General features: G+C 30.3%; 2 protein-coding genes across 3 annotated transcripts; one reads left to right on the plus strand and one right to left on the minus strand.

Annotated features, from left to right (window-relative positions):
• Positions 1-3743: 3743 nt before the first annotated feature.
• Positions 3744-70309, plus strand: LOC107446702 (uncharacterized). 2 transcript variants are annotated; one of them, XM_016061416.4, is made up of 35 exons: positions 3744-4028; positions 5882-5952; positions 6733-6975; positions 8772-8807; positions 14210-14332; positions 16157-16669; positions 18129-18176; positions 19925-20074; positions 25848-26132; positions 28416-28442; positions 28578-28625; positions 30242-30289; positions 33441-33581; positions 34796-36193; positions 39492-39542; positions 40220-40273; positions 42160-42192; positions 42367-42405; positions 43766-43909; positions 45725-46015; positions 48417-48446; positions 49585-49620; positions 51189-51245; positions 51800-51841; positions 53231-53356; positions 53454-53993; positions 56382-56423; positions 57753-57875; positions 59559-59876; positions 60788-60823; positions 62010-62051; positions 63613-63654; positions 63736-63912; positions 66710-66841; positions 69694-70309. In XM_016061416.4, the coding sequence occupies exons 1-35, from the start codon at positions 3967-3969 to the stop codon at positions 70245-70247; spliced, it is 6102 nt and encodes a 2033-aa protein (XP_015916902.2). In that variant the 5' UTR covers positions 3744-3966; the 3' UTR covers positions 70248-70309. The 2 variants fall into 2 exon arrangements, with proteins under 2 accessions (XP_015916902.2, XP_015916903.2); XM_016061417.4 differs by lacking the exon at positions 62010-62051.
• Positions 70310-83793: 13484 nt separating this feature from the next.
• Positions 83794-106235, minus strand: lin (protein lines homolog). Its single transcript, XM_016061421.5, has 8 exons — positions 105830-106235; positions 103941-104092; positions 102237-102510; positions 99422-99675; positions 96944-97101; positions 95146-95231; positions 93027-93210; positions 83794-84511 (listed from the first exon to the last, which is right to left on the minus strand). The coding sequence occupies exons 1-8, from the start codon at positions 105963-105965 to the stop codon at positions 83902-83904; spliced, it is 1854 nt and encodes a 617-aa protein (XP_015916907.2). The 5' UTR covers positions 105966-106235; the 3' UTR covers positions 83794-83901.
• Between the last annotated feature and the right edge of the window lie 37944 nt (positions 106236-144179).

Genomic DNA, 144179 nt, shown 5'->3' on the forward strand with positions numbered 1-144179 from the left:
ATGTGTTTCATCCCATCCCTCTTAGTAATTTGACATATTTCGTTGGCCATTTTGTTTCGTTCTTCTTAAATATCAATTAGCGACTCTAAAGTGCATATTTATTTATTTTTCATTTCGTTTATTGGGCAGGATTACAAGACTAACTGTGTTTGTTTTTTATTAACAGATGTAACTTACAAAAACAAGTATGCGTTCGTTTTTTGCAAAATCTTATTTATTTCAAACAAAAATAATATGAACTCCAATTAAAACGAAATTTTATAACGTTTAAATAGATTATGCTTTGGATTTTCGTTTCGAAGTTTCTGGAATTATATGAGAAGTCATTCCACTATCCTACAAAAGAATTTTATTTGTCTTATTCAATAATTATTAGCACATTCTTTCTAAAAATTCCATTGCCTTTGTTATTAAACCCAATTTATTTGTTCCTCTCTTTATTTGTTTTAACGTCATTATACACACACATTAATAACTTTAAAATGGCTACTTGTTGTATGTGTTTTATTTCTTTTTGATTTTCTAATTATTTGAAATTGTTTTACATAAATTTGTAAATAATTTTAAATCTACATTATGAATATACTTATTTTAAAAATGTTTTTTTTTTTTTTTAAGATTTGGGAATTTTCTATTTTTTATTCTATTTTCTAATTATATTTTTACGAAAATAAGAAAAAAATAGAAAAAATTATTTGAAACAATAGAAACTGATCTTTTGACTAATTAATCCTCTAGAGTAGGGTTCTTCAATCTTTTGCTGTGCTAAAATAGGTAAAGAAATTTAGTAGTAGAGCAGAATAACAATTAATTTTACTATAAATTGCAGAATGTTTTACTTTAATTCAAAAATTTAATTTAATGTCATTTTTTGACCAGATGAATTCAAAAACTTTTACCAACTACATCCTAACAGGTTTAATGGTTTAAAAAAAACATAGTGTGTTAATTTTGTTGATCGATAATGCAAAGTAAATCTTTCATGTTAATATTTCCACGGGTATTTGCATCAGATTTAAATGGCATGCATCAAAGTATATCTTAGAGGAAGCTGTTTAAAAATAAAATTGTATAAATCGAGGTGAGATTTCATTATTTATTTTTCCTATCGGTCTTGTTTTTTTTACACTTTTATTGTCTGAAATAATAATCTTCCTACTGTCTTTTTTATTTTATTTTAAGACTATTGTTTTTTTACTGTATGGTATGTTTCGGTGGGTCCCTAAAGTGTAATCGGCGGGTCGCAAAATGTCTTTCTTTAGAAGAAAAGCATTACCGATACAGCCCGTTGTGGGCCAGGGGATCATGGAGGATGAGGCTCCACAATTTCGTGACCAACGTCACGATTACGGCAGTGTGGTCAGCACTGCTCATCGGCCGCCTTTACTTCCCAGACTAGCTGCCTTTACTTCCCAGACATCAATTTGGAGCTGGATGGGCTTGAAGCCGCCACATGGGATTGAACTCCAGTTCTTCATAATGACAGTCCAGTGGAAGGAATATTAAATTAAATTGCTGTTGTGTGCGCGAAAATACTTTGATTTCAACTATAACTTTTTTGGTAACAGTGTACAATCAAGGGCCTCTCTTATATTTGACAATAAACCAATGTAAATAAACCAAGAACCAATCGCATAACAATAAACAAAAGTTACGGTAACCCGCATTTGACTTTAGTGAAAGCAGAGAATATCAAAGTAACCAGAAATTGAGTAATTGCAAAACTGAACGAAAATTATTGCCAAACCAAGTGCACTTACCTTTCTACACCTTAACCCTATTTTCAAGAGATGCACGCGATATTGTCAGAGTTCTCTAAGTATTGAATTTTAGTGACAATTTAAAATTTATCCGAAAACCATTATATCACACAAAAGACCGTAAGTATGAGTTCGAAATATTTCAACATAGTTGGCAGCGGAAGTATTACAATTGTTTTCATCTCTGTCGTTAGATAAGAAAAATAACTCATCATATTGCTCCGTTATGAGGTGTACTACTTAAAATCAGGGCTTTAGTATTATAGTTCATTCACCAGGAGTTGGCACTTGGCTTCGCCTTCATCACGTGGTATCCAACGATATTATTTCGCTATTTTTGGTAGAAGGTTGTGGACAATCTTGAACAAGGTCGCTATTTGGCGATCGTATGACAAAAATATTTATTTCGCAATCTTTTATGAAATATTTAATGTTAAAAAAATTCACATAATGTATTGTTATTTCTCTCTTTTGAGTGAATAGTTTTTTCTTTTTGAGACATTTTGCTGCAATATACTGAATTAGCTAGAGTAACGAAAGGTATAATAGCAGATGATAAAGCGAAGCAAGTGACTGAAAAAATAATTCAATGTTTGCGTTTGGCGCGCATTAAGGGTTGTCTCAATTTCAAGCCTCTTCTTACTCTCTCGATGAAGTGAACTCTTCGTTCGAGGAGGTGGAGCCAAGTGCCAACTCCTGATGTACGAACTATACTTCCTCATCACCCTCTCTCGAGCTATAACTTGAGTAAAATTATATGCATGCTATTGCTCGAAAAAGGTTAGCTCTGTCGCCAATAATTGGCATGACAATATATGACACCGTTTATGTTTAAAATTTCTACAGCCATTTTAAAAATGATGAAAAATAAATCTAAATAATTACTTCGTAACTAAATTTTTATTGCTAAAATACAAAATTATTCTAAATAAATGCATAGCCTATAACTAAATGTTCATCACTACTTAAACTATAACTTAAGACTAGCTAACAAAATTAATCTAAGCAAGTACTTAACATATACTAATAATTTTGTCATTTTAGAGAGAGAAATGTTTTTGGTGCCACATAAGAGAAACATATAGATTAAAATTTATAACTAGCAGTTAAGTCTAGTTTATTTCTGAAATCAGTCACGCATAAATAGAGTCTTACTAGAGAGCAAACTTTAACTGTTCAATTTTTTAAGTTACATTTTATTTTATTCTAAAAGAAGACATAAGGGAATGATGAATATTACCTGATTTGATGTATTCAAATATATTCCAAAGGCAAAATTTTAGTGAGTTGAAGATAAAAACATGCTGTGTAGTGTTCTATGCGCTAGTTGTACGTCAATAAAATATTTATGAAAGCTTTTTAGTTTTAAGAGGGTTAATAAAGTTATGTGAGTGAATGAAACGCACTATAGGGACCAACTGCAAAATTGTGATGCGGTAAGATTTCTTCTTATAAGAAATCAAATTAAAAATTTATTTTCTGAACTCTGTTTTTTAATATTCTGAAATAAAAGAAAACAAATTTGAAAATTTGTTTTAGAAATATTTTTCTTGATCAATAACTGGGACAAGCAAGGAAAGGCGTATTGGTACATTTTAGTTTAATAAAATGAATCATTATTAATAATTTCATTCTAAACTTTTTTTAAACAGTATTCTGAAAGATATTTTCTCCTAAAAAATTACGTGAATAATAAACATAAATATACTGGGATATGAAAATGACGGTGTTGAAATTACTCATATCTGATTTATGAAAAAAGAAGGAAAATATGTTTTTTCTTACAATCCGTCAACTAAACATTTCATATTTACAAAATACTATTTCTAGAAAATGTGAAACTAGACTAGAATTTTGAATGGTTAAATTCATTCTTAAACTACCTTTTAAGAAAACATGAGCAATAAAACAAATTTTTTTTTACGTCTTTAAAACGTGTTTATTTTTTTTATCTTTAAGTACCCGGTGCATTTTGTCTCTTTCACATTTGAGTTCTAAAATTACGCTGATTAGTAGGCTGGTCGATAAAACATGGCAGTCAGCTAAATTGAAGATGTTATTTACGATAAACTTATTTTTTCGCAGTCTTAATTAATACGTGGAAGTTATTACCAGCTTTGCACGGAGTTTCAATATGGATCACATATTATTCAATCAAGTTTAAACAAAAGATCTCATTTAACTTTAATTATATTCCAAAAGCGGAATGGAACGAAATGTATTTATATGTATTATTGTTAGCATGTGTATAATTGCAGCCTCCTCTACGTAAGTAATCTTGAATTTTTATCTATTTATTGTTATAGTCTTAAGAGTGTATAAAAAAGCACAAAAAAGGACCAATTTGAAAAACTTTTGATCTAATGAGCGGATTTTCATGCTCTAAAACTCAATGCTTCGAATGCATGACCTGAAATATGGCTAAATAAATCAGTGCATGGGATATTTTAAGTTACGAAATCAGACTCAAAAACTTACTTTTTCTGAATAAACATAATTTTTTTTTGACGGATTCAGATTTCTGACTCTTTAAATAGCCACAATCTGAAAAATATAGTTGTAATAGTTTTGTCAGGAGAGAGGTCCAAAGTTTAAATTCCTTAATGTCAATTTTACTTTCAGTGTATTACGCCATATCTTAAAAACTTTCGAAGCGAATTGAAAGTTTTTAACACGCAATTATAAAATGTGTTTCTTCAAAGATAATTCCATGCAAAAAGTAATCTTTGTAAATATTTAATCATTTTAATTATTTTATTTAATAATAGTTGAAAAAATTTTGAATTCTCAGGTATACAATTTTCATACCATTTTTAAAAAAATGCAATTTTACATGGAAAAATACAAAATTTGGCGAAATCTCTCGAATAGTTTCTGAGAAACCGAATTTTAAAAAAGTCATATTTTGAATAGTGAAGATCTGATCATTAGATCAAAAGTTATTAAGGTTTTTCCGTTTTATTTTCGCACTGAACCAACTATATTAATTAAGTATGATTTATTTCAAAAAATCAAATAAAATCGGTTTTACCTATGTAATTAAATGAGGAATTCGAGCGTAGATAGACAATTTCGATACATCTTTGCCAGAATGGGATGTAATGTTGAAAAAAAATGAAACGGGCCTAGAAAATAATAATTTATCTTGTGTTTTCACGCTCTAACCCCCGTAATTGCTTATATGCATTACTCTTTTTTTTTTCTTAAACGTTAATGTTTTCCGCAAACAAATAGAAAATTTTCATTTCCGCTCATCGAATTCATAGATTTAGTCATACAATTATTGTAGCTTTATGTAAGAACATTTTGTTAACATGTTAATCATAACAGAATAGACAATGACCTGGATTTGATAAACAATCAACTGTAGTTGAATAAAATTAACCCAAGGAATACAGATAGTGCAACTCAATACGAAAAAATGAAGTGATATTACTCGTTGACTTGACTTATAACAATTCGATTTTGGAATAATTTTTATCGCTCTTTGAAATTTTTTTGTCGTCCCGCTGTGGACTGATTGTTAAGACACGGTTCCCAGCAGATCACCGAAGTCAAGCATCACTGGCTACGGTCAGTGTGCGGGTGGGTGACCACTTGGATCAGCCTGCGTAGGGACCGAGGGTGTGCGGTATTGGTCCTCGTTAAACTGTTCTACCGTAAAGTGCTCGACTTCGCGTTCAGGTAGTCGGGCTACCGAAGCGGGGGTGCCATCATTCTGCAAAAGATCAAAATTGTGATGGCATGTCTTCGGATCATCCTCAGGGGTGTTTCCCAGACCGTCGCCCCAATAGCCAATCGTGCAGTTCTACTGCGACGTAAAACAAACAAATTTTGTTTATAAATGTATACCGGTATAAATGTAAAGATTTATATCTGGCAATATGTAATCTCTCTCTTTATTTTTCACTACTTTTGATTGACATATATACGAGTGTAAGTTTATGAAATAAAGAAATAAATATCTTGTGAGAGGAAAAATACATGTTCTTCAACAATGGATAAACAGTCAATGAGTCAGAATGAGAAAAGTCGACTGAAAAATAAGTCACTATGAAAATTCATTTATCTTACATTTTTAAATCCTAAATAAAAACAAAAATCTCATCATTCTTTTGTAGTTCATCTTCAAAGAAATCACACGGAAAACTGAATGAAACACCTTCACAATCAATAACACTCATTTCATCAGGTAAGAAGTTCTGATTTAAGTACGATTTCGTATATTAGCTTTCTCCATATTTGTAACAATAATTGTGATTTATTTCCTTAAAATGTAAGAGTTGAAATTTACAACAAAAAATAATTATATGAATATTAACATTTTGCATTTATAGAATTTAAACAATAACTGTTGACAGCAAATTTTTTAAAATTCATTTTGAAATGTATTTTGATACCGAAGCAAAATGAAAATTCTTATTAGACAATTTCTTATATTCTTGGATTAGATAGAATTCTTGGATTAGATAGAATTCTTGGATTAGATAGAATTCTCAGTTTAGATAAAATTCTTAGATTAGATAGAATTCTGATTAGATAGAATTCTTAGATTCTAAGATAGCACTCACTATTCATATCTGAGGGCAGGTTATATTAGAATTTAATCATATCATATTAATTTAACATGCGACTGAGAATATTTTAGAAAAAAAAATCTACATTCTATTTATGGTATTTTATTTATTTATTTATTTTTATCACGATCTGTAGCTTCAAAAAATTTATTGAAACATTACTAGAGAAATAGCATTGAGAAAAATGTGACCTTTAATTAAAACTAATTAATATTTCAAATTGCTGTCTTTCCGCAGCTTATTATAGTGCACTTTGGATTTAGAGATAAAAAATTACAAAGTTTAGCATATATTAACAGTTTATATTATCTTAAAGCTTATATTAAATCTATCTTTTTGAAATCAATAATTTTTCTTAAAACAATACATTAATTCCAATCTCTATAATGTAATAGATTCTCCTGCATCTTTTAATGCAACAGTGAAAGTTGATAAACCGACCCAGTTACTCAATGAAACCATAAGCAAGAGATCAAGCAGAGCCCGTTTGAAAGAGCATCGATACGTTCCATATTATCCATCTCCACAAAATGCTCCAGCGGCAGCGAACGACTACTGTCCTCCTCTGGCATCTTCGTGTCCGTTATGCCTGTCTTTCTCTAGTCCATTGCCCGTAGATATTTGTTCCTATTCTGTAGGTAAGTTCAAATTCTAGATTGGTATTTGTATCATAATGTATTCATTAGCAACGGTCTGGAATAATATTCTGTTAAGTGAGAACTGATAGCGAAAGAATGCAAAGCCACCGGACACTTGGCATTAATTTTTACTAATTGAAGTTTAGGTTATGTCAAGCAGTGCTATTCTGACAAATAATCAGCAGGGAAGCCAACTCAGCTAGTAACAGACAGGTGCCGGTAAGTAACTCAGCGAGAATAAAGTTGACGATGAACAGCAAATCTCCATGATTACTTCCAATATCAGTCTTCTCGTAATAGAGTATAGTGTTGATATGAAGACATTACTAGCGTATGCTAACATCACAATTTTGATTGGAGGTAAGATAGTGGTAGCAATTCTACCACACTCTCCAACCACCCAGCCTTGCGTGGAGTTCACCTAAACTGCTAGGTCATTAGAGTTGATTTCAAGCATTAGAGTTGATTTCAAGCATTAGAGTTGCTTCACATTAGAGTTGATTTCAAGGCATAAAGACATGAGAGAAACTACAATCCGAAAAAAGCACTCATCAGTCTTTAACCCATACCGTTTTTCTCAGCATCGTCTTTATAAGTAAAAGGTGCTGCTTTAGCTCTGGGAATCGAATCCTGGCTTTCAGCCGTGTTATGCTTAGTCTCTACATACCATATCAATTGTTTCGTAAAGTTCGATTTGTTTAAATGTCGTTGAAATTAAACATTTCATTTGAAATGGGAAAAGCTATTTTATTGCGCTCTTAATTGGTTTAAACGTTAAGGAAATTTTCATGTTAAAAAGATATTTTCAGATAAATAAAAAAAACTTGATCATTTAAAATTTACATCAATTTGAAACACTTTTGCATTGATACTTTTCTTAACTCCGTATTGGAGAATATAGCCTCTATCATTGTGAGTCATCTTATAACTGTTTGTGGCCAGATGTTTTGTCTCCTTCCATGTCTTTCACTGTAAAACATTTTGGTGTACAGGTCGTACCCTTTTTGGTGTTGAGATAAACTTCATACATTTTTAAGTATAGAACTGTAGTTATCGTTCAAAAAATATATAAAATTGACAAAATAACAATTGTTTGAAAGAATAATTTCGAATAACTAGAAATGTTTATTTTTTAAACGAAATGTTTTCGCAGTGATTCAATTCTGCAACGATAATGAAGATTCTAATCCACATGAAAATATGCGTCACAATGGTAAACAAACAAACAAGCAAGCAGAAAATGAATGAATGAATAAATAAATAAATAAAGTTATAAATGTGAAAAAGTAAATAAGAAATGCTACTACATTCACTGTTAACAATTTTAATTTATCTTCGCCCCAAAAATGGTGGCAACTATACATCAAAATTTTTAACAGTTTGCAAATGGTTTCCAGTTCATTTATAACAGCTCTGAACAAAGCTATTTTCGGATTTAATTTTCTTTCTGTTGTCTTGAGAGTTCCAATCTAAAACTTGTTTAATTTTAAACTTCTCAGTCTTACGAAAAACATATTGAATTTTTAGAACACTGCCTAATATCAAGATATATTTTTATGCAACAAAAACCCAGGCAAATATCTTTCAAAACTCTTGTTAACTTTCCTTTTTAAATTCATTCCCCCGCTGGAAATACAGATAATAAACTTTAATTAAAAAATTCAATAGATAAGTCATTTTGTATTTAAATTATTTAAAAATTCCTCTCCAAAAAATTTTGTCACGGATTAGATATAAAAAAAGTTTGTAATGTTTTTCATATTATTTCTCTTGTTTATTAATATTTCTTTTTTTAGTTATGAAAGTACTTATGCTGTCTCCTCCATCTACAGGTAGTATTACATTTTTATATTTCGTATTAAATTGACAAAAACTAATTAATTTTATTCATTTGCACCAAAAGACATACAGATATCCATCCATACAGATATCAATACAAACTTTTAATCAGACAAGAGAAGTGAAATGAAAATCTTCTCTTTAACTGTAATATAAAATTTTATACCTCATTGGTTAAAATAAAAGATTTTTTTGGAGTCGCCAGACTATAGGTTCTAGAAAAAGGGAGAAAGAATTTAAAGATGGTTTTTTAATTGTATTCAAACGTACAAATCTTTACCAATAAAATCTATAAAAAGCTTGAAAATTCAAGCTTAGATGCCTAAAAAAGTTTTACAGATATTTGATTAGAGACTTATGCTGAAAACTGGGAAGGATATTTATAAAATTCACAAGAATTGAGAGACTAGTTAAAAAGATTTAATTTCTACTTCCTATTGCTCCTGAATGCTTAAACATTATTTAAACAATAAAGTAAAGTACCATTTGACATTTTAGTTTTTTTCGAAATTTGCAGTCATAAATTTCTTGTCAATTTAAATGACCTTATCGTTTTGCGACTGAATTAACAATTTTATAGTACGTCGTAAAAATTTAATATTTTATTTATAGTTGCTCAAAAATGAATCTCAAAAAGTCGTTTTTCATTGCATTTTATTTTTTTTTTTGAATTTCAATAAGTGTTTCAGGCGAATTGGTTAGGCAATATTCGTTAACAAGAAACCAGTCATCAAAAGGATGGTGTTTAGTATAATATATATATATATATATATATATATATATATATATATATATATATACTCCTCAAAAGTGAAATTGCAACACCAAGAAATAATGCACGTAGCGTCATGCAAATTTCAGGAGCCATAGTAGAGAGATGGATATGCAAATGATTAAAAAAACAGACTAATAAAATCATTATAAAGCAATTTATTCAATATCTAATGTGGCCACCTCGGGCAGCCTATACAGGCCTCAATCAGGTGAGGCATGCTATCAATGACTCCATTGATGGTTGCCTGAGGTAACCTTTGCCAAGCCACATCCACTGCTGTGCGCAGATCATCGATGGTTTGCGCCATTGGTCCTCTGTTCATGCCACGTCCAATGAGATCCCATAGGTGTTCTATGGGATTCAGATCTGGAGAGGCTGCCGGCCAGGGAAGGATGTCAAATCTAGTCTGACTGTTAAGAGTTGGCCGTGCGACATGCGGCCTGGCATTGTCTTGCTGGAATACCGTGTTGGGTGCGCCCTGCAACAAGGGCAGAACAACGGGATACACAACTTGTGTGACGTAGCGGTCCGCTGCCAAACTGCCATGAATGTGCACCAGGGGCGTTCTGCGATCAAACATTATGCCACCCCAAACCATGATGCCCGGTGTAGGACCGTTGTGACGCTCGGCGTAATGGGCTGGTTCGTAGCGATCTCCGGGTCGCCGCCATACCCGTCGACGGCAGTCATTTCTCCACAGACAGAAACGAAACGAGATTCATCCGTGAACAATACCCGATGCCATTGGATGGTCCAGGTACGATGACACCACGCCAGGCGTCTAGCCCTGTGTAAAGCGGTCAACGGTACCCCTGTTGCTGGTACCCGTGCATGTAACTGTACTTCATGCAATCTGTTGCGTATGGTTTGGGTGGACACAGATCCACCTGCTCCTGAAGGCAACCGGCTTCGGATGGCACGTGCCGTGGAGAAAGGGTCTCGAATAGTCAACTGGCGAATACGCCGGTCTGTGCGCTCTGACGTGCACCTGTGCGCACCACTTCCTCTTCGGCGTGCACGTAGACCTTCCTGAATCCATCGTGTGACGCAACGTTGGATGGTACTCACGTTGTGCCCAACACGAGTTGCTATTGCACGCAGCGACAAACTAAGTTCATGGAGTTCGATAATACGGTCACGTTCCCCGGTCGTTAACTGATGGTATGGTTACTGATGGTATGGTCGTTAACTGATGGCTCGCCGACGTCTCAGAGGCATTTTCTATGCTTTTTCGAAAGTCGCAAATGCTACGCAAAACCTCAGATGCCGTTTATGAGAAGGGAAAGTTGCTGGCCTTTATAGCTCGAATATGCGTACCACGTGATCAGATGCGTGCGCAAATTTAATCATTTGCATATCCATCTCACTACTATCGCTCCTGAAATTTGCATGACGCTACGTGCACTAATTCTTGGTGTTGCAATTTCACTTTTGAGGAGTGTATATATATATATATATATATATATATATATATATATATATATATATATATATATGTGTTGTTGTTGTTGCTTTACGTCGCACTAGAGCTGCACAATGGGCTATTGGCGACGGTCTGGGAAACATCCCGGAGGATGATCCGAAGACATGCCATCACAATTTTGATCCTCTGTGGAAGGGATGGCACCCCCACTTCGGTAGCCCGACGATCTGCGCACGAAGTCGAGCACTTTACGGTAGCACAGTTTAACGAGGACCAATACCGCACACCCTCGGTCCCTACGCAGACTGATCCAAGTGGTCACCCACCCGCACACTGACCGTAGCCAGTGATGCTTGACTTCGGTGATCTGCTGGGAACCGTGTCTTAACGATCAGTCCACTGCGGGACATATATATATATATATATATATATATATATATATATATATATATATATATATATATATATATATATATATATATATATATATATATATATATATATATATATATATATAGAGAGAGAGAGAGAGAGAGAGAGAGAGAGAGAGAGATTAAGCCTTTTTATGGTCTAGAAGTCACACAAAAAACATGAACTAAAATTAAACCTTTGTGGTTTTTGTGGTTATACATGATTGTAAGCGAAAAATTCAACTTACTAATTCTTAAGAAACAAAAGTGTCTCAATAAGTTTCTTTTCAGTTCAATATAAACTCTAAGACTTGTCAACTTATTATAATATAAGTTTAATATGGACATTAATAATAACTTATTGATTAATATGGATACCATTTTCCTATACACTTTAATGAGAGGGTAATCTAATTTTAACATTTCAATTATAGTTTGTGTTGTAGAGTAAAAAAAATATGTGCAAATATGAAACAAAGATATTTTCCATTGCACTGCATTTCATAATATATTTGGTATTATATATCCTAGGAATATAATATATATAATTCTTCCTCCATTAACAAATAGCATGAGAAACGTTTGATAAACTACTAGAAATTGAAAAGACCTTTTAAATGTTATAATAGAGTAACTAAAATGGTATTTGACAAAATTATGGCAATGTTTTAAAACGCACAAACCACTTGGAATACATCAGTGGTAATTAGGCATCAAGTGACACCACGTGCAGGTATCGAATCAGATTAGCTGCTGAATCGTGGCATTTACTTATGCCAAGATTCATTAGCCAATTAGTCTTAACATCTGCGCTTAATATCGATTTCAGGTATTCAATTAAATATGAACCGAAAATTAATTCAGGTATCCAATCGGATATCTATGAGAGATATCACAAGTGGGTTAATCGTGATATATGTTTATGCCACGATTCAGCCGGCAGACAATAAGGTTCGACACACACGCGCGTGATGTCGTTTACAAGTATCCAACTAAATCTGATCAGAAAATTGATTCAGTGTGATAATAAAAAAAACCTATTGCTGTAACACTAACATCCCAAGCACAACTACATGATTAGACATAATCATGTGATTTCAGCGGTATCATGTTATTCAGAGGTTTAAAAAAAATTAAAATGATTTAAATGCTTTCCTTTCATTAAGTTTATTATACATTGATGTAAAAAAATTCCAACAACCAAGAAAAAAATATTGTAGAGTAATGAATGCAATCGGCAATGCTTTTGTCTGAGTAACATTTTCAATTGATTAAAGTTTGAAGATCATAGGTTTATGCAATTAAGAGAAAAACCGTTTCAAATGTGAAATAATGGTACATTAATAACCGGCGTAACCACCAGAATTTTGAATGCAAGCATACAATATGTCATACAGATACCGTATGTCATTTTGTGGGATGGAGTTCCATGCCTGTTGCATTTGGTTAGTCAATACGAGGATAGTTAATACTGGTTGTGGATGAAGCTGAAGTTGTCGTCAAATGATATCCCATACGTGCTCGATTGGTGAAAAATCTGGTGATCTGCAGGCGAAGGCAACCTGTCGATATTCTGTAGAGCATGCTGGGTTACAACAGCAGTATGAGGGTGAGCGTTATCCTGATGGAAAATATCTCCTTGAATGCTGCTCATGAATGGCAGCAAAAAATGTTGAATCATCAGGTTGACATACACATTTGCAGTCAAGATGCGTGGAATAACCACGAGAGTGCTCCTGCTGTTATAGGAAATTGCTCCTCAGACCATAACTCTAGAAGGTTCAGTGTGTCTAGGCCGGAGACAGGTCGGTAGCACTCACTCATCTGGCCTTCTTCTAACCAATATACGGTTATCACTGGCCGCGATAAACCGACTTTTATTAGAAAACACTACAGATATCCACTCTGCCCTCCAGGGAGCTCTAACTCGCCACCACCCACGTCGTAAACAACAATGATAGTGAGTGGAATGCAAAGCTACTCTCGCTTGGAGCTGTACTTGAAGTAGCAAATTTGTAAGAGTTCGTTGTGTCACTGCAGTGTCAACTGCATCTCGATTTTCTGATACAGACGCAGTATGGTGCACCACAGCCATAAGCCGTACACGGTGGTCTTCTCTTGGAGATGTGGCGACTCAGCGCCCAGTCTTCCTGAAGCAGTACCTTCCCTTGACCATTGCTGCAAACAATCCTGCACAGTGAGCCGTGATGGCTAAAAAAAACAACTCAAAATTGGGTCAGCTGTTCAACGACGATTGTGAAATAAAAAATAAAATTCGTGTGGACCATAGTGGCTCAGGGGATGGAGCGTTCGCCTTCCAATAAGGTGAACCGGGTTCGAATTCTAGTGATGGCTTCTTTGTCTCCCTAAAATTATTCTTGACTAACAACAACTACGTCAAAATTTAACGAAAAATATCGCTTCGAACTGTAGAACACGTATTTAAAGCAAACCTGATTTGCATGTTCACAGTCGCGCTACTAGCACCAAACTCATGTGCCAAGCGCCAAATTTAAATAGACTTCATCATTTAGTTGTATAAACAAGCCTGAAAAATTTAGTTTATCTAACACAACTTGTTCTTGGTGTTGGGATTTTTTTCCATCAGTGTATTTAGAATCAACTTCCATGCAAGCAGAGTGATCCTGTAAAATATTCTTTGAGATGTAAGTAAATAGAATTCTCCACGAAGCCGATTTTTTTAAATCTATTTTTCTTTTAAATTAGCAATTATTGACAGCAGAAATTTAATATAGTAACGAAACGTTTATTTCGCCTTCTTTGTAGACGTCTACGGCAAAGTTTGTGGTAAGCTTGGACTTCTTGCTGGACTTGCAAATACTGACATCAAGCAATATAGAAGATTGTTGCGGCTTTCAGTACCGGAATCTTGTCAATGCATTTTAAGCGGTAAGAAACAAAAAAATGTTTTAGAATTACTTAATGTTAAACAAATTAATTGCAGTAGAGATATTTGTTGATCGAAAAAATGAAATGTAGAAAAAAAAACAGATTTATATCTATGGTATTGATTTTATTAACTAAAATTGATTTATAGTTCCAATAAAACATAAATATGTAGTAGCATACCAACAATCAAATCAGAAAGTAACTATTGGTTGCTAGTAATAGTTTTAAAAACGTAATCTATGTTGCTTTCTTAAATGCTGTTTAAATAGAGATTAAAATGTTTCCTTTTTCGTGCTTCTCCGGATTCAATTATTTGTCAAGTTGAGAGTTTTTTTTTCTTTCTTTTTTTTAAATCTTAAAATCTTGTAGCTCGAATATCAAAATTCGATGAAAGTAAAGGCTTCCAAATAAACTAAAAAATTGACCAACAAAATAATCTATAAAGTATCATTTAAAATTTTTGCGAGATATTTCATTAGTTCGTTGAAACACGAAATTTCTTTTACTTAAAAATAAAGGATGTTCCAAACTTCACGCAAGATTTGAATTTAGGGATTTATCACGTAATAAATTATTACCAACGGGAATAACAAGACAGTGGCATAGTTCGAAGCTTGATGCTATTAAAAATGGAGTGCTACGCGAAAGAGAGAAGAACGCTTTTTTATAGTTGAGCAATATTTCGAGACGTGTTAGGTCATTCTCTCCTTGTGCATCTTTCCATTTTAGTTATCAGAATTGGCCGTCTAGGCCATGTGATTTAACATGTTGGACTTTTTTTTACAAAGTTTAAGGTTTATGACAACAAATCCATAATCGCTCATACTTTAAAAGATAAAATTGAATGCTGCATCAACAAAATTTTGTTGCATTTATGCAAAACAGTCGATGCAAATTTTGACAAAAGAGTATTTGCAAAATGAAGGCCGTTTACCAGATATATTTTTCTACCTCATGCTGTTTCTTAGGCTGAGCGATATATCAATATTTTTAATTATCACGATAACGATATTAATATTCTCGCAATATATCGCAATTACGATACATATCAACCAACGATAAATATATTTTACAACATGAAGGCCACAAAAAGCCGTAACTCCGCTTCACGGGTCGGCTGGCCTGTTGCGGTGACCAAACGATGAATATAGAGCATTTGCCTCCCAATAAAGTGACTGGATAATAAGAAATGAGCTCCTGGCTCGCACCGATCACTGGGTTGATGTAAAATATCCTCAGTGGACGGCTGATCATGTTTAATCCAAGATTTCCTTTGTCTTCTGGTCTGGCTTTAAAATTGCATTCATTAAAAGTCATCAACTCAGGATTGTGTCGGATGTTCTACGCCGGTTGTAAAATAAAATAAAAAACGATAAATATCAAAAAACATCGTAAAAAATGATAAATATATGTAAATATCAGCACACAAGATATATTAAAAAATATCGGCAACGATAAATATCAACACGCTATAAAAATATTCAATATAAAAATACGTAAATTATATTTAAATTATATATATAAATTACATATTGTGTGTAAATATGAAATATTGAAAACATTACTATAAATCATAAAATATCGATATTATTTGACGATATGTAAAGCTATTAAGCATTCCAATATCACCCAATTCTACTTTACACTTTATGAGTCAACTTTTAATTAAAAATCAGTATCTTTTTTAGCAAAATTACTTTCAATGAAAATTTTGGGGCAACCTTTTTTTCTGAAAAAAATATCTCTTAATTTTGCATGCCACTGTGATAAACGATCATGAACTTTAGGAAAAAAGTTTTCATTTTTCATTTTTTTATATTCCAGCATCTACACAATATATATTGATATCCAAGCCATCAGCATTTTTAAAAGACGGATCTTTAAACAGCAAAATTTCCCTTTCCGACGAAGTAATCATGCTTCCCGTCGATAGGTATACAGAAGCTGTGACTTTAAAACCCTTGGAGCAGTGCCATTTAAAACCTCTACCAGATGCTCACGGGCAACAATCATCTGAATATATTGAACAACCTATACAACCAAGAAATTACAGGGAGAAGGTTCCACCACCACCAAACCCGCCTCCTCCAGATTTGTATTTACCATCATATCCACCATCGAATCTTTACCCATATTTTCAACCACCAGATCCGCCTTCGCCAACATTTTATGTGCCACCATATCCACCAATGTCTTTTCCTTTAGCTGGGCCTGTCACTTACAAATTGCCTTCGTTTCTTCCTCTTTTCGCCAACTGCTTACAAGAAGAATCTTGTCCAAAATGTGTTCAACCTAGCGAAGTGAATTTGGAGCAGGAATATTGTACATCTGATTTCGGTACGTTTATTATTATTATTATTATTTTTTAACGACAGGCACTGAACTTTCGTTCTTCTCCTAGGATAGGAAGATGCCGGAATTATTACTTATTTAACGTTACCCAGTGGGAACCTGTGAACCTAAGCCACGGAGGCAAGCAATACTACCCATGCCACACTGCCACAAATACCCGTTTATAGGGTGGGCCACATTCACGCATCACACAATAGAGAACAACACACAGAGAGAAACATCCATGCCCTGAGCGGGATTCGAACTCGCAACCATTTGCTTCACAGACAGGCACGCTAACCACTCAGCCACCTGGCGGGCATTATTATTCTCATTATGAACATTAAGAGATTTAGTTTTTTCAATTAGCATTCCTCACATTCAAAAAGTGCAATCGCTGTACGAGACTGTTCTATAGTACGATCAATCAATTATTGCACTGAACATGAACGCGCAAGTTGCTGTATGAACGGGCTATACTGCTCTGGAGTAAGGACGCAGTGCAGAACATACAAACATGCTTGTGCGGGTATGCTACGTGGGGGAACAATATATTCAATATGTTTTGAGTGAATAGCGAGGTGAAAAGTTTTAAAATGCAAATGTTTGAAGATTTGGGAGGAATATGTCTCGTTAAATTTAAAGAAAAGTCGTCTTATCGACGTTATCATTATGTCGACGATCGATTATCGTCTTTTTTTAGTTCTTTTTCGCCATTATTTTACTTATTAACTATTTATTCCAGCTTCCAGCTCCCTTTATCCTCCCCAGAAATACCAACAAAAAAAAAATAAAAGTATGAATGCACTATTCTATCTAAAAGTAGAAAAGGTTCCTAAACTTTCATAAGAAGGTTTATAAAAGATTAATGGAACAAAACCTTCCTGACCATTCGGCTCTTACTTACTTTTTGACAAAAGTGTGTCTAAATATTTCTTAGTATTTGCCAGTGTTATTTTGGATGAAAGTTGACTTGAAGTTGGAATAAGTCATGCGGGAGAGCATTTGCAAGTTTTGATTCCTTAATGTTAATTGTAATTTTGGCGTATTTCGCCATATCTCGAAAATATTTCAAGCAAATCGGAAAACTCTTGCACACAATTACAACATTTGCTTATCCAAAAATAATTCCACGCAAAAAATAATTTTTAGTAACTATTTATTATTTTTTTTAATAATAGTCTGAAAAATTTTGAACTGTAATGTATACAATGTTTTATTCCATTTTAAAAAAATGTAACTTAATTTGTTCGCAATCAGCCGAATCACTTCTTCGTTATCAAATGTTAGAAGAGTTGTATATTTAAAATTTGATTTCTGTTAATCATTCTTTCTGCTGTATAACGCAATTACTAGCTGATTTGAGATTGCGCAGTAGTGATCTGTATAAACAACTTATTACCTCATAAATATTTTTAAGAAGTTTAAACAAAAATTTACTTACAATTTGTATTTACTTTTGCAGCTTATATTGCTCTTGTTACATTTCCAGACCTTTCCAAAGCAAAAGGAGGTAAGAATATTGTTAACAATTAATATGTTAAAAAAATTATATTCAGAATGATCATTTTTTAAACTTCCAGAAATTTTTAATTACGAAATATTTTTTATTTTTTTTATTTTTTATTTTTTTGAAAATTTTGAAATTACAAGTCGAAAAATTAATTTTAGATTTAGAAAATTCCAAAGTAATTTAGCTTGCTTCAACAATTTTATTGATTTCATGAACAATTTATTTAATGTGAACATCATGCACATTAAAAATTATTTATAAAAGTTACTTTATTATTTTATTATGAAAGTTATTTAGTTAATTTATTTTTTCTTATAAAGTTATTTAATATTTTCCTTTATAAGTTAAACCATTTAAGATATATGTACTAAAGATGTTTCGTCTTTTAAACATTGTTTAAAAGTTAAACAATTGAAAAAAAATATTCTGTGAAAAAATTTATTTTAATTTTGACAAATCCTGATTTTAAATGTTGTTACATGAGCAATTAAAAAATAAAATCTAAATATAATCATTGTCCATACTTAATGGGGATAAAATTTCAGCTTAATTTACTGTTGATAATAGGCAAATTAGTAAGAAAATCATGTTATACAAAATGTTTAGAATGTTTAACGTGTTTTTACTTTAGAATGCATGCTTTTTACGATACAATACTAATGTATGAAGGGTTCTCTGTTATGGACACCGTTAATATTTATTTCAAAACTCTTGTCGCAAATGTATCCACATTAGGGACCGCAAAGTGATATGTTAAAGATAGAGAAAATACGCTCAGGAAATCTATCTAATCACTAATGAGGAAAGCGGTATGAAACATCTTTAATTGTCTGATGCAATTTGGAGATTTTTCGAAAAATACTATTTAAGTTCCACTTCTTTCGGTAATCAAACAAGTATTGATATTTTCAGTCACTAATAGTGATTCGTAAGATTATTATAGCGTTTTCTTTTCTTTTCCTAAATATTGTTTTGCGATCTCTAAAGTTTTCCTTTAAAGAAAATTTTTTTTTGACAACGATTTGCAAGGCTCTCTTAACAACTTAAAAAGATGACCTGCCTTGAAAAATAATAATTCCTTGTCATTTAACTAGTTTACAAGACAGTAGGATGGCAGCGAATTTGAATAAATTGTAATTTTTATGGGAATTATAGGGGAGCAATCAAACTTCATCAAAATCGATAAGCTGTATTAAAAATTGTTGTAAAACAATATGTTTGTTTTTAATCTGTGAGTAAAAGACTTTTCCGCCGAATTTGAACTAATACTTCATTCAGCTGTATAATATCTTTCTATCTAGTTATGTATTTTCATAGTTATTTTCGCTTAATATTTTCGAGTATTTAAACTTTTTTTCCCTTCATTATTAAATATTTAATTTTGGTATAAATTTTTGAATACAGTCTCAAATTAATTCATATACTTTTGCAGATCATCATTTATTTAAACAAAAGGAATTCCATGGAGTTTTATTCCGCGGAAAATAAAAAAAATTCTACGCTAAGAATTATATGGCTTATAAGGGTTGAATACATATTTTTGGATTTCTTAGTATTTAAAATTGATTTTTCATATTAATAAATCGTTTAACCTGATTCAAAATTTTTCTTTTATAATAAAATAAATTTTACTCTTCTTGGGATAGAACTCAATGAAAATCCACCGCTAAGAATTTTGCCTTTATTTTGAAATCAAATACATTGTTCACTAATTATCAGAAATATTCTAATAAGATATTTCGTTTCAGATTACAGTAATCCATATTACGCTGGTTCATGCTTAAATATACGAACAACAGTGCTACACGATGTATCCAAGAGCTCTGATGCAAAGTTACTGAGCATTCAGCTTAATTTACTTCTTCCAACACAATGTGGCTGTTTTCCTCAGTTAAAAGGTTTTTAATGTTTTGTAGTTTTTAAATTTGTAGGGTTTCCAAGTCATTACAATTTGTTAGACAGTCTAAGATTTCATATAAATATGAATGCGTTTCTACCGGGTACTAGACTAAGTTCGTACCAACATATTCGCTCACCTAATTTTTTAACGGCTGTAGAATCGATATAACTATAGTAGGTGTAGTGTATCTACCACTACAAAAATATAATTCTAATTCACTAGTATATAAGACATGTTAACTCGATTCTAAGGTGGGGTACCTTTTCATAGATGAAGGTTGACATTGTCGATAACTACTATCCTACAGAAGATGCAACAGAGAGAGAGAGAGAGATTGGTGAACAATTTGCTGTGTTAGAATTTCTAACTCTAACGTATAGGCATTACTTTTAAAACTATTGCTGCAGACATTCGAAAATTAAGAGAATGGATACTGGCTTAAGAGGAAACTTTCTAAACCATTTGGTTTAAAAATATTTCAAGCGTAGCTTAATTTATATAAAATGATTTTTAGAGGGGTAACAATTGAGGGCTAGAACTGAAAAATGATCTAAGTACCAAAAAAAAAAGGAATAATGAAAAAAAAAATTTGAAATCTTTTTTTTTTCGAAGAAAAATGTCCTAAAGACAGAGCTAAACAAAATGGATAACGCTCAAAATGCGAATAGTAATAGTTCAAAAAATATGTTGATAGATCTAACTGGTTGAAGTGGAAGCATTTTGTTCTCTTATGATAAAAGTATCACGACAAAATTAACGATAATAACGATCAAAATAACGCAATAAAATTAACGATAATAACGATCAAAATAACACTATAAAATTAACGATAATAACGATCAAAATAACACAATAAAATTAACGATAATAGTGATCAAAATAACACTATAAAATTAATGATACTAACGATCAAAGTAACATAATAAAATTAACAATAATAGCGATAAAAATAACACGATAAAATTAACTATAATAAAGATGAAAATAACGAATAACTTACAATAAAAATAACGAATAAATTACAATAAAATAACAATATTAGAAAAGTATTTAAAAACTAAACGGGTTAAAAAATTCAGGATAATATGTAAAGTGTTGTTGGCTTTGAATCCGAATTAGTGGAATGGAGAACGCCCTAAGTACCAGATGCGAGTGTTTTTACTTTTCCGTCTCTCCTGAAAAAAAAAGTTTTGGATTAGGTCATTTTCTACGGTTTTCTACGGATATGGTTGTATCAGATATTTTTTTATTAAATATAATGAATTGCATAATTATAATCATATTAGATAATATTATACGTCACTCTAATGATAAATATTATAATGGTGACTAACTATAGTTTATCAGATTGTTTAAAAAAATACACTTTATTTAAAATTAAATTAGATTCTATGGATATTCGCGATCGCAACGCTCGAGTACGCCGTCTAGCGGGAGCCTGTAAATATCAGACATTAATTTATCACGTTTTCATTTAGTTCCATCAAAATCATTGACTGAATCAGACGCCATTTTTTAGCAGCAAATAAGAAACAAAATTTCCCTAAGGAAAAGGCCGAAGAACTTGAAAAAATCTCCAGAATATTAATAAATCTTTCAGGAACAAAACACGCCAAACATTTGAAGAAAAATTCCTCAATAATTTTTAATTTCTATTATCAACAAACTTGCAACTGATGACTTCCGATTTCGAATACTGTTACAGATGTGTGTATTAAGGTAAAATGCATTTCTTCTGTCTTCAATTCATTACGAATTAAAGTGAAGTCAACATTGCTTTCGTCATTCCAGTGAATAAATATGAATTCAGAACATACAGAATTGTAATACTTATAGCATATTCTTCTTCGTTATAGAATAGTATATATTTCTGTATCCATATAATTCGGAAAACAACAATAAAAAATTATCCAAGTTACTTGAAATAGTGCCATTTGTGCTGATTCTTAATTAATTTTAATCGTTTTCTCGGTAAGTATTTTTTAGTTTTGAAAGAATAAGTTCAACTAGAACTCAGCTATTCTGTTTTTAGCTACATATTCAAATTCATACCAATTATAAAATTTTGCTGTGTAGTATGTTATCTAAAAGTAATGAAGGGATAAACTATGTATCTTTTATTTGAGAATAAAGTTTTCAAACAAGGAACATATCATTTTGGAATTCTCCGGGAATTATAAATCAGGTAAGTGCAATGATTTTTACAATAAAAAATTTGCTTGTAAATATTTTTTTTTCATTTGATGATGGTTCTCTACAGAATGGTTTTTTACGTCTGATTAAGAACTATAAGAATAATAAAAAAAGAAACAATATGAAAGTTTTTATTTCAAAGTAAAGAATTCTTAAAATTGTTTTTTTATCCTAAGAATTCCTTATTTTCCGTTTTTTAGTTTATAATTTTTTGATAAAAATTGTTCTCAAAATACTTTTTTTGAAAAATTAAATGGTATAACATTATGTGTTTATGTATACTTCTTGTATATTCTAATGTTTGAAGTAATATGATTCAGAAAAGTATGGAATAAAAATTCGGTACTTACGTATTAACGCCACCGCCGCTACAGATTTGACGGTTTTTAAGTGCCGCCAATCTACACTTAAAATTTTTGCGACAATTCATAAAATAAAACACTTTATTTAAAATCAAAATAGTCAATCGGATTTCGGTGGAAAATGAGCCGATATAGAGTTTAGCATAGATTCAGAACAATCATCTCGCCATATGAACTCTGATAAATAAGATTCCAAATGAAATAACATTTTCAAAACGTACGTTTACCAAGATAAAGTTTTATGCTGTGGGAATTGGTACATTTTCGTTTTTTCGGTAAAATATTTCCCTCCTGAAAAAATAAAATTGCATCTTGTTTTGTTTTTGGCAAATCCCAAAGACGAATTTTCGTAGCACTAAAAATGGCGACAAAAAAGAATTTTTTTTTTTTTGTTTCGTCAGCATTCTTTATTTTACGTTTCGTAGTTTCTAAATAATGATTTTTATTGAAACTTGAAATTTTTCGATAAAAATTGTTGTCAAAAAACTTTGTTTACAAAATTAAATTTCATAAAATTATGAGACTTATGTATACTTTTAGTTCACTTTAATTTTTGAAGTAATATGATTCTTAAAACTATAGAGTGTAAAGTTTAAATGGGCCCTTCATGTTATATCATTAAATTTAGTAATACTATTTCTCGGGCATTAGGTTTTAACTCTTATAAGAATATACATATTTTTTTTCTGTTAATGTACAAATATTTTTCCGATGTGTTTTGGATATTCCTTCTCTAATAAAAAGAGATACCATTTTGTTTTCGTTTGCATAAGGAAGAATATCAAGCATTTTTCTTTTTAAATTTAATTAGCCACAATAAAGAAGGAACGTTGCAATGTGCTACATTAACGACGTCTTTAGAGTAACTGAATGACTGTTCATATAGAAATCGCAGGTATTAGTCTCATACAACAACTCCCCCTATAGTTCGTTGCGATCGCGAATTGTCAACTTTTTAATACCTCGGAAAGTTAAATGTTATTATTAAAAAATGAAATTGCAAATACGCTTTGGCAAAGTAAGTTTACAATCATATATTTGTACTGCTTCCTTTTTCAATTTATTCAATTTTAGAAAAAAACTTCTGTAACCCATATTAACAATAGCAAAAAATTCATGCGCTAGTTCTGACCGGGATTCGAACCCGGGACTTTTCTGCCACGGGGTCAGCTATCTGACCATGATCATTAAGGCTTTGGTCATTCTATCGATTACATGCATTTTAGTCAGTAACCTATCACATTACTTGTGGTAATATGTGCTACGGTGATAGGTATTTGGCGAGAATCGGTTGCTTGTATTATATATTCCGCATTTTTTAATAGTCAGTCGCCAAAGATAACAAAAAGGAGAAATGCGAAATTTAAACATTAATTTAATAAAATTTTAACAACAAAATTAAAAACATCCAAGATTTATGGAGCACGTAAAAACTGAAGAAAATCACAAAAAGAGAGAAGAACAAAGTTTTACGATGGTATATCACATTTCATTTCTTGAACTTCAGTTCAGTTCACTAAGGACATTACAAAATTCCATTGAGGGAATTTTAAAGTTTGCAGGTTCGCCAGAGCATGAACTTCGCTACTTGAACCACGTAATAGGCTTTCTGGTAATAGGCATCGGTATGCGAAAATATTCTTTACAGCCCCTCTACAGAACGGATAAGTACCAGAAAAATTCTAATTCCAAATTGTGTTAGTTGGAAGTGGTTACTTGTTTTTATATAAAAAACGAATTCACACATTCTTAAAGAACTTTTAAACTATATCTTTGTTGTTGTCTTATTTGAAACTGTGTATTAGTTATAAATAAAAAAAAGCAGTTAAGTAAGATTTGAAAAAGAAAAAAACGCAAAGGTAAGCAATATGAAAATGACAGTGTTGTTTTATTTGCTTGTCTTGACCATAAGTGAACAATACGGATGTTTCGCTGTGACGTCACAGCAAGAGAAAGCATTTAGCAAAGCTTTATCTCTTATGTTTTTGGCTCAATCATAGTACGGCCTTCTATACTAGAATGCAAAGTTTCTTGACAATGACGTCACGGCTGGCGGAGGAAGAAGGAGAAATAAGTTCAGTCGTTATATAGAAGAAATATAACTAAATAAAGATACCATTCCGCGATGCGCCGCTCGTAAATTTGAAAATATATAAAATTTTAAGAAAATTATAGCAAATTAACGCTATATATGTGTGGATTAAGATAACTTATCATATTTCTATTGTGAAATGCGTAATTTACCTCGAAATACAGACATCGCGCCGGGAACTATTTTCTTCGTTTGCCCTCAGCATATTTCTCCATTGTCAAGAAACATTGCAGTTTAGTATAGTAACTCGAAAAGTAAACACTTAGTTAATTCTACAGGTTTGAAGCGTAAGCACAATGCAATTTAGTGTCTGTATCATAATTTAATCTAGTTCTCTTTTTCATTTAATATTTATTCTACAGTAGACGGAGACAAATGGTACATTCAACTATAAGTTCTTGTAAACAGAGAAAACTACTGAAACAGCGAAAAGTTAAAATATTTAAATCAAGTAGTTTTTTTATTTTATTATTTTTATTTTTTAGATGCAATAAAAAAATTGCTTTCATTTCCTATAACTCTGTGTCCCTTTCAAAAACATCCAAGCTTATTAAAGAGTTAAAGTTAAACAAAAAAAAAACACATACCAATCCAGAGGTTCTTGTAAATTCAATTGAAAATACTACAAAAAAAACGTGAATAAAGCACAAATGAAAATACATTAATAGACGGACTCGCTATAATTTCGACTCTATAATCAAAAACCTTTTTCACTCTTTAAGCGCCAAAAAAATTGACGTTTAGACAAGAGGCGCTTTTTCTTGGCGTTTAGACACTGAAGAAGGTTCTTGTTTAGAGAACAAAAACAAAATTATGTCAATTTGTGTGCTTTAATTTGTGCTTTATTCACGCTTTATTTTAGTTTACATAGCACAAAGTAGACCCTATTCTTTGCCGGATATTAGCTCATTGTTAAACAGCAATTAAGCTTGACCAAAAATACGTCATGTTTTTTGCATTCTCCTGTATGAGAGAGAAAACACCCTAATGCTTTTTTTTTTGTCAAATTTAAACCTTTTTAATGGCTTAAATGATTTATTAAAATTTTAACCCTCGTTCTAGTTATCTATACTGGGCACTTGTACTTGAAAATACTATCGAATAAATGTTTTTTTTCTATTCAGGTTTCGCCATTGTTCTTCTGTTAGGACACTACACCAACACGCCCCTTTATGAAGGCAGTACCCAACTTAAGAAAGAATTTACTCTGGTGTATTTGCCAGCACCTAGTGAAATATCGATTCCCAACTGCGTTTCATACAACCCACCAACACCGTATGTACCTCAAGAACAGGATTTACAAGTAAATCCAATTCCGAACTGCCCATATGGATTTGAAACTTCTTGTCCATCATGCTCTGCTTTGGCAGACCAGGCATTTTCCGACCAATTTTGTGCAGCTAAAATTGGTAAGATGATGATTTATTTTTTTACTACGTACTAAAACACACAATTTATTGTAGAATATGATTGAAAATGGGAACACTCCATTTCTAATGACATAATTTTAAAAAGATAATTTGATATTTATTTGTCATTTTAGGTAAATAATATGCAATGAATATGAGTACTTGTATGGGAGTAAAAGACATTTAATTATTAAATATGTATAAAAGTTACTTGTAAAATAATTTATGCAAAATTGGAATCATACAAATCTGTAGAATTGGGTACTTGCAACTCGAGAAGAAGATGATCACTGACACACAGACACGTGACCTATGACCTTAGCACCAGCTGATCCTTCATAACCAAGAGGGCGAGTTAAATTAGGGTTTAAGTTTTTCTACATAAGTCAGAATGCTAATTAACGTGAGGTTAATTAAATACAACACAGTATCGCAATGTATTTTATTATAATAGTGATATATTTTTGCTATGTGTACCTGGCAATTTCGATGCATAATTAGTTTGTTTATGATCTACACTGTTTCGAGCCTGTCTTTGTGTAAAGTAAGAAATATATAGTGAAAGAATTAAAATCTTTGTGAAGGAATATAAAATACATCACTTATGAAAATTGATATTTTATGGGTTTAGTTTACTCGAAATATAATGGAAAGAACAGTTACTAGCATTAACAAATGACACGCTTCAATAACCAATCAGAATCAAGATACTCACACTACGTCACTTGTAGGTAACTCATTATATTTTTCTTTTTCTAATCTAATTTTATTTTTTTATTTATTTATCAGTTTGTTTTAGTAAACATCTCATATATTGTCATTATCAATTCTTGAATAAACTAACAAAATATAGAAACATTATGATTCTAAAGCAACGACACACAATACAATAAAATACTGTTATGAAAAATGATTAAAAAATGTACAAATTCTATGTACTAACGTAATTTAAAATATACAGTTTAAATTTGAAATCAACGGGAGAAAATTTGTTTGAATTCTGAGAAAGTAGTTTAACGTGGAAAAGTAGTTTCGAAATAAACGCTTTTTAAAGAAAAAACTTCGTGTGCTTCATAAGTGTTTGAATTGGAGCTGATCGGTATGTTTGAAGTACTCAAAGAGGGTGCTCATTGTACTGTTATACCTTTAAATGCTAGATAATTTAAGAGACTTAGGCGGCTTCAGATATTCGTTGGCTATGTACGTTGGCTATGTACAAGGATGTTTCCCCATTGCAGGGATTGTTTGGAGTTGGCCCAGATTTATCTAGCCATGGAAATATGAAAAAGACACTCATTTTTGCCTGTCCCGAGCTTTTAAAGTGAAGTTCTGAAAGGGAGTGGTTTCAAGGATCTTCTTATCTTCATGAAACGTCATTCAATTGATAAAATGTAGAGATTTTGATTCGCTAAAAGGATATCGCCACTCTGACGGTGGGAAATTTTTGGGACTATCTTAATGCGTACTTTATCTACGAATTATTGCCCATTAACTTCAGAAAATAATCTTCTATCATATATATAAAGATCTAAGTATGTTATATAAAATGTTATACCTGAAGTATAGATTGTTCTGAATCCTTTGTTAATTTATTACAGTAAAAATTAAGATTTTGTAAACTTCTTTGTCACTTCTGTTTATTTGCCAATCATAACAATGAAATAAAATATTTTTCATATGAATAATATGAAAACTATTGTAATAATTTAGTTCTTAAGTAAAGATTTCAATGTGTCTACTTCAAAAATTTATGGGAAGTTTAAAGCTGTCAAAAATAAAATCAAACATTTACAGGAAATATATATTTGTTTCGCCTGCTTAAAGCTATAATTTCTATACTTTAATACATTAATTTTAGTTATATATTAATATTTATATTTCAGCATTTATATGAAGATATTGATATACGTATATTTATCAACGAATCTATATCTATATTTCCAATTAATTTTTAAAATATTCTATAAAAACCTGCTCATGCATTATAATCATGAAAACCGTCTTAGGTTAGTTTAATCCAACTTTTGACACTTGTCATGTCAAAAACTAGTTTTTCATATCAATCAACCCAACCATGGGCTTAACCTCTTAAGCAAATTTGACAGTTTTTCGAAAAGGATCATAATTATAAGAAAATTCTATTTAGATTTAAGCTTTAATAAAGCAAATGGATGTTGAATATTTATATGCTTTATTAAAACTTAAATCATAAAAGAATAATTTTATAAACATATATTAAATTTAAATATTGTCTTAATAAATCAGAAATCTTTTATTTTCTAGCCATAGTAGCAGAGCTACAAGGATCTGGTAAGTGAAAGTTTAAAACTTTTTTTAAACGTAATTTATTGTAACAGAGGATGAAATAAGACTATAATTTCATATTTTTATTGTTTATATTTATTGCTTATATTTTTTTATATTTACCTCTTGGCTCTTTTTCAGGTTCGTATGCAGTGTTAGCTCCAAAGATACCATCTGTTCAAATAACTAGTAAGTTTCATTAAAATTAGCAGAAGTTCTTAAAATAATTTCATTTTTATGTGAACTTAAATTCAATGCATCATATGCTACTTCTTCCAAGAAACTAATTCTTTTTATATAAATGTAAACTTATGAAGTGTAATCACTGTATTTCTAAAATAAGATATTTCAATTGTGCACTTGCAACTCGAGACGAAGTGAAATGATTAGGCCTAACCATGGGATTTTTATTAGATTTAATTGAATACCTGTAAGCGACGTCACACACTATGTCAAACCTAATTGGCTTCTGAATCGACTATGCCATGATTTGCCTATGATGACGTCACTTGCAAATATCCAATCGATTTCTCATTTTGTGTAATAATTATTTATTGACTGCATCAAGATGATTGATTTTAAATTGACGTTCAGAAAGTCTTTTAATGAGGGTTAAAAAGCAAAAGTTTTAAGTTTTTGTTGTAGTGTTAATAAAGTGCAAATATTGTAATAATCATATTTAATTAACAAATTAGTTTGATATTCCAAGTGAAATTTTTAAATTTGTACGAGAATATAATAAAAAAAATGTCTTGGGATATTCATCCACTTTTAGATGCACCTGGATAATTTTTTTTTAAAAATTTTTTCCGAACATGCGCTGTATAAAGCAACTACTTCAATTACTCTTATCTGGCGCAGTTATTATTATTATTTTTTTAATTTTAAAGCAATAATTTCGTTATCAGTTTAAAATTGATTCAAACGCTTTGTTTAATTTTTTTTAAATATTTAAGCTATAGCAAAAGTGGCACTAGACCTAGTATATATTTCGGACATTTACCAAAGGTCTAGTCACACTAGGTCTGGTTAAGTGCCACTGCCCGGTATACCCTACACTGATGCTTTTTTTAAGGTCAAGTGCCACTGTCCGGTATACCCTACACTGATGCTTTTTTAAGGCCAAGTGCCACTGCCCGGTATACATTTGCCCGGTATACCCTACACTGATGTTTTTTTAAAGTCAAGTGCCCTTGCCCGGTATATATTTGCCCGATACTCCAAACACTGATGTTTGTTCTAATCTATCGTGAGTAAGTATTGATATATCGAATAAATGTAATTATATCCACGAATAAATTAATATCAAATCGGATGTAATAAATATTTCGGACATTCACCAAAGCGACTAATTAGATTGTCAACATTCACCGATGAAAGTCAACAACCACCGATTTCGGTCATTCACAGTAACATGCACATCATTTACATAATAACCTCATCAGGACGATTATTTCATACTTCGCCTAAATAGCATCCGGCATTTAAAAAAATCTCCCCTGCATGCCTCGAACTATTAAGATTGCATATTCTATGCACTTTTTTAACTATTATTTTACACTAACTATTAAGATTGCATATCAATGATCGAAGATCTGGTTGTTAAATCCAGAGTTATTTAGCTCGTTCCATTTCTCATTTTGCCCTCTCTAGTTCTATAAGTTTCACAAAATATGTACCGCAGGTAATTATTTTTTAAACTGCGTTACTTTTTTACTTCTTAGAAATTATTTTTATCGTTATTATTTACATTCATTTTGTTGATTAATATGCTATTAAAATGCATTTACTATTTAACATTTCAGCGTCTGAAGATCAGTACAGCTACAAATCAATCTCAGTTAAAGTGATGAGTAAGTAATTATGTTCTATTATTTTTCTTAAGATTTTTAACAGCAAAATAATTTCCATAAGAAAAGCAGAAACATTATTAACTCATGCAAATTTTTCATCCTTAAGAGCTAAAAAAAAGCGAATATTTTTCAGATCAGAGCAGATTATATAAGCAGGGTTTTTTAAGCCACCTAGAAAAAATTAATAACTGGTGTTATTTTTGCTATAAGGAAGCTGAAAATGTCTTAATATTAACTCCCACTGTCGAATTAAAATTTCATATCCACCACTTATGAATCTATATATTTACTTAGAGGAAATAAAATTTTCTTACAGCTGCTAACATAATAGTATTAAAACGAATTATATTAATACTAGGAGGCTTCGCCCCCTGCTCGCTGGCGCTCACCAACCCCCGGAACTGCTTTCGCAGTTCATTTCGGATTGCTTCGCAATCCAATGCTCGCTTTGCTCGCTCATTGAATACGTTCTTAACGTCTAGTTTTTGTATACTTTTTTGAATACTGAAGTTCCGAAAACTTTTCCCTGTAGAAAATTCTAAGCCAGTACATTTCAATATTAATATGAAATTGCAAACAGTTGACATATTTTTCTATATCACACTATTCTAAATTTCAGTTGTTGAGAAAAGTAACTGTTGTAAGTTTTGTTTGAAAGTCTTTCCCACCAGAGGGCTAAAGCCATGTGTTGTAAAACAATATGAAATAGTAGTCTGCCACTGAACGCCGGATGTAAAGCATCGGTTTTGATGAAGATAATTTTGTATTTTTAATTCTCTGAAGGGCGCCACCTTAATAATATGGAATTTGTAAAATAAATGTATATATTTTTGATTGTTGATGAAGTCCATCATTTTTTGTTTTCATCAGTGTTCAGAAGCAGAACAACTATAAGTTTTTATTTTATCACAAAAAAATAAAATGTAATAAAATATTTAAAACTTCTTATAGAATTTCTTTAAGAACATAATTGTTAATTTGGGCATTTGGCGATACAACACTTTTAGAATTGAAGGATTTGTTACGTCAAGCGCTCAGGTATCATAATTTAAATCTAGTTGCTCTTCTATGTCATTTTGATTTATGTTGCTAAGGTAACTTTCAAAATATTCTATGGCTGGCAACAGCATTTTTATTTTTTAAGTTGTTTATTTTTATTTCTTTTAGAATTCATTATTTTTTTAGCGAAATGTTTTTTAACCTAACAAAATTCTTTGCCGACTGTTTTCTCTATGAATGAAGAAAATAAAGTAAATATTTAAGTGTTGTGAAAAGAATTTTATTTAGTTGTGCAAAGTACTTCAGCCAAAATTTGGGAGCCACGTAGGAGAATTATATATATTAGATCAGAAATACATCATTAAAAGGCAGAATGCTTTGGTGTTTTCAAAACAAAGCAAACGTTGCCACCGGCGGAAAAGAAATACAGCCAAAATTTGGGAGCCACGTAAGAGAATTATATATAATAGATTACCACCACTTTTTAATTTTTTTCCAGGTATGTATGAACCATGATTAATTAATATCTATTAATAACACTAGGAATAATTTTTTTTGCCTTATACAACTATTTGATCTTGCACAATTCGGATTCAAATTCAGTATTTTCGAATTTCAAATCAGAAATTGGTTTTACTCTTAAAGTTCGATTTTTAAAAAAAAAATATATTTTTAGTCTATTTTTGTCGAAAATTAAAAGTTCGAAAACGTATTATACAGGGTTATTCCAAATTTCCTCCCGGGTTTCGAAGCGTTATAGTAAAAAAACGAAGACAAATATGGCAAAAAAGAACATATGAAATTATTCCGAAAATATTCTAGTTTTAATTTAAGCAGTTGCTGGTAGATGGCAGTAACATGTACCACTGAAGCCAGTTGTAGTAAAGAAAAATGGCGTTTACAGGTGGAGGGAATTATGAATAATCCTGTATAAGACGGGGTCGCATAAATGTTGCGACCAACTTTTATTTCAGTTAGGGCACATTATCAGGATCAAAAATGATAGGAGCCATTATGAACTGATCAGAATAAGGATAAACAATTCATAATAGAGAAGAGCCCCTAGGAAGATATTTCCGGGATATGTACCCAGGCAATTTCGATCCTGATAATATGCCCTAACTCCCCTTGAATTTTTGTCGTGGCATATATGTGACCACCTGTTATATATTACGTTTTTAAGCTTTTACATTTGACAAAAAATAGACTAAAATGCCATTCAAAACACCGTAGCTTGGAGAAATGAGCCGATTGTATATTTAAAATCAGCGATACGAAAATATCGAAAATCTGTTTAAAAATCTCTTGCAATAGGAAAAAAAGTTCTTAAGTGTAATTCTTGCAAGCTACCCATGGGGGTATACAACCTTAAGATTTGTGGCACCTGGTATTAATTAATTACTATATAACATCATAAACATAGATTCTACTTGGCCCTATTTGTTACTACAATGTTTATCTCCATTTGGTAGTATTTTAATCCCTTAGCTTTTAATTGTTTAATGATTGACTAGTCGAATACCCATTCTTCGTAAGGGGTGAAAGAAAAGTAAACAATCAATAAATTGGTATTCATCAAAACTGCAAAATCATACACAAAACTAAAAGACATATACCTACGCAATGAATTAACCTAAAACAATTCCAATTTTTTTATTATTTGTTGCTCTGTTGTTATCAGAATTAGATAAACATGTTTTCAAAAGTGTATCCCATCAAAATAGAGATTAGTTATGTTCAGTATCATATGGCAGTATGCATTAATTAGTTCTTTTTAAAACAAAACTTTTCATATTCGAAAATTAAAATATCTTGTGCGGGATTATAAATAAAATGGCAATATCTCTTTATTGTCATTATCTCAAAGTTATACGCAGTTGACATAGTTCAAATTACAAGCTGTCACTTTTCAGGTGATAATCTATGATAGGAATCTCAAGTTAGTTAAAACTTTAGTGAAAATTTTTGTCTTTGCATTAGCGTGATATATCATATGAAATGTAGTTGGTGAATTTTACAATAATTGTACTTAATGACAGAATTTCAAAATTGAAAATAAAGTTAAATTTTATTTTACTAAAAATTCATTTCTGTGTAGTTCTTAAGATACATGCTTATGTATGACATCCAAATCTTTTTTTTTACTTTCCAGAATCTTCACCCCCGTCTTGCATTGAGGGCTCCTTGAAAGTTCTTCAAGTTGTTAAACCTCAACAGGACTTTTATACACTTCCCAGTATCATCGGATTTACAGTACTTTCTGAATGTTTATTAGAATGTCCTTTGCTAACAGGTGATAAATAGATTACTTAGTGCTTTTGTAAAAGTGTATAAAGTTGTAGCTTAAATTCACCCAATATTTTAATGTAATTATTTTTAACCTGAAAAAATCCAGATAGTTTCGTGTTCTTTAAAATCGAAACAGAACGCTTTGGTCCCGTTAACATTCCTTTCTTTGCCATTTCTAAAATTCAAATTTTCTCTTATAGATGCTAAAATTCAAAGCTTTTATTTCCAACTTATTAAGTATTTATTTTCGGGAATTCATAAGTTTTTTTGGGGGGAGATTGACTCCAACTGCTCTCCATAGTTACGTTATTGATGGAATGGGAAAAGATGAGTTGAATATACTATTCAATTTCTCCTTAACTAAACTTAATAGTTTTTAAATGCTAACCAAATGAAAGGAATCGTCGTACCGGTGGGACGAAAATGTAACTTTTCACCACTTCTTTACAGTTGTGTGGGCAAAAAATTGGATTACTAAATACACTACAAATCCAGAGTGCTGACAGCTTCTCAAACCCAATGTTTTAATACATTTCCTTTAAACCTAAAATTCCAGATAGTTTCGAGTCACGGTTTCTAGAAATTTTCAATTTTCGTAGACTCTACCGCAGTTTTAAAATGCAGGGTGTTATGTAAAGGCCGTTCTTTACATGTATTTTTAGAATTCTTATGAAAAAGGAAAAGAGAAAAGTAAGTGCATTAGGGGTCACAAGTTACTATTTAAGCAAATATAAAGAAAAACACTATCGAAATCCGATAAATTCCAGTACTAAAAGACATGTAATAAACAAATAGACAGATTTGATTATGGTAGAAAGCAGAGAGAAATGGTTAGCCTGTTGCAAGAAACACCTTCGTGTTTCAACATCCGTTAAATCAGTTTTGATATTTATTACATGTATTTTCATCTACTGTAATTTGTTTTGTTTCAATAGTATTTTTGTTTTTCTTTCGCTTAAATATTGGTTTGAGACTCAATGTAAACGAATTTTTGTTTTCGTTTTTGATAAGGATTCTAAAAATGCATGTTAAGAACTGTCGCTACGGAATGCCTTGAACAACATTTACGATGAAACAATGACCATCATTGTTTTTGTGTGTTTTACTGGAAAATATCCTCATAATATTTATTGTTATTATATATTGTGATACCAAACTTAAATGTAAACAAACATTAAATTTTGTACTCTATTTTTATGATCATGTGTTTCATTTTAGCACCAGGAACAAAACTTTTGATCTACAGTTCAAAGGATACAACGCTTCTGCCAAATGGCGTAATTCAATTAACAGATGGTGTATATCTCACACCTTTAGGGATATACGACACCTTACCTGTTTGTCCAGAACAATACTTCGAAAATTCAGTTCCTTATATGCCACCTACTTCATCACCAGCACAATTTCCTGATTATCCAACAGTGTATTCCGTTGTGGCATCAATGGTAGATAATCCCGATATACCTCCAGCCAGTATCTATAAGTCAGACCCTCTTCCAGCTCCCATTTATCCTAAAGAATATGTTCCATCATATGAAACTGCTCCTTCACCACCAGCACCGTATGAAACTGCTCCACAACCACCAGCACCGTATGAAACTGCTCCAAAACCACCAGCACCGTATGAAGCTGCTCCTACTTCACCACCAGCATCATATGAAAAAGCTCCTCCACCTCCACCAGTACCTTATGAAAAAGCTTCTCCTCCTCCTACACCAGTGCCTTACGAAAAAGCTCCTCCTCCTCCTCCTACACCAGTGCCTTATGAAAATACTCCTCCTCCGCCACCAATACCATATGAAACTGTTCCTTCACCAGCAGCGCCTTATGAAAAAGCTCCTACACCACCGGAACCATATGAAAAAACTTCTCCACCAATAGCACCATATGAAACTGTTCCTTCACCTCCTATCCCACCAGTACCTTATGAAAAAGCTCCTCCACCTGTACCTTATGAAAAAGCTCCTACTCCTCCACCATTAACTTATGAAAAAGCTCCTCCTCCTCCAGTACCTTATGAAAAATCTCCTCCTCCACCAGTACCTTATGAAAAATCTCCTCCTCCACCAGTGCCTTATGAAAAAACTGCTCCACCTCCCCCATTATCTTATGAAAAAGCTCCTCCTCCTACACCAGTGCCTTATGAAAAAGCTGCTCCACCACCATTAGTCTCATATGAAACTGCTTCAACACCACAATATAAGACTGCTCCTGCACCACCACCATATGTAACTGCTGCACCTCCACCGTATTCACCTCCATCTCAGCCCCCACCTACAGCTGCTCCACCTTCTCCATATATAGCTGCTCCATCACCACCCTATACGGTTCCTCCTAATCCACCGACACCATACACAGGTGCTCCAACGCTACCATATACACCTGTTCCTAAACTACCAGTCGCAACAACCCTACCATCCTATAACGCTGCTCCCCCACCATATGCATCAGTTCCTTTTCCTCCTCCAGTTATTCCTCCAAAAACAACAGTTCCTCACTCTTCACCTTATGCATTTGCTGAATACAAGCCTTGTCTTGAAAATGATTTTTCATGCCCGGAATGTTCATATTCTCTTCCACCTAACTTCAAAGATGCCTACTGTACAGCAAATACTGGTGAGTGTTACTTTTTGGATTTCATTTAATATAATAATCAAACAAAATTCATTAAATAAATTTTTTACAAATTGGCGTATGCCTAAAGCATTTAAGTAATCCTCGATAGCAATGATGACCTACAGGGGGACAGTTTGACCTTCAGGCTTAAATATAATCTTATAGTGAGTCTCAGTCGATATTCGAGCTTAGTAAATTTTCAGCATAAAAAACTTCTGCCCGTCATGTAAGAAGTTGTGATTTTAGGGGACCAAAATGCAAAACTAGAACAGGGCGAATCCTTTTAACTGTTTCATTTTCAATGTTTATATTATTTGCTTCATAAAGAGAAGATCTCCGAATCCAGGAAAGAGGCTCAACCTGTTCTATTTACTCGACAACTCTGCTTTGTGGTGTATGTGTTGTGGTGTATGTGTTGTGGTGAATTCTGAATCAGAAAATAAATTCATTGAACTTATTTTGTATGTAAATTGTAGTTCCTAATTTCTTATTTTGAAAATTTACTTACTGTATTTTGCTCAATTATTATTATATTTTTTTGTGTGATTTCTTTCTGAAAACTATCATTAAAATTATTTCAGAGAATATTTCAATTTCGGATTATTAAAAATTATGTATATGGATCACACAGGATCACATATACATAATTTTTAAGGATATCGCACATCGGACATCGCATAAGGATATCACACTAAACAGATTGGAAAATGCTGCTCTTAGAGCGAAAACACAACATATATACACAATTTGAGCGCTTATGACATCCGAAAATAGCATTGAGGTGAATATAGCAGGAATGATATAAATATACTACTATGGGAGTCATGGTGGCTCAGGGAATAGAGCATTCACCTTCTATTGATATAAACCGAGTTCGAATCCCAGCAAGGGCTGATCAATATGAATTCCGATTTCTCTCGCACCGACCACAGTGCTGACGTTAAATATCCTCCATGGTAGACGGATCATGGGTGAGAGTCCCCTTATCACGGGAGGCTGACCGCGTGAGGCGTTCGTGGTTTACCTCTTCATGTAACGCAAAGGCGTGTTAGTTCCATCAAAAATTCCTCCACGAAGGCGAAATTCCTCAATACTTGATCCAGTAGTTCCCTTGCCTCCTGAATTAGATTTAAAACTACAAGGCTATGGAGTTGAACAATGGTAGCCGCAAACTCAAATTTGGGTTGACTGTTTACCGCCGACGGATTTTTATATATATATATATATATATATAAATAAAATAAAATCTCAGAATAATTGTTCCTTGCGGGATTGTGTGTTTTTTATTAGTGTTAAGCTGTGGCCGCTATTCGGAATTTTTCAGAATTGTTCTTTCAAAATAAATAAATAAGAAAAAGCGCACAAACACTACATAATTAGTCCACTAAAATACTGAATAAATAATGATCATTTTCTTCAACTGTCGTTAATTTGTGTTTTTACACAGTCAGGGCGCTTTTTCATTACACGACACGATAACGACAAAACGGATCCGATTGTCGGCGAACGACATAGGGTCAAGTAAAATACATGGTCAGCAACGGAGCGCTTTTCCACTCACCGATACGATAACGATTATGTCGTATCCGACAAGGCGAAATCGTTTGTCGGAATCAAATGTCGGTTAGGCAAGCAAGTTCTCTTCAAATCGTGGCGATTTTATTAGATGTTGTGTATTTTTCCTGTTTTATCTCCTCTTTTGATATCATTAATTTAATCTTGTAAGTAATTTCAATCGTTTATTTGATCATGTCATAAATGTAAAATATGAAAATAAAAGCCTTCCACCGCAGGTTGACTAAAAGGTATAGCGACTATTACAAAATAGTTTACTTTAAAAAAGCTCTGTTTCTTTACATTTTTTAATGAACCAGGTCAGATTCTTGTAGCATTTCTAATTTTGTGGTAATTCCAAAATAAGTTAAGGTACTTTGAGTTGCAACACTTTTCTCTAAAACTTTTATTAAAAGTGGAGAGTTATTTCAAAATACAACGGTATTCTTCAAAATATCCTCCCAAATATTACATATTTCATTTCAAATTTTGACATACAACAGTGTAGGAAAAAAATCGCTCTCCTGAAAAACTTGCTTTTTTGACTTACCACGGTTTAGTTTCAAAGCGACGTTATCTCCTCCAAGGTTTTGTTGCAACTGGCACACTGCTACACTATTCCCTAAAACTAAGATGGCGAATCGCGCCAATGCGATAATGATTTATCTGCTCTCTAAATTAATTTTATGGAACTATGAAGATGACACGTTGTTTCTCTAAAAGGGTGATTTTTTTTACACAAAATGACCTAAATATCTCATTTTTGAGTTACTACGGTTTAGTTTCAAAGCGACGATATGGCGACAGCATCTGATGAAAGAAAAGAGACTGTTTTGAATATATGTTAAACTCTATATCGGCCCATTTTCCACCGAAATCCGATTGACCACTTTGTTTTTAAATAAAATGTTTTGAATTTTTAGATTTTAAATAAAGTATTTTATTTCATGATTTGTCGCAAAAATTTTAGGAGTAGATTGGCGGCAAGTAAAAACAGCCAAATCTGTAGCTGCGGTGGCGTTAATATGTAAGTACCATTTCGTGCACCCAAAAACGTTTTTGCAATGCTAACTTTTTTCTTCTAAAATAAAGTAAGAAGTTTGAGACGATGATTATCATCCGGCATAAATAAAGTTAGCAGAAAAAAAAATAGCAGCAGAACACAAACAACTGCTCACTCAAGCTCAAAACACTGAATGAACAAGAATTTCTACTTCTCGGACGAACGATATCGGACAAGTGAAAAAACAATTGCTTGAACGATCCGGCAATCACATTGTCGTTCACACATTTGTCGTCCGATTTTGTCGGTATCGTGTCGTGTAATGAAAAAGCGCCCTCATGCATAACTCAGTTTTACATGCTTATTATAATCATTTTTTTTAATATCATCATTCACTTTGATTTTATACTTCAATTTAAAGAGTTTTCGCATTCGAAAATCAGTCGTATTTCTATTATTCATTAAGTTCTCTTTCAAGTAATTTCTTTGAATTTAAAATGAAAGCTGGTCGAGGAAGTACCAGGAATTCAATTGTCCTTTGTGAATGCTGGAGGAGCATACAGGCAGACCACCTATAAAAGATGCAGATTCGCAAATCTGTTCTCTCAACCAATCAAAGAATGTTACCCGTATGTAATAACGTTAGATAAATGAACTTTTATCAGACTCACTGTTTTATACTTACGTAAAAAGTTTGAACCAGTGGCGCAGAACCTAATTTGATTCATCATTTTTTTACAGCAATTCTTGTTGCAATAGGCCTAAACTACGCTACATACAAGGAATACGAAGGTACGTAAATAGTTTATGAATTAATTATGTCCATCTGACTGAAAAAGGATTCTACATACACCATCGAAACATAATGCAATTTCTTTATTCATTAAGTAATTAATTAAAATTTTGGAACCTATTTTTGTTTCATTTTTTTCATTGAAACGCTTTCTATTGAAACCTACTTATCATTTTTGAATGTTAAGTGTAGGTTGGTTTAAACTTTATGTTCTTTTTTAACTGTAGTTTAACATGGCTTTCTGTCTGAAAAATACTTTTAAGCTGAATATATTTTCATCGAAAAAAATTGCTTTTGGTGATATTTATGATGATAATTATTTTTATTTTCTACTGATCATTTACTTTTTTTTAATAATGCATTTTATAAATTTCATATTAATTAGTTGCATTTTATTTTATTAAAATCATCGAAGTTGGAATCTAAATATCAAATGGAAATCTAATTACAGAAAATAGCTTGTTTAGATACGATGCAACTAGCCATCAAACAATTTGGTCTATATCATATAAATTAAGTTAATAATCATTTTTATTTCGTGACTTATCATTTACCTTTTTTTATTAAACATTTTATAAATTTCTAATTAATTGACTGCATTTTATTTTATTAAAATCGTTGAAATAGGAATATAAATATATAATAAAAATCTGATTTTAGCAAATTGTTTGTTTAGATACGATGCAACTAGCTTTCAAACCACTTGGTCCATATCATATAAATATCCAACGTAAGTATATTTTTTAAATTTCTAAATGTAAAAGTATAGTCATTGGTTAATTTTAAAATGACTTTCATCTCTTTTCCACAGTATTATTGAACACATAATCTATAATTTATATCGATTACAATTTGAAGAAATTGAAGAAAAAATATATCAAATTTCAAAAAAAGCACCTTTTCCTTCCAAATAAAAATTTTTTTTTTATGGGGACTCACCGCTCCCTCTCCCATATCTAGTTCAATCATATTTTCCGTGTAGCTTTGAGGAGATTTTGAAGAAATTTAGATTTATTACAAAATCTATCCACGTGTAGCAAAGTGACCGGTGCACGTTAAATCTGTCGAGTTGCAAAAGTCCTCCATGTTCCCATAACAAATCAATACCTCTGGGGGGGGGGGGGTACTGGATTGGAGATCGATCGTTCTCTGATTCAGGTCAAAATTACGATCTGTGGATGAATGAATGGGTCCGCCCTATAAACTGGTGCGACGTATGGTGTGGCAGAAGTCGAATTCTTGGCCATAGATGGCGCCACTGAAAAACAAGAAACGTACACTCTGCCTTAAATTTACTCGGTTTCATCAAGCAGGCTTGCCCGTGTGGCAAGTGGCATTAGAAACAACAACAACAAAATCTATAGTTACAATATCTATAATTCTAATATCTATATTACGTCTAAAATTCCTTATATTTCATTTTAATAATGATTTTTGCAAGTTACCACTTTCAAGAGTTTCGGTAGTTAATAATAAATTACAAATAAATAAATAAAAAAAGTAATGAAAAAATAACAAATAAAAATAATCATTTTACTTTAAATGAAGATTTTATTTTGTGATTCTGTCGAACTAAAATGAAATAATAATTGGAATGTGAATTAGTCTAAAGTTTATTCAAAACAAATTATTGAATTACCACTTAATTGTTCAATGTTAATCAGGAGATGCTATATAAGTAATCTTAACTTATAAAAAGATGAAAGGTTAATTTTCCTAAATCTTGAAAATAATTATAATTTTTTCTTCATTCCCGCTACAACCCGTTGTAGGCCAGGGGTGTCATGGAGGTTAAGCAATTCCAGTTTCGTGACCTACAGCATGATTGTGGCAATAACGTCAGCATTATACCGATCGATTTAATGCTGGGTGGTCTTTAAAAGCGGCGATTGGGGATCGAACCACACTTTTCTATGACAGTTTAATATCTTAACCACTGAGCCATCGTGGCTCGAATTTATTCGTATAGTAAATAATAATTTTCATGATTTTGTATTAAACGCTTTTGGCTTCTCTAAGTTTAAGTTAATTTCCTCTAGTTTAAAAAGAAGGTATTTGTAATTTAACAAATTTTTTTTAAACAAATTTTACGAAAACATCTTTTTTCCTATATACGATGTTCGATAAAAAAAAATACTTATTTTATTGTTTTAAAATCCTTTTCTAAAACGAGTTGAATGAAGTTTTAGCGTCATTTTATTTATTTTTTATCGTCAACAAATAACTACTGAGGAAAGTGAATATTTAAATATCACGACATGTTTATTACAGGATAAAACAGAAAGAAGTTAGAAAGCGATAGTAATAAACACGGATTCCATGTTTTTCATCCTGCTTTTTACATCCTGTTTTGCAGATTTTAATTTTTTGTTGTTTTTTCTATTGGATGAATACTAATTTAACACTCTTTTTTTACTTCATTGTTAGCAAGGATTCTAAAAATGCACGTTAAGGACTGCGATTACATAACAACCTGTATAATTAATTTGATTTCAATACATCATCTTGTCCATTTATTATATTACTTATATTTGTAATTATTATATTCTGTTAAACTATTTACTTCTTTTTGGACTTTTATTACGTTAGTTTACTTATTTATAATAAATTTTTTAGCTGGTGTATATAACCCTGGATTGGATGTGACAGGTAATTATTTATATTTTTTAATATTAAAACTCCTTGTTTTCATAGTGTATTTAGTCGTATTTTGTTTTAAAAACTCATGTTAATTTTCAAAATTAATTTTTGCTAATTTGTGTTATTAATATTTATGATACATATATGTTTGTTTTGTAAAATAATGCTTTCCTTTATTTTTAGTGTCATCATACTCGCCATTTGATGTAATTTCTAAGCAAAGTAAGACAACGAAAAGTATATTTATATAAATAGTGATATAGTATAAAAACAAAATATCGATAAGAGCTCCGATACCATGGAAACAAAATATTGATGCTACTCAATGCTTCGTACTTTTCTTACTAATTTTCGATTTTTGTATTGTTATCATAACATGTAGGGGTGCACAACCTTTGAGTGAAGGGCCACTTGCACATCAGGTTGACTAACGAAGGGCCACACATGTATTTAGACATGTTGACGGCAAATATAGAATTATTTAAACATTAGTGTTCTAATTTTTTTGAAGTCAATAAACTTAGTAATATATTTGTAGAAAATTAAAAACGTTTAATTACTGGATTTCATTCAAAAATAAAAAATAAATATTTCTTTTTTTAAAAAAGAAAAATTCCATTTTATATCGAAAATGGGCGATTTGAAACTCTCCTGCCGTAATAAAAATTCGGGATTTTCAAAATCATATTGAAAAGCTAATATAACAGCCCAAAAAACCATTTTGGATTAAAAACACATTTAGATTTAAGATAATATCGGTTTGAAGAAAGCGCGTTAAACATACATTTATTTACTATAGAATTTGAGAAAAATAGAGCGTGTCAAAAAGTGATGATTTAAAAGTGCAATTAAAAATTTACAACAATTTTTTTAAATTTTTTATCTTGTTTAGAAGCTCTCTCGGGAAGCACTTTAGTAGTCGGTGGGCCGCAGGTTGTGCAACCTTAAATATTGATTTGCGTTTTCGCATGCTCCATTTGCAAGTTTCAACAATTACGTAAGTGATTAAGGTTGGTAAGAAGAATAGTTCAAAGATAAAATTTTTTAAGTCAGTTAAAACTTAGGCTATTATGGTTCGGATGAATCAAGATTTGAGAGTTCAATTGTAAGAAGGAAGTACATAGGAACTATATTTAACTTAACAATGGGGGATATGCAAAATAAAGGCATTAATTTTTAATAGCTATATTTCATTGGTTTCTAAGAGTTGTTTTAAATTCTTCATACTTTGTGGATCATAATCAATTATCGTGGATCACAATCATATTCTGCTTTTTAAAAATTGTTTTTTCCGAGAGAAACAAAAAATTGCGCATAAAGAGATAGTTTCAAGAAGGAAACGGTTTGATTTCTATTAATTTGTTTGCTGTTTTAAAACTCCCCTTTTTGATCTTTACTACTCGTCCTTGTTGAATTGAACAATAACTGAAATGTTTAATGAAATGGATGTTAGGTTCAATTGGTGTAAAAAAAAAATAGACATTTGGTAAATAGTAAATAGACAAATTGAGAAAACCGAACTAACTTCTTTTTTAATCGAAACCTTTAATTAAGTAAAAGCAATTTTTAAACTATTTTTCAGATGCTGTTGCGAATCAGTTGTGTTTTAAGGACACAGTTAGAGCCTTATATGATGTTACCAGAGGAAATGAGCCTAAGAAATTAAGTTTAGACTTCGACGTTTATGTGCCTGCTCTTTGTCCTGACTGCCCGGTATTTTTACAAAGTTTGTAATTTTTCACCACTTTTTATTAACAAAACTAGCTTTTTAATTAAATTGTTTAAAGATTCTTAATTATAGCGTTTTTATTAACGCCCTTTCGTGTCTATGAAAGTGCGAAATTCGCAACTGAAATTTCAATCTCCTTTGACTAGGTAGAGTACTAGAGTTTCGACTGGAAATATAATACAATATTAAATCATTGTTTGGTATTTAGAAGAAGAATTCATCGTCAATCAAAATTCTTATAACTTTGCACTTACACTAAATAGAGTACTTAAATCTTACCTGGAGCTGTTTTGCTGATGACTTTAAAAGCTTTAATCTTTTCTTGACCACTACAAGTAGACGTTATCGCCACATTCGAAGCATAGAAAATTTCGTCAATCAATTCCGGCTAGCTATAGTTCTCAAAACTTTATAGAAGCTCTGTGTTTGATGACAACACAAGTTTCAATATAATCAAGGCCACTGCGGATGGAATATATAACCAATATTATTGGCCTGAGAAATTTATCGTTAATCAAATTTCTGTCCGCTAAGGATTAGTTAGAGTGTTCACAACAGAGCTAGAGCTAAGCACTGGATTTTACAAGACAAAATTAGGAAATTTGTTACTTGGCTAGGCAAAGGGGAGCGAATTTGCATTTTGAACAGTGACCTTTTTTTAATATACTGGCCACTTTTTTCAAAAATTGAAAATTCTAATGAGCCTTAGAAGCTATTGATATTAACACGTTGTTAACCGTGACGAGTTAACTCGTCTTTTCATGCCAAACATTGCTGACCGATAACTCGTCATTTCACTTGGAATATTGAGTTAAATACTCATCAGTCGACAACGTTTGGGTATGAAATCAATATTTTGAATGTTTTACTCCATATATTTTTAAATTTTCAATTATAAAATTATACCAAGAGACATAACATAGTTTCTGTGTAAAATTGCCGATTAACAAAGCGTTAATAGCGAAAAGCATTTCTCAAAATACGGTAAACGGCACAAGGTTCATTTCTGAAACGAAAGGAACTTTTAATAAACAAGCGCGCAATAAAGTATCAGATTATTTTAAAATATTCATAATTACATATTTATTTAAAAAATAATAATAAAATATACATGGAGTGCTTTTATGAAGGAAAAAAGGGACTATCAAGTGTCAAATGGCAGTTGAGTATCAAAAGGCAACTTTTTTATCACCATTTGTTATAGTTAGTCGGGTCGTGGTAGTCCAGGGGTTAGAGAACCGAACTATAAATGCGGTACACGTGCGTAAATGCGATATACGTGTTCGTAAAATCTATAGAATAGGTCCTTTCAGATCTATGTCAAAATTGTGGAAGTGGCCTTACAAATTAACGTTGCTTCTATCTACAAGAAATGTTTTGAGCTACGACGTACTTTCACCCTTGCGGTACTTTCTTGTCAAACGAATGGCGCAACTTCCTGACTTAATTCGTAAAGGCTTCTTTGGCTTGTCCAAAGTCATTAGGAGCAACAACATATATTTAGTCACCCTGTGGCCAGTAGTAACTGCTGATTTTGTCCTGTACTGAATGGCAATACAAGTTTCGTTCCTTGACGGCTACAAGCAGTATGTATCTTCATATGGTACTCAAATAAAATTTGTTGTTAAACAAAATTCCGATTGCTTTGCGACTACTTATTACTCATTACTTTCCGACTATACTATACTTCTCCTAAATGACTATATAAATGTTTTAAAAAATTAAAAACTAGCCTCGCAAATATTTTAAATCTTATCTAAATTTTAAAAAATGTAATCTTTATTTGTATTTAAAATTGATATTGAATTTCAGGTCCGACATATGCTGTCCTTCTCTCAAAGAAGTCTCTTTACTTGAATGGAGCAATTCAGCTGACAAACCAATTCGGATTTTATCCTCTACCGAAAGAAACATTTTCTTTGCCGGATTGCTACAGTGAATATTCAACAGAACCATTTTATTCAATCTTATCCGTGGATAAATATCAAGTCCCTGCCTATCCGGCCGGGAAACTACTAAGCTGCGACTATCCTCCTGTATGCCAAAAATGTCCTGATCCTCCTCTTTATCCATATTTTGAAATTCCATGCGATCAAAAACTTGGTAAGTAACAGTCCTAAATCTCATTTTTTTTTCTTAGGGTATTAGTTTAGTCTAGTTATTTTAATAATTATAAAATTTCAGCGTGTTATTTATGACAATTTATTAGTTAACTTTTTATTACTAGATTTTTTTACGAGGCTGTGAGAGTGAAATCTTGAAAATTTCAAGTTAGAACACTCAAATCTTTAATGGAGTTCTATGCGTGTTAGAAATATGGGTTTCAATTGTTCACTGACAGCTACAAGCACAATTTGTCGTTTCGCCATGAAACAGAATTATGACAATATCAAAAAACCGACCACTATTTAACTAATTAGAGCTCTAAAATATCCTCAGAGCTCCAGCTCTGTACCTGAAGACAAGCAAGTTTGAATCGTTACCTAATAGAAATTATAAAAAGCTTTTTCCTTAAAGAAACTAACGTATATCGAATTTTCGTCAACTCTCCGACTAGCTAAAAACAGAATAAGCATTATGCTGAATAAAAGATGCAAAATATCTGACTTGTCTCTTTATATTTTTATCAAATTTTTGTGAGTCCAAATTCTGATTCCTTTTCGAGCAGCTAGTGAAAATCAAACTCTTAAAGTAAATAAAAGTTAAAAAATTTTCTTAAATTGTTTGTACATTAATCTGTTTTTAGATTTAAAAAAAAACTTTTAGTTTCGCTTAAACTAAAGTTAATAAATTTGAATAATGCTTTTTTAATAAATGCTTTTAAATTTGAATAATGCTTTTTTAAGTAAATTATTAAAAATAAAGGTATTTTTCAAAAGTATAAATCATGTAGATTTACCCTTTGGCGCAGAAAGGACAGCGGTGTATTATTTCTACAAAAGCTCTAATTACGAGCAAAAATATATGTAGGTATTTTTTTAATTTTAAGAAAAGCAGTCTAATAGCTATTAAAGAATTTTTGAATTATGGGAATTATAATACACTAAATATATTGGAATTATAATAGTAATTAAAATCCAAAAAAAAGTACTTTGAAAAGAAAAAAAATTCAGTGATATTCAAAAATTTATCAATAATTGATTTCATAAATTAAAAAAAAATTAACAATGAATAACTGTTTCTCTTAGATCTAAAAAACAGAAAATAAGTGCTAATTTGAAAAAAATATTGTTTGAATGTGAGTCGTATTTGGAAAATTAACCTTTAACGCAGAAAAAGACGCCGGCGTTTCACGCTGTATTTCATAACCATAAATTATTGAAATGTTAAACATAATATGTTTCACTTATTTTGACCTAAATTAAAACAAAATAAAGAAAAAGGTATGAAGAATATGTTTAAAAAAAGATTAAGACCCGTCAATTTCGCGAGCAGAGGCATGATGGGGGCAATGAGACCAGCACTGTGCACCGATAGCCTATACTTCGAATACAAACTGATCGTACTTATCAGTTTAAAGATGTGTGGACTTCAAGCCGCCGTTGGAAATCAAATTCTAATGTTTCACAATAATTTAGTGCCTTTCTTTTGTGACTCAAAAACAGACCAAATGTAAATTATTTTCTTGAAAATGCCAATTACGGAACAGAGTAGGTACGATTTTGTCAAAGATCCATTATTAGAGCTGTTGTTTGCTCAGGGGATAAAAAGTTCACCTTCGAATGAGGTGACCGGATTCGAATCTCAGTGATGACTGGTCGATACGAATTCCGCATCCGGCTTGCACCGACCACAGTGCTGACGTAAAATATCCTCAGTGGTATACAATTCCTCCCGTGACGTGGGAAATTTTCGTGGTTTTCCTCTCCACGTAACGCAAATGCGGAATAGTTCCATCAAGAAGTCATCAACGAAGACAACATTTCTCTCCCAGAAGCTTCCTTGTCTTCTGGATTGGGTTCAAAATTGCAAGGCTATGATGTTGAACATGGGTAGTCGTAAGCCCAAAAAATTGGGTCGGGTGTTCAACGATGGTTATAAAATAAAATATAAAATAAAATAAAAAGATCTATTAAAATTCAACCACTATAATTCCTTATTTTGTTTAGACGACGGTCTTGTAGGTTTCAGCTTAGAAAAATACTAATACTATTATTTTCTGAGTGAAATTAAAATGAAGTTTATTAATAGCATATTTTACACTTTGCAATCCCGACCACATTCCTGAGAAACATTCCTTAAGAAATTTTTTTTTAGCCATATGACCATAATGTCTTAACGAGATTGCGTCTGCATCTCAAAACGATTAACAATGTAAACAAAGTTTGTATACAGGAGATTTGTCAAACTGAAAATTTCACAATTGAGAAACTGAGATTTTCTTGAAACCAATCGCGTATACTATAATATTACAGTATGAGCGAGTACTAAACTTAAATTATCATGTCTGTAATATATTGATTTACTTTTTTTGTTCAATAAAAGTTTATTATTTTTTTTTCAGCACTTGTGGTAGAAATACTAGAAACTTCGAGTAAGTAAAACACTTATTTTATTCATAAAATAAGCGCAATTTAATAAATCTAAATTCATGTTTTCAAAGTTTAAATTAAGTGACTGAAAATGAAGATCATGTTAAAAAAAAAAAGACTTGCCGAACTAAAACAATATCGTTTCAACATAAACTTTAATTTATGCTTATTGCCCATCTAAGAGGTATAGATTTTTTTAAGTAATTTTGTCATTTTCCAAAACGGTAATTGGGGAGGAATTAAATTATTACACATTAAAATGCTAAAACGAATATTCTCTAATTCTTTTAAAAAATCAATTATCACTAAGTTATACAATTTCGTTTCGATTAAAAAAAACACACAAATACAAAGAGTGTTTAATAATTACCTCCCTTCATACGTATTTGAAATCTTAGTAAATAAGGAATGCACGTAGATATCGCAAAACTGATATTTGAATGAGAAAAAAAAACTTTATCAATAGCTGTCAAATAATTAGCAAGGAAAGCGAGAGGAAACATAGAAGATAAATAGCTTTAATTTTCTTCCAGCAATCAAACTGGTTTTAAAGTTCTTAATTCCGTCTCTTTCAAGAATATCTGACAAATTGATAGTGTCTTTGTGTAAACTCTCTGTCTGTTTTAATCTCGCCTTTCTTTTTGAATTTTCGTCAGGTTTTAAAATGTTTTATTTTGTAATTAGCATGTTTTCATTTATTTTTCGTTCAGTCAAATATTCAGTTTTGTTACTATTTGCAAAATAGAGTGATTTTAACTAAGGGTATTTAATTTTTGTAAAAAAAATCTTGGGTTAAGACTTATTTTATTTCTTCAAATATTTAACCATGGAATATTTATTAATTCATTTTAAATTCGAAATAGGTTTACTTTTAAATTTCAGAATAAATATTTGGATTTCGATATTTTAATTTGATATTTTAAATATGCCATTTCAGACTTCAAATATTGAAATATTATTAGGAAAAGCGTGATTTGAAACTCTTGATGTCTATTTTGTTTTTAAATTGCGTTCTTATTTAACAGGGTATAGAATTAAAAGTTGGAATTAGCTGGTAAATTTACTAGCTCTTTGCATACTTTCTTATTATTTTTTTGAAATAAAAATTATATTGATTTACAACTTTAATTTTGTTTCTAGCTGGAAAACCTGGTGCGCCAACCTTAGAAATAACTGGTAATATTTTCAATGTTGTTAGTAATTATAAACAAATACATATTTTTTCTAAAAAAATAATACAAATCTAAAGTTAATTTTATTATCGATACAGGTGTAAGAGAAAAACATGATAAAAACATTCAGAATTACTAAAAATTTAAAACTTACTCAGGAAAAAAAACTAACAGTGTACAATATACTTAACCAGTAGTTTTTTTACATGAAAGTATTTTATAATGTGAAATTAATTTAAATTATTTTTTGCGAACAACTACCAATTGTAGAGGAAGCAATTATAAATAAAATTACATAATAAATTCCTTCTACTTGACTGTTTAAAAAGATTATATCTTATTTAGAGGTTATATTTTATTAAAGTATATTTAAATACATCTAAATATCTAATTAGATTTATTAAATTAGAACTTTAAATGTATTTAAATATACTAGGTATACCTTTTTAATTTTATTTTACAGTAATTCTGTTTACAGTAAGCGTGTTTCATCCCAGCTACCCATACTACATTGGAAATACGGGAGTTTTGATAAACCCTATCTTTTTTTATTTTTAAATATTTAAATAACAATAAGAATGTTTCCTCATTGTTTTTCGAAACAAATTTAAATAATTGATTAAAAAAAAGATATAAACATGTCTATATTTATGTTTTCAATCTGATGAGTCTTAAGATTAGCCACAGTTTGTACCCTATTTATTTTTTCTCGGTTACAGCGCCATCTGTGAAGCAAAATGCATAAATATGTAGATCAAATCGATTTTTTTTTTCCTTTAGAGAATCCGAATGCGCAATAAAAAAAAAATCATATTTAAGATGCAAAATTGCCCAAGTGAAAAATCGAGTTTGGTATAATTGGATAGTTTCTAAAAAATGTTTAATGGGTCTATTTTCACTTTTTCGATCCGTTGCATAATTCTCGAGATATTTAATTATGTCTAAACTCTTTCACTCTTTGTATATTTTTAGCATGCATGACAAAAAAAATGAGTAATAAAAGTATATAAATTGGGAGTCAAAAATTAATATTTATGCGGAGGAAAACAAAAACAGTATTCTATAGATATTAAAACCTATTTGTTTTCCAGAAAAAATTAAGAAGGAGTGATGGTTATTATAAAGGCCTTCAAAGCAATTTGACGTTTATAAATCAGTCTTTCTTAAAAAATATTGATTCTAATTTTCATCACGTTCTTTTTTTTTTTTAATTAAATTTTAATGTGCGACTGACTTCAAATATTCATTCAATACAGATTTCGATTTCGGACTCTAAAATTATGAATTTAAGTTGGGCATTTCTAAACACCCTAAATAATTATCTCGACATTGAAAATTTTTTTAATAAATTTTAGTTTCCATGAATGATGGATTAATAATTATTTTTAATTTTGGATTTTTGTATTGATTAATTCTTGCACCTTTTTTTTGTACTGATTAATTCTTCTGATTAATAAATAACAGCTATAGTAAGACTAATAATTTTATTTTAATTTTTTAAGAAATACTACTATAATTGCGTCTTATTTATAATCCAATTTTTCATGAATACTTTTTGTACTTCCTTTGTAGTGTATCAGAAACATATGGACTATTATGCTACATACATTGTCTCCTTGAATATAAAAGGTAAATAGATGTTTTATTTTTTATTCTTAAGGATATTTTTGAATTTCTTTATGTTAAGCATATCTTACTTTAAATTATTAACCTAATTGATAATTGAAGTTTTATTACAGTGTACAGGAATTTATATTTTAAATAGAATATTTTTCTTAAAAAAATCGGTAGTTTTTAATTAATAAATCTTTTTTAATCATAAATCTTTTCTAGTCTTCTTTAAAATCTTTTCTTCCACATTTTTAAATTTGTATTATTTGGTATAAAAACAGTTTTAATATAATTTTTAAAAAATGCAAAGTAAATGTAATGCTTATCAGTGAAAAATTTAATGTCAAATGAGAATAGGAATTAGAGTTTTTCTTCCCAGCTAAGTTGTTAACTAAAAAGGACTATAATAGCATTTTCGAAAAGATGATAAAACTGGATATGCGATTACAACTAATTACAAAAACTTTTTAAAACTGTTTAAAAATTCCATAAAAAATTCGCTACTATGTGTAAATAACTGTTTAAAAATAAATATTTTTCCAACTAAAATGTAGATTTGATAATTATTTCAGATTCACCACCAGCTTTGGACACATCAGGGCCTTATAAAAGTGGTAAAACATTAGATATTTTTAAATTTATTCTTACTTACGATTTTTTTTAAAACATATTTTATATTAATAAAACTGATCAATCTACTTCTTAATGGTCTATGTTTACGTTATGTTATAAGAAATGTTTTAAGAAGTGTTTTAAGAAAATGTTGTAAGAAAATAAGGCCTATGTTTTAAAAATAGAGGTGATATATTTCTAAAGCATTAACTTTTGAAGAACAAATACACTTATATCAGGAATAGTTTTAGTGGCATTAAATTAACTCAAATTTGAGCCATGAAATTATATTGACCGGTTAATTTGGGTTAACGGTTCTCGAGCGGTTAATTTCGGAGTTGGTCTTTCTATATCATAATTGGTGCAAAATACAATAAAAAAATCAATAACAGCGTTGCAAAGTCCACCGCCCATTTTAAAATAAAAAACACTCTCAGGCGTGTACTCGAGTTTTTTAAATGGCATTTATAATATCCATTTTATCTTTTTCTCAGGAAACACTGGCAGAGGAGATCAAATTCTATAGATAGAATAACATTCTTTATTTATTGATGCACTTAGAAAAATTTACTTGTAGAGTAGCGTTTATCGTAATTTGTAATGCTCGTGAAAATAATTTTACATTTAAAAATCCATTTTCATTGGGGAATGGCACGAGTTTCGAAAAATTGCCAGATATCGGATCTCACTCTATGATGAATACCAACTTCTTCATAAACACTCTTAACTAAACATAGATTTAGAAACATAGAGTACAGAGCACTGGAAGTTCTTCATGTGTTGAAGGAACAGAGAAAATAGTGTGGTGTCAACGTAAGGATTTGAACCCCCTTCACCTTGTTTATGAGATTGATAGATTAGACCTCTCGGTTAAATTCTGTACTCAGTTGTTTCACTTGGTGTTCACCACACACTTATTACTATGATATTGCTGAGTTATTAGGCATCCACTTAGCATTCAGCTTTCGAAGAACGTGCGCTCGATTCTCTTTGGCTACGTACCTAGTTGTCATTGATAAAATCCTAGTTATTATACCGTATTCTGTGAAAACAGTCAATAAACTATTTTTCTCACAGTTAACGGTTGGAAAAGCATATTTTTTAAAATAATTATTAGACCTTTTTTGTTGGAATACGGTAAAATAACAATTAAATAAATTATTATTTAACCCTTTCTTCAAGAAATTTTTAATAGTGGAGTGGGAAATAGTTAACATTTTAACACTAATATGATGATTTAATTTCCATATCTATAAGTAACTTTATGATTAAACTGTTTCAATTGAAATGAAATGAGATATTCTGCTATTTCAACAAAGCCGCTTTACTAAAATAGCAGAAAACTTAATTTATGTAGCTGGTCATCTAACTACGAATTTCATTCTATTTAGCAAGTTCTTGCAAATATGCCAAAGTTAAGGTAATACAAGATTTGTCACCTTATCCTGCGGTGCTTCCGGGGACAATTCTAACTGTTCTTGCTGCATCGGACTGTGATTGCAACATATTTTCTATAAGTAAGTTTAATTTTTAGAGCAAAGAAATAAAACTAAAATTTACTTAAAATTTATTAGCATATTAAATAAAAATACAAACTGTGTTTTTAATTTTTAGGCCAGGGATTTGGTATCTTACTTGCACCTGAATACAGTGGTACAACTATTACCATAGGACCAGCATCTGCTATAATATTGCCTATCGGTTACTCAAGTATTTCACTTTGCTCTTTCAATCCATCACCAACGTACTCCCCACCAGTTCCACCAGCTTATCCTCCACCAGTTTTACCAACTTATGCCCCACCAATACCACCAACTTATGCTCCACCAGTGCCACCAACTTATGCTCCATCAGTTCCACCAACTCCTCCACCAGTTCCAAGTTATCCTCCACCAGATCCCCCAATATATCCTCCCAAAGTTCCACCAATTGTTGCACCTTTACCAGCTCCTATCACTAATCCTCCATTAGTGCCGCCAGTACAACCAGTGACAAAACCACCACTACCCCCTCCAGCACAAGTTGATCTAAAGTATGGACTTCAAACGGGTTCAGTACCTACTTTGCCTTGTGTCGAAAATTCCGGATGCACAATATGTGGCAATAGTGCTGCAATCACTGAAAATCCAGATGTCTACTGCGATTCTTTGTTAGGTAAATGCTATACACTATTTTATCATGATCGCAGTCTTAAAGATTACAAAATGCAATCATTAAGACAAATATGTAATATAGGATGTTCTGTAACCACCACACTTAATATATATTGTTAAATTCATTTTGAAAAATGAAGTCGAAATGCTTACAAGGTAGGACACACAAGTTAATTTTTAAACAAATTGATTTAAGGAATCAAAAACACTATTAAATTCATTTGAAAACTAATGAGGGATGTGGTATGAAAAACATTAAAAACCAGTTTAACTACCTGATTAAACTTTAATATGTTACATGTAATCACCATTCCTCTCGTCTTTATAAGTAAAGAATAATCACTCCGATGGAATTTGATAAACTCTAACCCCGAGTAAAGAAATAATTCAATGATAGTTTTTCGTCTATCACCGCATTTGATATGCTGGATATTTTTCTATCATAAGTATTGTAAAATAGATATATTTACAAGTTCCTAGTAAAAATCAGGATGCGGCCTTTTATTTGGGTGAAACGAACATATAGTTATTTTAAAATATCAGGTCTAATAACAATTATTATATGAATAAGAATTTAAATAATAGTTACTTTAAAGCATAGTTCCTTTTTATTGTAAGAAAATCTGTAGTTTCTGTTGTCTCATTTAAGAAATTGCATTAAAAATAAACGCAGATTTTCTTACAAGGAAATTACCCCAAATGTCTGGCAAATAAATCGTCCTATGGAAACAATTTCTTGGAGATAATATGTAAAGCATTTCATGTCTACCATGTTTTGCCTATTTAGTCTTACTTATGGAGACATTTTACATTAAAAACCTTATCAATTTCTTTTCCGACCACTTGAAAACGCCTTCTGGGTTTCATTTTTTTTTTGTCAATTACTTGAATAATCTTGTTTTCAATATCTTGCATACGTTAATTGAATTTGGATGAACGGCAAAGAATTTATCCCTAAGTTTTTGAATAGAGCCGCGAGGGCTCAGGGGATAGAGCGTTCGCCTTCCAATGAGGCGAACCGGGTTTGAATCCTAGCGATGGCAGGTCAATATACGAATTCCGCATCCGGCTTGCACCGACCTGACCACAGTGCTGAGGTAAAATATCGTCGTAATAAAGACGACCAGGTGGCCGAGTGGTCAGCGTGCCTGACTGTGAAGCCAACGGTTGCTGGTTCGAATCCCGCTCAGGGCATGGATGTTTCTCTATGTGTGTTGTCCTCTGTTGTGTGATGTAAGAATGTGGCCCACCCTATTATCGGATATCTGTGGCAGTGTGGCGTGGGTAATGTTGCTCGCCACCGTGACTTAGGTTCGCAGGTGCCCACTGGGTTACGTTAAATGAGCAACACTTCCTGCATCTTCCAAGGCTAAGAACGAAAGTCCAATGCCTGCAGTAAAAAAAAAATTCGAGTTTGTTAAAATCTTTATTTTTGAAATGATTTATTTTTATAATGAGTTAGAATTGGCTTATTATTTTATTCAATATCAATATTGCGTGGGCATTTGATCTATGATCCAAGTGTTTATGGTTGGTTAACGGTGTAAAGCTAACAGCAAGTGGCACAAGGGGTCGTAAAGCTTCTGGGTTACTACTTCCGGTTTATTTTTGTGCCTCACAATTTATAAAAGCGCGTCATCCAATATTAATATACTTGCAGTGCTTAAAATGTAACGAGATCTTTCATTTTGACTTTAGTTTCATTTGTTTAATTTTAGTATAGAACGAATTTAGACAATTCTACCAACATGCTATGATATTACCCAAAAAAATATCAAGCGGCGATATTTTACACAAATATAGCCAAATGGGAGATTACACTCAAAATATGACACACCTTACGTTTAATTTATTTTGTGACATTAGTTTTCCTAAATTTACTTAGGACTTACCACCTTTTAGAATTTATAAATTACAGAAAACTCTTATGAATGTTAAAAAGAATTATCCATAAATTTAAACACAAATCACATTAATAAAACTTCCTAGAATATTAAGCCTGTTTACGTATCACCTCGTAAACATATACGATGGAATATTTTTCTCGGGATTTAGTAAGCTTTTTATTGTTTACATTCAGTCTATCCATATGCAAAAATTAGCTATACTTGGAAAGTGTCATCCTTCCTTGTGGCATATTTGCGTCTCAATTGTGTAAGTTTGTGTGAGCTGTAGAAAAGAAGAAAATCGTTACGTGCACTGCTTAGCAATGTTTATTGTTCATGTAATGAAAGTTTTCCAAATTAGTCATGTTAGTTAAGATGTATGCTATCATTAACAATTAAAGTCAAATGTTTAATCTTTGCGATAAATCCTGAGGAATGTATTTTTTTAAATTTCGAAACATTGAAATGTTCAAACACTATTTATTTTTAATAATCTTTTTCAGTTTTCTTGGTTCGAATTTCTAAAATTGAAAATGATAAGGAGGGTAAGTATGTATATTCATTGTTGATAATTCTGAAATAAAATCAAATAAAACATAAATGTAAGATTAATTCACTGATCAAAAAGTAATGGCTGAATTGTCCAAAACTTCTTTACATCTCAATTCGAAAGAGAACAATTTTCTGAATCGGTTAATGTAACGAAGTTCAATTTTTGAATCTAATGTTATAAATATAATAAAATATTAGTAGTTTCAATGCTCTTAATGCAATGCTAATTCTTTTGCTATTTTCTCAAAACGGAAATTGTTTATCTTTCGGTTCACTTTTTTACAAAATTACATAATGTATTGAAATGAAGTGTTGTAGCATTCAAGTGTTTTGTCAACAAGTTTTTGAACTAGTTTTTTGTTGCATTCATATAAACCCTAATTCTGGTGCCGGGATTTCAAATTCGAAATTAGCTTTACTGCTAAAGCTACAGATTTTTCTTTAAATGACTTTTTTTGTCAAAGATCAAAATGTACAAATTTAAAAACGTTACGTATAACAGAGGGTGGCAAAAAATTTTACAACAAACATCTAGGGAAGTTAGGGTGCAATATCAGGATTAATTTGCATAGAAACTCATACACGAAAATGTCATCGTATGCGGCTAGGGACACTTCTTGTTCAAATGCAAATAAACAGTCATAATAGAGAGAGAAGTGCCTCTAGCGGCGTATGATGATATTTCTGTGCATGGATTCCTATGCAATTTAAATTCTGATGATATGCCTTAACTCCCCCAAAAGTTTGTCGCAACATTTACTCGACCCTCTGTTTCAGATATCATTTTTAAACTTGTACATTTTGACAAAAAATAGACTAAAAATGTCATTTAAGAAAAAAGAGCTGTGGCTTGGAGAGAGAAACTCATTACAGATTTGAATTCAGCGATGTAAGATACCTACCTGTTAAAAAATCTCATGCAACAGAAAACAAAAGAAAAATTGCTCTCTAGTCTCCATTGTCAATAATTTATTTTCTGTAGTCTTTCACACTTTAACTTGTACACTCAATATGCATACAAATAATTGTGGAGCTAATTAGTAAAGATTTAATGGACGAGATTTCTTTAACTTTTACGATCCTAATGTGATTGATGCCCTTCAGCAAATTTACAATATGAAAATAAAATAAATGGAAATGTTTTAAGAAAAAAGTATAATTTCACGTTTACTTCCTTTTCAAATGATAAGTAACCACAAATTAGTTAACTTTAATAGGAATCATCTCCTAAACAAACTCATAAACGTCATAAATTTTAAAAAAAATGTGGTTTGTTTTTTTAAACATTTAAGGAGAGTATTAATTTGTTTATTTTATCGCAGGTCAGTGTACAAGCGGTGCAGCTATATCTATGTATGAAATAACAGCATCTAAACCAGCACAAAAAGCTGTAATAAACATTTTCTTCACTTTACCACAGAAATGCCTCTGTCCACAACTAGTTGGTAAGTTATTCAGTTATTGAATCCATTAGCTAATTAATAGTCATAATTTAAAGTGAAGCAAAATTTAAAATAAAAAAAAAACTTTAGCGTCAATCCTTGCTTGTGATAATCAGCTGTTATGTTGCATGGTAATTTTGACTGCATCAAAGCAAAAAGTTGTTCACAGTTTCAGGACTGGTGTAAATGCAAATTGACCAGAATGTTTTCAGGCTCATGACTTATTACATGACTGCTTTTATTTGTTTTATAATGAGCTAATGATGGAAACCATGTCGTAAATATTACGTAAAATATACAAAAATATTCTTAGAAAAATAAGGTGGTAAATTTCGTTTGTCAATATTCTGTACAATATATGGAAGCTTTCTAACTAAAATCTAAATGGTAAAATCTACATCAAAACACGGGAAAACACGAAAGCTTTTTAACAATATTCAAATGGCAATATGCTTCGTTGATAATACGTAAATTATCGAAAAACATTTTTATCGAATCTAAATGGTGAAATCATTTTGTCAATATTGTTATAAAATGCATGGAAACATTTCTACCGAAATAAATATGATAAATTTATTTTGTAAACATAGCGTAAAATATATAAAAGTTTTCTTACCCTAACTGAAACTGTAAATATTCATAAAATATATAATATAGCATAATATATGCAACGTATAGTAATACAACGTTATGTAATGATAATAATATCAAAGCTTAACCCCGTCCCGCCTCCGTCAGGGGGCAACCGGGGAAAGGATAATATAATGTTACGTAATAATATAACGTAAAATATATAAAAGCTTTCTTACTGTAATTGAAACGGTAAATTTTTGTTATTAAAATTTCGTAAAATATACGAAAGTATTCTTGCCGTATTGTCAATATTAAGTATTGTATGTGGGAGCTTTCTTACCAAAATCTAAAACACACAAACGTAAAATATATGAAAAATATCTTACAGAAGTTTAAATAGTAAATTTGATTCGTCAATAAGGCGTAACAAATACAAAAAGGTTTTTACAAAACCTAAATGGTAAATTTGATTTGTCAAAATTAGGTGAAAAATATATTCTTGCCGTAATTGAAACGGTAGACTTTTTTTAAGAAAAATTTAGTAAATACGAAAGCATTTTTGCCAAAACAAAAGTGTAAAGTTGCTTTTTCAATATTACTTATAAGATGTAGAAACTTATTACTAAAATCTAAATGGTAAAATATACATCAACATAAAATATATGAAAAAAGTTCTTACCGGAATTTAAATGATAAATTCAATAATACGTAAAATACACCGAAGCATTTTTACCAAATTTAAATAGTAAACTTTCTTTGTCAAAATTACGTAAAATATAAGAAGGCTATCTTACCTAGTAAAATCGATTTCATCATTATTACGTAAAATATTTTTTAAAAAATTACCAAGTATTTCAATGGTAAATTCATTCTGCCAATATTATAGGCGTATTTCACCATAACCATCTAGAAAGGAGATACAATAGTTATGGTGACAGACTCTCTTCGATATGGTTATGATATCACATACCTTTTTTCTAAAAATTTACGTTTATTTTTCTTATGGACCTACATGGGTAGTAAATCTGGTACATAAATCCTTTAAAATTAAACAATGTAAATAAATTGATTTTTTCCCAAATGAAGTAATAAATTATATTTTTTTCTCTGCAGTTGATAAATTTGCGCTCTTGATGTTTCACAAATCCATTACAATCACAAATCCTCTAGTTTTGAATCTGGATTCATCTTTCCACCTGTACTCTGTTCCAACAGGCAGACTAACCCTACCTTTCTGTGCCATATCACAATTTGCATCCAGGACAAAAGATTTGGATGAGATTTTTGTAGATCCAGTCGACAATGAGTTAACGCTTCTGAGAAGAAAGGAATTAAATTTAGAAAAATGTCCAACAAATGAGCGTACCTGCCCAAATTGTGATTACATGGACACGGAAGACCTAAAGGAGTTGATATGTTCTTCTGACTTTGGTAAGAAATTAAACGATATTGTAAAAAACGTTAGTGGTGGAATCAAAAATAAATTACGTTCTAGGATAGGTTCGCAACCTATCTCGCCAAACATTCATGTGCCTAAAGTTTTATGAAAGAAAAAAAATTCAGAGATCGATTTTTCGAGACATAAATTGAAGAAATAAAGGAAAAACATTCTCAATAGGAATAGCAAATCAATATTTCATCCAGTAAAAAACAATAAAAACGTAATCAAAATTTTAAAAAAATTGCTGTTTTATCGTAATTTATTGATTTGGGAACTAACTGGACAAACTCGCATAATCATTAAATACTGTTTTTCGAAGCTCTATCGCCAAAGAAAATAAGAAAGCCATAGTTTAAGTGCTTTATACTTGAAGCAATGCGATGATTTTAAACTACATACATAATCTTGCCATGAAGAATTATCTGGGCTTTAGATCAGACAAATAATATGAATATTTGAAAAGCTATTAATTTTTTAAAAAATCGCCAGTTTGGTGATATTTTTTCACTAAGATGGAAATCATCAAAATTATTGCCTTATTGTCAATTTTTACAAATTTTTGTGAACCCAGATAATGCAGCATTGACGCAGATAATGCAGCATTGCAGTAAGTTTATAAATATTAAAAAAATTAGACCACGAATGCGTTTCATTTTCTCAAAATTGATGTTTCTCAAAATTGTTTGTGGCTTTTCTCCATATTGATGTTTTTAGCAATTTTCAAAATAAGCATAAATTCGCATTTTATGTCTGAGTACTATAAATATGTTTTAGCTTTCTTCTTACCCTATACAAAGTAAACACTATTAAAGTAAAACAAAACTTTCAATTGTTTTATAAAGCTTGTGGCGAAAGTTTGGAATTTTTTGTAATAGAAACTGTATATTTTATTTTAATCTAGCATTTGAAGTCACAATGAATCCAAAATTAAACCAAGGTGAGTTACTATTGCTATTCTTATTTATAATGCAATATCTGTATTTGCAATATCTGTTTTATCCCTTTAGAAATCGTTAGGCAAAGACATGGCTAACGCAGATGAATGGAAAGTGGTTCCTTCTTGTGGAAACCAACATCACCTTGCAAAACACATATACATATGGCATATACAATTCTTCCCTCTTACTCACTCTATTGGCAACAGATTTCTGTTACCGTAGCGCTATTTCTTCGTTTTTAATGAGTTGCGTTTTATTTGGGACATACTGATTTCTTTCCATATTCCATAATAAACTATTTATCCTATCAATTTGGATTTAGTCTCCCTTCAGCTTAAAAAATACATCAGAAATATAGTACCTCACTTGTCTAGATATCTTCTAAATTGTAATCTCAAAAATACCTTTTTCAAATGAAAACTCTGGCAACTTTTCGTCGATAAAGTCCGACTTGTCTTTGGATTCATTATATTTAACTTGGAAAAATACAGAGGATATAATACTTCATTTGTCTAGATAACAATGTTAGTTATTTAGGAAGGAACGCTGAACTTTTTGCATACTTATAAAGACTCGACACTTGGCTAAACGCTACTCCCGACTTCAAACCCGACACTCGAGGTAATGCAACTTTTAACTACATACTGCGTGGTACCTAATAGTCTTCTGTTGGGTAGAACTTTTTTTTGTGGTATTTTTAATTCAGCATTCTCAATGGCAGGCATTTTCAATAATTAATTTTATAAGCATTTCAGATAAAATAGAATCTAAAAAGTTTAGAAGTGATCTAATTAAAGAAATATAGACAAATTTATTAAACAACTTTAAATTATTTGATAAGAGTTGTTTGGTATTTATTTATTTTTTTATCTTTATAAGAAAGGGTGCAAAAAAATTCAGACAAAATACAAAGATTCTAATTTTTTTAAAAAAGGGAATTTTTATTAGCTCATAAAGTATGTAAGGTTAAGTGAGGAATGCCATATTGCTAGAATGGCGTCCATTACGTTTTCTTTTTGCGATCTTTTGCACAAACGTGGTTGATTTTCGATATATTTTTAATTTTTTAATAATTTATAGTTTAACACCATTATCAAAAAAAAGGAAGTTTTAGTATGTTATTCGCGTTTTGTTTTATAAGGACAGTATGAATATTTTAAATATTTAAAATTTTATTTATTTAAGGGCCGAGAAGACATGAAAGGTACGAAAGAATCGCAGTATCACGTGAGTATATAGATTTTCTCAATCAAAATTCAATCAAAAATGTTCTAATTATGTAGAAACGCACAATGCTTAAAAGCAGGATCCATTTCGGAAATCTTTTTCTTTTAATCCCCTTAAATATATTATTTCCCTTTTCCTTTGTCATAAACAAACAAAAAGAAATTATTCGCAATGAAAATGAATAAAGGAAGGCTTACTTTATCTTAAGTCCCTAACCAATCTTATAATGGTAGTGTTTCATGAAATGCTTATTTGTTGACAAATGAGAGCTAAAACTAAAATAAAAAACCAATTAACAAAAAAGCATCATTAACATGATTGTAAAAAATATATCTACCCAGAACTAGATTAATTTATCAAGAGCCATATGTTGTTTAGAAGAAACACTAAGCGAGAAAGAGTTTAAAAAGTTACAATAACTGTAATAATCAAGTCTGAAATTTAAAGATAGATTTTTCTTAACTGAAGGAAAATGCTTCATATTTCTAATTCCGCATTTTCTAATTCCGCAATGCTTCATATTTCTAATTCCGCATTTTCCTCCGAAATATTTGATTTCATGATGAATTGAATTCCGATTTCATCAGGGACTCTAAAAACAGGTTCGAAAATTAAATAATTAAAGACTTGGGATGATTCTATGTATACATACACATACAGACCAACGCATAAACTCTTGAGGGCCCCCTTTTTACTAAATAATAAACAGTTGTGTTTGTTTTGAGGGGAGAGGGAGAAACTAACATTGTTCTCTAAATAAATAAGGTATTGTATTTTTCCTACATATTTTTTATGTTGAATAAAATGAAATAAAATAAAAATGGATAGAAGTAAGAAATTTAAAAGTTATATATGTTTTATGAAGAAAAATTACTATTTTGGGCACAATTTATTAATAAGTTTGAAAGTGACATTGCTATCTAGACAAACCGATTTTTTTACATAGGTTTGAATGATATCAAAATAAAGTAGACGTTATTCTAATAGTGTAGAAGTTACATGGGTTTTTATGAGTTAAAAATTTAACTTTTAATTTATACCTATATATTATCCAATAAAGAAAACTGAAACCCAAACTCATAAAAATAATATTACCCTATTTAATACATTCCCTTAAGTAAGTGGTAAAAAGTTGTATCACCTGGCTTTTCAGGTTTAGATGGATGAGAAGGTTAAAGAGGGAAAATTTAAATAAGAATTTCACTCTGCAGCATTATCAATAAATAAACAACACTAGATGGGCAACAAAAGGTTGCCCATCTATAATACCGGGTAATGCTAACATAACTTTAGTAATGCAATTTGATAATAAAATTGGCTCAATTTTGGAATAAAGAAAACAGTATTTAAAATAGAATAAAAAATATGCAGAATTCTTACAATAACGTTGGTACCTGAAAGACTTATCTTATAACATTAGAAGTACTAAAAGTGTAAGAATTAAACATGAGTGATGCAAATAATTCGAAACGATCAAGTACATAAGAAAAACGTGTTGTAGAACATATTTTTCCAAAATGTGAGCATTTCATTAAAAATGATTTTATTTTATTTTTTTCAGAACGCCCAGCTAATAACTTCTCCATAGACATTGTTGTGAAACGTAAGTTTTCTTTTTAAAAATTGATAGTTTTCGAAAAATATTACGGTTTCTTGCAATTTATTATTATTATTATCTTTTTAGCATACGACGGTCCTGATGCTTGCAATATTCCAGTGGAAGAAGGCAATTGTAATTCTGAATTGAGAAAGTTTTATTACGACGCTGATGACCAGGAGTGCAAAGAATTTATTTACTCGGGATGTAATGGAAATGCCAATAACTTCAACTCTTATATGGAATGTGAAGAATCTTGCCTAAGTAAGCATTATATACAATGCTCCAAAAAAACCACACATTAAATAACATTTGATCTAATAATCGGATTTTCACGTTTTAGGACTTAATCTTTACGGTTCGAGGGTGTGACCTCAAATATGCTAATTAATAAGTGCAGTAGATATTTTAAGCTACGATCAGACACAATACCGTAACTTCTCTGAATAAACATAACATTTTTTCGGTGGATTCAGATTTCTGATCCCAAAAAATGATGGCATAGCCGCAATCTGGAAAATATGGTCTATATAGTTTGTTAAGGAAAGCGTTTCAAAGTTTTTATCGCGTAGTGTCAATTTTAAATTTTGGATATTTCACTATATCTCGAACTTGCAAATTGAAAAATTATTCTTATTGAAGGAAAACTGTAATCGCATTTATTCAAAGCAGCTTTCTTCTACGTCCGCATGCAATCAGAGTGCTCTGATTGGACGTCGAGTTTAAACCCAAAAAGGCTATAAATGCAAGCTAATTCTTAATTCAGATGTTCCTTATTATTTGTCCTGTCTTAGTGTACATTCCAACTGTGTTACTCTCTCTCTCTTTCTCAGCAATTTACTACTAAATACGTCATTCTCCGATCCACTTATCTCTGAATTCCATTTCAATAACTGCAGAGCATGGTTCGAAGACACTGTTTTATCTCTAATAAGTAGTAGCCGAATAAAAGATAATTCAGGATTATTCATTCAATTTTATTCTGTTTATTGAGAAATAATTCCACTGAAAAAGTAACTTTTAGTAAATATTAATTATTTACTAATATTAATTATTATAAATTTTATTTAATAATAGTTGAAATAATTTTGAATCGTAAGGTATACAACATTTTGCATTATTTCAAAGAAAGTAATGTTACATGGCAAAAAATAAAATTTAAGTAAAATCGGTTCAATAGTTCCTGAAAAATTGTATTTTAAAAAAGTCAGATACTTGAAATTCGAATTTTCAGGAACTATTCGACCGATTTTGCTCAAATTTTGTATTTTGCTTTTAAAAATTACTTTCTTTAAAATATCCAAACTGAACGAATTACGATTGAAAATTTTCTCGACTATTAATAAATAAAATAATAAAAAATATTTAATATTTACAAAAAGTTATGTTTTTCATGGGATTCTCTTTGGATGAATGAATTTTATAATTGTGTGTAAAAATTTCGATTCGGTTAAAAAGTTCCCGAGGTATGGCAAAATACTCAAAAAGTAAAATTAACACTAAGGGGACCAAACTGTGGAGCGCTCTCCTGACCAAACTATTGGGACCATATTTTTCAGATTGTTTTTATATCTCCTATATTTGGGAGTCAGAAATCAGAATCCGTCAAAAAAATTTTTTTATTTAGAGGAAGTACGTTTTGGTGTCTGATTTCGTAACTTAATATCGTCTGCACTTATTAACTTGTATATTTGAGATTACCCCTTCGAACCATTAAGTCCTAGAACGTGAAAATCTGATCATTCGATCAAAAGTTATTCAGAGTGGTCCGTTTTTTTGTGCACGGTACCTTTTAAAATACAGAGTATTCCACAGTGACTACCCTTAATGAATATTTTTAAATCCTTGTCAAAAATGAAAATAAAAAATATGCACTTTAGAGGCAGCAGATTAATATAAAAGGAGGGAAAAAAAGCAAAAATGGTAAAGAAATCTTAATAATCTATACAGAGAAAATCATTACAGAAACCATTCATTAGCAAAAATTAATCCTAGAGTCATAGATACCAGTTATAATTTCTCAACCCACCATCTTAGTAATTGGCCTCTTCTGGGCGACAGGATCAGCACCTCTATCCTGCTTTAAGGATCATTTCACTTAATCATGATGTTCATTTGCAATAGGTACCTTCCCATGTGAATCTCCACGGGAATGAAATGGCCGATATTCTTGCTAAGGAGGGTTGCAGAATTACAACAACTCCCTCTTCAACACTTACTTTTTTGGAGTTATACTCTCTGGAAAAATCAAAAATCTCGGTGGAGTGAAAAACACCCCCAAATTACAATTGGTACAAGGGATCAAAACCGGGTTTATCCCTTGACCTCCCGTGTGACAGACGTATCCGGACTGTTCTATCAAGGCTTGCTAGCGGTCACATCAAGTGCCTCACTTTCAACGAGGGCAGAAAAACCTTCGTCACCTGCACCAAGTGCCAAATTCTTCAGGCTTTCTCTGAGCACTTCTTGGATTGCATGGGACTCTCTAAGGAGGATCTCTACAGCAATCCTCTCCTAGTCTTCGACTTCCTTTCAGTCAACGAACTCGTGGATCTTGTCCGACTCCGTCAGACAGTGAGGATAAGCAACAACAACATAATTTCTTAAGAGTTATATAAGTAACGTATTATTCACTAAAACAGGTTGTAATCGCGAAAATCGCTTGTAAGTTTTGCCATCACGTTGTAAAGCAACTACAAAAGATACTACAAACTTGCTAACTACAAACATATTTATTTAATTATTATATGAGCATCGACGCAATTGTAAAGTCTGCAACGACTTATAAACGATTTTTGGACACCCAAATGATACCAGGTGTATATTCGAAATAAAATGTCAACAAGTTTATAAGAGGGCATTAAAACAAACTACCGAAATTTATTTGAATTTTTAATCTCTTAATGAAAATTACTGTTATATTTTATTATATCCTGTTATATTTTATATTATACAAGAGTAATAAAACAAACGGTGATAACAGTTTTTTTCACATAATATTTATAAGTACTTAACAAATATTTATGTAGAACCACATTATTTATATCACTATTTTTTACAGCTGAGGGATATTGTGATAAAGGCGATCTTTATGTTCAGAACAATCCACGCAATAAATTTTCGGAAAACTGGAACAAAAATGAACTTAAATACTTCATTGGAGAAGATTGTGACTGTCCATCTTTAATACCAGGTAAGCAAATGATAATTGTTTTATTGTCTTCCAATTTATTTAAGTAAGTTAATTGGACAAAAATTAGTGTAGCAACTTCTCAAGAAGACGAAACGTCAAATGAATAATTCAGTAAACGCTGATTCTTACCTTTTTAAGAATTTGCGCATGCGCCATAAGGTCAATGCGAGACTTGATACCAGTTAATTGATTTATTCTTATTTTAGTATTTGCTTTTAAGCAAGTTTTCAATCTCAAAATTTCAATCGAAGAAGTAAATTTTTATACCTTACTCCATTTTAATGATACTTTTTACGTGCAAAGAGATTTTCAATATTTTTTTTTCCTTCACAATTTCAAACTCTATGCAATTTAGCGTTGCTCTACTGAATTGAAAATGTAAATAATATTCTTTTTGTAATAAATGTAAATAAAATCTTATCCTTTCTCATTAAAAAAAAAAATCCTTGGAAATAAAGCTTTCAGTGAAAGCAATTCGTTTAATAATTGGAGAGTTTTGTGGAAGAATGTTTTAAGTGACATATTGAGAATACCCAAAGTGTTTTAAAAGACACAATAATCTTAAAACTCGTAACTTAAAATATCACTTGCATTTACTAATTAGCATTTTTGAAATCACCTCTTCGTACCATTAAGATTGAGTCTGTAGCGTTACTACCAGTACGACTATTAAATTCTAATTCTCTAGTATATAAGACATGTTAACTCAAATCTATCTTGAAGTACCTTTTGATAGGCATTCTAGTCCCCACTCCAGAACGTGACCTAACCACGCCTACTTTGATGGATGGTCCAAATTAAACAGTTGACTTGCTATTTGCGACATTGTCCTCTTTGCACTGTTGCTTCTCAGTCTCGATCACGCACAACACAAGTCAGAACACCCTCGACTGTTAATAGCAACACAAGAGTGACCACGCACACAACCGTGATCTTACCCTTACTATCAGCATTCAAAATCCGGTGATCTTAATACAGCTCTCCCGGCTTTTCAGAAAAACAGCAATGAATCAACTATTGGTAGACATTAATCGAATTCTATCACAGTTATAATTTTGGCGGGAGAGTAGCGTTGCTACCACTACAACTACTAAATTCCAATTCACTAGCATATAAGACATGTTAATTTATTTCTATGAAATACCTTTTCATAGATGAAGGTTGATATTGTCGATAACACTCGCCCCAAAGTCTTAGAACGTGGAAATTGAAGATCCGATCATTAGACCAAAACTTATTCAGGATGGTCCGTTTATTTTTTGCGCACTGTACACTGTTAAAATAATCAATTTGAAGAATAGAAAGATTTGGATTTTTATTAATAATTATAAATAATATTAATAACTATAAATAATATAATATTTTGATTTTTATTAATTTATTTTTATTAATAATGCTTGCAAAATTTGATAGTTCAAACTTTGGGACTGTCCACTAATTATATACACGGTTCAGTTATATAACCTTTCCCACAGGATGCATTGTTTCAAGCTTTCTCCGAATTCATTAATTTTATAAAACATAATTAGAAATTTTACATGACAGTTAGCAATTTTATGTTATCAAATTTTTATGGTAATTAATTCAGTGGCCATCCGCTTACTAGCAGCAAATTTTGTAGGATGCAGTATTGTAGTTTCATAAATACTGATTCTCCTATTTCATCTGATTTTAAAAAATGATTGATTCTAATTAACGAAAAAGTAATCATATCATAGAATTCTTAAATGGCGTACAAAAATGTTAAGCGGTTTACTCAACATATTTTCGTTTCGAGACTATTGGAATCCTACTTTATAATTAATTTATTAAGGAAGATTTAAGCCCTGCTGCAAGTTTTAATTAAATATAGGTATGAGGGGATATTAATTAATTGATTTCTGATATTCTTTTTTAATGCAACAGTACTATATTTTTTTATACATATACTAATCTCAAACTTTGCTCAGTGCTCTATGAGCAAAATTATACTGGAAATTGTTAAAACTGTCTGGTTTATACAAAATAATGTTGGAACTAGAAATAACATATTTTATTATACTTTTGTGATAACAGTTGCTTTTTATACTTACGTAGAGAATATTATACAAGTTTACCTAATTAAAAATTTCATTTGCTTCAAAAATATTTTAATGGAGAATATCAGTTGACATGCTTCAAGCGTTCAGAAACAGACCCCCATTTTCAAAGCTTACCAGACGTAAATGATAAAAAACAAGGTGATTTGAATATGAAATGAAAATTTTCCCACTAAAAATAATGGTGAAAAACAAAATTAGAAAAACCCCAGTAGCCGAAAGAGAAAATGGATGAAAAACAGAACGAGAGAAACCATAGTGGCCTGAAGGAGAAAGTCAAAGTAAAATGTATTTCCACACGCTAGAGAGAGGTGTTGAGGAATTAATACCGTTAACAAGAGAAACAGCTAATAACTAGTTCCTCATGGAAATGCATTTTATCCTGTGTTGCTTCTCTCGGCCACTGTGGTTTTTCCTGTTCTATTTTTCATGTTTTTTTCCCTCGTCTTCGGCAGTTTTTCCCGTTTTGCTTCTCATCTTTATTTATCCATTTTTCTCTGGAAACTTCTCGTTTTATATTCCAAATCAGTTTTGTTTTTTCTCATCCACGTGTGGTATGTTTTGAAAATGGACGCCTTTTTTGAGTGCTTAAAACATGTCGATTGTTATTTTCCTATTTTTGAAGCGAATGAAATTTTTAATCAGGTAATATCTGACCACATCAGTTTCTTTGGACTATTTATTTATTTATAATTTTTTTTTTTATTTGGGCCACTAAGAGGTCTTAAATGATTAATAATTGTGAATTTATAATGTTTCTTATTTTATTAATAGATCCATACTGCAAATACTTGGTTTACAATTCCACGGAAATTAAACACAAAAAAGCAATGCACCTCAGCAAGGATTTCTATTTCATACCCCTGACAGACAGTCAACGAGCTGCTCCGATAACATGCGACTCAGATTCAAATAACGTTTATACGTCACAGGAACCACATCTCGATGAAAATAATGGAGAATATGATAAGAATAATATTATAACAGATGATGTGAAAGATTTTACAATAAGATATGATACCGCTACAAAAAATGACGAAGATTATAGCTATGGCACTAAGTACGATGTGAATAATGATAGTCAGAAAAACTTGGACGATATTTTTGAATCGAAATACGATGATAATGACGATTTTACGAATGATACTTATGCCACATCAGAAAACGAACGTACAAAGTATGAAAAGAATTATGATATTGGAGAAATCCCGGACTTGGAAAATAACATAGTAAAAAACATGACTAATGAATATGAGACAAATGATGAGTTGGCTTCTGACGAAGACACAGAAGAACCTGAGACAAAGAGCAGAGGTTGGTTTGGATAGAAGGATATTAAATTGTGTATATATTGTGATTATTGTAGAAATAAATTTTGATTTTAATGCCATTTTTAAACCAAAAGCTTCTTTTTAATTTTATACTTTTCAAAGCTTGTTAACTCGTTTATAAAAAATAAAAAAAACAAGCTGCCTAGGTCATCCTTAGGAACTCGTCCCTTAGAGGCTAATAACAGCATTTTGGAAATATGACTTTTCTCTGATAAAAATATATAACAACGATAATGGATCGATAGCTTTAATTAAAAATAGTGAATCTTATTCCATATCGAACTATCAATGAAAACACAGGCTTAAATAAATAAATAAAAACTAATTGTCGTATTTTTTTTAAAAAATAAAAGAGATTTAAAAAAGCGTACATAGCGTTCAGTTTATTTTCGTAATAAATTTTTAATTTGAATTAAGTCCAAACACTGATGTTTCTCCTAATTTATCCTCAGTAAATATTAAAGTATCAAATAAATATAATAATATCGACGAATAAATTAATATCAAATCGGGCATAACAAATATTTCGGACATTCATCAAAGCGACTATGTGATTGTTGACATTCACAGGTGAAGGTCGATATTATCTAGATTTCGGTCACTCAGGACAACACATCCAAGCATCTAATATCTAATTTCATAATAGATAATGAGAGTAAAAAAATCTTAACAACTATACCTACAATTGGTATGTGATTTATTTTTAAATGTCCAAAATAAACTTAAAAATAAAGAAATAAGCAGCAAAAACACCTTTTTTCTCAGCTTAAAAACTTAAACTTTCTCTTCTAAATTATTTTGGTCTTTCTCCTTCTTCCAGTGGTCTATCAAACACGCGATTTCTGCCTCCTAGTTCTTCTAATTCGAACATCGTTCAATCGAACTTTTGGTCGGGGAATAACTACCGATAATTATCCATTCATTTGAGACCTAGCAACCCAAATCTATTTAATACTTAACAGCTTTATTTAAATCTACCTCCACAAATCCAAAACCGTCGTGGTGTAGCACATTGTTTTTCTAATATGCTAATTAATTAGTGCAGACGATATTTTAAACTACAAAATCAGGCGCAAAAACGTACTTTCTCTGAATAAACATACATTTTTCCAACAAATTCGGATTTCTGACTCTTAAGATATAGTGGGTATCAGCAATCTGGGAAATATGGGCCCCATAGTTTTGTCGTAAGAGTCATCCAAAGTTTAGACCCCATAATGCAAATTTTATTTATTTTTTTTGCGTATTTTGTCATATCTCGAAATCTCTTTAAGCGAATTACAAACAATTTGCACACAATTACAGAATTCGTTTATTTAAAGATAAATCCATACAACAAATAAATTTTAGTAAATATTAATTATTTTACTTAATAACAGTCGAAAAACTTTTAAATTGTTAGGGCAGACAATTTTCTACATCATTTTAAGGAATTCACTTTTGAACAGCAAAATGCAAAATTTGAATGAAATTGGTCGAATAGTTCCTGAGAAACCGAATTTTGAAAAAGTCGCATTTTTAAAATTCGATTTCTCAGGAACTATTAGACCTATTTTACTCAAACTTTGTATTCTGATATTTAAAATTGAATTCTTTAAATGGATGTTAAAGAAAAACTCTATACTCTCCAATTCAAGAATGTTTCGACTAAAATAATGATGAAAAATATAAAAAAAATAAAAAGTATAAAAATATAAACAATAAAAAATAAATACATGTGTGACATTAGGTCACAGCCTAATTTTCTAAATATCCTGTTTTTTTTAATCAAAATACTAATTCTTTTGACTTGATTTATAATTTTGTAATACATTTTTTATTTCATCATCTTTCTTTAGCCCCTGAAGCGGTAGCGCAATTTGGACATTCTCCCCCTAAAATTCCTTACCAGCTCCTTGCAGAGCCCCTTTCTTTCTAGAACATTCCACCCTTTTTCGTTTCTGAGAATTCGCACTGGTTGTCGGCATCTTTCATCTCCGCGTGTATGTTGTGTTTCTCAACCGTAACTTTTAACGTATAATCAATTTTTCGTCTCAACTCGTAATTTTTAGATAATTTAACTTTAACTTGCACAACATGTACTACAACTTCAACCATTAAGTTTTTGTTTCTTATAAAAAGAGCGCGCGAAAGATGAGGATTGTTTTCGAAATTCGAGAGTATCATACTCCACGTCGCGCTGTTGCGTGTTTTATTTTTTTGATATCCTGTCCTCGTTAGGAGGTGAGGATGGCGTCTCCTTCGCCATTTTTCTTGTGTAGTTTCTCATTTATGAGATGAACCTTTTCTTCGGCCATATAAAAATTCCACTGACTGCCTTTTTGCTAATATAGTAGCTTCAATATGCCTTCCAATAAAATTTCCAAATTTTTGATAGCAGATCATAAAAATCTTATTCATAAAAACATAAACGTTATCTTCAATTTTGAGTAAACTGTTTGCGATGGATGCTTTCTTATCAAGAATCCCAAAATCCGGGAGTGTGCTTCTACTGTCGGTATTGCTGCTAACACCTTGGGTTCCGGTTCTCACTTATTGATTAATGGATAAAATTGATCTCTAAGATGGAGGAGAGTGATCGTCAACATGCAATCTGAATTTGATCTCGTCTAAGCCAGTTTCATCCAAAATTTCCGTGTTCCTGAATTTATTACCCTTCACCCACTTCTCCACCCGAGACTGTGTATTGGACACTATTTTTGCCGTTGAATATGGATCCTCAAAATAAAGAGTTTTTAGTTTGAAATAACTGTTTTATTAGTGACTTATTCATCTGGATTTCCTAGAAGGTAACCACAGATTGTTGGAGATTTTCTTTGTAAACTCATCTCTGATCCAGGACTGGATATCTTCTATGGAGAGGAAGGTATGTTTTTGTAGAGTACATTTGTTATCTTCTGGAACCTTTTTTTAAAAATTAATATTTCTTCTGGGTTGTAAAATTAGCCAAACTTCGTAAATGTACCACTATATATGTTTCACCCGGCCATTTATTTTTTTAATTTTTTTAAAAATTGTTATCATTGTTTTGCAACTTTTCATTTTTTTATTCTATACCCAACCGTAACAGGGCAACATGAAAATAATCAATCTATACTAAAAGCTATATTTTGCATCTTTGGATAAACGAATTTTATGATTGTGTGCAAAAAGTTTAAATGTGCTTAAAAAGCTCTCGAGATATGGTTAAATACGCAAAAAAAGTAAAATTAGCAATAAAGGATCCAAACTGTGCACCGCTCCTTTGCCCAAACTTTTAGGAGCGAGGCGGGATGGCTCAGAGGATAGAGCACCCGCCTTCCAATGAGGCGAACCGGGTTCGAATCCCAGTCGATACGAATTCCGCATCCGGCTTGCACCGACCACAGTGCTGACGTGAGATCATGGAGCTAGGAGTAGATGGAGGAGACACTAGCAGAAATTCGTGAAGCCGAAAGCTCGGCAATGTTAACCGCGAAATTAACCGTCGGCCATCTTACTTACTTCAAAACATTGGCAGTTGTAGCTCGTTTATGCTTGAATTGTCGTATGTTCGGACAGTTATTATCATTTTTATTTTATTCGTTATTCGAGTAGTCTTACTTTGTCTCATTATTTTTTCTTGGACTTCTTATTATTTTAATTATATTATTTTAATTATGACTTCTTGCATCTTAAGGTTTTATGTTACTTTATAAGAATTTCAGCTGTAGTTTTATTTATTTCTGTCGAAGTTATTCATCTGAAAATTGATATTTTTTAAAACCAGAAAGTATCCCATTGCATTCCAAATATGAAATAGATAAAAAAAATTTAAATTTATTAAAAATCTAATATTATATACAAGTGATTGCATGTAATATTAGATAATAATAAAGTACTCCATGATTACATATACATTTATTCTAAGCTTTATAGTGATGTAGTTTTTGCTTAATGTTAAGGTATTGATAGTTTCTGTTCTATATCTTCATTTAATGTATTTCCCCTAAAAAAATAATAATAATTTTTATTAAAGCGTAGGGTTTTCTAATCCCTAAACAAAGTCCTTTTTTAAATCAAAGTGATTTATTTTAAATTTAGCAATAATCAATTTCCTATTTATAGAGAATATATATATATATATATATATATATATATGAAATTTTACAATTCTTAATAAATTTAATTATATTTTTTAAGTTGTATTGATAAATACATAGCGATTGTAAAATGAAATAGATCTACTTTTGTTTTAAAAATTCTCCAAGTTAAAGTATTTTTTTTTCTAAATGTTTTTGTTGAACCTTCATTGAAAACATTAAATGTGTTTTTCTCTACATTTAAGAATCTTTTTCTGGATTTATAAAGTTCAATGCACCCCTCTAAGAAAATTGTTAGTTGCTTTTTGTTGTATACATTAAATGTACATAGCTTCATTGAAAGCATTGAACATGTTTCTCTCTCAATGTATATATATATATATATATATATATATTATTATTGTTTTTTTTTAATGCATAGAATTTTCTAATCCCTAAGCTAATTTTTTTTCTTTCAAATTTAATAATTTTGAAAACAGCTATATTCAATTTATAAGCAAAATATATGTATATATTTAAGGATCTGTTTCTAGATTTTTCAATGTGCCTTTGCTCTGGTTTAAGAATTTTTTTTTTTAAATAATCACTAGAATACTGTGATAATATTTTATTAATCTGTAACATATTTTTCCTTTTTTTTAATAAACATTTTGACATATTTTTCTTTAAATTGATTTACTTTGTATGCAATTAAAAATGTCCTATTTAAGTATTCATAAAACTATCAAAGTATAAATCTTCATATGTATGGATTTATTTTTAGCAAGAGAAATTTGTATAAATTTATGTATTTCACTTTCTGAAATCATTCTTTAACAATAAACATCTTTCAATATTGTGGTGTTTTCTACTTACAACTGTAAGCCTCATGCTATACTTTGTGGTGCATGAGGAGTTTTAAGTCGCTTAAATAAAATTAAAAAAATATTGTGGTATTCAATTTATTTCTATATTCAGCTTGGAGTTAGCTCCATGGATGCAACACATTCATAACTACCTAATATTTTTTTTTCCTGTCTTTTCTTAAAATAATTAGTTACCTGACTTTATGGACCTATGAATTAAAACTATCAGAGTAATATAAATTTTAAATTTCTAGATAATAAACTTTTTTATCTTCTTGAAATTGTTTTGAAAAGTGCATAGTGATTGTTAAATGAACTTGACCTAATATTAACTTTACCAAGAATTCCATTTGTTTAAAAAATTCTGTCAAGTTGAAATGTTTTTTCTAAAAGTTAGAAATACGAAAATTCTAACGGCTAAATAAAAAATGGAGAAAGCTTGGATGGATGGATCTCTTATTTAACTTAAAAGACTAAACTCGACACTTTAAATCAAATTAAGAACCCTTCAATACCGCCCTCCAAGCTTCGTTTAAAAGCATGGATTAACTAGAAATAGAAAGATGTATGAGCGCACAACGACGCAGCAAGTAAGATGGCGGAAAACTCTCGCGGTTGCTTCACCTTGAAAGGAGTGGGCTAATGGGAGTGTCTTCTCCACTTACTCCTAGCTCCATGCGTGAGATATCCTCAATGGTAGATGGATCATGGGTTAGAGTCCCCTTGCCGTCAGGCTAACCGTGGGAGGTTTTCGTGGCGGGTTAGCTCCATCAAAAAGTCCTCCAGAAAGGCAAATTTCTCCCAATACTCGACACAGGAGTTCCCTTGTCTTCTGGATTGGGTTCAAAATTACAAGGCTACCGATTTGAACATTAGTACTCGTAAACCCATTAAAAATTGGATCGGCTGTTCAACGACGGTTATGAAATAAAATAAAGTATGTTTATACTGAGAAAGTATGTTTTGGTGTCTGATTTTGTAGCTTAAAATATCATCTGTTGTTGTTGCTTATCTCCCATTTGGTCTGAGGGAGTCAGATCATGTAAGAATCCGTTGACATTCAAATATTCATATGCAAGAACAAGAAAAGGAGATGAATAATTTCCCACACATATGAATTCCAACCAGTGGAATCTGTGTTCAGGTGAAGCTTGGTTTGGTGTAACTTGGGGAAAAGTAGACCACCAGTAACCCTGGATGGATCAGTGTAGTAAGGCATAGGAGTATTCTCCTGGTAAGGCCATCTAAGCCGTGAAGGTCGTTTCAGTTTACTCAGCTAACTGCCAACCGGTGACGAAGCCTAAACAGTCTTCCACCTATTAGTGCCCCAGTTTTAGGACTAACAGAAGCTGCATTTCCTCTCATCATGAATCTGTTGACTAATGAAATATTCAATTATTAAAATATCATTTGCACTACTTAATTAGCATATTTGAGCTCTTTCACATTGAGTCTTAGAACGTGAAGTCCAATCATTAGATCAAAAGTTATTCCAGGAGGTCCATTTTTTATTTTTCGTGCTGTACAATAAACAAAAAAAAAAGCAATTTCATAAATCTGCACTGTGAAAAAATATTGTTATTTTAATTTATAACCGTCGTTGAACAGCAGACCCAAAATCGGGTTTACGACTACTAATTAATGTTCAACTCCATAGCCTTGTAATTTTGAACTCAATCCAGAAAACAAAGGAACACCTGTAACAAGTATTGGGAAAAATTTACCTTCGTGGAGGAAGTTTTGATGGAACTAACCCGAATTTGCGGTTCACAGAGAGAAAAACCACGAAAACCTCACACGGTTAGCCTGACGGCAAAGGGAATCTAACCGATGATTCGTCTACCACTGAGAATAATTTTACGTCCACACTGTGGTCGACGCGAGTCGTGTGCGGAATTCCTATCGACCTGCCATCGCTGGGATTCGCATTGGAAGGCGAACGCACAATGCCCTGAGCCACCACGGCTCAAACAATATTGTTAGTTCATAAAAAGTTTATGGAAGTATCATTATTAAAATATTATGAATACACTAGCATTTAAAGGGTTAACTTTTTCCATAATCTGCCCAGGGAAAGTTACTGAAATTGAAACAATATAATTGCCAGGTTATCGGGCGAGCGGTCTGCGACTAAACTAGCAGAATCATTAATGGTTTAATTACAAAATTGATTCAGAACAATTGAGAAATAAAAATGGACAATCAAAAAATATATATTATTTTATTAAGCGGTATTAAGTACATCCAAAACAAATTGCAATTTCTCCAGACCAAAAGTCAATCTCGTTATATTTTAAAACAAATTAAAGATAATAAAAAAAATTCACAAGCGAGGTTTTTGATATTTGCTTTGCATGTTTTACTATTTCATTATTTTTTTTCTGTTGTCAGCCTCGTTAAATTTTATTCTTATAAGTCCTGACAATAATTGACTACGTAGAATCTGATTTTGGATTTTGTATAATCTTTTTTTATACGATATAGTTTGAAATCGGCACAAATTGTATAATACCTTAATTAAACTTTTATATAAAAAATCATTTAAACAGGAAATTTTTGTAAAAAAATTAATGAAACCAAAATTATTCAGATAAAGCTTCTTTTTCAACACTATTTTTTTTAATTTCTCATCAACTGCGAAACCAATGTTTTAGCAAGTCTTAAAAAATACTTAAAAAATAATGCAAGAACAAAGTAAAAACAGATTTCATTAGCCCAGAATGTTTCCTTCATTAAATGTTATAACTCAAGAAAGTAACATTTTAAAATCAATAAAAATAAAAACAATAAATTGCATTTTCGTGTGAGTTAATGCTTGAAGTCATTTTTACTGCTAATAAGGATAAAAGATAGTTTCATTTTAGTAATAGTTAAAATAAGAGGCAACTTCATGAAAAAGAGAAAATTCTCACATACAAGTAATAATTAAAATTGCTTTAACATTTATGCTAGATCATCATAACTAATCTAAAAAAAACATTAAATATAACACTTAAAAATAATAATTAGCATTCAATCTGACTGATTCTCGTAGTGAGTACAAATTTGTAAATTAACTTTACATTTTTAAACTTCAATATTGAGAAAATATTCTTTCAGAGAGATTTCTTTCTTTCAAAAAGATGAAAGCCAAATACTATTTAAAGCAGTATTCTATAAATTGAGTAATAAATTTTAAGAAATGAGGAAAAACTATGTTTTAACAAGATAAATATCTGAAAAGATACTTATCAACCTAAAAAAATCATATTGATACTCAATAATACAATATGCTATGCGAAATCTTTATAAGCTAAAGTATTTTTCTAATGGTTATTACAGAATCTGAGTTGGTAGTATTTGATGAGCTCGCTACTTTTTGTAGTTGAGTAGAATTTTGATAATTTTCAAACAGATTTTTAGGTGGTTTAGTGAAACCTCATATGCAACTTTTGGATCTAGCGCTTCATTACACTAATGTTTCTTTACACTATTTTTGTTACTCAATAACAATGACATTTATAATTGCAGAAAGACACGCAGACGAATTCGAACTAGGCTTAAGAGAACATAAGAGTGGATCGAAATGGTACGCTATAAAATCTGTTAATCCAGTTTTCAGAGATTTACAAATATAATTATCCTTATTACACAACAAAAAACATACATACATAGCAAGCGACGACGGATTGTTGATTCTGTTGACAATACCAGAGTTGAGAATTACGACAAACGTTTGCCATTTTCCTCCAGATTGTAAACAATCTACTCGCGATATTCTACTTAGCATTTCTTGATATTCAAAGCTCGTCTAGTGACAACTTTGTTTTCGGAAGTGAAAATATTTCTCTTCTGGTGTTAAAAGCGTCAAAGTTTGATGCAGGGTTATCCAATTTTAATTGTTTAAATTACACCCTTTAATTCATATATGAAAGCTGGATTTCGGTGTTAATCCATAATAAAGTGTTCCTTCACAAAATTTTTTGGGTTGATCAAAATCGTATTTCGAGAGATATTTCATCACAGTTCTTACACTGAAGACTCGGTATTCAAAGATTTCTAGTAAATAAGCTCAATACTATTAAATCACTATTATTAAATAAAAAATCACTATCATAAAACTAAATTATTTTTAAATAAACTTCGTTTATATCCTAGGTACAGTACAGTACTTTAATTTGTGTCACACTAGAGATGCACAATGGGATAGTGGGAAACACCCCCAATGATGATCCGGAGACAACATACATACTTCACATCCCGTTTTACCGGGAGGACACATTCACACACCATCCACAAATCGTAGTCTTGACCTAAACCAGAGCTCGATCAATCTCTGATCCAGTACCTCCAGGGGTATTGATTTGTTATGAAAACTTGGAGGACTTTGTGACTTCAACAGATTTAGCGAGCACCGATCACCATTTTGTACACAGGGAGTCTTCGGCTGGTGGGGATCGAACTCATGACCTCTCGAACATGGGTCTAAGGCTCTACCAGCCAGGCTATCTGGACCGGTTTTTATCCCAGGAATATCTCCCCATTGAATTGTAAATCTCCATTTGTTGATTCTTTTTTGATAAGAAAAAAGGTTTGACACGTTTTTTTAATCGTAGTAGACTAATAAAAATATAATAATATAAAAATGATTAATCATGTTATAATTTTAATCTTATGTTATTGAGTAGACTAATAAAAAATGAGAGTATAAAAATGAATTATGTTATCATTTCTTTCCATATCATACTATATAGTTGATTAATAGTGGTATAGTGGGTTTCCTAAATACCACTATTCTTAGACCCATGCGCAAACTAGTTGATTAAGTGTTGTGAGCAGAATAATTTTTTTCCCCTTATGCTTTGATTGTTGTTGTTAATTTACGTCGCACTAGAGCTGCACAATGGGCTATTGGCGACGGTCTGGGAAACATCCCGGAGGATGATCCGAAGACATGCCATTACAATTTTGATCCTCTGCGGAGGGAATGGCTCCCCCGCTTCGGTAGCCCGACGACCTGCGCGCGAAGTCGAGCACTTTACGGTAGCACAGTTTAACGAGGACCAATACCGCACACCCTCGGTCCCTACGCAGACTGATCCAAGTGGTCACCCACCCGCACACTGACCGCAGCCAGTGATGCTTGACTTCGATGATCTGCTGGGAAACGTGTCTTAACGATCAGTCCACTGCGGGACCCCCTTATGCTTTGAAGAATAAGAAAAAATTATGACAGACACCTTGGGACTCGCATATAGGAATGAGAGAAAAACTTAAATATTACTCCCTGGACAAGTGAGATGTTATTTTTGATGGATGTTGAAACAAAATTTATAAAACTCAAATTGGAAGTTTAAAAACTGTAAATCCGAATAGCATGATTCGAATCAGTGATCTGAATCACTTCCAAAGAAAGTTATTTGAATCATTGATCCAAATGACATGATTCGAATCCCTGATCTGAATCACTTAATTCGAAAAGTGATCCAAATGACATGATTCGAATCATTGATCTGAATCACTTAATTCGAAAAGTGATCCAAATCAATTGATTCCAATCACTGATCTGAATCACTTGATTCGAATCATTTCTCCAAATCACATGGTTCCAATCTAATTTGAATAACAGATTCGAATCATGTGATTCCGATTACAGATTTAAATCATAAGATTCCGATTGCTTATAAGATTCCGATTCGAATCTTGCGATTTGGTTCAATATTCGAATCAAGTAATTCATATCAGTGATTCGAGTTACGCGATTTTGATCATTATTTGAATCAGGTGATTCAGATCAAGTGTTTCAAATCACTGATTCGAAACATGTGATTTGGATCAAGTGATTCAGATCAGTGATTCGAATCATGCAATTTGGATCAATGATTCGATTTAAACGATTCAAATCAAATGAATCGAATAACTGATTCTTATGAAGTGATTCACATCACTGATTCGAATCATACGATTAGGATCACTATTCGAATCCGGTGATTCGGATCTCATTTCGAATCTAGTCAGTTGGATACACAGATTCAAATAACATGACTTAATTGTGAACCACGTGATTCGAATCAAATACTTAAAAAAATTCTAAATTGCAAAAAAATTCGAAAAAAGTTTACTTATTTATCACTATTTTTCTTTTAACTAATGTCGATAGAAAAAAATTTATTATTCTTTCTCATTAATGAATTCTTTCAAGTTGATAAATATACTTAGATCTTTCGTATAATTACGAGTATATTGCATATGTTGCTAATTGCTATAAAGACTTTTAATTATGGTAAATTTTAAGAAACTACAAAAGAAATATTTAAATTTTTTTCTGAATTCATCGAATTCTTTAATCGAAAAATTTTAAGTCCTAATAATGAATGCGTAAAAATCTCTTAGGTTTTACAAGAAATTTTCAACTGTATATGGCATAGCATCACTGTGAAACAGAACTTATTTAAATTCAAGAAGTAATTATTCATTATAATTTAAATCTATTTCGGTCCCGCAGTGGACTGATTGTTAAGACACGGTTCCCAGCAGATCACCGAAGTCAAGCATCACTGGCTGCGGTCAGAGTGCGGGTGGGTGACCACTTGGATCAGTCTGCGTAGGGACCGAGGGTGTGCGGTATTGGTCCTCGTTAAACTGTTCTACCGTAAAGTGCTCGACTTCGTGCACATAGCGCAGCTCTATTGCGACGTAAATGAATTACAACAACAAATCTATTTCAATAAAAACAATTCTATTGATTCGAATCACTTTAGATGATTCGTTTTGCCCAACTCTACTTCAGAAAATGCAAGTTCAGTCGAATGTTTTCCTCTACAGTGACGAGTGAAACAACCTAGTACTACTATATGTGCCGGTCAATTATTGAAAGATTATTTTTGACAGTTTGCATAGTCTTTCATATCTAGGTATCAATGGACTAGAGTATTGATAAAGCAAAGATTTATCTAGCCGTCAATAAACCGAGATGTTGCGCACTGAACATGTTCTTGCATCAACTGTCAAAAGTCGAAGGTTCAAAGACATACTTAATAGCCCTTTGCATATCTTGAAGTTGCCTGATCATCTGTTCGAGCACATCCATATTGATTTGGTTGGACCTCTCCCATCTTCAGAAGGCTATCATTACTTGCTAACATGCATTGATCGCTATACTCGATGGCCTGAAGTCATACCCATCCCTGACATATCGGCTGAAACTGTTGCAAAATGTTTCGTTACTGACTAGATAGCCTAATTTGGAGTACCAGCTGTAGTTATAATATACTCCAGCTGTAGCCAGCTGGAGTACAAGCAATCAAGACCAACAATTCATGTCAAAATTGCTTGTCAATCTATCTTCCATACTAGAAATAAAAAGAATCCGTACCGCACCATATCAGGCTATGGCGAATGATATGATCAAATGCCTGCATAGAACCTTAAAGCAAGATATTATGTGCCGTAACAAACTTTGATGAAACGTGACTCTTCCTATCGCTCTCCTAGGATCAGATCAGCATTCAAAAGATGACTTGAAAGGTTTCTGTTCTGAAATGGTTTACGCCTACACAGCCAATTTTTCAAACCTTCCACAAACCCAGAGAAGAGCCTACTTTCATCGAAAACTTGTGGGGGACAATGGAAAAGCTTACACGCGTTCCTCCTACGGATCACTCCAACCAAATCTGTTTTGCACATCCTGTGTTAAAGGATTTTTTGAAAAGATTAGGCAAATCCTCATTGACTCCTACATATGACGGACCTTTTCAGGTACTTTCACGACAAGGTAAGCATCTCACTTTAAAAACTGGATCCCGCATAGCCACAATCAGTATAGATCTTCTCAAGCCTGCCTTTTTGGAAACATCCATTCCTTTGAATCCTTCAAAACCTGAATATCAACCTCATTTGTTTACTAAAAATGGCAGACAGGTAAAATTGAGAATTCTTTAGTTCCATATCTCCGGAATATGGAGGGGGAGTTTGTGTGGTGTAATTAGCATACTAGGTTTAAGTACCAAAGTTAGTGACCTAGCAAACCTCTAAACTTCGATGTATCTTCTATACATTCTCTGTAATCTCCTTCCTGAAGTATAACGAACTGAACTAAATTTTAAGTGGTAGAAATGTATATATACTTTTGTATAATTTTGTTCCTTCTCTGTTTTTGCGCTTTGGTTTGCACTTAATCTTACGTTCTACGTCTTTGATTATAATCCAGGGTGCTTTTAATTTTACAGTTAAAATGTTATTAAAATTATGTTTAAATTTCGCATTTCTCCTTTATTATCTTTGACGATTGATCTATTAAAAATGCAGGATTAAATACAGGCAACCTATCTTGCCAAAAGTTTGTCAACAGATGGCAATGCTAAATAGAAAACTATAAAACTACGTTTCCTGCTCCATGTCAGACTATTCCAATTAAAATGTTTAGGCAAGTATCTGTTAGTTTTGACCTCAGAATGAAGCAGCAAATGGTAGCTGTTACAAATGATTGCTAGTTTGAAAACATTGTTTCATAGTCCTTCTAAGTCAGCAGCATCCTCTGTTGACAAACTTTGTAACTAAAATACTTGTTTTTCTTAGCAGACTGCTCTGTTTCCGTTTTTATTTAATTGAAATTTAAAATCAAATGTTAATTTGTCTTTTAGCATTGAGTTTAAACAATAAAAAATACTTCTTTTTATTTCCATTCAATTTAAAAAAAAAATACTCACGAATAATTTTTATATCACATTCAAAATTGTAAAAATTTTAATAAAGTTATTTTTAAAACTATCTAAATAGATCTTCGCATGATTTCAATAAAAACAATAATGGGGATATATTATATGGAAATTCTTTTAAGTTGACTAATTTCTGAATGCCATTTTTTAAATTTATCAATACTGATATAATTTTGAATAGATCTTCTGCCTTGCTTTCATCACAACTTTCATCTTCAGAACTTGAGGAAGAATACGTCACAAGATGGAAGTTATTTTTTTTAATTTCTTCTCCTTCATTATTGGAGTTTGTATTTACAATTAAATTCTCTTTCATTTCAACACTAGAATCTTTGGCACTAGTTGATTCGCATTGAGCTTGTTCGTTATTAGACTTGCTTTGGTCATCTGCAGGTTGACATTTCTCTTCCCTACCGGTATTAGCAGAAATAAATTTTTTGTCAGACATAATCATAACATAAGTTTTCAGAAACTGATCTTTCTCATTCAAAAGCAATTTCAAATACTCAGTTAAATATAGCAAACAACAGGTTTCATCAGAGACGAGAAATGATATAAATTCATTATGATCACAGCCTAACAACTGCAACAACTGGATAAACAAAGCGTGAGGATTGATGTCGTGTAGGAGAAACAGCTGAATAGAAGACTGTTCAGTTCTGTAAGGTGAAAAACATAATTACATTTTATAAAGCAAATACTAAAAAATACAGTAAAAACCTGATGCAATGACAATAGTGTATGTTGAAGTATAGAAATATTCAGGAAAATATAGACAAAACTTTGAGAGAAAAAGGAAAGTTTCTTGTTTGTTTTTATTTATTTATTTTATACCTTAATAATTGAACCTTGGACAATATAATGATAGTATTTAAAAATTAACCAAGAATTTTTTTTGTAATTTTTTGAAAAATAGCACTAGTTTTATAAAGAAGATACAATAATTCTATTTATTATAGTGTTATCTTGAGGAAATTAAAAAAAAATTTAGGAACCTACTTGAAAATAATTAATACCTAGTAATAATTTGATATATAAATGTTATCTTTGGTGCAAAATGAATAATCCTTCACCCATTCTTTTTTTTCTTTCTGACTGATTCTTTATTTTTTACATTTTTAGTAAAAAACACCTGTTGTTCACAATTTATCATGTCTTCCACCATAGAAAAAAATGGACAATTTACCCAATGCTTGCGTCAGATCACAAAATCATATATTTCTCACATTATTTTAAAGTGAAACACTTCTTTTTTTATCAAATTTCCTTTTTGACCTCTCTTTATAAACTTATAAAATAAACTATTTTCCACTAATCCTTAATTTAATCAAATTTCCCTTTTGGATCATTTTTTTTAGTTCATTTATAATGCTTTAAAACATCTATTTTCAACTAATTCCTATTTTTATCAAGAAATACTTGTTCAGTTTTGTATGCGAGCAACGCCCTCTGTGTAAAAAACGAGAACTAGTGTGTGTATTACCAACCTCGAAAGAGGCAAGTGTGTGAATTCAATGTGCAAATAAAATAACAGTCCGCTGCGTTAATATGTGTTTTGTGTCTCATGTTAAGAGAAATAACATGGTCCTTACCCGAGCCTGAGTGGGTAAGCGATCTATGGACGAGAGAATTTTGTGAAAATTAAGCTAAAATTAGTGCAAAAGATTCAGTGAAAAGTGTACGTGTACGATCGAGAATCTAAACCGAAACTTAAGTGCGTCTAACAGCGATCTGAGAAGGTAGGTGAAGGTTAAATTTATATTTAAGTGAATTAAACTATAAACATGTCTTTGACTAAATTAAAAAAAGACGAATTAAGACTCGTCGCAGAAGAATTAAACTTAAATGTACCGGAGGGTGCAAAAATTGCCGATTTAAAAACTTTAATTGAAAACAGCGAAGTGTATAAAACAGATCAAGAGCTATTTAAATGCGCACTGGATTATGCTATAGAGGAAGTAAAAAATAAAAAGTCCGACAGTGAATCTAAATTAGAACTTGAGCGAATTAAATTAGCGCAATTAGAAAAACAATTAGCGCTAGCTAATGTTCAAAAAGAGTTACCGCATAATTCCGTAATCGCAAAAGAAAGTGTTTCTGAGCATCCGAATAATATTAATATCGAAACTTTATTAAAATCGGTAAAAACCTTAACTATACCTGTACCCTCACGAGTTGAATCGTATAATTTATTTTTTCAGTCGCTGGAAAAAGCATTCAAAACAAAAGAGGTTCCCGAAGAATTTAAATGTGAAATTCTTTTAAATATTTTAGGTGAGAGAGCTAACAATTTAATGGTTCACATTTCCGAAGAAGAGTTAACTAATTACGATAAACTCAAAGATTTAGTGCTAAAAGAATTTTCCCCTACACCACAAGAATGCTTTAATAAATTCCAAAGAACACAAAAAATAAGTTCAGAGAATTATGTACAATTTGCGTCAAGGCTTAGTGCGACGTTTGAATATTATTGTCAATTACGTAATGTAAATGATTTTAAATCCGTCTGTGAGTTAATAGTATCGGATAAAATAATGAGTACTCTCGATAGAGAATTGATGACTCATATTAGTGTAAAACAGGGAGAAAAGTATTTTAAACCACATGAATTGGGGCGTGAGTGTGATATTTATTTATCTTCGAAAGGCAAAAGCAAAAATGAAACATTTTCGAAATCTTTCTGTGGAAATACTAAGCGTTACGAATTTAATAAACAAAATAGAGTTAATAATTCGAGTGTACAGAGAGGAGCAACAAATGTATTTTTATCTGAAATAAAAAATGATAACTGTGTATTATGTAAAAACAATGAGTCTCATGCTTTGCAATTTTGCCCCCAATTCAAAAGAATGTCTGTGCACGATAGAGTAGAGTTTGTAAAAAATAATAGACTATGTTTTAAGTGTTTTTCCCCCAGATGTGAAGTTAATATATGCAGAATGAGAAACTGCTTTCTATGTAAAAAGGCTCATCACAAACTTTTACATTATCCGAGGGAAATTAATAACAATTCCGCCACTCCCAATATGGCGCCAATTAATGATCAAAATAAATCACAAACAACCGCGTTTAATGTAAGTGCTGAATCATTCGTTCCGAGAGAAGACACTACTCAAATAGTGGCGACCGCATGTTTTAAAAACAAATGCTTATTAAGTACGGCATTAATCCTCGTAAAGGATAAATATTCGGAATGGCAGATGTGTAGAGCGTTACTGGATTCGGGTAGTGAAGCCTGTCTAATTTCAAATGAATGTGCTAATAAATTGCAACTTAAGAGTGAAAAAATAAATACATTGATTTCTTGTTTAAACGATACTTCTATGATGGTAAATGGGTGTGTTAAAGTGGCGATTTCAAATAAAAACAAATCTTTTGAAAGAGAATTAGATATGCTCATAGTTAAAAAAATCACAGAATTTATTCCGAATAAAACTTTAAATATAAATGTCGATTTTTCAAATTTCGTGGAATTAGCAGATGACACTTTTAATATTCCGGGAAAAATAGATTTATTATTGGGTGCAAATATATTTTACGAGTTGATAAAGTCGGAAAGAATTAAAATTAAAAATTCGCAATTGCTTTTGGTCAATAGCGTATTTGGGTATATAGTGACCGGAAATTTAGATTCAATAAATGAATCAAAGGTTCACTGCGGTTTGATTCGTGATGAGGACTTAAATAAAACACTAGAAAAATTCTGGCAAATAGAAAATGTCGAGGAAACAATAACAAAGAGTAAAGAAAACTTAATTTGCGAGAAACACTTTGCGGATACTCATTTTAGAACTAGGGAAGGGAAATATGTTGTTTCAATGCCCCTAAAGGAAGATCCCTCATGTTTAGGAAACTCAAAAGATATAGCCCTCAAACGTCTCAGATCGCTGTGGAATCGCTTAGCTAAAGATGAAATTTATTTAAATTTATATCGTGATTTCTTAAAAGAATATGAGAAACTGGGACACATGAGAGAGGTTACTAGAGAAATTGAACCAGAGGTAACATATTATGCTACACATCATGGAATTTATCGTCCAGAGAAGTCCACGACAAAACTTCGTGTTGTATTTAATTGTTCTTCAGTAACTGATAAGGGAATATCCCTTAATGATATTCAGTATAACGGAGGAGTGATTCAGGAGGACTTATATACTCAAATGCTAAGGTTCCGCACATATGCATATGCCTTTACTGCTGATATCAAAATGATGTATCGAACAATTTTAATCAATCCAAATCAGTGTAATCTTTAGAGAATCGTGTGGTGTGAAAATGAAGATGAACCGCCAAAAATATACGAACTATCTACCGTTACTTACGGCACGGTAAGCGCACCTTACTTAGCGCAAAGAACGCTTAAACAGCTCTCAGTTGACGAACTAACCAATTTCCCCATGACTGCTCCCGTCCTGCAAAATAATTTTTACATGGATGACAGTTTGTGCGGGGCAGACACATTAGAGGAGGCAATTGAGCTCAAGCAACAATTAAAAGGGATTTTGCAAAGTGCTGACATGACACTACACAAGCTCTGCGCCAATCACGTGAAACTAGCACCAGATTCTGAATGTGATTATAATTTTGCAACGTTAATAGAGACAAAAACTTTAGGTGTATCCTGGAAACCAATTTTAGATTGTTTTCTATTCAGAGTAAAGGTATGCTTGGAGAATTCTTACACAAAACGTGACGTTTTGTCCACTATTGCCAAGCTCTTCGACCCGATTGGTCTAATGGCACCGGTAATAGCAAAGGCAAAGATTTTCCTTCAGCGCTTGTGGAGAATCAAAATGGACTGGAATGACTCTTTACCAGATGAAGAATATCGAGAGTGGCATCAATTTCTAGTGTCTTTAGAGAGCATTAACAATTCCAAGATTCCAAGACGCATCTTCATCACTATTCCAAAAAGTGTAGAAATCCATGGCTTCGCTGATGCATCTCAGCAATGTTATGGTGCAGCAGTCTACTGTAAATCTAAAAATTCAGTGAATGAGACTTTGGTTAGTTTGATAACGAGCAAATCAAGAGTTGCGCCTATAAAAAGTCTGACTATCCCAAGACTTGAGTTATGTGCTGCTGTTCTTCTGTCAAAACTTGTGAAACGAGTTGTTGCTGCGTTAAAGTTAGAAACTGTTGAAATATACCTTTGGACAGACTCTATGATAGTTCTAGCGTGGCTTCAAAAAGAACCCATAGATTTAAAAACCTTTGTTCAAAACAGAGTGGCCACAATACAAGAACTATTTCCTAATCAGCGATGGAGACATGTACCAACTGATGAAAATCCTGCAGACTTAGTTTCACGAGGTGTTGATCCTGATAAACTTCTGCATAACAACTTATGGTTTCATGGTCCGATGTTTCTTACGGAAAATGACTATCCAAATCGAACTATAAATTGTAGTGAGAAACACAATGAGTACTATTCAGAACTGAGAAACTCCACCAATGGAGACTTTGAGCACTTTCCGTCTGTGCTTAATATCCATACTAATAATTTTATAAATGATTTACTTGATTTAAGCAATAACTATATAACTATTTTACGTGTTGTGAGTTTTCTTTTCAGATTCATTTACAATTGTAAAAATCCAGATGCAAGAAAAATTGGTCCCTTGTTAGTAAGTGAAGTAAATGCAGCTGAAATTTGGTTGATAAAATGTTTACAACGAAGTGAGTTCCCAGAGGAAATCAAAAGCTTGGAAAAGGGTAAGCCTGTTCCGAGGAACAGTAAGTTGTCTTCCTTGTGTGTTTTTCTAGATAAAAATAAGCTGATGAGAGTTGGTGGTAGATTATCTCTGTCTGACTTGCCTGTTAATTCTAAGTTCCCCATCATTTTACCGGGTAAGAATTCTTTAACCACCATGATTTTGAGATATTGTCATTTAAAATATTTGCACTTGGGACCACAAGCATTATTATATCAAGTTCGACAAAAGTTCTGGCCTCTTAACGGTAGAAATAATTGTAGGAAAATTGTACATAGTTGTATCACATGTTTTAAAAACAAACCTGTTATGAGTAATCAAATAATGGCTGATCTACCAAAGGAGCGTACAAGACCTAATTATCCATTTAACATCACGGGAATTGATTTTTGTGGCCCATTTTCTATTAAGTTCAAAAACCAGAGAAAAGGGGTCACAAATAAGGTTTATGTTGCTGTTTATATTTGCTTGTGTACCAAGGCAATACACTTAGATTTTGTAACTGATTTAACGTCTCAATCGTTCATTGCTAGTCTAAAACGTTTTTTTGGGAGACGGGGCAAGTGTTCAAAAATCATGACCGATAATGCAAAAACATTTATCGGTGCTAACATTGAGATTAAAAAGTTAAGGAAAATGATAAATTGCCCAGATGAGACGTTAGCCAGTTATTTTACTAACGAAGGGATTGATTGGAAATTTATCCCACCAAGGTCACCAAAGTTTGGGGGAATTTGGGAGGCTGGTGTGAAGTCGTTTAAGTTCCATCTAAAAAGAGTAATTGGCAATCAAAATTTAACTTTGGAAGAATTCTTAACAATTTTGACTGAAATCGAAGGTGTTTTGAATTCCAGACCTCTCACTCCACTTTCACCGGAGTTTGATGAATTTGAAACTCTATCACCTGGTCATTTCTTGATAGGTAGACCCATCACCTCACTCGCTGAACCCCAACTAATAGATATAACTGAGAATAGGCTTTCTAACTGGCAAAAGATTAATAAGTATAGTCAGAGAATATGGAAGTTGTGGAAAAGAGACTACCTTAATAATTTACAGGAACGTAATAAATGGAAATTTGAAAAGAATAATGTAGAAATAGGAACCCTGTGTTTGATAAAGGAGGAGAATTTACCATCTACACAATGGTTAGTAGGACGGATTGTTGAGGTGATGCCTGGCCATGACAGAAAAATAAGAGTAGTGAAGTTAAGTTTACCTAATGGCAAACTACTTCAAAGAAATATTCGTGACATTTGTATTCTTCCCATAGAGTAATTGTGTAAATGAAAAATTAGCTTTAGTTTTATATCTCAATGTCTTTTATATTACAATGTTAATTGTATTTAGTGATTTATATTATTGAATATAACAATGATTGCCTGGTTGAACCAGTGCAATGTGGGGCGGTATGTTCAGTTTTATATGCGAGCAACGCCCTCTGTGTAAAAAACGAGAACTAGTGTGTGTATTACCAACCTCGAAAGAGGCAAGTGTGTGAATTCAATGTGCAAATAAAATAACAGTCCGCTGCGTTAATATGTGTTTTGGGTCTCATGTTAAGAGAAATAACAATACTTATTTTGACAAATTTAATTTTTTGGCCTTTTTTGGATAAACATTCATAACCTTTTAAATCAACTATTTTTTGCCAATTCTTTAATGAAAATGATTCATGGTATTCAGAAATAGAAATTGAGAAAATTTAGCAACTAGTCCATACGAGCAGTCAGTAAAAATTTTCTTAGGTTTGCTTGCATGCATCTATGAGACTTTTCAAAAAGTAGTTTATAAACTAAATTTTTATGATAAAATACAATGCAAAAAATGAGAAATGCTCACAATTATTTATGATAAAATATGCTATTTTGTGACAATAATACAGGCCAAAACAGGAAACTGAAAAAACCAAAACAGAATACCATTCCTATGTTACATCCATTCGCCAGTCTACATCGACTGTTGGTTCGGCATATCACTACACTAATAATTACTTTATGGTGATCCGGGTCAAATTTAAGTAGTCCTAGACCAATGGACCTTACATAAATACAGTCGTTAATTTAGAGCCCTGATTATTAGATGTTATAAAATTGACTTGAAATTTTTTACCTCAGAAATTAAAGAAGTTCATAATGCATAAATCTCTATCAACTAATTAACAAAGAGAGAGAATCTAACAATAAAAACATTCAAAAAGCAGACAATGCGTTTTTTAATATGCCGAAAAGCATTTAATCAGAGACAGAATGCACATTAGCTTTTAATTTTTTTTCTTCTAGAAATAAAAAAGTATTCCTACCTATTTGAATTTTTAAAAAAAAATCTATATCATACACGTGTTTCAAAAAAATTGTTTTTCTTAAAATGCAGGAGAAAGATATAAATAAGTGTATTTTATTTCCTAGAACTGCTTTGCTTGCACTAAAAAAATAATTTGGCTAGAATCGAAATCTTTTTATAATAATGTTTCCCACTGTTCTTATCATAAAAGGGTTTTACTGTAAATCATACACTATGGTAAAGCAAATCAAAGATGTAAAAGTTATAAAATACTAAGTGTTTTATAATTATTCAATAGTTATTTGCCATATTTTGTTTTCTATAAATACCCTTAAATTGTTGATGGCTTTTAAAAATGTTTCTGCAATTAAAATATACCTATAAAATAAGTAATTAAGATTTAAAAAAAAGATATTGGGTATTATTATTTTTTTCACATTTCATATAAACTTTTAGGGGAAAATGAGATACATATTTTTTGATACCTGAAAGTGGTGAATGTTTATGGAGAAGCATCATGCTAAAGCTGAAGGCTTCCTTCAAGCTTTAGGAGAAGCATCATGCTTAAAAAGAAGTATCATGCTAATGTAACACTGCGTAAATGCTTATTTAAGCAGCGATACATTAGCATGGCACTTATGCTATCACTTAATGCTAATGAACTGTATCTTCTTGAGAAAAGCCACTTAGTAAAATAAATTTTTAATAGGGTTAGTAAAATTTTAAAAAAAGTTATAACATGAGAAAAAATTTTTTGAGAAAGAGGTAACAGAGCTGACAAAAGGGTCCTTTTAAGAATAAAGAAAGAAATTTTAGGAAGAGGGAAGATGACATTAACAGAAATATTATTTTCTTTAATTATTGTTTTTTGACTTTGAGAGAACAATTAGTTTTGCCTAAAGTAAGTAACTAAGACGATAACTAAACAGTGAACAGCATAAAACAAGGTACTCCGACCTCTAACATCTCGCTTATTTTATATAACATTACAAGTAGAAAAAAAATTAAAAGAAATTTTTTTTTTACTTAGATGAAAAAAAAGGAAAAGATAAAAATAAATTTCTTACAAAAATTGAAAATTCAACAAGCTTTTTATGAATAAAAGAATATTAATGGAATCGAAACTGATACACTATGCATTTTAAGATCAAATAAAATAATGGAAACTAACAATTACCTAATATTGTTCTCATTCTGTAGGCTCCTATATATCCTTAAAGATGCTAGCATAACACCAAATAAAAGATCATCATCATCTAAAAACATGTTGACTAGCCAAAGAGGTGCAAGCATACTTTTATGATTAATAAAAGTTATTATTTTCTGATATGATTCACACAGTAACTGCATATTCTGAAAATCTGAAGTATAACAAAAACAATTATTTCATTACTACAAACAGAAGTAGGTAGAGATATGATGAATTTAAATTTTTCTCTAAAACAATTGATGTTGGTGATTTTTTTTCATGCTTGCACTAATTTAAAAATAAATAAATTTTTATATAAAAAGTCAAAGTTTACCATTATCTGAGATTGACCCTAATGCAACACTTGACATAAGAAAAATCGATTCACTATTGAACCATAACAGAGCATAAATTTGCTGCAACTTTGACAGGCAAAATTGAACAGCGTTTTCAAAGTAGTTAAAGATACAATTGCAAAAAAAAATAATATGGATCAATATTATGACTGATTCTGCATAAAAAAAAAGGAGCTTGATTCATAAATCAAAACTAAAATGGTCCATCCCATATTATCTTTGCAGAAGTAAAGTTGGAAAGCCCAGATACTTGTGTCTTAATGTATAGCTTTAAAACTTCGGGAAGGTAGAGAGAGTATCTTTTTACCAAAATAGTCGCCAAATTGGCCATGAATCCACTATCAATGAATGTGCCTTTTCTTTGCTCACAAGTTTTTATTGTGTGCTGCAAAAGTGTGTAAAGTGCCATGCTGAAATTTGAGGAAAATGGTGCATAGCACTAATTATAGACTAATTATTATTATAGCACTAATTACTATTTTCAGAGCAAAATATACACAAGAAACACACACATTTTCATCTAAAAGACATTTTTCATTTCTACAGTGATATCGATATTAGGACGCAAAATTGAAACAACAGAAAATGAACACAAAAATTTCTAACAGTGTATGCAGAGACTCCAACAACTACTACAGATTCTCTGCAGTTTCGTATTATTTTTTTTTCACTGTTTGTGAACTAAAGCCAAATTTCTTAAAACAAACAGATATGTTTTTAAAAAATTAATATATCTCGAGAGGATTCTGTGATTAAGCATTCATCTTTATGATTTTATATGAATCTGTCTAAATTTTGTGTGCCTAATGATGGACAAAATCCTTTGAATTTTAATCTATTAAAACATAAATACATTAACCTTACTACCACTAGGAAAATTTTAATCCTGAAACTACTTAGCAGTTGGAGTCTCTGATGTGTGTATTCTTTCAATATAAAAGCTAACATGAAAAAGAATAAAGAAAAAAGTTAATAAAAGTCTTAAAATCTCAAAAGAATGAATTGGAGCTAAATATTTTTTAATAATCTTAAAATGCAGAACGACAGTAGAACTAATTTATAATTATTGGTTAATTAAATATTTATAAAAATAATTTAATGCAGTCAATATACTTCGACAAACGACACGACTATTCATAGCTCATTGCCGTTTTTACTAAAACGAGAATGATCCAGGTCAAAGGTTTGACTAATCACATGATTGTCATGATAAAGGAACATGTTTAAGCACTCGAAACATGTCTACTATTTTTACGAAAAGTTTGAAAATTTTTTCAATCCTGAACTTTAAAATGCATTTATGTTTTGCATAATTTATTAATAATTTTGTAAATGCATTATGTTCACTCCAGCTATTCTAGTGTTAGTAGAAAATAAAGCTGAATAATCTTCTTCCTATTATTATAAATAGGTTAATGAAAAAAATATGAACATTTTCAGAAGGATAATTTAGTAAAATCTTACAAGGTATTCCTTAAAAATGGGATATTTCATAGAGGAGGGTACAGATAAAGTTAAGGTGATAAAATAACACGTTTATTAATTAAATTTATGAAATTTATTCTATTTTTATTAAATAACTTATTTTTTACAAAGCGGGAAGAAAACTCTAAACAGATTCAACATTTCATGATTTTATTTAAGATTAAACTAAGAAAACAATTGGATGTAGATGTTAAATAGATTATTTAGAAGGTATTTTTGATAAATAACAACATAAATTTACAAATCATCTTTCACTAGTAACTTACCAGCTAGCAAATTCATCAGAATAAAAATAATTTTCTTTTCAATTGCACCAATTTTTTTCTCAACTTCATCTGACATGTTTATAGAACTATAAAAGAACCAAAAAGTAAGAAATGAGAAAAAAATATCAGAAACTACGATTGTATATATTTACAAAAAGAGCAAGTTTTGATTTTTCATTTTCTGAAAAGTCTAGCAGAATTTAGCATGAAAAAAAATTATTAATGTTTTGAACCATATAATAAATTTTGAATATATAAATTTAGTTTTTTTTAACCAACAATTTGTTTATGTAAAGGAAACCTCTGATTAGTTGTGATTTGCTCGTGCAATACTAATAAGTACTAAGAGATAAATTTTTATTTCATTATTGAATTTAATTTTAGTAGTTTTTTTTCTATTCCTATAGTTTATTTGATTTTTGTATAATTATACAAAATTCATCATCAATTTAAAATTTATTATTAATTTCCAGATAAATAAATGGAAAGATGAAGCCTCATATAGATGAAGTACCATATAGATTGCACCAGAACAGATCAGTAATGAAAATGAGTCAGACTTTGCAACAGGTGTATCAGAAACCAAGATTATAGACTAATGGCCTGAAATGAATTGTACTTAATACTGTTTACTTTTTAAAAAAATTATTAACTCATAAAATATTTTATAGTCTTTAACAGTATTTGTCATGAATTATGCAAATTACCTTTAGTAATTTGCTATTAACCTTTAACCAAATTACCTTTAGTAATTCGCTATTTGGATCAAATTTATTTGAAAATAATAGGGATGAATGCAAAGCACTGAACTCATTTAGTTGCTCCTACACAAGCTTAAGAGAAAATGGAATCTTCACTGACTGTCTGTTAATAGATTTTTGTGAATTTATTGGTGAAGCAAACAATGAAATAATATCAAGACAATTCTTGAAGATTGGCACAGGGCACAGGAGCAGAAACCCTCCAGCGCCACAGATTATTTCACCATCAACAGATTATTTTCCAACTAATTTTCCTTTTTAGTTTCGATAAGAAAACAAACAGTAGAAATTGTTGAGACTCCTCCTTAAAACATCTCTAAACTTGTTTCTAACAAAAATTAAGAAACTGAATTGGAAGAACACCCTAAAGAACTAAAAGTAAAAAAATATTCCTGTTATTTAATAACAGGCTTAACTGCATATAGATTTATTTCATTTTTTAGTATCATCATATAAAATTCAACTTTAATTTAAGCATATAGTTTGCATGTATAATTTTTAAGGATTTATATTAGCAAATTTTACTACATGCATATTAGATAAAGCTGAATTTTTTTACAATTGTAATCAATGATGGACAACGTTGAGGTGGTTGTCAAATTTAGATTAACGAAGATAGTGCTGTAGATTCACTCTGTAAATTCTGCTATCAGAGAGAAGGGTACTCGCAACTTCACCCATTACTTGTAATAGATTTTTTCTTAAAAAAATTTTTCTTGCAGTGACATTTTGAAAATTAAATAATAAAATATTAAAAATATTTGAAAAAAGTTTTAAGAATAAATTAAAATTTAATTAAACAATTAAAAGTTTGAAAAAAATTGCAATTGAAACAAAATAATTATATAAATTAAGCAAACTAAACAAACATTAAATATTTAATACACAAAGAGTATCTAAAGAAGATATTGCAATACAATAATACTTAAGCATTGAGCTTAACTTCCAACATGTAAAAACAAGAAATTTCAGCTAAACAAACTTACATTTAATTTACATGTTTAAAAAAAAGAAGAAAATTAATTAAAACTTAATACCCACAAGAAGATGTTTTTTTAATGGCACTGCAAAATTCTTGGTCATTTGTCGATAATGACTCTAAAAGACCACTCGTTAAAGCAGTAGTTACTGACTTTTCAATGAGCATATAATCATCACCTTTCCATGGTCTGCATTTCAAGTTGGAAGAAATTATCTGAAAACAACATAATTATACTTAAATAACAGTAACAAAATAAATGAAACTAATTTTAAAAGTAGCTACAATAAAATTTTAAGTAACTCATGTTTGATTTATAATTAATTTGCAATATTCTTAAATCTGATAGAAAAAAAGAAAAATTTAGACTTAATAAAAGATTTCATTTTGAACTTTAAAATAGCGGATATTGTCGATTTAATACCAAGTTAGTAAATTCCTATTGCCTTCAATATTTTCCCTTCTTTTTTAGGGGTATGGTTGAAATAGTGTTCCAAGAAATTTTAAACTTCAACTTTATATCTTTCATTTAGATGGTCAGATTTTTATCCACATTATTAATTTTATAAATCAAGTTAAAATTATTTAACTTGACCCCATCCCTCCCAAAAAAAAGACATCTTTATTAATAAAAACTTTATTTCTGCAAGCTTTAAGAAATGAAACTTAAAAAATGTGAATAAAGCTTGATGGGCTCAAATAAATAAGACAATACTGAACACATGCATGCACAAATAAAAAACAACCAACCACCCGGAATAAATCGTAATCTAATGATCGGATCTTCAAGTTCCAGAACTCAATCTTAATAGTTTGAGAAGATGTCCTCAAATAACTAATTAGTTCAGATGCTATTTTAAAGTACGAAATCGGAAACAAAAGCATACTTTCTCTAAATAAGCATACCTTTTTATGTTCGATTTGAATTTCTGACCTACAATATATAGTCCAATAAATAGTCCCAATCTAGGATGTATGGTCCCAACAGTTCGATTAGGAGAGAGGTCCAAAGTTTGGAACCTTTGATGTTGATTTAATATTCTGTGTATTATGCAATATCAAAAAGTTTCTAAGCAACTTAAAAAAAATTTGCAAACAATTATAAAATTAGTTTATCTAAAGTTAATACCATACAAAAAGTAACTTTTAGTGAGTATTTATCATTTTTTATTATATTATTTAATAATTTTCAAAACAAATTTTTGTAAGGTAAGCAGTGTTTTTTTACATAATTTCAAAGAACGTTATTTGACATAGCGAAATACAAAATTTCAGCAAAATCAATTCAAGAGAAATCAAGTTTTAAACATATGAATTTTTAAAAATTTAATTTTGCAGAAGCTATGTGGCCAATTTTGTTCAAATATTATATTTTGCCATGCAAAATTACATTCATTATAATGATATAAAAAACTGCATACCTTGCAATACAAAATTCTTTCGACTGTTATTAAATAAAATAATAAGAAATATCTACTAAAAAATATTTTTTGCAAAAACATTTCTTTGGATAAAAGAATTTTATAATTTTGTGCAAAGGTTTTTCAATTTGTTTTCAATTTTAGATTCAGATGGTTTTATTTAATTGTATTTTGGAGCTACAATGATTTGGCAGCATTTAATTTAAAGATAACTATTTAATTCCTCAATTCTGCGCTTCTTAATGGTTTTCTCGCTAAACACATAGTAAAACTAGTAAAGTGGTTTTTAGAACTAAGCAGAATGCAACATTCAACAACACAAGGAATTTACTTAAAAATAGATATCTACAATGGCAAACAGTCATTTTTTTTTTAATTTCTACAGCCAAACAAATATTTCTTTCAAGAATTGAGTTTTTTTTTTGGAAAAAAAAGAAAAATACTAATCTGAAATTAATTTTGTATAACTAATTTGATATTAAAAAATATATATTATATGAGGTTACAAATTTTACAAACAAAATGTTCCAATTTTGGATCAAAATTTATGATTTTCTATTAAAGTTTATATTCTTAGGAACATATGTAATTTATTTGGTTTCCTGTTTACAGATGTGTCCAGACTAAAAATTCATTTAAACCTAGATAAATTTCAGTAGTTATTTTTTTAAATAAATAAATAACATATCTTTATTTTAAAGTTTAACTCTTAAACAGAATATTTTATTAAAAATTTAATTCAGTTGGCAGTGATATGGATTAAACATATTTTTTAAATATACAACTATACCTTTTATACAATCTTTCTAAATATAAAAATACATACTTTCTAAGTATGCAAATATTTCAAAATTATATCAAATTTCATAAACATGTGCAATATAAAATTTGATACAATTATCTCATAATACTTGTGTCTGTTGGATGGGTTTAAGGTGAATATAAACTTATTTTTCCTGCAAATGAAGCTAAAATCTACAAAATTGTTCTTTAATTTTTATGTAAAATCAAAAATAATAGCAAATAATTTATGGTAATAATCATAAAATAATACCAAGAACTTTAAAATCAGTTTTTTTCCTGAAAATTATGTAGTTGTAATTTCATAAACTTACTTTAATTATCACTTCCACATACAAAGAGACTACATTTGGTCTACTAAAATTGGGAAGACACAAAATATCTAGAATGAATTTCTTGTTCAAAAAGATAACAAATACATCATCTTGTAAAGGACCATTAATAATTAGCCTCCATAAATGCAGAAAAGCCACTTCTTTCTTATCTTCCAATGTTTTAGGATTAGAATACATCTCCACCATTTTGTTCCAGTGTAGAATAAGCTCAGAGCAGATACTAATATAGTGATCTAAAAAATTTTAAGAGAGTTCAGACAATAATTTTTATGTTAGAGAGTATGTAATAATTACATTAACATCCATTTTATCTAGTATAATAAATTAAAACTAAAATTAGTTCCATAAAATTAGATTATTGAGACCCAACTAAATCTACGTGATGAAATAAATCCTTATATTTAATTAATGTTTTTTTACTGTTTTTCAGTCTGATAACAGCTTTTTACTAGTTAAAACTGAAATTAAACTAAAAAATTACTAATATTTATTTTTGCTTTTTAAAACAATTTGTATAATTACTGATGAAAATAATAATAATTTTTATCACTAATTTTAAAATTTTTTTCTCTTGAAACCTACTATACTGGAATAAAGAAACTTCAAATAAAATGGTCAAAATAATAAAATTTAAAACCTCAAAAGTAAAAAGTGATAATTTTAAAATTAACATAAAAACTTCCAAATCCTAATATAAATATTTGAGTTAAACTGGAGCTTTCATTCTAACAACAAGTAAATAAAAAAAATTTCTAGAAAACTTTTCAAGTTTAAACAAGGTTGACATGATTTAAATCCAATTAAAATTATTTCATATTTAAAAATCTTTGATTTAAATAAACTATGATTTAAAAGAATAAAAAAAACTCAATTTTTATTTAAAAAAACTTAATTTCAGTCTAAATGTTTACACAGTATAATTGATAATTACATTCATTAGAGAAATGTGGTTTTCAATATCTGGTTTCATTGAAAATGAAGGTTTTGTACAAAGAAATGATAAAAAAAAGAAATTATATTTCAAAATAGACGGGAAAAAATTTATGAAAAGAGAGAGAATAAAAGTGAATACAGGTGGGACAAAACTTAAAAATTACAATTTTTCATTAACATAATGTAAAATAATTAGCTGGTAATTAACATATTTTAATATTGCCTACTTAGTTTCATGTGAATTTAAATACAAGTGCTTAAAAAAATTATTAAATATGTAGTTAGTGTATATCAATAAAGAAGAAAAACCTGCTCTACCTAGAGAAACTTAAAATAAATGGGTTTTTTTTTTCCACTTACATTTTCTGATCGGAACTGATTTATTCTTTGCTAGATAACCAAATGACAAATTGGCTCCCCAATTTTAAAATTCTTTAGAATGTGGAGCTTCAAAAAATATGACTAGCTATGATTTTTATTCAGCTATTGGTGAAAAAATAATTTTAACCATTTTAGTAAGAAATATTAATTATTTTTGATATTGTCGTAAATATAGTGAATATTTTAAAATTTTTATTAGATGATTCAGTTGGTAAAGGTAAAAATATACAAAAAATCTAAATGAAATTTTAAAAAAAAAAATCTAATTTAAAAAAAAAAAAAAAAAAAAGAAAAATCAGGATTTTTTCCAATCATTTGTTTAAAACATGTAACAGTAAATACATTTTACTAAAATATAAATTTTATTAGCCCTGAACAGCAAACATATATGAAATCATTCTTAACTCCAAAGGTCTTCAAATAGCTAACAAAAAAGTTCCCCTAATATGGTTGATTTTCTACATTGGATTTCATACCATTATGGCACATTAAACGAAAAACTTTTGAAGCAGGTTTAGCCTTAAATGCTTTTAATTAATTGAGGCTAAACTGTATCAACTAGAATAGTAATACAAAACCATGAACCTATTGTGTGCAAACAATTGAACTTGGAAAATTTGTAATAAAAAAAACATTTAAAATTAAAAGAATAAATATTTTAATTAAATCAAAGCCAAATGAGTAAGAATCAAAAGTAAATAAATTATTTAATTTTGATTTGCAGAAACATATAATGGCAAAAATGTATGCAAAATATTCAATTCTTCTAAGAAATTTAAAAAAAAATTATTGTTATGTGCACAATAATTTCTTTTTCTTCGAATATTTTTTACAGAATAGAAAGAAAAAGAAAAAACACGATAGTTTTGAGTGCTTTTAAAAAACAAAAGTTTAAACAGTAAGGATATTTTTTGATGTAACATGAAAATGTCATTTAATTAATTAAAAAAAAAAAAAAAAACATCCTGTATTCAGAAAGATAAAATGTATGCACAGATGTTTAAATCTAGTACATTGATTTGAAGATTAAGACTTTAAATTTTGGATTTCTTTCTTCAGGTTTTTATCTTAATAATTTAACACAAAGATTCAAACTAAACAATCATTTTGGCATAAAAAAGAATATATTCTATTACATAAGGAATTAAAAATCAATCACTCACAACTGAAAAGAATTTTAAATGATATTATTAATTATATAAATGATGTTATTGATCAAAAATTCAAAAAAAAAAAAAAAAATTTGGATCAAAAAAAGAAATTTTGGATTTCTTTCTTCAGGTTTTTATCTTAATAATTTAACACAAAGATTCAAACTAAACAATCATTTTGGCATAAAAAAGAATATATTCTATTACATAAGGAATTAAAAATCAATCACTCACAACTGAAAAGAATTTTAAATGATATTATTAATTATATAAATGATGTTATTGATCAAAAATTCAAAAAAAAAAAAATTATTTAAATAATTTTATACCTTTAGACAACGGCAAAGTACAGTTTACTATATTTTGACATTTACTATCCTCATTTTTGTAATGAGAAACTTTCAAACCAGGGCTAATGATGAAACTTAAAAGTTCAATCAGACGGATACATTTATTATCAGATGATTGCAACATTGAATTCTTTACAATGAAATTTATCCTTTCCCTAGTAATGAATAGCGGAGAACCATAGGAAATTTTTGATAAAGTCTTAGCAAATGACCATGACAAATGTTGATTGTCTGTTGTTAAATATTTGTCCACCTAAAGAAGAGTAAAAATAGTTAAGGAAGCACAGAATTAAAAAAATAATAATTTAATTACTTTCATATCCTTTTCAATAATATATACAATGCTTTAAAAATTTCCATGCATATTTTTTAAACTCTCTTAGATAATAATAGTTGTCCATGCAAAATCACATTTGACCTTACTTAATAGCTATTTCTTCTGAATATCAAGAACAATAAAAGGAAAAATGTAAGAAATTAACTTAAAAGGACACTATACCACAAGAGAAGTTTCATAGAAGGCATATCTTTCTCACCTACATAAGTAATTTAAAATTTATACTATAGAAAATTGAGTTCAGGTAAACCTAGAATAAACCCTGAAGTTTCAAATGCTGAAAAAAAAAATTCTAAATATTAAATTGTAAACAAATTATGGCAGGATTACTTAGAATAGGGCAGCTAAGATCATGACATAATTTGTTTACATTTTGATAGATCAGACGGTGCTTACCAGCGGCCACCTTAAGTCTCTTTCTTTCGAGGGTAGTGTTAAAATCTTCCCATACTGCCCCAGGTGCCACAACATGCAGGCTTCTCCCTAACATATCCTGGACTGGACAAGAGGGACATTCTAGAAAACCCACTTTTGGTGGCCGACTTCCTCCAGGTCATGAATTTCATGGACACTGTTTAGCCCTGCTAATTTTGGAGATTAGGAAGAAGAAGACATTTTGATATTATGAATTTTCTTTTTTCAGCAATTAAAACTTTCTATATTCTAGATTCTTCCGAACTAAATTTTTCTATATTTTAAATTACTTATGAAAGTGAAAGAGACCTTGCCATTGAGAATTCTTCTTGTAATATAGTATCCTCTTAAATGAAGCCTCAGTGTACCTTTAATGATTTTAATGTAACTTCTATGAAATTCTTTTTGTTTTACTAACAAACTGACATATAGTAGAACCCAGTTATGCAACACTTCAGTCATTTGATATGTGTTTCATTGTTATTACAACTCAAGATGATTGAATATGTTAACAGTTCACATCAAAAAGCTTTTATTTGACAGTTATTATTATTAGAGAAAGAATCAAGTGCTTTAAATTTAGTAGGTCTTACATGATATAAGATGTTATTTTAAAGTTTATTGAACCCTAGCATAAGTTAGGAGGGACAAAAAAAAAGAGCATTTGAAAGAAAGTTCTATAGGATATCAAAGCTATAGCTCAACAATTAAGAAAGGAAGAAACTGCATCAGGAAACTAATGATGATGTGTAAGTTTAATGGCACTGTTATCAGAAATTCTATAGAAAAAAAATACATAACTAATTGCTTTTTTTTAATAATGAAAGGTAAATTCATATTTTTTGTTTAGCAAATGTTGCCAATTTCAAAAATTAAAACATATTTAAGTATGTTAAGCATTAATAATTCAATATTAGAAAAATAAAACATACCATGTAGTAAAACAAATCTTCTTTACAAAGAGCTCTGAATAATATTTGTATTTCTTTGCATATTCTTTGATATTTATTAATTTCTGCAACATACGTTTCAGCTAGTAATCTTAGCATGTTGATACATAGCAACTGACAATCTTTTTTTTCATCTGAAATATTTAACTTAATTTAGATTAACAAAATCTGGACAACATACATCATTATCATTTCCACTTAATACACGAAAGTTAAGGCACTAAATTAGGGGTGCACAACCTATGTCCTGTGGTCCACATGCAGCCCGCCGACTGTTGATGTGCAGCCCGCGGGAACTTCTGAACGCAGTAAAAATGTCTTTTTATTTGGTTTCTGTTCAAAACTTTATAAATTTTCTTTCATTAATCTATTTAATTCAAATTTATATTACTCTATTAAATACGTATTTTTTTCTTTTTTGCAACTTCATTCTGTAAGCTTCTTTTTGGTTAGAAATTATATCATCTTGATAAATTAATTATTGTGAAAAATGAAAAAAGTTTTTTTTTTAAAAAATGTATCAGTGTTTTGAGTTTTAAATAAATTCAAATAATTAAAAGTATTTAATTTTCTACAAATATATTACTAAGTTCACTTGTAAAAATATCTGGTGCTTCGAACACTAATGTTTAGATAAAAATCCTCATATTTGCCGCTAACATGACTAAATATATGTGCCCTTTGTTAATCTATGAGCTGTGCAAGTGGCCCTTCACTGAAAAAAGTTGTGCACCCCTACACTAAATTGATAAAAATCAACAAAATAAACTCAATGTCATAAAAAAGTTTAAAAAAATGCATAATTTTTTTTTCACTTTTAATAAAAAAAGTAATTAAAAATATGATAACATTTTCTCTTATTTGTTTAATTGGCAAGAGTTTTAACTGTTTATATAATGTAATTGCTTTCATTTTCTTAAAAAAATTATGTTTATTAATTAGATAATAATAAATCAAAAAGTTGAGGAGAATTTCGCCCAAATTTTATCATTAATAGCTATTTAAATATGTGTTTATTACTGCAAAACTGCTTGAACAATATCTTGCCAATTATTGTTTATGTTTGTTTAGTAACATCAGTTTTCCTGGCCAGTACAAGTTTGTCAGCTATTCTAATGAGATGTTTATTTCTCTTTACTAAGTGCAATGAGTTTTGTTTCAGTTATTACATTAAACATTAATAATAAAAGAGCTTTTTCATTTTTTTTTTTTTTTTTAGATTATAAAATTGTACATACTAAAAATAAAATAAAATTGTAAAATACTTCACACCTAAAACGATTTATTCATTTGAACCACTAATTATAAAGTGCTTTTTATTTATAACTAGTATTCTGATTATAAGTTTGCTTTTGTCAGGATATGAAATAAAGACATAATAACTTCAGTTAAAAAAAAATATCACCTACCAAAAGAGTATTTAAAAAATACACCTTTCCCATAATATTTAAAAACAAAAAAAAATATCTTAAATATTAAAAAACATTATGCCCACCAAAAAGAGTTTAAAAATATTTATATCCATCATAATTTTAAAACAACTACCAAAGCAAATTTTCAGTTTCAAATCTTCAACGAAATATTTTTACAAAATTGTTTCTTGGCTGAATCATGATTGCCTTTAAACGTGATATTTGTTTTAAAATGAAATTTTCTTTATTTAGTCTTTTAAACACCAAAAATCGAGGGGCAATAATTAATTTGGTTATAAATTCTAAATAATCTTAGCTTCTTTGTAAGTAAAACTCATCTCTACAATGAGCAACATAGCACCTCTTACTTTGTAAGCACACAAGAAAAAATACATAATGAATTAAATCATAACAGATAATATTAGTGAGCATTGTGTTTCACTAATAAGAGTTACCAACCATCTGATTCTTCAAGACAAGCTTTCGAAATTTCAAGAAAAGTATTTGGATTTAATTTATAAGGGCACAAACACTTTTGTTCTTCTAAAGAATTATACAGCGATACGCTTTTGTCCCAGAAATTCTTATAATCCATATTGGAAGATTAAAAATTGTTTCTCTTTATTAAAATAAAAATAAGTACTGCTTAACACAGGAATACATTTTAACCTAATATGAGAACTTTTAAAAAACTTATTATCCTTAAAACAAACAGAATTTATAATCCTAAATATCATGAATCAATATCATTAGGAAAAGGAAATTTTCCCTTTTCAAATAATCTCTCAAATAATCTTTCAAATAATTTCAAAAATACTCTAGACTCTATGAAATAATCACAACAGTAAATAACTCCCATTTGTGCGATTTTGACTACTTATTTCTGTCTCGCTTGAAGTCTCTCTGTTGGGACCGTTCTCAATGATAGAATTTCATTTGCTTGCGCGCAAATAATTGCCGCATCTCCATTCGCCGTCAATAAAAAAAAGAGAGAGAGCCTAGTTACTGAGCTCTTATTAGTTTTGGTGAATATTTCGCTGCAAAATATATTTCACAAAACAGGTTATCATATGATGATAATATCAGTACAGAAATATGCATAAATAAACAAAAGGAAACTGATCTCAGAAAATGTTTAGTTTAAACGTTAATACCAGCTCATTGCTACTTAACCTACGATAAGCGATATTTTCGAACACATGATTTCGTTTTTATCGAAACATAAAAGTAAATAAGAATATGAATTAATTTTTTTATAATTCATGGTATATCTATTTTATTATTTGATTCGAGTAAATAAAGGTATTATCGTTTAGAATAATTTAGATTTTGATTTTTAAAAGACACATCATTACTATTTTTCATAAAAATTGTTAATTTATCTCTCGAAATGCATTTTTTCTGTTCACGCTGGCTCATACTCTAACGAATTATTATCAAAGTGAACTTTAAATTATGGAGAACCAGTTTAATTATAGACGGCTGAAACTTCAAGATACGCACTTTTCGTTAAGAACTGGTTTTTTGCTTTACAAAATGAATGAACTTTATTTTAGGATAATGATTTCCATTTTAATTCCAAATTTTTTCTTTAAATAAATTTTAGAATTATTTTGTAAACGTTTTTATTTATTCGCTTCAAAAGAATTGTGATTCCAATGTGAATATTTTTTAAAAATTTCTAAAATATTTAAGGGTATTGATAGAATATACCCTACATATGGTTTTAAACTTTGTAAATTCCCATGTAGATGAATTCATTCTAGGTTATTGTCACTTTTATCCATAATAAAAGGAAGAGTTTGTCCGTGTGTACTCCTACTTATAACTCTTAAATTGCTTACGCTAGAGCACCAAAATATTTAGAGTGGTTGGAAGGGGCAATTTTAACTATCTATATCCTAAAAATCATCCGAAGATTTCAATTAAATCGTTTTGTAGTGACGTTTGAAAAATGGTATTTTTTTAATGCTTTAGAAGCCGACATTGATGAAAATTTAACTACTAATGATTTCGCTTTTTTAAGATAATATCAGTGATGTTTGCTTGCTTACAGCTATCTGGAGTTGTTGGCATGTTCTTTGACATTTAATCATTTTTATTCACTATGTCTGATAACGCATTCACCGACAGAAACATGTTAGTATAGGCAGACTATATTACCAAATTAGTATTCCTAAAGCTCTGAATGTGTTAACTTTGTTATGCCTTTAAAACTTGTTTCTATAAGGCTAATAATTTAAAACCAGAGGTAATTGAAATAAAAAAATATGTAGTAAAAAAAAAATTATGAAGTAGTAATACTAATTGGTTAGGAGAAACGTAGAAAATCGGGATATGCCATTGACACCAATGATGCTAGATTAATTTTGGTAATAGAAAATTCTTGAAATAATAATTTAAGAAAAATTCTGCAGTCACCATTTATCCTAAAAAAACAAACAAACGCTACCGGAAGTCTTGAGATCCTCTTCTGATGTCATAACATTAAAGTGACTATTTCCTTTTTTGACGCTGCGTATTTGTTTGTTTATACTCGGAATACTTAGTTTTTCTTAATTTAATTTTTGGGCCGTGATTTTGTGAAAAAATGTGTTCCTCATATTTTGAAATTTCATATAAAGATGTAAGAAAAAGTACTTTGGGAAATTGTCCTAAATTGATTTGCAATTACATGATAGTTAAGATGCGGATTTACGCAATTTGGTTTACACCAGCAAACAACCTCTACAAATACTGCCCCCTACCGTGGAAAACATGAAACGCGGTCGAGAATAAGGTGAATTAAAAGGCAAAATTAATAAAGAAATGGTACTATAAATTGGTTATGATAGAAGTAAAGAATCGCTTTACCATTTTTGACATCAATGATATTTATTTAATTTTGTAAATAAGTTTTTACTGAAATAAAAAAAATACAAGCTACTGTAGTAAAAAACAAAATCGAGCAATGTTACTTAGTGATTAAAAGAATAGTAAAAACTCGCCATGCGGTTATTGGCACCATTGATGCTTAATTTTTTTCGTAATTAGTAGCAATTGAAATAGTAAAATAAGCTACTAACTCGAAAGCAAATTTAATGGAGAAATGGTACTATAATTCCTTTGGAAGAAAAGTATATAATTATTCTACTATTTTTGGAGCCAATTAATTTTGGCAATAAAAGTCTAATTGAAATAGAAAATGAGCTAATCATTTAAAATATAGATTGTTGAAGAAATGGTACTAATTTGTTCTGAAGAAGCGTAAAAGACTGCCATACTATTATTGACAACTATTTTGCTTAATTATTTTTACTAGTATGTATTACTGGAATTATGGGAATTGGGGAAGTTTCATTGGGTACAATTTATACTAATATAGATAAAATGCATTATATTAATATATTTAATACCAATTGAAGCCAATCAAAATTGTGCAGGTAATATTGATAGATAGAAAGCGATTTTTTACATCCCCTCGAATAGATAAGTATCGAAGAAAATTGCCTGATTTGGTAAATTTTGACAATCCTTTAATATTTATTTCCGTTGGATAACTAAAAACGTGTTTTGACTAATCTAATTACATAAAGCCACCGGATGTGATTCCATTGGTGAAAATCATGGCAACATATTAAACTTTCCTTAATATCTTTTGAGTGACCTCACTTTGGTAGGACGCTTTTTGTTGCACATTTCTAATATTTCTTTGATCATTTTGCGATATTTCCCATCCCTCTATATTGGGTTGTTTGCTGCAATATCGAAAACAACTCGTTTTTTCATTGTTTTAACGTGTACTGTCATGCAAAAACGATCGTCATAAAATATTTAAAAAAAAAATAGAAAGGCAAACGAAATCTCGAGAAAAAATTAAACATTCCTGCACATAAGTTTAAGTGTAGAAGTATGATCAAGAGTTAAAACAAATTTTCAGGCCAACATAAGCAAAATAAGTTACCGTAAGGGGCAATTGGGTACTTCTACTTCAAGAAGAAGATAACGGATACCCACACATGTGGGACCTATGACGTCAGCGCCAGTGGATCGTTTATAAACAAACTGGTGTGTTAAAGTTGAGCTAAGTTTCTCCACACAAATTAGAATGTTAATTAACATGAAGTTAATTAAATACAGTGCTGTTAATTAAATGCAATTCTTTCTCGTCTACGTCCTCTGCTTAACTTAACTTTATTATCTGTCTATGCATTTTATTGTAACCATGATATATTTTTGTTTTGTGAACCTGTCAACTTCGATGCATAATTAGTTTGTTTATGCTCTACATGGCTTCATGCCTGTCTTTATTTCAATTAAGAAATATATAATGAAGGAATTGATATCTCTGTGAAAGAATATAGAATGTATTTAAGACTTATTACCTGAGATCTATTACATATACTTAAGAGAATTGAATCTTGGCGGACTTAGCTAACTCAAAATTGAATGGAAAGAACGGTTGCTAACTTAAACAAATGCCGCGTTTTAACAACCAATCCGGATTGATACACTCACATTAACACACTTGCAGTACTTATTGCAAACATAAATGTGCTTCTTCCTAATTGTTCAGACGGCATTTCAATTTCAAGCGCTTACATTTATTATGCTTTAATAAAACTTTTTATAACCATCTATTAAATATAATAATTAGTTGAAAACATCTTATTTAAACACGAGTTTTTAATTCGCAAACTTTATTATCCTTTAAATGAAAATATCATAAACTTAATCAAAAAAATATTGGTACTTATCGGTTATAGGACTATGGCCGCCAACAAGTAGAACAAATAACGCCTATTTCGTATTTACACCAGTCATCGGTTACCTGTGTCATGGTGTGTGATTATACACCGAAGAGCCATTGCATTATGACCACCTGCTAATAACATGTAGAACCACCTTTATCCCTCAAAACTGCTAGAACCCATTGTAGCATTGATTCCACAAGGTGCTGATAGGTAGTCTGAGGTATCTGGTACCTAGCGCTCACCAACTGGTCCTGCAATTCCCTCCCATTGCAAGGGGGTAGCGTGGCAGCACGAATTTGGTTTTCCAAGTAGGACCATGCTCTATTGGATTAAGGTCAGGTGAATTTGGGGGTCAAGACATGACTTGAAAGTCACTGGAATGTTCCTCGAACCAATCCATGACGATTCGACCCTTATGATATGGTGCATTATCCTGTTGGTATACACCATCCCACGCAGGAAAAACTGTTGCCATGAATGGGTGAACCTGGTCTGCAATTATGTTCAAGTAGCTTACAGACGTCAGGGATTGTTCTATGAGGATTATCGGTCCTAATGTGCCCCATGAAAACATTGTTCCTGAGCGAGAAACCATGAAAACCTGGGCGAGCCCATTGTTATAGATGGAGGGTGGTCATAATGTAATGGCTCTTCGGTGTATGTGGCTATTATAGTAAAAAAATGCATAGCTTGATTTTACCAAAGTTGCCGATTTGTTTTATTGTCGATTAAAATGGCTATTGAGCAAATTAATTTTTGTTGTTGCTTGAAACAGAAGAATGGGGCTTAGCAGAAAATTTTTTAATTGCAATTTCAGCATAATACCCGATTTCATTAAATGTTAAAAATTCCCCTATACGCAACAAGATCTGAAAGTGGCTTAAAATTAAAGGTCCCAGGATCCCAGAGGCTTAAAATTAAATCCACTCTCAGTAGAGAAGAATCGATTTATACTTACATATTGTTTTTGACTGAGCGATTTTAAATCTCGAAAAACTTGAAATTATACTTATTTAAAAAGGCAGATCAGCTGGTCATCGGAGGCAGCTTGAAAATATATTTTTTCAGATTGACCTTTACAACCCTAAAATACATTTGTATTGGGGGTATTACTGATACTTATAAACTGAATATTAAAACTGTTAGTTGAAGACAAAATGTAGATGATCTTGTTAATTTTCTAAAGATACTTCAAAGTATAATTTAAAGTATATCCGAAAAGTGAATATTGGTAGAAAAATTATTTTATTTGTTCCAATTATTTTGGAGATATAACTCATTCACGTTCATTATAATATGAAGAATACTTAAAATTTTATATTTTAAATTGATACTACGGCATTGCTTTTTTATAAACCTGTATAGCAACCAGAAGAATTTAGTGGGGGCATGACTTACCCCGTTGCAAGAAATTAATTTATTAAATAAATGGTTAATTCTAATACGCCATAATTGAGCATAACTTTCATATTTTACATCATGCACCAGATCATTTTAACTGATTGTCCATAAATGTACATGTATTAAAATGTACAGACATAAACACATAGAGTCTGTACATAAATGAACAGACTCTAACTGTTATTTTTTAATTTTTTTGTAAATTTTAAATTATTAATATTCTTATTAAGATTACTTATTTTAAATTATAAATTTTGAATTATTTTTATAAATATTTGAAAAATGCATATTAAAGTACAACTGCGCAAGTAGTAGAAAATGATTGAGAGCGTATAATATTAACACATATATTTCAATATCGTAAAAGTATTTAAATAAAATGAAACCGAAACCTAATTTTAAATTTAATAATGTTGACGAATGGTATGATACCGTGGTTATTTATAGTTCATATTGTTGTTATCGTAGTTTGCTTAAAATAAATTATGCATTTAGAGCTAACCGCATCGTAAAGCTGAAAAAGTTCTTTATTTTTTTTGTAAAGAGCCTTCAGGCACGCTAGTTGTTTGATGGGAGTATTGTTTCGGTTTAAAAAATTCACGATATTTACTTCTAACCGGATACCGGCCTTTAACCTTCACTTCAGTTACTTGATCTTTTTACCTCCCTTAATCAAGTATGATGATCCAGGAAAATATGACATTTTCAATCTATATTTCGAATAATTTCACAAAGTTGAGTTTCGAGAAAATTTTTTCCTACAATATATCGAATTATGAAAAACGCTGACGCGTATGTATTATCAGATGCGTAAAAATATCTTGTAATGCGTATGTATTATGCAAAAAAAACGAGGAGATTTCTTTTTCGCTTTGTCAACAAAGAACTGAAAACTGAAGTATCAAGCGATTGAGCAATCATAAGTATGAAAAAAAATCAAATAAAGGAAACGAATAAAAAAATAATATCTACTAAAGAAAACAACAGCATCTCATTTCTGTGTAAATTATTTCTATTAAGACATACCTTATCTTATACCATAAATGAAATCCGTCTTAAATTAAACATTTTATAAAAGAAATGTAGTTGCTAATGCGTTTAACAAGGCTGGGGAAAAAAACGCCGAACTATTATTGACCAGTTATATAAAGCTAAGCTAAAATGCATAAGTTTCCAATGAAAAGACAGCTCAAATTGAGAGGCATTATGGTTCTGAGGTGAAACGAGCATTGGATGTATGTCCTCCCTAGTTTACATTATAGAACCTTGTGTTTCATAAATATAGTTGATTTATTTATAAAAGCGTAGAATATCTTTATTGCTTTTTAATTAGTTTATTTTAAAGGTATTAATTAAAAGTAGTATTTTTCCTTCCTCAAAGCCAAGAGAAAAGTTTAAAATTTGGTTGAGGATTGATAACTTTGATACTTTGTTTGATTTATCTTTAAATTCATTCAATCAAGTGTTCTTTTTTAAAAACAAACAATTTAAATATCGACCGTTTGTCGGCTGCTTCAGATCTGGGCTGTTAATTGTTGAATTACCTTCTGGTCCAGATTCATTGCTGGAAAAAATATCTTTAGTAGTGCACTGATTACAGGAACATGAGTAATTTCCGAAACTTAGGTTAACCGTGTGAGGATTTCATCACTTTCGTCTATTGAATATGAATCAGTTTCTATCATAGCCCTGTATAAAAAGGAAGCCATACGGCAGGTGAAACCACTCACTGCAAATTCTCTTTAACCTACTAAGTAATTTAAAATTTAGACGTAGGAAGGTATTTTATTTACTTCGCACTAGAGCTGCACAATGGGCGACACTGGCGACGGTCTGGGAAACATCCCTGAGGATGATCCAAAGACATGCCATCACAATTTTGATCCTTTGCAGAGGGGATGGCTCCTCACCTTTAGTAGCCCGACGATCTGCACGAGAAGTCGAGCACTTTACTGTAGAACTGTTTAACGAGGACCGATACCGCGCACCTTTGGTCCCTACGTAGGCTGATTAAAGTGGTTACCCACCCACTTACTGACAGCAGTCAGTGAAGCTTGATTTCGGTGTTCTACTGGGAACCGTGAATTTACGATCAGTCCACTGCGGAACTTTAAAATTTAGAGAAAAAATAAGTTGAGGTTAACTTAAAATAAACTATTAAGTTCGAAATGTTGAAAATTGTTTTTCAAAATACTAAAATGCAAACAAATTATGGCAGGATTCCTCAGGATAATGCAGTGAAGGAAAAATCCTGTCATAATTTGTTTGTATTTTGATACTTTGAAAAAAAAATCAACATTTTGAACTTTATAGTTTACTCTAAGTTTAGCTGAACTAAGTTTTTCCATAACTTAAACTTTAAATAGCGAATGGTCGAGAAACAAAATTTGCCCTGAAAGTATTGCTCACGTAATGACTTTGATTTTGGACTTATGTGTTTCGTAATATTTTTATATTAAAGATGCCTTTCTTAAGTAAAGATCAGTCCAATTATAATTAAGCTGACCCAAAAATACTTATTCGAAATCGGTAAACCTTCCGAAAGAATGGAAAGTTCCATGGAACAAAAAATCTTTTCTATCAGGCAAAAGCATTCCAAATATATCTACTCTCATAATCTTTGCACAATATTTATTGTATAAAATCTTTAAAAGAAGAACTATCCACAATTCGTAATAGCTTAAACTGACGGTTTTAAATAATGATTAAGGAACTATTTAGTTCTTAATCTAAAGAAAAGCTCTTAATGGAGAAGACATTTTTTTATAGATTTAAAGGTTAGATTTGGAAGATTTGTTTGACGTTGCAGATAATTCATCAGATTTACTGAAAATAAAAACTGAAGCTTTTGAATGTTCTGAAAACGTCATGAAAGACCGTGAATTAAATTATAGAAGATTTTAGAGAAATTCTGATATGTTTTTCTTTTTTTACAATATTATATACTAAGGTTTTGTTTGGCATGACTGTCAAAAATTAAAACGTTCTTTGATAAGAGTTTAACAATTTGACGTAGAATTTTTATTAAACATATTTTTGGTATTTTTTTCATTACTTTGTAGGTGAGAATGTCGATGAGAATAAGTGAAAAATATTATATTTAGCAATTTAATAATTTGTGGTTATAAAATATAGCATCCAAAACCGGTATATTTTTCTGGAATAAAGATAAAATTTTGCAAACACGGCTTACTTCCATACAGTTATTTTTTAATTTGCAGTTATTTAGATCTGAGAGAAATAGTTGCTTATCATTGAAATTTATTTAATTTTCAAAATTGATTATTGACGAGCTTATAAATATGAATAAAGAAAAAAATTTTCAAACTACTTTTTTCGGATTTTATATTTTAGTATAAATATAATTCCGATAATCAGAACGATTTTAAGTAATTATTAACTGTTTTTTATAATTAAAAAGCACCAAATATATTTTGTTTGTAATAAGAGAGTCAGCAAAAATATATAAAACACCGGTGTCCCATCTGCGGCAAAGGTAAAGTATTCATTGTGATGGATATTAGGATTTGTACTTAATAGCCTTGCATATTCGATATTCAATAGAAAATACAATCGACTGTTGGTTTTTTTAAGCGTATATTTGCGTATTACATTACGTACGTATACAGACATTTTAGTGTGCAGTGAGTGAATAGACTTTCTTAGTCAATTCTGCCCTTTATTATTCGGTTCTTTTGAAAGTTCAAAGTTCCTTCACTTATTTAAGTTGACGAATTTTTCAAGTTTGTTTCAACGTGATACCTTATAAATTGTTCAGCTGTGAAACATTTGAAATTGTCAAATTTAAAGTAAAAGTAAAAATGCCTATTTTAACACCGACGTTGAACAGCAAATCACATCGAATTTTCAACTATCAATATTCAACTTGTAATCTTGATCCCAGCTTAGAGCACAAGATAACTCCTGACTCAAACATACAGACAATTTGCACCACATGAGGGAATAAAACCACTGTTAGCCATACGGCTAGGATAATCTAACGCAAGATCCGTTTTTTAATTTTTAAAACAATTATTTAAATTATTTTTAAAACTATTTAGGTAATTTATTAAAATTATTTAAATCTTTTTTTTTTAAAAAAAAAGGTTGAAAAGAAAAAAGTTGACTCGGAATTCGATTATTATTGTATAAAAATTTTAACAATTTGACGAGATGAATTGTTAAACACAACTGATATATATATATATATATATATATATATATATATATATATATATATATATATATATATATATATATATATATACATATATATATATATATATACTTTTTTTTACAGAAATTTGAATAAATATCATTGCTGTTGTATTTTAAAATGACCTTGTGCTAGCATTGACTGTTTTGTATATTTAAAAAATTTATTTGAATTTCAAAATGTTATTTTCCTGGTATGTCACAAGCAATATTTTCAATAATAACTAGCTTCAAAACTTCCCATAAAGTTTTCAACGTTTAATTTTCTTATCTCAACCGTTGTAAGCATTTCTAGAATATATGCAGAGGGTATTATTTACAAAAACTTTGTTGAAAAAAATTTTTTCTGTCAATAATTTGTTTGTCACAAGAAAATTTGTCATTTTCCGGGCTACTTTTATTTAGTGATTTATAACCAAAATAGATAGAGCCAGCAATCAATATCTTATGTTAATGGATTGATTAGAATACCATCCTATCAGAACATGTCTAATTGCATGAATAAAGAACCAACTTTCTGGTTCTAACCCTATTTTAAAAAAAATTTCAAGATGAGTAGGTTTTTATATTATCATTTTCCTGTCTTCTTGAAATCATTAATAACATAAACTACATAGATTTATCTATCTGAGTTATTTAAAAAAATCCTGTTGTTTTCTGCGGAATGTAAACATTTTAGGCCGAAATGTTAAATTAAAGTTAAACTCTATATAATGGCAAATTATCATTATCCTGGCTTATGAGTGCCAGGAGATTGAAGCAGTTACTAGAAATTTTTTCAAACAGTTGAATGCAAGGAGAGAAAGCAAATATTAACCTAATACCAAGTTTATGTAAGATTGTAATATGCTTAAATGTAATCAAAGTTATTATTTTTTTAATTTAATGATTGACTATTATACACAATTTTATTCTGTAAATATCAGCAACAAAAACATTTTTGATTCCTTCTACAGTGGATAAAAGAATTAATTTAAGCAAATCATGATCCATCTAACGCAAAGGTTTAAGTTGAGTTATTTACTATTACCTTAAAATGACTGTTTTTTTTAACTTCTAAGCTAATATGTCATTTTCCTGCGAAACAAAAGAGTGGTGAATTTCTATTTTTTCTTTTTTTTTCTTCAGCAAATGTCAATAAACTACACTGCTGTCTGTAAGATATTAATAAATTTAACCAAAATAAATATACAAAAAAAAGTTTAGATTAATTTGAAGATTTTAAATTTGAAGAAATTTTTTGCTTCCGAATTGTCATGTTTCCAAAGAAATCCCCATATATATATATATATATATATTTATATATATATATATATATATATATGTATATATATATATATATATATATATATATATATATATATATATATATATATATATATATATATATATATATATATATATATATATATATATATATATATATATATATATATATATATATATATATATATATATATATATATATATATATATATATATATATATATATATATATATATATATATATATATATAACTGTCACTCGGGGTCGTTTATATCTGCCGAAACTGTCAGCAGTTCTTTTTTTTTCTTTAGGGATCTGCTATAACTTTGATATTATTTTTTAATTGCTTCTTAATCAATTACACTAAATTCACTCCCCAAAAGCTAAATTGTCAATAAAAAGAGATAACAGTCCATGAAGGATTGGGATCTTCATGAAAGGGTCAAAGTTACATTTCCCCTAAGAACTTGTCTGATGAGGTTTAAAAAACCGTATTTAATGCTCTACCTGATGTTTGGAATAATAACAATACCCTTTGAAATATGTCAAAGTTCAGGCAAGCAGTTTTTTCAGTGAACGCAACTGGTGACATACTTCACTTTAAATGGTAAAAGTTTTTATTATTTTTTCAGTTTCTTTTCAAATTCTCATTCCAATGAATGCTCCTCTATTATTATAAATGTTAAACTTCAGAGTTAGAAAGTTTTTTTCTTCTTTTTTTTTGTAAAAAACCAGAAAATTATGAATTGGTGAGATATGTAGTCATTCCAAAAATAGTAACGAATTTAGAATTAATGTGAGTTCGAAGCTAACTGACAAAAATACATTTTTAAGAAACAAGTGACCGAGTGCAATGAATCTTTATATTTAGATTTCAAGAGCAAGTTATTTTGTTCAGCTGCAGCTCACGTTCAGCAGATTGAAGTTCAACACTACTGAGTTAAATAATTTATAATCATAATTTGTTCGTCTCCTTCGCCAGGAATGAATATTAAATTATTTATTTAAGATATTTCATTATGGTCTTCATAAATAAATTCAATAAAGATGTTATGTATAAATGTTAACATCAATCACCTTTAATTTTAGTAAGCAATTTAGGAAATGTGTCGCTGGCGAGGGATATAGAGATTTAAAAGCAAACACCAATTTTCTGCTTTTTTAATGTAATTAATATAATAAAATGAGTTCTAAGAGTTGAACTAGATTCTTTTTAACTATGACTGAGTGAATGGGGTGAATTTAAGCTCTTTTTATTTCTAAAAAATTTGCGTCAGAAAACACCATTTTCTAACTTCTAACAATTCTAAAAAATCGTTATTCGTTACATTTGTTCATAATAAGCATTTGTGTTAAACATTTTGGACTATTTTTTAAGTATAAAATTAGTGAATAAAACAATAAAGAAGTAAAATATAAATTTAAATTAAATTACATGGCTTTTAAAGATTGCTTGTATTTTCTGAAGCGATTATTTTGTATTGGTTATAGAATTATGTCTGTTATGAAAATATCATGTTATTTCCAGATACCTGTCACAATACGATAGCAGTGCAGTACGATTTTTTTTTCCGTCAAAAGCTTATTGCTTTAACATTTTAATTTCTTCGAAAGGTCTTTTGACGTAAGTAGCTCAATGAAAATAGATGAACTAAAAAGGATCATATGAATTAGACGATTGTTAAAGAAAGACTTAATACTACAACATGGTGCAGTTCAAACAATGGAAGCATCTTTTAGATGATCAAGTGAAATTCGACGAGTCGTTAATTTGTAACAGAAATTTGCAAGAAATATACATTCGTATAGTAGCAGTTGTACCATTTGTAACATAATAAGACTCACTATTGCGTTCCAAACTGTCCCACGTAGTTAAATCTCAGTACATCGGAATACTCAATACAACTTATGTATGTCCCTGTTCAAGCATTTAAAAGAAATGAGTAACATTGCAGATGCGCTAATACCATTCATGAAACAAAACATAAAATATATGAATTAAGAAAACATTTAATCTTACATAAATGAAACATTTGTGTAGAACCAGGATTGAAATCTCCCTAGTTTTTTTTATTTACGTTACCTTAGAGCTGCTCAATGGTCTATTGACGATGGTCTGGGAGTGCGGATGATCTAAAGGCATACCATCTCAATTTGATTCCCGTCAAAGGGGATGGCTCCCTCATGGTAGCTCAACAACCGCAGCACGACGTCGATCACTTTACGGTAGAATAGTTTTACGAGGACCGATACCGTACCTGAAAAAGTGGTCACTCACTTGTTCAATGACCGCGGCCAGTGATGCGTGACTTCAATGATTTTTTTCGGAACCGTATCTTACGATCATCACACTATGGGACTACTCAGACAGACTTTTATGAAATAGGAATAGGAAATGGGTTGTTTTGATAAAAAACCTTTTATGATATTGAAACTATCTAAGCAGCCTGATTTCAACTGTTAATGTAACATGGAAAATGGCGATTGGTCTTCGATGAATCGAGAACCAACTTGAAGATGTTGCACCGTCTGCTCTAACTCTCATTCCAACTTTTATAGAGATATAGCTCTGATAACTAGTGAAGAGCTGTGGTTGTTAGTTCGATACCATTTGGTTACTAAACACCTAGCGTGCATACGCAACAGGATGCACTGATAGTTCTCTCGTTTATTTCTAAGGGAGTTAGGAGAGAGAGGTAAGAGCGCGGGTATTGTCCACGGCGTCTGATCGGGGTCAAATTCGCAAGAGATTCGTACCATGGCTGCTAAAAGATTGTGGGGGCCTCCTTGGCTGAGTGGTATCGCCCACACCAAACGCTGTGCAAAGCGTGGAGGTTGCGGGTTCGAATCCTGCTGTTACCCTGGATGTATTTTGGTGATGTACTTCTCCGTATTGTGCTATCCGTCCTTCTATTTGAAAAAGGTTTATAAGCCTAAATTGAGCAAACAGGCCTGCAAGTGCATGTAAGTCCAATAAACCAATAAAAGATTGAGCCATGACTTAGGCTAGATACTGGGCCTTGGTTGGGTGATGTAATGTTAGAGAATACGGTTATATTGCCCCTTCAATTTGGCTATTCACGTCGCAATAGGAATATCTATTCAGTTATTAAAGTAATTGGCGCTTGATTACTCTTCAATTAGCCTATATTATAAGTTTAAACATATAAAAATTCCCAATTTTTTACTGACATGAGCCGATTACAGCATTGCTTTACGGGTCATGTTTTACCTCATTGACTTTAGTAAAAATAATCTTAATTTTCATTTGAACCGGAAATGCAGCATGGAAAAAGCTTTTTTTAAAAAAAGAGTAAAAAATTTATAATTTATTTCTAAAAAAATCACATTTTGGGTAAAATATGTTATTTTTCAGATTTTCGTACCAAATATTTAAATTTTTGAACTATTTCTTCAAATTTTTGAGTAACAGTTTCAGTTATTCGCTTATCACTCTAAAAATTTCACATTTGTCACATCCCCCTAATGTGAAACTATTTAAAATTTATATTGTTGCTTTTTTCCAATGAATTTTGCCTTTTAAATCACATCAGATATGTTTTTCTGAGAGTAAGGCTTTTCTCTCACCTTTTAAGTTCGAATTCAGGTTTTTACATCCTTGTAATTTGCATGTTCCTGGTGGCTCTTAGAACAGTTTCAACCTGGAAAAACTTTCTATTCGTCCTAATAAAATTATTAATTTATAGTTCGAAAATATGTTTAAAATTTTTTAATTAGATAAAACTCCCAAATTGATTAAGTTGCACATTCAGATACGAAGATCGTCCCTTTTCATTAGAAATATATTTTTTTCCCCAGAATTCAGAATTTTGTCTCCTAAAATAAGTAGCCATCTTTGATTTCTTGACCGTAATAGCTTTGCAAAGTGAGCGACAAGTTGAAAATTTTAGCGTTTTTTTTTTTTTTTCGTTACGTGAATTAAAAATTTTTAGCACTCATTTCCAAAGCTTTCTTATACCACAGTTCCTGGAAAAAAATTATTTGTAATATGATAAATTTTAATATAACACAACAATCAAATAATTTTAAAATGTAGGTGTATACATATTTTATTCAATAATACTTTTACAACAGCTAAAATTTTTCTTCATACAAAAAAAAAGAAGAAAAAAAACGCTGCTTTGAATGCGTAATTTTACATTTTGTTTATAATTTTACATCTATTACATTTAGACAATACTTAGAAACTTAAAATTACGACGGACTAAAGAAAAATACATAAGAAGTATGATGGAATAAAAATAACATTCGATAATTAGTTCCAGAGTACTAGATTTATAGTAAAAGCAACCAAGTGGTCCGCTCTGCAACCCCACACAAATGCAATTACGGAGTTGAAAATGAAAGTGCTGAAAGAACCATTTTTAATAATGAACTTAACAAAAAACTTAATTTCAATTTCTTTCAAACGTTATGGCAGATTTAATTACTCTTATCGAAACTACAGCATTTTACTATAACTTTTTATGTTTTAAATAATGCCTAACTATTCATTTTTGCATAAAATAATTATTTATCTCTCTCAAGTTTTCTTTATTTTATTAGCTCAAGCTTGAGTTGATGTCAAAAGTACTAAAAAAGAGGAAAAAACAGAGATTTGACGCTGTCTTAAAAATATGAGAAACCTAATTCAATATAGATAAAAGAGTTTTCAATTTGAACAGTTATAATAATATAAGGCTATCGTTATTCTTCTTTAAAGATTAAAATTACCTCTCATTTATTTCTTCTTTTACATTCTGTAGTCTTAAGTTTAAAGGGCAGTTGATTATTTTCTAATTCTAGGTTATCGTTCGTTTTGTCACGATTCGGATATTAACAAATGTTTTTTTAATGAAATTATAATAACAATATAATTTATTCAGATTCTTTTTTTGAAAACTATTGACCTTAAGTAAACACTGAATGAGAAGCAATCACAACGGTTGGTGAGCGGAGCCAAGTAATAAATTAAAAAATTCATTCTTTAAATAAATTCAAGTTGAATATAAAAATTAAAAATGTTCTTATTTCTTTTAAAACTCACTTTAAAATAATAATTTAAAAAGAATTCTATAAACTGAATTCAAATACATATTTAGGTAAAGATCATAATTGCAGAAAAGGAATAAACTAAGTAAAAGTATTTAAAAGAAAACCTATTTCTTATGCAAAACTGTGCTACCTGAACTTTGACGTAACCTTTTGGCAATTACACTATAAGCGGATAAGTATCAATGCATAACTTATTTCTTGACTTGTCAATCATAATACTATCTTTCCGAGACATCAAAATGGAAAGAACGAAACGAGTTAATTCTGTTACATTGTTTTGTGTTTTTCCATTATAAGTTTAAACCTGATTCAGTTGAAGATATGAAAAAATAATAAGATTAAGATAATTGTGATGCGCTGTTTCTTCTTTATTTAGTCATAGACGTGAGTAGAAATTGAAACTCAAGAAACATTTCAATTCCTCGTAGCTTTAAATAATAAAATTATCTAATAAAATATTCTTATTAATAGAAACAAAATTATATTTCCTTTTCTGCGTGTTCTTTTTATTTTTTACTTGTAATTTTCAAAAACAAAATTTCTATTTTTAGTAGCACATTCAGCTGCTCATGACAGTAATTTTTATTGATGATAATATAGCTGAAATGCTGCATGTTTAAAATATAGTTGAATAACTCTTTAGACTGGTTTAAATAGGACCGATGAGAGGCCACTTAACCATTTCTAGGGTTTATTTATTTCCTGCAATGTAATGTTAAAATATTTTTGGAATTGAGATAGAAATGAAATTAATTTAGCTTAACGCCAAAAAAATAATTTGAATTTTAAGATTATTAACTTTTGGTGGGAAGGTTTGTTGGATTTTCAAAATTTTATTTAATACGAAGAACTGATCATAGACATGCTCTCTGTGTGTGTGTGTGATCTTAACCAAATTTTCAAATTATGTGCTAACGTATATATTATAACTCAATTAGAAGTGTTCAAGTAAATGGACGCATATCACTAAAAGAGGTTTTCAGTAAAGGCCGCTCTTCTTGTCTCCATGCTAACCTTTGCTATTAAATAAAACCTTCCATTAGTATTTTATTTTTGTATTTTATGAAGTTGTCTCTCTCTCTCTCTCTCTCTCTCTCTATACATATATATATATATATATATATATATATTTTTTTTTTCCCACCCCCTTTTTTTCATATGTCTATTATTTTTCTTTGTTTTATTCTTCATTTTGAACTTATATATATATATATATATATATATATATATATATATATATATATATATATATATATATATATATATATATATATATATATATATATATATATATATATATATATATATATATATATATATATATATATATATATATATATATATATATATATATATATATATATATATATATATATATATATATAAGGGAGATAATTAATATTAGGATAATATTAGGCTTTTAAAGATATGTAATACCACGTATTATCAATTACACGTACTTATATAATCAATAAAAAACTTAAATACGATTTTTTTCAGAGTCTTTTCTTGAGAAGCGATGGCTCAGGGGATAGCGCACTCGCCTTCCAACGAAGTGAATCGAGGTTCGATCCCGGCGATAGCTGATCGATACGAATTTCGCATCCGGTTTGCACTGACCACAGTGCTGACGTGAAATATCCTCAGTGGTAGATGGATCATATGTTAGAGTCCCCTTGCCATCAGGCTAACCGTGGGAGGTTCTCGTGGTCTTCCTCTCCATGTAACGCAAATGCTGGTTAGTTCCATCAAAAAGTCCTATACGAAGGCAAATTTCGCCCAATATTTGATCCAGGAGTTCCTTCGTCTTCTGGATTGGATTCAAAATTACAAGGCTACGGCGTTGAACATTAGTAATCGTAAACCCAAAAATTGGGTCGGCAGTTCAACGACTGTTATATATATATAAAAAATGTCTTTTCTTGTTAATTATTTAAATGCCATAATATCAAAATACTATATGCCATATAGCAAGAGTAGCATGGCTTCAATTCGTTAAGGTTAGTACCACTGTTTTACTAAATTCTTTAAAGTGAAATTAAACTCTAAAGAAATGCATAAGGCATTAAATTCGAATAATAATTATGGAAAAAAATAAAAAATTCTGCTTGTTATAAGTCTAAATTTCACGTTTTTTGCCCTATTTAAGTCTGTTATCTTAATTTGAAATAAACAAGAACAGTCTTTTTAGCCATCAGTTTTATTATAAGTATTATTGTAATTTTAATAAAATAAATAATATTCCAATTAAAAACGTAAAAAAATGGCCTTTTTAAAATTTGATAGCATGAAAAAGCTTCTTAATTTAAAATGATTAAGTTCATTATTTTGGTTAGAATACACTAAGAGCATTTAAATATAATCATTTTGCTTTCAGAATGCTATCCAAACAAAGAAAGAGGGTCATCATTAAGACTTGGAAAACAAATTTCTTATTTATTACGTTAAACATTAAATTAATTAAAGCATTTGAATTATTGAAAAAAACTTCTTTTAGTTCAAATTTTTTTTTTGTTTTAAGCGGCAATTTGTTACTGGTAAAAGCGTATGAATGTCCCAGATTTACGAAATAAAAATAATAATTCAGTGTGATCTATTTTTTCATTTTTCAGTATTTTCTATTTAATAAAAATGAAAAGAAATATTTTTAGTTCAAATTTATGGGCGTCGTTAAATATAAAGGGGGTGGACGAAATTGTTTTGAAAGTTCTTTTATTCTAAGAATTGTATTTAATTTCAAGCAATTGAAATTTGAGAACAAAAAATTTTAAATTATTCACTGTTATAGGCAATACTAATCGAAAGATTCTTTCTACGAATCCTATTTGCAAAGAAAAGTTTTTTTTTTTTCATAAAACAACAAAGAATGAAATGATCAGCACAATAAATTCAAAACATACTGTGCTCTCAGAATAAAAATACTATCGAAGACATTTTGGGGAAACAAATAAATTTAATCCATATTTAAGGTTTCAGCTAGATATAAACAAATAAATAAATAAGTTTGGGATATCAGCAATAAAAAGTTTTATATGAAAGCTTTAAGATGCTCATTATTTCAGGTTTATACTGAGTTCTAGTTAAGAATATTATTTTGTCGTAGAGAAAATAGAAAAAAAAACCCATATTTAATAATGCAGGAAAATAACTGCATATATTTTAGTCTTTCTAAGCTTATAGTAGTTTCGCACGCACAAAGCTTGCATGCTTTCTTTCTGAAGATTAAAGATTAACAAAATTCTATTAATGCATAATATTTCAGTTTATAAAGATTTCAGATGATAAATAATATTTTAGATTAAAAAGACCGCACAGGAAAGATTTAACAATTTCTCATTATATCTCATACTTCTAAGTACGTTTTCATGTATACTTTTATGTTTTGTGATACGCAATTACCTATTCCTGATCAGAACAATCTCAATTCTTCTCAATTTAATAGCTTGCGTAAAGTATGCACAAGTGAAGTGCTAAATTTACCTAATTACGTAGTCGAAAATGCTTATATTACTTTAATATGTTTAAGTTAAAATGGAACAGCGATTAACTGTACTAAGCTTAATGCATTAGTAACCTTAATTTGTTCATTAAAGCTTTCTACAACTACGAATATATTGTTTGAGTTCACTTAAAAAAATTTGCTTAAATACGATATTATATTTCTAAATATAATATATATTTTAATCAATCTGTAATATTCTAGAATATATTTCTAAATATAATATATATTTTAATCAATCTGTAATATTCCTGAATATATTTATAAGTATAATATATATTCTAATCAATCTGTATTATTCTAGAATATATTTCTAAATATAATATATATTTTAATCAATCTGTAATATTCTAGAATATATTTATAAATATAATATATATTTTAATCAGTCTGTAATATTCCTGAATATATTTATAATTAAAAGATAAATGACATATCTTAGAAGCATTGTTCAGCATATCTTAGAAGCATGAAGATAAATTACGTATTACGTCGCTTGAGAAGCAACATCAACACATGATTTTTGATTCGTACGTAATTTTTAGTTAGGAGCTTCATTTATTTTCGTTTGTGCAAACGAAAATAAACGAAAACTACAAAAAATGCCGGATCAAATTAAGTACCAGCACTTTGGATGCAGCATCCGAAAATTTCATTATTATATAAAATCTATTTTTACTTTGAAATTTAAATTTTTACAGTAATATTTATTTAAATAAAATGATGTTACGGTAATTAATTAATGTAAAATTGCGGTATATCAAAATTTTTGTTATGTTACATTTTCCGGTAAAAATAAACTTTATGCTTTGTTTGCATAATTCCAAAAGATAATGTATTTTTTTTCCTTTTAATTCCTGAAAATGAACAAAACAATATTTTTTTCAACAACAACAACAATGAAAAAAAAACATTTCATTCAAATAGTTTTTAGTGCTGTTTTAAATCAAATAATTTCACAAATTACCTTGCAAAAAACAAATGAATGAATCTAAAAAAAATTTTATGCATCTTATTTTCTCTAGTTCCATAATTTTAATTTTTATTTTATTTTATTTATTTTTTATTTTTGCACATGGTGCCACTAGAATTACCTTCAAGAGCTATGTTTAAACATCCATGTATATACTTGAAAAGGAAGTTTAAAAAAATATTATAATAGTCATAACAAAAGCCCCCTATGAAACGTGGGGAACTGGTACAAAATGCCTTCCCCCCTCGTGTCTTTAAATCTTTAAATCTTGAATTTGGGAAGGGGGAGGGAGTAACGCAGCCTTTATTTTAGAAGATTATTTATTTTAAAGAAGAAATATGTTACGAACTTCATGCTGCTACCTATAGGCTTTATATGCATAGGTTATCACTAAAGCTCAAATGCCGTCAATATGCATATTACCTTTAATCTACAGATTAACTACACTATAAAAAACATGAGTAGCAGAGCGAAGATTAAAATCAATTTGAACAATGCGTAACGGAGCCGGACTGGATAGAAATTATAAAAAACGGAACAGACTTTATAAAATTATGTAATACAGTTTATATAGTTTTGAAAATTAAAATATAAATATCCTTATTACACAATTGAAAATATTCACACATATTTTGAGCGGCGAAATTTCGTTTTTCTAGATGAAAGCAACATTGACGACGGTAGCAAACACTCGCCAACTCGTTAACAATTACAGACGAAATCAACATTGCAGTTTTCGAAAGCCAAAATATTTAACGTCTAGTGTAAAAGCGAGTGATATTGGAGTAAAAGTTTTACATTTTCAGTGTTTAGATCTTTCATACACCTTTTGATCTGCTTATGAAAGCTCGATTTACTGTTCACATGAAAAAAAGTATTCATTCACAATATATTTAGGGTTGTTCAAGATCAAATTCGGAGAGATATTTCACAGTTTTTACAATGTAGAATAATCCATTGAAGTGCAGAATCAAGTGTTTTCCGCAATTTATTTAGGTAACAGTTTTCGTATCGTGAAATCACAAAAATTTCTTTCTCCAATTTTACCAACTAATTTGTTGATAGTTTGATTGCATTGACTCTATTCCTTTAAGTGTTTAAATATAAATAAAGGACATTATGGTTAACTTCCTTAATTGTATCATATTTTAAAACGTTTGCTTTTTCGTATAATAGTTTTCGAATGGAATAATTCCATCAAATAATGTGTTGATTATAGCACCTTGATTTTTTTTTAAATAGCAAAATATAAATAAATAACATTATGTTAATTTAATTGTACAGAAACGATGCTGTTGTTCTAGTAAAAATTTTATTTTTACTTTTAACAAATATGGTCAAAACTACCAGGATACTGTAACATTTGCTATGTTTCTGGCTCTATAGGAACATAAAAAAGCTAGAAAATTTTTATTCTTCTTCTGGTAATGATTTCGTTAAAATTAAAATTAAAATGTGGCTTTATAATACATGAGGAAATTTGATCGATGTAGTAAAATTTGATAATTTTATCACGATACCTTAGAGCAGTGTTTCCTAAAGTGTGGTACGCGTACCCCGAGGGGTACGGGTTCTTATGCGAAATATCTTGTAACAAGTGAAAATTTAAAAAAAAAAAATTAAAAAACAAAGCTAGCCATGAAAATGTACGATTACGTATTTTTCTATTGGCTATTTTTTGCTGAGTTAACAGTTAATAATTAGTGGTGTCAACAGCCAGTTGTGATTTTTAACTTTCGCGCAATTTTTTTACGGTAAAAATTACATTCATTTTTTCATTAGTGGTACACAGTGTTACGAAAAATTTAGAAAGGGTACACAAAAGTCATAAGTTTGGGAAACGCTGCCTTAGGGCATGGCATACAAATCATTTATTCGGTTAAATTATGTGGTAATAAAAACTAAATGTATGGTAATAAAATGTATGGTAACTTTGAAAAAAGGAATTTCCGGTAAACCCTGTTATAGTATGAACAGAAAAATTACCAAATGAATTGTTCAAATACCGTATATACTTTGATTTAATTACCTGAATTATAGGTTTTTATTACCAGAAATGCAATCACCATACAGTCAGGTAATTTCACAGATTTTTTTTTCTCCGTCTAGGTAACGCTCATCTTATCTAGGTAGTGAGCAGATTTCCTAGATAATTTGAGAAATGAAACAATTCTATGGCACTTCAACGGATCATCCTAGTTAATCAACACATTATCTAAATAATCTGTAAGCATTTTTATCTGAGCAGTAATATATTTGCGAAATTCAAAGTTTGATTGATAAATCTCTTGACACGTGGCTCCGCATTCAAGCGTTTTCTTAATGGTGAAAATATTTTTTTAAAAAAATAATATCGACAATATTTCAAAACTGTTTATTTCATGACATATGCTCATTTCCCTTCTCCTTTCAAAACATTTTAAATTGAATGCTCACAGTAATTGCCACCTTCTGTACAACAAATTGAGGATTTGCTTAATTATATAAACATAATTGGAATGTTTTTGAAGAATACTCGAAACGTTAAAAGCCATTTATCTCCCTATCTGTTTCGAGAAATATAATTATGATGATGGATCGCACGAGAACAAAACAAAGTTACTACTTGTAAATATAAGCAATTAGTTACGCTTTCTTTTATTTGATGTTTTTTCTAGAAAAGCGAAAGTTTTTCACATCAGTGAAGATGGGAGATAGTTTTTGATGATTTTTCTGTGACACATTGTTCTTAAATGAGTCGATTTTAAATCTTAACATTACAAAGCTATACCAGTGAGTTGTTTCTAATTTTAACCTATAAGTTCACAATGCCTCTTTTTAGGGACGATCTTCAATGTCTCTTTTTAAGGAAGAAGTGACATTGAAGTAATAATAAGATAATATAATGAAAGCTCTTTTTTTGCTCTATAAAATTGCTTTAAGAACATTCTTTACTAAATTTTAATAATCGAAGCAGGTATCAGGTATTATATATCGTATCAAGTATTTGATGGTTCATACATCTTTTTATTTCTTACATTGAGGAACAACTTAAAAGCAGTTATTCCAGAAGAATTTTATATTTTCGAATTATTTATTCATTACTTAATTTGTATTAAAAATATTTTAGTATGTAAAATTATTTATGGAAAACTATTTTTTGTACTTGTAATTTTGCAGTTTTTGACAGTTTTTGAAATTTTGCATTACGTTTTAATACTGAACGTTTATAAAACTGAAAGGCTTCTAGAAAAGTTTTTTCAAATAAATTTCCTGTGATATCTACTGAAAAAAACTTTTCTGCTTAGTGATAGACTTTCGTATTTTACATCGTGTTTTTGTGATAGTTAGACTATTTATATTGGGAATAAGAAAAAAAGTTATTAAATTGTAAAGAATTTAGAAAAATCGGTAATCCCTCAAAATAGAGATGAATGCAAATTGACATATTTGCACCAAATTTGCATTATATTACTGCTCAACCCACGCTAAAATTTCTAATAGTGCTTTGAGAAAAAAAGAATATGGTTAAAACTACCATGGCATGATGAAATTTACCTATTTCTGGCTTTATAGAAACATCAGAAAGCTCGGTAATTTTTAACGAAGCACTATTGTAAAGATTTTAGTAAAATTAACAAGAAAATATGGTTTTATATTATGTGAGAAAATTTGGTATTTGCGGTAAATTATATAGTTTTATCACGATATTTTAGAGTATGGTGTAAAAATCATTTATTCGGTTAAATTTACTTTTAAGTTTTATATTTTTTACAAAATGAGTGGTAATAAGAACTATTTTGAAAACCAAAATTTCCAGTAAAACGGTTAACATATGATCGGAAAAATTACTAGATGAATTGTTTAAATACCGTATAATCGTATTTTTTCTGTATTCGCGGTTTTTTAACCTTACCACTTATAAATGGTTTAAAAACCGTAAAGGTAAATAAATGTTCCTAACCATAAACTTTATGGTTAATCTGACTGACATTTGCAGGTAAATTTACCGTAATTTCAGAATAAGAAGTTTAACAGTGTATGAATAGAAAAATAACCAAAATGAATGGTTTAAATACCGCATATTTTGGTTTTATTAACGAGAATTATGTTGTTGTCATTGCCATACACTACTCCATTCTTTTTTCTCTTGTGTAGATGTCAGTGTTACCGCTAAAGCTCGAAAGCCGTTATTAATTCTTATTACGTAGTTAATATGCAGATTCTCAAGAGTAGTTCTTTAATGAGCAGAATCAAGTGTTTTCCGCAATTTGCATAGGTAATACGCATATAAATGATTTCTGTATCGTTAAGTTAAAGAACTTTATTTTTTTTCATTCGCTAAACTATTCTGTCAGTTGTTCGGTTGTATTTATTGACTTGATTCTTTAGAATTTGAAGAATAATTAAATGGCATTATGTTTACATTTTTATTTATAAAATTTTTAACCCCTTATTATATTTTGTATTCATGTTTTTTAAAGTTATTGGTGATTGATTCTATCAATATTAACTAATGTGTCGATTATTTGATTGTAGTAAGGATTTTTTCATATTTTTAAAAAATTCTGTTCTTTTAATTTTAGCTTACAGAAACTTTGCTGTTGCTCCAGCCAAGACCATATTTTCAAGTTAAGGAGTGCCTAGCAATGTGCAGACTATTTAGGTAATTTATGAATTACCTATGTTAAACAATTTTTTATTCTTTAATGAATTACCCGCGGAAAAAGTGGTTAAATAACAATTTAGTTAAGTGTCATTTTATAAAATCAAACAAAATAGTGAAATTATCATAAATAAGATGCCATTCAAATTGTTAACTATGAGAGAAACCGCTGATTAACTCCTTTCATCTAATACGATAAAATAACCAGAATTTTATTGCATCAACTAGGCCCACCTAATGAAGACATCTTTTAGTTCCTTGCAGCTGAGTACATATTATAGCCGAGAGAATTAATCTGTCAATATCATGACCGATAGAACAGGGGTTCGAGTCCCAGTGCTAACACCACAATATTTACTAAATTCAACATATGAAGAGGATCCAGTACTTTGCACTAGCCAATATGTGACCTTGAACTTAGAATCGCACGGCACCATAAAGCTGCTTAACACAAAAAGTCTAGAATTCCCCATCCCTTACACCACATTCCATGGTTTACTTGACACAACGCAACTCAACCACAACCTAAATCCAATATCCATTACCAAGCAAAAAGTCTATTTCCAACTCAAAGTTAAATTTTTTTAGCGGTTTTATTACCTAATTGTAAATAGTTTCAAAACTGTAAAGGTAAAAGTGTTCTTTGCCGTAAATCAAAGAGATTGCTGACGGTTATTTTACCATAATTTTAGAATGAAAATTCAAACAATGTAGTTTGTCTTCACATTAGCAAGATAATCTGCATAATAACTGATTTCCGTACTGTATCAGTAGCAAACTACCTCGACCCAAAAACGAACGATTATAATTGCATTCCAGTGAGAAATTCTTAGTAATTCGAGAAGTACCAAAAAAGTAGTATTTATGAAAATCTTCTTGGTTTGTGCGTGAAATGAATAAAAGCAATATAAAACAACGGAAATGATGTAGAATATTCTGGAAATTCCGACACGATCCATCGAGCGTATGATTTTGTGATTGACAGGGTAAAGAAAAGCGAGTTTGCCAAAACATCGAATCACTTCCTTTGTCACTTTCAAGAAAAGTTAAACAGTGAAGTTTACTGCTTCAAAATTTATTTTAATTCGATCATTGGCACGGAAAATCTATTCTTAAAATCCAGAGTACCAATTTAGAGGATGTGTCGCGGAAAAGATTTATTTTTGAATAGTGAATCATTTAACAAACTGATTAACTGAAAATTATAATTTTCAATTAATCATAGTTGCCTTAAAAAAATTTATATTTAATAATTAAGAAATTCTAAAACAATTTTTACCCTTTGACGCAAGTGGGATATTGACGCCCATTTTACACATCTTATTTCTGAAGCTCTAGTTACAAGCAAAAATATATTTTGGAGCAAAAAAGTCTATGAGATAATCAGAATTATATTTGTACTAAAATATAAAATCCCCCCCCTCAAAAAAAAAGAATGGGATCAACAGTTTTTTGATTGATTCATATTAAAAAATTTATTAATAATTGAATTTGCAAATTAAGGGAATTTCAAAGATGGATAACTGTTTCCCTTCTATCTAAATAACTGCAAATAAATTCAAATTTGAAATATTATCGCTTGAAAGTGAGATGTTTGGAAAATTTTAACTTTAATGCAGAAAAGACACCGCTATTTCTTGCTGTATTTCATAATCGCACGTTATTAAATTATTAAAGATAATATTTTTCATTTAATTTGACCAAAATTAATACAAAATAATAAAAAAAAAGTATGAAAGATACGTTAAATAAAAATTCTGCGTCTAAGGGTTGAGAACACATTTGAGCTTATATTCTTTAAATAAAAATGTATAACCTTTATTTTTGGACTGAAACTTAAGTTGTAATTAAAATAATTGAAGTTTTATTAAACAATTGACACAATCATAATTTTATCTTCAGAACTGTCAAGCTGGAAGTTTTACGCTTCTATCAGATTAAAAGCAAAAGGGAAATAATTCTATAATTGCGGCACTTAAAAACATCACCACATGACTATTATTTTTTTTTATCTATCTTTATTCTTTTATTTCGTAATGTACAATGTTATTTTGAATCGATTTCTAAAACATAGCTGTTTCTACCACTTCGTATTTTAGATGAAAATTGAACATTTTTGTGAAGAATTGGCAGGTCGGTACTTATTGCAAGTCGTGGATGCAAATTTACTTTTTTTTCAAAGCAAAATTTTCTTTAAATAATCTCTTTCCATTTTCATCTTATTTCTGATTGCAAATTTTGGTATAACACTGTTCTTTTAATTGAAATGTTTCAATCAAAATTGGATTTTCTACTTAAAGTGGTTCAAAGATTGGACTTTGAAAAGATAGTAGTTAAATGGTGAAAGGTATTGAGAATATGGAAAATATTGGGTTATGGAAAAGGTATTAGAGTCAGGGCTAAAGATAATAGTAGGGCTAGTTCACTCCTTTGACGAAACTCTCGCCGCGCCAAACCTCCGATTTTCGCCTATGACGTCACGGTGGCGCAAAGCTTAAACTTTTACTTCAAGAACGGAACGTTCGGTCTAACTATCTTTTACTAATACTGGAGCATTCCTTTTTCTGACATATTCAAAGACATTCGTTGTTTTCTATAATGATTTCCCTCAGTTTTTTGAAGTGAATGACAAAAATTTTAAATTATTAACGAAATGCCAGTTTGTGCGACTGCAACTTGCGAAAATTCTGACAGAAACACAAAAGGAAAAAATATAATTTTACACGTGTGCCCTTAAGGCAAATGAACAGCTATGTAAAGAATGGCTTCAACGTTGCAAGCGAAATGACCCAATTAATGCAAAATATGCACGATTATGTAGTAATCATTTCTTGAAGGAAGATTATAAATATGATATAAGAAATCGTTTGCTTCGATTGTTGATTCGAATGATTTTAAACTTGCCCTACCTCCACCAAGTGCTCTCTTATCTAAGGGAGGATTGTTCGGTCAGCAGCATGAATGGAAGTGTGTCATAAATTTGAGAACATTTTTCGAAGTGTGCAGGGGACATCTTACAGAAAATGACAAAAATGCCATCGAAAAGGTTATGAATGAATTAGAGGGACGATATCCCACAATGAATAAAACAGCAATACGATTATTTTGTCGCTTCAGAATTTTTATAAGATTTCGCCATCTAAATTGAAAACACCCAGTTACTTCAAAAAGAAAGGCAGACAAAAAAATTAAAAAATGGATAAAGTAAAAAAAAAAAAACTTAAATGAAAAGTGTAGATAATTAATAGTTAAAATTCTCCTACTTTCATAACGTAGTATTTAATGTAGTTATTCTAAATGTTTATAATTTTTTAATTATACTCTTTTAAATTTAACTATCTACAAGCAATTGTAAAATTTCCAATCTTATTATGAACTAAATTATTGTTTTGTTTCAGTAATTAGCGTTTAAGATTGTTGTTTCCTAATGATTAAGTATAAACAAATTGCCATTAACAGCATATTTTAAAATCAGGATTTTAAATTTAACTCAACTTTTCACTTTTTTACTATCGAACAATATGTAGCTTAAAAAGGACGATAGATGCAATAAATTTTTAAACTGAAATTTTCAAAATAAAGGATTTATAGCGTTATTTACGACAACTAGTGAAATATTTTTATTAGTTTAAAGTAACATCTAATTAATATTTTGGAGAAGAAAAATTTTTTAAACTATATTTTTTTAAGGAAATAATGTGTTAATTGTATAAAGTTTGAAAGCAAATATCAAGAAAAAGTCGAACTTATTTTTACAGGGAGAATGGTGCTAAGTTTTCCTAATATCTTGGCTTGCGATCTCCGAGATCTGTGTGCGGCGTGACGTCATGAGGAGGGAAATCGTAGCTTCAGTTCTAAGAGAGTAATGAACTAGCCCTTCTTTCTTCTCTTTAGCCCTGTATTGGAGTATAGTATATATATGTGGTTGGGAATATAATTCCCCTTGAACAATCCCTTTAGTTTCAGCGACGTAATTCGAACATTTTTCTTCGATGCTTTACTTCTAATTATATCATTTTGTCAATTTAATCACTATAAACATCCATTGTAATTGCGAAATATAGTCTCAATTCAGGACTAGAAAAAGTTTTTAAGAGCATTTTTTTATTTTTTATTTAAGAGTAGGACTTTTTTAAAAAACAGAATATATTGTTTTTGCGCTTTATTTTAATTTAAAAATCATGCCGAAATGCTTTTAGTTTGATGCAAACAATCACCTTTTGTTTTGTTTCAATTGACAACACATTATACATTTGCTCTCAAATTTTACACTGAAAAGAAAAGTATGCTGAAAACTACCAGAATATGGTAAAATTTTCCTTATTCTGTCCCACTGGAACATCAAAAAGCTCGGTAGCTTGCAATTCAAAGACTTCATACTTTACCCTTACATAATTTTTTAAATATTATTTAAGATTAATATTATTTTAATATTATTACAAGAGGAAAATATTTTTTTGGTTCTTTCATAATTCTGTCAATGTGAATTATAACAAGAGCAGTAGTAATCATACTTGTTAACATACTCATAATTGACCTACCAGTAACAGGTATCATCATAAACATCAACAGTAAAATTGTCAAATAAAATAAAATAACTTTTTTTAACTTCTCAATAATAAATTAAGTAAAACTCACTACATATTTGCTTTTCTTTTCAAATTTTATAAGATAAATATTTGAATATTATATTAAAATTTATTTTTATAGCTGTATATATTTCTTATATTTTAAAAGACTATTTGTCTATTACAATCTTCATAAAGAAACCTTTCAAATGCTGGTTACTATTCAGGTTAGACTCATGAAACATTAAAATTACATATCAGTACGTGAAAAACCAATAAATCGATCAAAGGTCATTTTAAATGTCTGTTTTTCTTATACGCACTATGGAAAATTATTTTATGAACTCAGAAAGCTTATTTTGACATGCATAAAAAATGTGAATATTAGAGGTTGTCTATACTTAAATATAAGGCAATGCCCGTAAATTAAAATATTTATGCTTCAAATTTAAAAAAATGATTTTTTTTCTCCCCCAGTTTAGTATTGTTCATCAATATTGTTTTATCTCCTTAATCTGAAGTATCAAAGGGTCGTAGTAAAGTAACTTTTTGTTGAGAAGTTTCAACTTCTTTTTATTTGAGGTCAGCGACGTGATTTGCATATTTAGAAAGAAACAGAACGCGTTGAAATAGAGGTTTTTTTGTAACGTATCATTGTTAAACTATTTCCTAGTAAGAGAGTTCATTTTTCACTAGATGATCAAGAGGTTCATGTTTTCTTACGACGTGACGTTATTTCGTAATTAAGTGTTCAAAGAAAGAGTTATTTTGGCAGGTCTTTCATTTTGAAGATCGCTGTAAATGACAAGTTATTAGTGGTGTAATGTATACCCCAATTCTTTTAGAGGAAAATTCTATGACTACTACGACTAACACACAAATAAAATTATATGTCCTGAATAAATTGCGTGGACTGTTTTGTTTAACTACGACATACCCGACCAATTTATTGCTGAAAATGAGCATAGTAATAGCTGTTTCATGCCAGGTCGACTCATTACTAGAAATGAGCATAGTAATGTATATTCCATTTTTTTCAGGAAAATTCTACTTCTACGACTAACGTACAAATAAAATTATATATCTTAAATAAATTACTACGATTGCTTTGTTTAACTGCGGCATACACAGCCAATTTATTGCTGGAAATGAGCAATAGCTGTTTCATGCCATGTCGACTTATTAATAGAAATGAGCATAGTAATAGCTGTTTCATGCCAGGTCGACTCATTACTAGAAATGAGCATAGTAATAACTGTTTCATGCCAGGTCGACTCATTACTAGAAATGAGCATAGTAATGTATATTCCATTTTTTTTCCAGGAAAATTCTACTTCTACGACTAAGGTACAAATAAAATTATATATCTTAAATAAATTACTACGATTGCTTTGTTTAACTACGGCGTACACGGCCAATTTATTGCTGGAAATGAGCAATAGCTGTTTCATGCCAGGTCGACTTATTAATAGAAATGAGCATAGTAATAGCTGTTTCATGCCAGGTCTACTCATTACTAGAAATGAGCATATTAATGTATATTCTATTTCTTTTTGAGGAAAATTCTACGCCTTCTACGACTAACGCACAAATAACATCATTGCAAGGATCGTTTTGTTTGACTGCGACATACCAGGTCGACTTATTACTGGAAATGAGCATAGTGAGAATACTAGATTAATACTTGATCGATATATTACTAGAAATAAGCATAGCAAGGGCTGCTTCATGCAACGTAAATATGTTACTAGAAATAAGCATAGTAATTGTTGATCATATTAGACTGACTTTTTTAATATTTTATTACTTTATAACCGGCTTTAAACAATCGGAGTTGAACAACTGGAGTTTAACAGCTAGCTGTTTCCTTCTAGGACCGATGTATAACTAAGTAATAATCTTTCACTCTAGGACTAATTAATTACTAAACATGAGAATAATAATAGCCTTTTCTTACTAAGACAATTTATTACTAAAAATAAGCATAGTAATAGCTGTTTCATAAAAGCCGATTATATTAGAAATAGTAATCGGCTAGAATAGAAATCGACTTAATATGAGCATAGTAATAGCTGTTTCATGTTACGCAGATCTATTGTCAAAATAAGCATAGTGATATCAGTTTCATTCTATGTCGATTTATTACTAGCACTGAGTTAGACTCCGCATTTCAAAAATAACTTAGGATTTGGAAGATCAACCAAAAAAAATGAAAGGTAGGTAAAAATTTACTGTTAGGAGCGTCTTGCTTAGGAAACTAGGTATTTGTTCTCACCAAATTTCAAAATTTGTTACAAAGATTGGAAACAAATAATGCGTTTGAGAAAAAAAGAAAAAAAGCTGAGCACTTTCAATTAATTCGTTCTAAGTTTTTAAACTTTATATAAACAGCTTCACACTTCAACCCCAATAAGAGCTTGTTGGAATTATTATTTTTTTCAGTGCATACAATTTTGTTAAACTTTCAATATTAACAGTAGTTATCAGTGATCTTTTAATCCATGAATAGATATCTGTAATGGAATTTTGTACCATCACTTCTCTTATTCAAATTAAAATACACATCTGCAAGAAAATTACTTTCAAACACTTAATTAATTTCATTTATATCATAATTTGAATGAAATGATACCTTGTAGGTTCTAGATCTACTTTAAGATGAGATCCCTCAGTAATATGAAACAGTCAACCTAAGTGAGCTGCTTAATGAAACTTATAATGACACATAAGGAATATCGTTATTAAGTAATTAGATCATCATCGATTGAAACTAATTATTAGTAATTAGCAGAAAATTGACTTTAATCTAGCAATTTATTTTTCAAATAAGAATCGAAACACTGTTCGAAGGTATGGTGCTAGTTAAACTATAATATCATCTAAATTTGATGCAATAATACGGAGTAGAATTGAACCGTACAATCGTGCAACTAAAACTTTCTTAAATTTCATTGCGTAAATATAAATTAAATTAAAATTTCATATATATATATATATATATATATATATATATATATATATATATATATATATATATATATATATATATATATATATATATATATATATATATATATATGCCAAAATAAATAAATACAAAAAACACACCATTTCGGGTAAATCCGTTGCCAAAATTATTTAATAAATAATTTCTTTATTAATTTATACAATTTTTCCATGTGCAAATCCATTTCGGGCAAATCCGTGGCTAAAAGTTTCTACTAAAAATTTTTCTTTGTTAATTTATATAATTTTTCCATGTGCAAATCCATTTCGGGCAAATCCGTGGGGAAAATTATTTACTAAAAATTTCTTTATTAATTTATACAATTTTTCCACGCGCAGATCCAATTCGGGTAAAACCGTGTTAAAATTATCTACTAAAAAAATTTTCTTTGTTAATTTATATAATTTTTCCATGTGCAAATCCATTTCGGGCAAATCCGTGGCTAAAATTATGTGCAAAACAGGCAATTCATGTTTCTCTTTTCTATTTTATATTTTTTTCTTAAAGAAATATTCATTTTCCAAAATTATTTATTGTCAACTTCTTTAAATTATCCAGTATAATATTAACTTGCGCACATCCATTCCAGAATGTCTAATGAAGTGTCAGTTCGAAATTCAGTGAAAGAATTTATTGAATTCTCTTTTAAGATATACGCTGGCTTTACTCTATCAATGCTGACCTTAACTTGTTTATCTTTCACTAGAATATCGAATGTTTTGAATATCGAATGCATTGTTTTTCGTTGATAACTATGCAATGACCTGTATATGGATCAGTTAAAGAAGGCTTCACAGAAAAAAAGTTTTAAAGATTCGTATGAACACGTCATCAAATCTTGAAAGCACATCAGTTTGATGTACTTAACAAATTTATCGCCAAATTTTGAGTGATACCAGCAAAACTTAGTGCTATCATCTGCTGAATGGCAAGTTGAATTTTCTCGTCTTCGGGGAAATGATTTATTATGAGTACGCATAAGAAGCTTGTCAACTCTTTTGTTTGATTTGGTTAATTGTTTCTGCATATCATGAAGGTTTCTAGCGAAATCATATATACTTGGTACGCGCTTTTGATTCAGTGGCATTAACAATGGAAACAGGCGTTACATCAGCTATTTTATCGAACATTAGTGGCTGTTTATTAGAAGCAGCTATAAAATTGCTTGAATTTGATTAGGTAATCGTTGAAGCCATAAAGATTTTAACGGATCTTTACCAACTCGATTACGTGCAACGCCTGCTTTTGTCTTATCAGATGGTTGTTTTATCTTCAAGTTCTATATCTTGTAATAGTTTTTTTTTTAATCTTCGCTGTTCGTAGTCAGAGAATACCTGCATTAGGTGAGATTTTAATGCTTCATAAGCAGTAGTACCAGTTGTAGATTCAATGTCACTTACCTGTGACAAAATGTCAGTATCGATGGTTCCAACAACTGTGCTATACATTGTAATCTCTTGACTTATGCCGCAATTTATAAATTTTTCTTTTAACTTGATGAAACCAAATAGATGGATTCTTTTTTCAAAAAAGTGACACTTTAATGTGGACACGAGTTTGTCGTGCTGTACGACAAACAGTTTGTCATACCGTTTAAGTGTTGCGACTTTTAAATAATAAGAAAACAGAATAATGTAAACTACATTTATTTACAAAGTGGTAATATGATATTTAAGAGACACAGACAATAAAAAACCAAGCCTACTTCGAATTATTATTATAATTATTATGTATATTATTATTATGTAATTATTATATTATTATTATGTATTATGTTATATTATTATTATGTATATTATTATTATGTATATTATTATTATGTAATTATTATTATAATTATTATGTATTATAATTATTATGTATCATTAAGTAAAAATGAAACTTATTATAATAATGTGATACTATTTGAATTTGTTTATAAAAATAATTAAAATAAATTTTTTTTTTCATTAAACACAGGAGAAAATACTAATCAGCAAAAATCTGGAAAACGTTGTAAAAAATATACTATCTGGATACTTTTCCTCACCACTGTAAACGAAGTATACAATTTAGTTTTTGGTGTACTTAGAAAGTTTAACTTTGAAAAGAAGACCACGCTGGTTAGAAAATCAGCCACCTTATAAAAACAAATGCTTACAAAAACGGACGTTATTTTAATAGGCAGCGGTCATTGAATGCATAACGTTTGTAATTAAATACGTGTTTAACGAAGATTTGCGCATAACTAAAGAAGATCTGTCACTTGAAGTGATACATCGTTTGTTTCATTTAACCTTTGATTAAAAGATGTAAAAGATAGAGAATGTAATTAAGCGTTTAATCTATCACTTTGAGGAAATTGCAGATTTGGGTGCGCTCCATTTACAATCTTTTGAATTTAATTTTCAAAATATTGAATAGAAAATAGATATAATTATCACAGCTAGGACTGTGGAGTCAAAAAAGTTATGTTTAAGAATCAGAAATCTGACCCCGGTTGGGTCATATTAAAGAAAACATGAATTTTTGAAACTATTTTATTTTATAACCGTTTTTGAACATCCTACCCAATTTTCGGGTTTACGACTACTATTGTTCAACTCCATAGCCTTGTAATTTTGAACCTAATCCGAAAGATAAGAGAACTCCTCGATCAAGTATTCGGAGAAATTCCCCTTCGTGCAATACGTTTTGGTGGAATTAACCCGCATTTGCGTTACATGAAGAGGAAAACCACACAAATCTCCTGTGGTTAGACTGGCAGCAAAGGGACTCTAACCCATGATCCGTCTACCACTGAGAATATGTCACATCAGCACTGTGGTTGGTGTAATCCGTATGAGATTGCTACCGACCAGCCACCGTTGGGATTCGAACCCGATCTACCTCAATGGAAGGCGCACTCTCTATCCCCTGAGCTACCATGGTTCTTTTGAAACTATTGAAATAAATTACTTTCGTCGTCGAAAACACCAAATTTAGTGTACGTTTTGAAACAGCCAGAGAGCATCGACTGATTATTTATTAACTAGAATGGGAAAGTTTGTCATCGTGAAGCATGCAGCTAAACATCCAGACAGAAATTCACTTCTAAAGGCCTCTATGTTTTAGTTGCGTAGTAAAAATAATTATGTTTCCATAAGAGGATTTACATAAATCTGCAAATTATGTAAAATAATTTTATAATATTTAACTTTTATCAGTTTCTGTTTCATTAAGCCTAATTCGAACTTGTTTTAATTTTCTTTCCGTGCTTTGAGGGGAGGGGGGAATGGTTGACTTATGAACTAGTTTTATTTCAAGAATTGAGTGTATACATTCTTAATTAGTAGTTGTATTTTACTGAAGGGTTCGCTAACGAGAAGTATTTATTTCAACAATGTGAGCCATGGGTACAATATATGAATTCAGCTTTAGACAGGCTTCGAACCTGTGTATGAGAAAGCACTACTTTCTCTAAATCATAAACCTGTCCTACTCTGTTAAAAGTTTTGGTGCGTGTTAAATAAAATATGACGTGTAAATTTACTGAGTAATGTGCCTGGCTAAACCATATTACTTTGCAACTTAATCTGTCGAGGCATTAGTACATAATATCATGGTTCAACTTGAAGGCACCAGTCAGGCTTCTAACCTGAGTCAGAGAAAGTGCTGACTAATTTCTCTGAACCATATCCCTTTGCTTAAAGTTTTGGTTCGTGTCAGAGGAAAACATCCTGTAAATTTGTTCAGTAATATATGTGTCTAGTTAAATCATAGTATTGTGCAAGTTAATCCGTTGTAACATTAGTACATAATATTGAATAATATTAATCAACTTGAATGGAAACAGACAGGTAGGTTGGTACATTATTTACGTTGCACTTCAGCTACACTATGGGCTATTAGCGACTGTCTGGAAAATATCCCTGGGGATGATCCGAAGACATACCATCAAAATTTTGATCCTGCGCAGAGGGGATCTCATTCGGGTGGCCACTTCCTCTATTTAGACATAAATCTGAAGATCCTGTCCAGATCCTTGTACCCATGGAACAAGGCTCTGGAATCAGCCGCCAAACACAGGATTTTCATTTCCACAGATTTTACAAGTACGTATATGACATGTACTTGGTGGGTCTTAGCGGAGTCGAAAATCGAGCTGACCGGAATCCGATTTTCTGACCACTGAACCACCAACGAAAATACACAACTTATTAAGATTGCAGAAAAAATTGCTCAATACTATGATACTCATACTTTCTTTTCAACCTTTAACTTATTTTTCTGATAACAGTAAAAATATATTGCGGAAAATAAAACGAGTGAAAATTTAAATATAATTATTAGAAAAATGTTAGCGGATACAGTTACAATCTGCTTATGCTGTCGGTCTTTAACCATAATCTGACGATTTTTCCTTCCATAATTATTTCTTAGTTTGGTGACTTCCTGCTTTATTTTCTCTAGTTATTATATCATCTTTATAACACTATCACGAGACCAGATCGTTGTGAGTCTAACAAGATCGTTGGAAAGAAAAAAGAACACAGAGAAATAAACTCCTTTACATTTTTTAAAACGTCATTTAAATTCCAGAGCAGTTCTTAAAAATAAATTTTAATGTGAGTGTTTATTTTTGCGTGAGAAGATTTTTATCAGATTTCGCTATTAACGTTGTGGTTAAAAAGTGATAAAATGTCGTTTGCAAACAATAAAAATCTAGTTTGTTTTTTAAATCAACAAATCTGATCGCATTTATCCTGAAGAGAGATGATTCCATTTAGATGTATCTTGTATATCGTAATCAGGAAGTGAAAACCGCCCATCACGAAGGCTAAATAGAACATGAAGAGGTCCTTTCACCCGCCGTCGAAATTATAACTCGCATTTTTCTTTTATTTCATTAGGTCAGGAGGCTACCCGAGAAAATTGGTTTGTTTGAATCTCACTGTCGAATTTGATTTTAGGGATGGGAATTTGAAACTTTACAATCAATAAAGAAAATCACAGGAAGTAGTCATTCAATCTATTTTCAAGTTATGGTGAATGTGTTTAAATCTCAATTTATTTTGAATAGAAAATCAAAAACTACGATAAAGGTTTTTCATCTTTTCTTCAGGGTTTTTCATTCGGGGCACCAGAGAGCCACATCAATAATTAAAAAATTCTCAGAACTTAGTTAAACTTCAAGACATTGAGAGTTCTCTATAATGATGGTCGTTGTAAACGCTAGTTGAAACTTCTAGCAAACAGGGATCTATAAATATGTAGTTCAATGTTGAAAAGTTGCAAATGCAGCATCCACTGCTGTTATGGGTGTTAAAACGTTAACTATTTTTTTCTGCGCGAAACCTATTAGACTTAGAAGCTTGAGATTATGAATTGTCTCTAGAAAAATGTACACGAAGTACTATGAAGTGAAAAAATACATTCGATAGTTTGTTCGAGAATTATTTAGTGCTCAACTTGCGGTAAAAAATAA

The sequence above is a fragment of the Parasteatoda tepidariorum genome, chromosome 7 (genome assembly GCF_982258835.1).
Source record: "Parasteatoda tepidariorum strain Cologne lab strain chromosome 7, Ptep-v5.0, whole genome shotgun sequence".
NCBI classification, from domain to species: Eukaryota; Metazoa; Arthropoda; class Arachnida; order Araneae; family Theridiidae; genus Parasteatoda; species Parasteatoda tepidariorum.

Coding starts and splice junctions, on each gene's coding strand:
- LOC107446702 (XM_016061416.4), top strand. CDS start 3,967: ATGGAACGAAATGTATTTATATGTATTATTGTTAGCATGTGTATAATT. Junction 4,029..5,881: donor ATAATTGCAGCCTCCTCTAC/GTAAGTAATCTT, acceptor ATTCTTTTGTAG/TTCATCTTCAAAGAAATCAC. Junction 42,406..43,765: donor TGATGTAATTTCTAAGCAAA/GTAAGACAACGA, acceptor ACTATTTTTCAG/ATGCTGTTGCGAATCAGTTG.
- lin (XM_016061421.5), bottom strand. CDS start 105,965: ATGGATTATAAGAATTTCTGGGACAAAAGCGTATCGCTGTATAATTCT. Junction 97,102..99,421: donor ATGTGGAAGTGATAATTAAA/GTAAGTTTATGA, acceptor TGTTGTTTTCAG/ATAATTTCTTCCAACTTGAA. Junction 95,232..96,943: donor AAAAAAACATCTTCTTGTGG/GTATTAAGTTTT, acceptor GTTCTTTTATAG/TTCTATAAACATGTCAGATG.